Source organism: Myotis daubentonii, chromosome 3, assembly GCF_963259705.1.
Source record: "Myotis daubentonii chromosome 3, mMyoDau2.1, whole genome shotgun sequence".
NCBI lineage: Eukaryota > Metazoa > Chordata > Mammalia > Chiroptera > Vespertilionidae > Myotis > Myotis daubentonii.
This window is the reverse complement of record NC_081842.1, coordinates 20,517,498-20,661,676: the sequence shown is the minus strand read 5'-3', so window position 1 is coordinate 20,661,676 and position 144,179 is coordinate 20,517,498. Positions and strand designations below refer to the sequence as shown.

Below are 144,179 nucleotides of genomic sequence, written 5' to 3'. Positions count from 1 at the left end.
AAGTGGTATCGTGCATGTAAAATATCATGCAGAATTAATGATATATGTTGTTGAGGTTATGAGGGGATGGGGGGAAACAATACCCCTATTCACTGGCCAATCTGAATCAGTTGAAATACAATAAAGTCATTCCGTGGAGAACTAAAATATCCCCATCATCAATGATAATGGCCAGGTTAGTATGAACAATGAAATGGGCTTCCTAACTCCCTACTTTTCATTCTTGGCCTTGAAACAAACTACCAGAAAGAATTTGCTTCAGAGGAGCAGACACTTAACTAATTGCCCCTGGTCCAGATGCAGAGAAAATAGAGGAAGATTAGTGTCTTTGTTCATGCTTACTTTCAATCTGTTAGCCTCCACATTGACCAATGGCTTTTGGCCAAAGATACCATTCCACCTCACCAAAGAAGAGTCAAGGTTGGGCAGGAGGCCAGAAATATTGAGGGAAAAACCCTTTCCAAGGGAATCAAAAGCAAGGAATAAGGAAGACATACTTTTCCTTAAGATTTAGTAAGTGCTCAATAAGTGCTGCATATTATTATAGTTGTTATCGTTATTATTAATATGCAGAACCCTGACAATCTTCAGTTTAGCAGCCCTTTAGTGAACTGCAAAATGAACCCTGCCCAATTTTAATCCATGCATCTTCAAATTTTAATTCTGCAAGTTGTGTTCTGTGGGATGCTAAAAGAGGAGCTGGGGAAAAAGGGTTCTGGGCTCAAATAACTTTGGGAAACAACGGGTTAAAGAAAAAGTAGATTTCTCCAGCACAGGACATCTTACAGTCTTTTATATGCTAATGTGCATTTGACATGCTGATAAATATATATAATGAATTCCTCCATCTCAAACTCATTTGTGTTCATAGGCTTTTCTCTTAGCATATTTATTAACATTCCAGGAACAGTGTTCTGTAGGATGACGGTTAGAGAAAAACTAATTTAGATTAATTTTAAATCAGCCAACTTATCCAAATACATAAAAAAACAACATTAACTATTTTGTATATGTCAACTTACTACTGACTTAGTTAAACCAGACAAAATAAACACACTGGTAGCAAAACAAATTACATTTTATAAAGTGCTTTGTCTTAAAAATATTGCTTATTTGTTTTTTGACCTAGAAAGGCAAATAAAAGTGATTAAGCGGATTCTCTTAGGCAATGGTTTATTCTTTTGTTCAGTTTGGGTTACCAGAGCCTTTGTCATTACCATCTAGGCCTCCGTTGGGTGAGTAAGGGGTTTCTGCATATGGGTCATGATATACACCTTTAGGCAGGAGGAAAAAATTGAATTTTAGGTCCCATCGCATTTCTAATAAAAGCAAAAGATTGTTAAAATATTGTTATTGACCTGGCAGTTTATTGCATTCCTTCTAAAGTTTTCTTTATAATAATAAAAAATTGGAAACCATATGCTTCTCATTTCTTTATGATACTTGCTTCCAAATGTTGTATTAAAAATTATTTGCTTAAATATTAAATTCTGAACACTTCTGGTTTGATTCAACCAGCTTATTCCGGCTTTGGACTTGGCAGATATAGAGGTCTAACCAGTTTCTAAAACTATGGACAACTGTTCTGGTAGTTTATTTGTATGACAGCGCGTTTCAGCCTTGGTGGTCTTGTTAATAAAAAGTAAGGCAACTGATATTTATGAAATGTGTTTCAGGCACATTATTTTATTTGATCTTCACAAACGTCTTCTGAAGTAGGAGCAATTATTTTGCTCATTTCACAGATGGGGGTTGGGCTTGTAGAGAGTTTATATAGCTCCCAAGACCACCCTGTTTGTATGGAGCAGCGGCTGGAAGGGGAGGAACTCAGGCCACCTGCACCCCATCTGCCCTTTAACTCCCATTCCAGTTGAGCAGGACTTGGAGATACAGTCCTTAAGCTCCATCTGGTTCTTCAAGGTCTTTGCAGAGTCATAACTTTGTGTGAATCCAAACATACTTTGCTTACTGTTCCCATGGATGAGCCTATATTTGGTAACTTCCAGGGCTCTCTCAAATAATTTCAAACACATGATGTTGAAACCATCCTGGAAGGAAAAGATTATTAGGAAGAGTTAGCTAATGCTGTGTCATTGGGCCAGCGTGAGTGGCTGAATGAAACAGGAAAAGACCAGTTCAGCTATGGTGGAAAGCTGCACGGAGGAGAGTGCAGACTGTGCTCCTGGAGCTTTCAGTGGAAACCGATGTGATGCGAGGCAAAAGTCCCTGCTGCTTAGAAATCCTGCCACACACAGCATGAGTGGACCTTGAGGACATTATGGTCCGAATAAAAGTAAAAGATTCTTTAAAAAAAAAAGGAGTAAGATAAATCAGGCAAAGACAAATACTCTGTGATATCTCTTATATGTGGAATCTAAAAAAACAAACGTGTAAAAAGCAGAGAGTAGCACTAACCGGTTTGGCTCAGTGGATAGAGCGTTGGCCTGCGGACTGAAGGGTCCTGGGTTCGATTCCGGTCAAGGGCATGTACCTTGGTTGCGGGCACATCCCCAGTGAGGGATGTGCAGGAGGCAGCTGATCAATGTTTCTCTCTCATTGATGTTTCTATTTCTCTATCCCTCTCCCTTCCTCTCTGTAAAAAATCAATAATATATATATATTTTTAAAAAGCAGAGAGTAAAATGGTGAATACCAAGGGTTGAGGGGGTAGGAGGTAGGGGAGTGGGAGAGATGCTGAGAGTACATTCTTGTGGATAAATAAGTCCTGGAGGTCTACTTCACAGGACAGTGATTATAGACAACAACACTGTATTAGAAACATTAAACTTGCTAAGAGATCAGATCATAGTCCCCAGCCCTAGGAGAAATAATAATTATGTGACGTTAGCTATTGCTACAAGGGCAATCATATTGCAATATATGTGTGTCAAATCAATATGTGTACACCTTAAACCAGTGGTTCTCAACCTTCCTAATGCCGCGACCCTTGAATACAGTTCCTCATGTTGTGGTGACCCCCAACCATAAAATTATTTTCGTTGCTACTTCATAACTATAATTTTGCTACTGTTATGAATCGTAATGTAAATATCTGACATGCTGTATGTGTTTTCCGATGGTCGCGACCCACAGGTTGAGAACCGCTGCCTTAAACTTATACAGTGCTGTATGTCAAATATATCTTAATAAAAATAGATACATAAAATAATGCATGCCGCTTAGGAACACTGAGGATACTTTACAGTCAAGGCCATGGTGAAATAAAACCAGAGAGATGCTAAAGCCTCAGATGTCTGAAAACTGCCTTCAAAACATTTGCCACAAACTATGATTTATCGTGCCTGGGCACCTTTGCAGCTATGCCAAGATTTATGCTTTATCTGATTTGAATTCTCAAAGGGCACATGATCACAAATGAGGATAAATTACCTTTTCAAATGCAGAACTCTTCCTTCTTTCGTTTGGATATGTTGGGGGGTTGTTTTTTTCTTCTTTCTCCTACAGCTTGAGAAACGCTCTATCATGTGAAGCAGACTAGGCGCTGTGAAGTCACTGGCGAGTAGATTGAAGCCACATTGCAGCCTGGCATGGCATGTTGCTTACTTTGGGGGTTGAAGTGGGGGGATTACAGGTCATGATTTTAATAATCAAATAATCAGGGATGAACATCAAGTTTGATCTATGATTCCCTATTCTCCTTTTCTACCTTCAACCCCTGCCCCATTGAACACAAAGGTTTTTAAGTAACCTTTCTTGATTTTTTTTTAACCAAGCTATTATAGGAGAGACTAACATGCTTGAAATAGAGTCCCTGCCTCCACAGGATGTGCAGTCATATGGAGGATCCCATGTCCACGTACACATCATATATATCGCAGTAAGGAGGACTGGGGCAAGGACTCTGGTAGGGGAATGAAACCTGGTGGAACCCAGATCAGGCTTAGTTTGAGTCGGCCTGAGGGTATTAGGGAAGATGTCACAGAGCAAGGGGCATCTGAGTTTATGTTAAAAGATAAGAAAGATTTTGAGTCCTACAAAAAGTATTAGGTAGGAATGTCAAGCTTAAAAGTAGCTTAACCAAAAAGGAGTGGTGGGATTTACAGGTAGTTAAAGGTTACATCCATAGTGAGAGGCACGCAAATCAAAACAAAGCACAGACACATTGGTCTCAGATTCAGCCTGTGGATTGCTAGTCTGTGCCCTTGGGTTAAAGACCAAAAAACATGAGCCCACAGTCAAAAACGCATCCACCAAGCAGAACTTAGTCCAGCTTTTTATTGCCTTTTCCTTAAAAGATGAGCAGATAACCAGACACCCAAGGAACCTTAACATAAAAGATAAAACTAAAAAAGCACACAGATATAGACAATTTGAAGAAACCAAAAACTATGCAGAAACTTACAAACATCAAAGAGAAAACTGCCATTGCTATTCTTAAAGAGATGAGACAAGATTGTGCATCCTTAAGGCATGAGCAAGTTGCTATTCTAAATGGATATTAACACACAAATAAGAAACTTAAAAGAATGCATAGTAGATATCAACACTAATAAAAGAGAAAAATGGTAATTGGCGTATGACGATACCCTTTTCATTGGCTAATCAGGGCTATATGCAAATTAACTGCCAACTAAGATTGGCAGTTAACTGCCAACAAGATGGCGGTTAATTTGCATATGTAGGCACAATGCAGGGAGGCGAAAAGGGAAAGCAGGAAGAAGCCCCCTGCCACTGACAGTGATCGGAAACCCAGGGGGGAGCTAAGAGCTGGGGGGCAGGGCAAAGGCGGCCCTGGGGCCGCCTTTGCCCTGCCCCCCAGCCATGATCAGAGAATCAGGCGCCTTTGCCGCCCTGGCCAGTGATAGCAGGAAGTAGGGGTGGAGCCAGCGATGGGAGCTGGGCACGGTCGAAGCTGGCAGTCCCGGGAGCTAGGGGTCCCTTGCCTGGGCTTAAAGCGGAGCCCACGATCACGGGGCCGCTGCAGCTGCGGGTCCCCGCTGCCCGGGCCGGACGCCTCGGCCAGAGGCCTCAGGCCTGGTCAAGGGGCCGATCCAGTGATTGGTGATCGGAGGGTGATGAGGGTCAACTCCTCTGGCCGAGGCCTCAGGCCTGGGCGGGGGCCAGAGCCAGTGATCGGGGGGAGATGGGGGTCCCCTGGCCAAGCCTGACACCTCTGGCGGAGGCGTCAGGCCTGGGCAAGGGGCCGATCCTGCGATTGGAGGGTGATGGGGGTCAACGCCTGAGGGCTCCCAGTATGTGAGAGGGGGCAGGCTGGGCTGAGGGACACTCCCCCCCCCCACACCCAGTGCACGAATTTCATGCACTGGGCCCCTAGTAAGAAAATAAGATTAATGCTGTGAAGTTGAGAAAAGCTCCTATAAAGCTCCCAGGATACTCCACTTCTGACTTCCCTCTGCTAATACTCTCTCAAGGCCCATATTTGGAGCTGTCCAACAAGAGAAATATTTAGAGGTACAGCAGAAAACAAATTATTGAAATTCAGAACTTCTCAGCCATTTTTGACTATAAAAATCTCTCTCCCAAGGACCGGGTTCAACCATTTTTAATTCTCCAAACTTTGTACCTACTCTTCTCTAATGAATGGCTTGTTGTAGAAGGTCTCCTCATCTAAACCCTCATTGTCCTCTCCTTCAGCCTCACCTCCCATAAAAAATAAAAAACCTATTAAAATTCCTTAAGTACCAAGTATATAACTGAGATTAAGGATAGGTTTTATGAGGACAGAAACTGTACCTATTCTGTTTACCACTGTATCTCAGCACAGTGCCTGGCCCACTACAGAAGCAAAATATTTGTTCAATTCATTAAAAAAAAATCAGTAGTTGCTCAGTACCTTTTAAAATAGGTTCATAGATAATGCTTTCTAATGAGTTGGAGCTGGAAGCAATGTTGTGGTTGGCGGCTGATGAGATATAAGGTTAACATCTGTTGATTCTACCTCATAAATACTAGTAGCTCTCAAGTTCATGTGTTCTTCACCATCACACAGCGGCATGCTCATCCAGCTCACCTGGGCTTCTGCAAGTGACTTAACCTCTACTAGTGTGTCCCAACCATTTCCACAGCATGGTACCCATGGTGTACAATATTTGTATTGCACACTGATGTCAACTGAGAAGGGTGCTTATGGCTGGAGACAACTAGGTGGAGATTCTGGCCACCCCAGGTTCTTCCTAGTTGCCCCAAAGACTTAAGGGATCAATATCTTGATGCAGTTACTGATGTGGATGGCGTGTCTGTCTTGATGTGCTACCTAGGAAGCTCTTCACCAATTGTTCCCAGTGTATTAACATTTTGAGCATTTATTCATCTTACATCACCAATTCTTAGCAGGTTACCTATCACATACTAAGTACCTAATACATGGCACTGAATTGGTACAAACCAATCTGTAGAGCTGATAATGTGAAACTCTGATTAGCCATGTCATGAAAAGCAAAAACTGTGGGGGATCAATAACAAAGCCGCACTTCCATAGGTCATTTTCCAAGATGCTCTCTCTCCCTCACCTTCAGGTACTTTTCAAACGGACCTGGAATTGAACCTGTGAAATGTCTGGGATACCACTTAAGGCTCCTGAAACCTGCTCTGTGTTCTTACATTTCTTTCCCCTTTTTTATGTGATCTCCTTCTCTCATTTTTGGCCTGAGGAAATTTGCTGAGCCTTTAAAACCCCATTAAGTATTATCTTCTCACTGAAGTCTTTTCAGAATCACTATCTCCATTTTATGTTTTACCAAAGTACTTGGTTAATAGTCCATAGGGGAGATGTTTTTTGTTTAAATCTCATTAACAGGTAACAGAATTTTTAGGGAAGAAATAGCTTTTGTTTAGAATAAGGTCTTGATGATCCCTCAAACAGGTAATAGAAGAGCAAGAGATAGGGCAATAAAAGAAGTGGCCCAATCACTGGGCATGAGCAATGAATCTGGGTTTGTGAGACAAGCAGGGGCTGCGGGAAACAGCCGAGTGACATGGCGAATGGGGGTGAGAAAATCATTCTGTGGAAAGTGACCTCACTGGGTGATCTGACCTTAACTTCCTAACTGGGCAGGTTATGCGGGAGAGTCATGCCCCAGACATATGACATTTTTAGGAGAAAATTTACTTACCTTCGTCCTAAGCAAGCCCTGTCCATTGTTTTTGTGCATCTAGGTTAACACTCCTTTGAAATGCCTCTTTCAGACCCCTCCTTCTAAAGTGGACTACCCTCAAGAGAGCACATGACCTGTTAACTATCATGTAATCCAATGCACACCTTTCTTTCTCCCACTTCCATGTCATCTTCCTTGCATTCCCTCCTTAATTCCAAATGCATAAAAGAAGCTGCAAAACTTATTCTCCAGAGCATTTGAGATTTTGCTCCCTGCATATGTCGTCAGTTTGGCCCAAATAAACTCTTATAAAAATTCTTTACAACCTGGCCTATGTGGCTCAGTGGTTGAACGTCAATCTATGAACCAGGAGGTCATGGTTTAATTCTCGTCAGGGCACATGCCAGGTTGTGGGCTAGATCCCCAGTGTGGGACACATGCAGGAGGCAGCTGATCGATGAGTTTCTCTCATCATTGATGTTTCTATCTTTCTCTCCCGCTCTGAAATCAATAAAAATGTATTTTTTAAAAATTCTTTAAAGATTTGGATTTTTTTTTTTTAACCTCAACACAAGAGTACACTCAAGAGTCAGGATATAGACATTGGTATTTCATTTTAGGGTGTTTTAGAGTGAGGCTTTTATTTTGTTATTTGTTTTTGAGAGGCACATTTAGTTTGAAAATGGTAAAAATAAAGCAACCTCATGAGGCAGAGTGAAAATAAGTTGGCAGAGCAGAATGTAGAAGCTGAAGGTGTTTGTGAGTTTCAGGACAAAACTGGGGATTTACGTCAATCTTCCTTGGATCCCAAAGGACAGCAAAACCTGAGCTGCTATCTGGGTTTATAGCAGTGATCACAGTCCATTTTAGATTATAGATGATAGAGGCAATGTATATAGTCCCTGAGGGCAGGGTCACATTAAATCATGGCTGCCTCTGCTGGAATGAGGCTGGAACAATTCATAGAAGAAGGGGAGAAGGGTTAGGCAGAAAACACTGGGTGTCTGTGACAATGATTTTTTTTTAAAAAATGCAACTCAGGAGTAATTGTTAATATCACCTCTTAGATTCTCACTCCTGTGTTGTACATTGTGTTGTTATTTGAGAGATCTTGACTGGGTCTGGCCATCACAAAACACCGTAAACTTCTTGTAGGTATATTATATTTCGAAGCACCCCCTTTGCCTCAAACACAGGTTTACAAATGAGCTCGAGGGTGGGTTTTAAGAGGGCAGAAATTGTAGCTGTTCAGTTTACCACTATACCCTAGGACGGTGCCTGGCCTACTATGCGAGAAAAATGCATATTTGTTCCATTAATGAGAAGAATTTATAGTTGCTCAGTAAATTTTAAAATATTTTCTTAAATATTACATTCTGATGAGCTGGAGCTGGTAGAAAAGTGGTGCCTGGAGGCTGATGAGCAGTAAGACACAGAAGAATACAGAGTGTGCTGATCTATATAACTGATCATCATGGTCCCTGTTTCTTTTCTGGGTGCCAACTAGCCTCATTTGATACACAATGGAAGTTATCTAAACTCTGTGTTTGATGATTTTTCCAACTAGTTCACAAGTAGATTTCACTATTTGCCAACAAATTGAATTGGGTCCACTAAAGCACAAACTTATTTTCCATGCTATTTGAATTATATTCCCTTTGTGCTTTTAAACAGACTAGAAATGCATATGCAAGTATATCCTGCATTGGGTTTGTCAGAGGCTACTCCGAAGAGTTCTGGAAAAAGGTGTCTGTGAAGCGTGTCCTTGCCTGTTGCTGTTTAGTCCCTGGGTCTTCAAACTCATAACCTGCCTGCACTGAGCTGAAACTTATGCCTGAGTTTCAATAGTTAAACTTCTTCCAGTTTCTGGGCAATATCAATTTCCTCTGTGAATTAAAAACACATTTGTCAATGCATGAATCTCAGAGACTGTAGTTCTAGGGAGCATTACAATTACTTACCAGACTAAAAGCTTTTATTTTCGTGAGCAATTAATGTAATTAAAATACTTGCTTACATCTGATGGCCTCATTTCTGAATATTACGCTGATCAGAGTAGAATAAATATATATTGAACAAATATTGGATTACTTCTGCCTTCCGAATTTCTACTTGATCTTTCTGAATAATTGGTGTTATATAATTTGCAGCTGTTCTCCTGTTGCCTTATGTATTATTAGTGTTTGCTGCATAGCGGCTGTCTTAACAAAGTCTCAAAGCAGAGTGGCTTGCACAACAGAAATGTATTGTCTCATAGTTCAGGAGGCTGGATGTCCAAAACCAGGGTGTCATCAAGGTTAGTTCCTTCAGAGGGTGTGCAGGAGATGCTGTTCCATGCCTCTCTCCTAGCTTTCGGTGCTTTGCTGCCCATGTTGGCATTCCTTGGCGTGTATGTGCATCACCCTGATCTCTGCCTTTGTCTCCATGTAGCATTCTCCCAGTGTGCATGTCTGTCAGTGTCCATATTTCCTCTTCTTATACAGACACCAGTCTGATTGGATTAGGGCCCAATGAACTTATCTTAACGCCAATATCTGCAAAGACCCTATTTTCAAATAAGGTACTATTGCTTAGGACTTCAACATCTTTCGGAGGAACACAATTCAACCTATAATAGTGGCATATCATTGGCTGGTATAAGGCAAGTTGAATAAAAAATAGAATTTCTTTGAAGTGTTGAGTTGGGCCCTGAAGGGGCAGAGTATGGGGCCTGGCAGAGAGAAAGACAGATGCGCCACAAGCCGAGGGAATGGGGCTTTCCTCTGATCCCTTTGTACTAGTATGTCACACCTGAGCCAAACACAGATGAAAATATTTTTTTGAAAGAGATAAATAATAAATAAAAAAATTTTTTTTTTGTTTAAATAGCTGGATTTCAATCCCAGCTCTGCCATTTTTCCAGTAAAGCAAATCAGCATCTGTGAACCTCTTTTCCTTTTTCTGTAAACAGAAGATCTAACAGTGTGAGGCCTAAGTGAGACACTATGTAAAGTGCCCAGAATGGTACCTGTAATTCAGCAGAGCTCAAAAATAGAGCTTTCCTTCTCTTCTCTTCCATTCCCTTTTCCATTCTCCTTCCCTCTTTCCTTTAACTCTTAAATTGCCCATCCTAGTGACTTCAAATAAGTGGAGGTTTGATACCATCTTATTGTAATTAAGGTAAGTGATTGAAAGGTGAGGCTGTGCGTGTATTGAAAAAATTGAAGAAATTCTGAACTGTTTTCCGTCTCCCATTCTGAGTGCTGGGTTAAACATTAGGGTTAAGGTATTTGGTCTGTTTTAGAGCGCTTTCCTCTGACCTGGTAAATGGTCATGTAAACACATTAGCATCCAATGACTCTGATGGGAGCTCTTTTTTGGATGAGGCAGCAGGGTCCTGAGGGAATATAAGATCAAGTTGGTTACTCTTAAAATGCTTGTGAGCCATTCGCTGGTATTTATTAAGCTCCTACTCTTTGCCAGGGGTTGTGATTGGTGCTGGGAGTCTGTCTGCCTTTGACAAGCTCACCTTTTCCTACCATGAAAGCCTGTGCTTCTAAGCATGAGTGGTGTCTGCACAGGCACAGTCCTGCATGTGAGGGTTGGGTGAAGCCAGAGGGAGGGTACTGAGGAAAAGATGCTATTAGAATTATGGGCAAGCCTGGCCAGTGTACTCATTGGTTGGGTGTCAACCCATGAACCAGGAGGTCACGGTTTGATTCCTGGTCAGGGCACATGCCCTGTAGGGGCATGCAGGAGGCAGTTGATCAACGATTCTCTCTCATCATTGATGTTTGCATCTCTCTCTCCCCCTTCCTTCCTCTCTGAAATCAATAAAAATATGTTATGAGAAAAAAAAGAATTGTGGGCAAGAAAGGCAAAGCTGCAAGGACTCTCTTCACTTAGATCTTAGAACTGGTCTGCCCCTTAAACAGGAGTTACTGTGACAAAGCAAGGGCAAATGTTTTTACTGTGGCTGTGCTGTTCAGAATCCACTTCAAGACAAAGCACACTGAAAAGTTTCTAGGCAACTTTGCACAGTATCATGAGGGCAGCCATATTGCCTGCTAGGCACAAGAAACAATGTCCTATTCAGGAAATTAGGAGATAATTTTGACTCTAGGCTCTGTGGGCCTAATTTGATGATGAGAAGTGAAAAAGGCCCTCTTGGGCTCTTGTTCTCAGCAACATACCATTCCCCTGATTTAGTCATGCTGAGACTTTGCAAGCGTTTCCGTGAGGCAGAATGTTGGAGCTGGAACAAACTTTAGATGTCTAGTTCAAGTCTCTCGATTTAGAAGAGAAATCGAAGCACAAAGAGGTTCAATAATTTGCCCAAGGTCACAGCCTCCTTCATGACAAGTTTCCTTACTTCCAGTCCTATTCTCTTTTCTTTTGGAGTTTTTAATAAGAAAAAGCAATAAGATCATTTTAATTTTCTAATTTTCAGTTTCTCTACATGTACTTATAGATAGAACATGAATTTTCTGCTATCTTTTCTCCACTTCGATCGAAATCAAGTTATTGGTTGCTCCTGAGATCCTCTGTGGTTTAATCTTTTCTTCTCTTTGCAGAGTTCCTTCTTTTTCTGTAAGTAGTCATCTTGACATGGTTTTTACTGTATCGTTCAGCCATTTGACTTGAATTTTTATTAACTACCAGGTGTTCGGCAGCTGCTCTGCTCATTTTTGGTTCATCCTCATTTTTGAGTTCCTCTTTTATTAGTCTGGGCTGTTTAGTATAAGCTCTCTTAATGGCTTGGCCTAATTCCAAATTACAAAATAGGTCTGTAATTAGTTATGTGCTTGCCAAAGCCAGTAGATTTCAGTATGAACCAAGGTTTTAAAATAGTTTTCCCTAATTTTTACTCCTGGCCTTACATGACAGCTTTATTTGTAATCTTGAATTTAAAAAAAAAAATAGACGTATCTCATAATCATCAGGCTGGGAAGGCCAAGTAATTCTAAGTGTTTTCTTCATAGTACATAAGCCACGGGCATTCAAATAAAGAGATTATTATGTAAGCTTCATATTTCTTAATAAGGCTGGTATCTTGCAGGCATTAATTACGTAAAGATCCAAATTTATCAGTGTTAAGAAAGAAGTCCTCCCTATCTTCCCTCTGTAGATCCAAGTGATAAATAAGGTTATTAGCCATCAGACCAACCTGTGGTGATAGACATTTTGGAAGTCTTTGTTGCCACAAATGTTTTATTTTGACTGTTGCATGGCATATTGGTGTGCCTGTTAAGAATTTATTGGGTTGCCAAAGTCTTCATCAGCTCAGATGATCTGCAATGACCCCCAGATGACTTATGCAGGAAGAGCTGGAATCTTCAGAAGTGAGCGGTGTGAGTGGGTAGACCTGGCTGTATGCCTGGCTGGGCTGAGTCTGGATTTACAGGGTCAGAGATCCCCAAGCAGAATGTCCTTGTGAAGGAGTGCTGTTCTTTTCATGAACATCTCAGGAGTGTCTCCAGCTGGATTGCCCTTCTGGGGAATAGGGCAGACATACACGTTAGCCAACAGTTCTCACTGAGCCCATGGAGGTCAGTGTGAAATGTTGATTGTGCATGCTGTCTAACTTTTTGCAGGAAGGACTCAACCCACTGAATTCTCTAGAGACCCACATAATAACCCATGCAATTTTTTTAGGTGTCTACTTCCCACTTTCTCATACCTCGACTGCTGTAAATGTTTCCACATAAAATTAAATTGTTTCAAATCTCTAGATCCTTTTCAATACACCAAAGGTGCCCCCACAATCACATGGGGAGAGCATATAGCAGCCATCAGGGCTGCTGACCCACATGGCTTAAATAGCTCTGGGTCTCCTTTCATGCTAGGCTCCCCTTTCTGCCAAATCGTATTCCAGCTCCTGTAACTCCCCAAGTGCATGCAGGGACTCGTGCACTCACCGTTTCTTAAGACTAGTGTGTTTCAATATATGTTCCACTTTGGAGGAGCCCTGCATGGTGGATCCCACTGAGCCACAGTGAAATCCGTCTTGTGAGAACCTGAAGGATTCCTTGGAGGATCATCCAGCTTTCAGTGTTTTGCTTGCTTATTTTCTCACAGATAAGAAAACAGAGGCCAGAGAGGGTGATTCTCCCAAATCCACACAGACAAGTAGAAATGCAGCCAGACTATGAGCACAAGTCTTCTGTCTCCTGGCCCAGCCCTTTTTTTTAAGGTGGTTCATCAGTGCCCACAGCAGTGATGGGTATATCTTGGAAAGGCCAAATAAATTCTGGCTCAGAACTAAGTTAGGATGCAATTTATAATTTCAGCAAGAATTTCAAATGAAATAATGTGAAAGTAAATTTTGATCTCTCAACTCCCATAAAATGAGGACCAGGCTTGTAGAAACATGGTAGGCAGTTAGACAAACAGAAGCAGAGCAAGGACGATGGGCCAGGAACAGAAGGTCAGCAGGGCAGGAAGTCCTAGGTGCCTAGTGAAGGACAATGGTAGGGCAGGACCTCGCCCCCAGGGTGACCTTTCCTCCCCTAGCATATTGCTGTTCATTTGGTTTGGACACCCTGACCTTTCCTCCCTAGAGATAACATCTAGGTCTCAGTTGTATTTCAGCTTCAAGCCCAGAAAAGCAGCAAATCAGACAAGCAACCCCACGCCATGGCTGACTTGAGGACCAGCTGCATTGAATAATGACCCCCTGCCGTGGCACCGACCAATCCATCAGTGAAGACCTGGACCCTGAAAGGACATACCTGGAAAGCTGCTGAATAGTCTATTAAGATCTTCCCCTGGGACCTCCCCTAAAACTCCACCCTTAAACCCCTTAGGACAGAGGACCGAGAGCGCTCTTCCTCCCAAGAGCACAGCGGAGCCTTTCCCTCCCCTGTCCCCTCCCCATCTCCCCAGGTGAGTCACCTTTTCCTTCACCACTTCTAAGCTCCAAGGGCCCTTCCTTTGCCTCTGTAATTTGCTTCCTAAGCCCATTTATTCTACGAGTTACTTCTTCCCCCTCTGTGATTTTACAAACAAATATTCTCATAGTTTTGAGTCTTGACTCTGAATTCTTTCCTAGCCAGAACTCAAGTACCAAGTTTGCTGAACCCAGGACCAGTCTGACCCCATCGGTCTAATCCCCGGTGCTGTTTTCTCTGCCCGCCAGCAGAATGGAGGTTATTTCTGAATCCTTCCTATCTGGCATATGTTGCAGACTACACTTCAGAGAATATTTTACAGAATTGCAGGGGATGAGGACTTTAAGGGGACAACAGGTCATAACCAATAGGTTTGGGGATTTTGCTTTCCAGAGCAGTCAAAATGGCTGCTGTGGAAGAGACTGTAAATACTTATGAATATTCCCAGCCTTGCCTGTGACTAGCCATTGAAATGTGAGTGAAAATATTGGCTCTTAAGTCTAGGCCTGCATAAAAATGTATCTCTGTGTCTTCCCCAGGCCCTTTCCCAATAGTCCTCCCATCCATGTGGTGAGAGCAAAGAATTTCAAGATGGTGAGTAAAATGTTAGAAGGAGCTAGGTAGCAGTCATGGGTTACAGAAGAGCCCTGTGGGAAACCTGCCCAGCTGCACTGGATGTCAAGTGAAGGTGAACAAAATTTTCATCGTACTTTCCAATTTGGGAGTGTTTGTTATAGCAGCTAGACTAGACATCACCGTCTTTTAAATTTTATTTATTTATTCATTTTACTATGATGGCCTAGGAACTAATATGAGAGAAATGGCTACAGAGGACATCAAAAATTTTCTTTATTTTAACATAATTCTGTTTTGTCATATGAAATCTTGTATAGGGTTGATTTCCAGACTATCATGCTATTTGTAAAGTGTAACATCTAAGATTTAAGCCCACAGTTTTTCTTCTCAACAGGCCCACATTGACTACACAGTTCCTGATTTTGTATCATACAGTTTCTCTGGTTAGTCACATACAAATTTTAAACTTCTGCTTCATCTATTCAGAAGCTAATGGCTCTATGATGACTCATTGTATTTGTTAGCACAGGGACTAAGTTGTTATAACAAAGAAACCCCTCTCCTCCCAATAAAACACTCAGGCTCAAACAAGATAAGGCTTTTCTTCTTTCTCATTTAACAGTCCAGAGTAGGCCCAGAGTAAGCTTGTCCAGGGACCCAGGTTCTATCATGTTCCTTTTCCTGGTTGAAACTAGCTCATCAGCACGTTTGCATGTTCCAGTCTGCACCATGGAGTGCAACCAATCTCCTTCCTAAGTAATATGACCCAGAAGTTGTACACTGTGCTTCTGTTCACATTCTATTTGCTGAAACATAATCACATGTCTACCCCTCTCTAACTGAGTGGCTATGTGCTCAGACAAATCTCAGGAATCCTATATAATAAAAGGCTAATGTGCAAAACGACTGAACGGCAGAACGACCGGTTGCTATGACACACACACTGACCACCAGGGAGCAAACACACAACACAGGAGCTGCCCCCTGGTTGTCAGTGTGCTCCCACACTGGGAGCGCCACTCAGCCAGAAGCCAGGCTCACAGCTGGTGAGTGCATTAGCAGTGGTGGGAGCCTCTCCCGCCTCCACAGCAGTGCTAGGGACCCCTTGGGGGATGTCCCCTCCCCCAAGGGGTCCGGAACTGTGAGAGGGTGCGGGCCAGGCTGTGGATCGTCCCCCTACCCCCAGTGCACAAATGTCATGCACCAGGCCTCTAGTCTGTTATAAAAAGGAAGAGGAGAATGGACATTGGAACACAGCAGTTTCTACTTGACTGACTACATTGGGACCTTGAGCCACATTTCAGTATCAGAAGGGAATATAGTTTGTCATAGTTTGTTCTATTCTATAGTAAATATCCTTGCAAATGAGATCCATTGACACACCCTGAAATAAAAAATTGACACCTTTATTATCATTTAGCAATAATATCTTTCCCATTGTTAAGGAACTAAGGCATGGGAAATGCACTTCCCTGTGATTCCTTTCAATGTGCCCTTGTGAGCCTCCACCATATTTATGCTAGGATTTAGGAAGTCCTGGAGGCAAGAGACTAGCCAAAATATTTTCTACTGACCCATCAGAATGGGTTCCAGCTGTAAACACATAGCACATCCATACAGGTGCCTCCTAGCTGCGTGCAGCACTGTCTAGGGCTGGGCATGCACAACAGGAGTCTGTTCCTTAGAGTGAAGTGAGGAGCCTCACAGGAAATGGTGTATCTTAAGGGAAGTGAGAGTTGTGATTCTGCCATTCAAAGTGTTGCCATGAGCTCAAATTTGAGTCCTAGATCAAGGGGTCTGCAATAACAAAGCAAATGAACACTATATATGTCATTTATTTTAATATATATATATATATATACTAGGGGCCCGGTGCACGAAATTCGTGCACTGGATGTGGGGGTGGGGGGTGGGGGGAGTGCCCCTCAGCCTAGCCTGCCCCCTCTCACATACTGGGAGCCCTCAGACATTGACCCCCATCACCCTCCAATCGCAGGATCGGACCCTTGCCCAGGCCTGATGCCTCTGGCCTAGGCGTCCGGCCCGGGCAGCGGGGACCCACAGCTGCAGCGGCCCCCCGATCGTGGGCTTCGCTTTAGGCCCAGACAAGGGACCCCTAGCTCCTGGGACTGCCAGCTTCGACCGTGCCCAGCTCCCATCGCTGGCTCCACCCCTACTTCCTGCTATCACTGGCCAGGGCGGAAAAGGTGCCTGATCCTCTGATCATGGCTGCCCCCCAGCTCTTAGCTCCCCCCTGGGTTTCCAATCACTGTCAGTGGCAGGGGGCTGCTTCCTGCTTTCCCTTTCGCCTCCCTGCATTGTGCCTACATATGCAAATTAACCGCCATCTTGTTGGCAGTTAACTGCCAATCTTAGTTGGCAGTTAATTTGCATATAGCCCTGATTAGCCAATGAAAAGGGTAGCTCGTACGCCAACTACCATTTTTCTCTTTTATTAGTGTTGATATATATATAGTATTATATATTCTAAGCTATATAGCATAATATATTCTACTAGAGGCCTGGTGCATGAATTCATGCACAGGTGGGGTCCCTTGGCCTGGTCAGTGATCGGGGCCAATTGAGGCCATCTCACCCAGTCCCCATTGGGCTGATCAGGACCGGGAGGTTGGCCAGCTGGGAGGAGAAACCACAGGAGGTTGGTCGGCCAGTCTGATCGGGGCCATCAGGGCCGTCCAGCCAGGGGGAGGGACTGTTGGAGGTTGGCTGTGGGAGTGCACTGACCACCAGGGGGCAGATTCTGCATTGAGCTTCTTCCCCCTGGTGGTCAGTGTGCATCATAGCTACCGGCCGGTTGTCTGGTTGTCCAGTCGTAACGGTCGCTTAAGCTTTACTACATATAGATTATATATAGCATATATCATATATAGCATATATTATGTATATATTTCTTCCCTCCCCTCAATACAAATAAAAATCTTTTCTTTGTATTGAGGAGATGTGAGAACACAAAACGTCAATGACATGGTAGTTGACCCAATGGAAAAATCCTATGCTGGACAAGCGTTGGCAGTAACGAGAGACAGAGCCCTCATGTCAGATGACAATGCTCTCAGTGCCTGGCACCAGCACTCAGAGCTGTATCACTGGAGACAGGTAGGTGTGGCTGGCTGGCCCTTTGGTGGGGATTAGCAGCTGTAGCCCCTTTTGTGGGCGTTTGAGAATGGCCGCTGCATTAGGAATCAGCATTAATAGGAGAAGTGTGAACATTGAAGCCAGAGAGAAGGAAATTCTTCAATGGTAAAGACTAATGGACTTGGTTCCACTTACATGGAACATGTGTGTGGCCTCCATAGGACCCTGAAGAAATATTTGGGAGGAAGTTGAGAGGATAGGGAGTTTATTCCTGCATGATGGATTGGAAGTAAGCCAGAGTGAGGCTGTTCATTCATTTTGCTCTCTATGGATCTCAGTAAGCATTGAATAAGTCCTGGGTAATGTGAATATGGAAAGGTGTTGTACATTTAAAAAATCAGGGAATATTCTTGTTGCTACCAAGGACAGCACGCACTTGTGCGACTATCTCTTTATTTTTAATGTTTGACCATTGGGGCAATAGGCCTTTTTTTATGGCAGACTCCTGAGGCTGCATACAGAAGTTCCTGAGACATAGCAATTCATTATTCATTAGCTTGTCTAAAGTAAAAATAATACCTTTAAATAACCTTTCAGGAAAATGCATTGTGCCACCTGCAGTAAAATCTCAAGACTGCTTTATGATTAGCATCTCCATGGTCTTGGGTTTCTATTTTCTCAAAGCTCTGCCTAAGCAATTTATATTTTATCTATTTTAATGGATAAAGTCATAAATATTTTCCTGACATATTAGTGCTTATACCAGGAAGGTCCTCGCAGTGGTTAATTAGTTTGCATGCTGAGATGAAAGGTGGGTGATGGGCAAGGCTTGTTAAGTGTCAAATAGCTGACGTCCGTAAGATGAATTATGTTTATTTTATAAAGGCCACTGTTTTAGTCTCTGTGTGAGTGAATCAATTATGACTACTCATATTTGTTTAGAATAATGACAACTCATACCTACTTATCCCAAATTGATGTTGTATCCACATATTTCATTATTTAAGAACAGGTAAGTGAAGAATAGTAAATATTTTTGACCAAATTTTATAGTTATATGTTTTTTCTATTAGACGATAATATCTAAGCTTAGCACAATTTTCAAAAATGTAAATAAATATGAAATACTAGAGGCCAAGTGCATGAAATTCATGCACTCAGAGGGGTTCCTCAGCCCGACCTGTGCCCTCTTGCAGTCTGGGAGCCCTTGGGGGATGTCCAACTGACCCAGGGAGTGGCAATCGGACATCCTTAGTGCTGCCACAGAAGCAGGAGAGGCTCCCATCACCACCGCTGTACTCACCACCCATGAGCTCGGCTTCTGCCTGAGCAGTGCTCCCCTGTGGGATTGCATTGACCACCAGGGGGCAGCTCCTGTGTTGAGCATCTGCCCCCTGGTGGTCAGTATGCATCACAACCGGTTGTTCCATTGTTCAGTCAATTTGCATATTAGCCTTTTATTATATAGGATTATATAATGAATGTTTACATATATGGTTTTTTCTATAACTGCTATAATAAATTACCACAAACTTAGTGGCTTAAAACACATTTATTATTAATTTTTAAGTACATTTTTATTGGTTTCAGAGAGGAAGGGAGAGGAAGAGAGAGATAGAAACATTGATGATGAGGGAGAATCATTGATCATCTGCCTCCTGCATGCCCCACACTGGGGATTGAACCTGCAACCTGGGCATGTGCCCTGACCGGGAATCAAACCGTGACCTCCTGGTTCATAGGTCAATGCTCAACCACTGAGGCAAAACACATTTATTATTTGAGAGTTCTGCAGGGCAGAAATCTGACAGGAGTCTCTTGGGGCCATGGGCAGGGCTGTGTTCCTCCTGGAGGCTCTGGGGCGGGATTTGTTCCTTGTCCTCTGCAGCTCCCAGAGGCTGTCTACAATCCTGTGAGCCACAGCTGGCCAAGCGCTCACCTCACATCACTCTGGCCTCTCTCCCTCTCTCTTCACTGTTAAGAACCCTAATGACTACCCTGAGCCCCCTTGGATAACCCAGGATAATCACCCTCTGTATGTCAGCTGATTAGCAACCTTAATTCCATTTGCAACCTTTAATTCCCCTTAGAAATGTGTCTTGATTGCTACAGATTCTGGAAGTTAGGATGTGAACATATTTTTTTATTGGGGGGGGGGAAGGAGAGGGGTAATTATTTTACCTTTTACCTAACTAGGTGACAACAGTATGTCTACATTTTTATACTTTGCTTCTGAGCAAGCTAAGTTTCAAAGGAGTTAGCTTTTCTAAGGTCTCTGGGCCAATGATATATTTGTGAGACAAGTAATGGTGCTTGCATAAACTATTTTCCCCCAAATTTTAATCATCTCTTTCAGAACTTCAATTTTGTTCTGAGTGTGTTCTAGCTTTTGCTCTTTTGATTTTTTGAGAAATTCTCTGCTATTTAAAAGGTTGCATGTTTTGTACCTTTTCTGTTTCATGAGTATCTAGTGAGAAAAATGATTTAAAAGGGATCAAGTAAGTGACTCACCTACAGTAAAATAAAAGACAATATGGTAAATAAAAAAAAAGAAAATTCTAGTCTTTTAGCCAAAACTGCTTATGCTTTTAAAAACTCACAGGCTTAATTAGCATCAAGGAAAAGTCAGAGGTAACGATCAAAGTATTAAACTTCAATGCAGCTGAAAACATAATTTTTTGGCAGCTGATACAGCATCCTTCCCAGAGAGGTATATGTGATTATGACCATTTCAAAGAGGAGGAAATTGAGGCTTAGAGGAGCCAAATGTTGCATGTAGCCAAGCTTTGACCTTGAGTGTCCCTGAGTCTAGCTGGCTCTCCCTGCATTTGAATTTTTCCATGACACCATGCCCTAGTTTCTCTGCACGAAGGTATCTTTTGCAATCTCCAAGGAATTTGGTTTGCAAAACATTCCATCTGCCTGTCTTCTGATTTTGAGGAGGCCTTGATTCCCAACTCTGATTTTAATCCTGAGACACAAAAATGCAGAGAACTAGTTATTTGCTCTGGGCAGTGATTTCACAATAGGACCGGACTAAGAGTAGACTTCTAAATCCCCAGGAAGAAGACAAATACTATCCTCATCATTCAACTTCTAGTAAATGTGAGCAGTGCACAGGACTTCTATCAAAGTGGAATGATAATGAGTACACTTTGAGAATAGCATAGAATATTTAAATACATAGGAATACTTTTTTCTTGGTACAAAACATGTTGAAGAGCCAACTGTGCCTAACGGTCAGCAGTCTCAGGGTGCTGACTCCCTTTTCTGTTTTTCCAGAACTAGTATTGCTCCATAGAGTAATTGTGTAATTTTGAATACGAGATACACTTAGCCAAAATATGTCCTTGCCTCCTTCTCCAATTGTCAAAATCCCGTCCATACTCTCAAATGCAACGTAAATGTTACTTTCTCCAGAATGTCTTTGGCATGCTAGGAATCAAAATTTCCCTGACTTCTCAATTTTTTTTCCTGATATCTCTTGGCATATCACACATGCTACTACATTTATTTGTGTGTATTTTTAATGTCTGCCTTATATTAAAAGGTCAGCGATTTTCATTTGTTTTCGTTTTCTAATAACCTTCTAATAGGCCCTTTAACGTGTGATATAGTACATCACACAGAAAAGGTCCTCAGTGTTTCATCGGTGAATATGTGAATGGATGTATTGGACAAGTATAATGCCAATCCCAAGAATATTACTTTACCTTGTTTTTCTTTTCAGCTGTTTTTATTTTTGCTTCTAATATAGTACCTTGAACATAGATGTTTGCTGATACAATTAAAATACTTAATGTTCTTTTAAAAATATCAAAAGCTTATGTAAAGTAATAAAAGTAATTGAAAATATTTTTTGTTCATTTTTCTTTAAAGATATATGTTTTGGGAATGATGACCTACAAATGTGTTGATCTAAAATACTCTTTAGGTAGAGCGCTCTGATGGTAAGTTTATGTAGATTTTGGTCTTCAACATTCGTGGTTTGGTCCCTGGGCTTGTCACTTACTGTGTGAATTTGGACAAACCTGTGAAGTGAAAATTCACCACTTGTAAAATCAGGGGTACTAACACTAGCTCACAGGTTAGTTATATTAAATGGAAAGTTTCTACAAACAGCTAGATTTTATGCCTCACTCAACAAAAATAAGGATGATTTCTTTTCCTTTCCACTCTCTTTTGTTAATAGTTTTTAATTTTCTTAAGTACTAAATCTAACCAAAATGCATAATGTCTTCATTTTGCTCACACAAAATTAAAGTTGACACATAACATTTTAACATGCACCATGCAATCCACACTGAAATGTTTTGCAAAGCGCTCAAGGAGTATCTAGTATCATGAGTGTTTAGACATCTGTTTCTTCTCCTCTCCCTTCTAGGAACAGTGTTTTTCTTTTGGGAAACTCCCCTTCTCTGACTCTGTAGGGGTTCAAGGATCATCACTTCTATACCCTTTCCCCTTCCTCATGCCCTACCCACAGGGGTAGGCATGTTTCCTAAATGGCCAATCAGGTTTCCTCTAGGGTTTAACAGACTGCAGTTAGAGCGATCCTTCCCCTGGAAAGGAAGCAGAACATCTTTGAGCCTGGGTGTGGTTGACCATCATTTTTTAAAATTTTATATTTTTATTGATTTTAGAGAGGAAGGGAGAAGAGAGATAGAAACATCAATAATGAGAAGATCATTGATCAGCTGCCTCCTGCTCGCCCCCCACTGGGGATCAAACCCACAACCCTGGCATGTGCCCTGACTGGGAATCGAACCATGACCTTCTGGTTCATAGGTCGACACCCAATCACTGAGCCACACTGGATAGGCCTTCATGGCTTTCTTTTGGAGAAAGCCAGTCTGCCACAGTCATGTCGACACATGGAAGGAAGGCCAAATTACTCACACATGCCCAGGTTTGGTAGTGTTGGCTCAACAAAGACCCTAGTTCTGGCTAAACCAGAAAATGTTTGATTTTCACATTTGCAACCAAAGTCAAATATAAGCACATATAACTAGTGAGTCACCTGGGATTAGCTGTCTCCTCTGCCTCCTCCCTGTTCAACCTCTAAATTTTAGTACCTGACACCCAGGTAAATCATGGTGCCTAGCAGGTGGAACATTCAGGTCTGATCACGGTATAATTTACTGGCTCCTGTTTCACATTATAGGTTGTATCCTTAACCTTAGCCAGGGTTTGACAGATGCTAGGATTTTGTAGGGAGGGAGACCAGGTGGGAGAGTGTGGCCAGATCAGTGAACCCTTCAGCATTTCAGAAAACACACACACACAGACACACACACACACACACACACACACACAAATAAACCTCGAGAGTACAAGGCTTTGTTCTCACAGAACCACCTCAAGCACGATCAGCAGAAGGTCCACCAAACGTCCCTGCTCTGTTTTAGGCAGCGTGTTTCAAAGCCACTTCATAAAGCTGAGACCTGGCCTGTCGGGGAGGGAGAGCTGCTGACCAAACTCCATTGGCTGGATTCCTTAAGATACAAAACTGAACAGCTTCTTAAATAAGTGAACACATCTTAAATTCAATGGAATTATGTTTCAATTTTTTGGTCAATTTCCCCCTCATTTCCTTCCCTTCCTACCTCCTTTCTTCCATTTTTTAGATGACTTTTAAAATGTAATGTTTCAGCCCTAGCTGGTTTGGCTCAGTATATAGAGTGTCGGCCTGCGGACTGAAGGGTCCTGGGTTTAATTCTGGTCAAGGGCACATGCCCAGGTTGTGGGCTTACTCCTCAGTAGGAGGCGTGCAGGAGGCAGCAGATCAATGATTCTCTCTCATCATTGATGTTTCTATCTCTTTCTCTTCCTTCCTCTCTTAAATCAATAATATATATACATATATATTAAATGTGATGTTTCAGCTTACAGAAATATTTAAAGTTCAGGGGGGAAAAGGAACTAAGAATCACCTATATCACACCACTCAGAGATATTCCCTATTAATTTTTGGTATATATTCTTCCAACTTTTTCTATGCAGCAATATTTTAACATAGTTGACATTCTAATGAATATCCAACATTGCATTCTTTTCATATTTTCTTTGTACAAATGTAAATGTTTGCTGCTATTTAGTTTTTTCTCCCCCTTTCTTCCATATTATAGACAAAACTGCAATAAACATTTTATCAATACATATTTGATGCTGTATTTCAGGGGACAGGGCATGGATAGTGTGTGTGTTGTGAGATTTTCACCAAGGCGATGATAATCTAGATACTTGATCCCACTTTCATCTTCCTGGATATGGAAGAAACTTTTAGGGTGCATTATAATTTGAGATGATCAGATCAGAGGTGACATCAAGTTCATTTAAAGAGGTAGACTCAGATGTTAACATGAATGATACCTGAAAAAAAATTGTCAGTTTCTGGGTAGAAAGAAAATCCACAAATATACAAATTAGTCACAATGGCTAGACTTCCTAGTCTTCCTACATTGCACAAGCTGAGAGCCCATCATGTCCTGCAGAGCAATGCTCATTTTTCTGCCAGGCTTCCCTTGCACAACCTGATGGTCTGTTTTGTCAAAGAACAAAATAGAAGCATAGTAGTTTGGGTATGGAGTTGAAAATGACAGTAGTGTTTCTCACTGATTTAGAGGACATGCAAAATGCAAAGGTGTTGGAATTCAGACAACACTGTTAAAAATGGATTAGAATACAATAAACATGTGCTACTTTGACACCAGCCACGGATGGTTCCTCTCTTCAGCTCATCAACCAAAAGTCAAGTACCTCAGTCCAGGGACTGTGCACAAAGACACTTCTGTTTTCTGCCTAAGTTATCTGATTAGGTCTGTGACTCCCTACAGCATTTGGCAATCTTTTCATTGAACTTTTTAAAAGAAATCAGGACAGAAAACGATGGTATCTTTGGAAGAATGGGTTGGTAAAAACAAGAAAATATTGGTAAAATCCTATATAATAAAAGCCCAGTGACAGAATGGCAGAAAAACAGGTTGACCAGTTGCTATGACACGCACTGACCACCAGGGAGCAGACACTCAATGCAGGAGCTGCCTCCCGGTGATCAGTGCACTCCCACAGTGGGAGCGCCACTCAGCTGACTGGGAAGAATGGTGGTCCTGCAGTGGGAGTAGCTGCTGAGAGGATGGGTCCACAGCTGCTCGGCTGACTGGGATGAGCCCTGCACCAATGCACAAATTTCATGCACCAGGCCTCTAATAGTTAATATTATTCAATTTAAAAAGATTTAATTTGAAAGCTAGCAGGAAGTGTAAGATTACATTGATGGAAAGCTCCATTTGGCCTTAAGTTTTCAAGACATACTGGCTGTGGAGGTTGACAGGGGTGGGGAATGGTGTGGGGTCAGGGGAGCCAGAACAGAGCTGGCTAGGCAATGTTTGTTTTAAATTCTTGAAATTGGAATCTGGTAAAACGTTCTGATTTTCCATCTTTGAGAGGGTGGAGTCTTATTTCTAAATTATCTTCTACTTGGAGAACGCCATCAATGCCAACAGGAATGATGACGGCTTTTGGAAAAACTGTAAGAATAGCACAGACCCTGACTCCATAAAAATTTGACCCTTTACTTTGGACTATAATGTGGTCTCTTTGGATTCAGGCATTTACATAGGAGTTTTGAAATTATCCTATCCAGTAGTGGTTCTAACCTGGGGACAGATTATACATAAGGCAGCATCACAGGCATTCTCCTTCTCTTGTTGAGAACCACTGAGAGAATAATCAAATCCTCTTTTTTTTTTTTTCAGGTAGGAAAACCAAAGGCCCTAGAAAACAGATCTAATGCCCATGGTCATCTTGTCATTAGTGGCAGAATAGGGCTAGAACAAGAAAGAAATCTTCTCCCAGGGTGGCATTCTTTCCGCCTTGCACCTGGCATCCACACGGGCACTGCAGCCTGGAGGCAGACTCCCTCCCATTGGTTCTCCTGAGAGCTTTCTATCCTAGTCACCGACATAGGTCCCAACTGAGTGTCTCAGCTTTTAGACTCTCTTTGACCAGGAGTCAGCCATGATGGAATTGGATTTATGTGTGAGATTACAGATGGGCCTTATCTGATGAACAACTCCAGATGATGGGGAGAGGCTGAGAGACCATCAGTCCTCATACAACTCAACAACAGTGCTACTTACAAGAACTGATGTCCTTGTGTGCAAGGGATGGGGAAGTATAGCTCTTCTGACTTTGGTCTGTACTTTAACCTCAGAAAATCTGGTATTTCTAGAGAAAGGAGAGTGAGGCACTGAAGAGGGTTGGGTTTCTTCCCGCGACAATTTCACTCAAATCCCTTCATATAGAAAGAAGGCTTATGTTTTAAAGAGCTAGCAGTGGAGAGTCTAGTGTCTTTTTTGTTATTTGCACTAGTCATTCTTCATTTCTGGTTCTTCAGCTGCTGTAACAGGATAGAAATTAAATGACTCAAAGATAGTTGTTCTCTTCATAGCTGGATGCTCCTATTGCTCTGACTACTATCATTTAGAAATGTTTTCAGTTTAAGAAAATATCCACAGAAACATATTTTAAGTTATTCATCATAATGGCGGTAGTGATAAAGGAGAAAAGGGTAAGAATATCCAGGGTTAGTTTGAAACTATATGTTCAATATTCATAGTAACTTTAGGGAGGACTTGTGGAAATGAGTCTATTAAAATCTCAAGTAAAAAGAGATGGTGAGCCTGGCCTGCATGACTCAGTGGTTGAGCATCGACCTATGAACCAGGTCATGTTTCAGTTCCCCATCAGGGCACATGCCAGGCTTGTGGGCTCAATCCCCAGATTTCTCTCTCATCATTGATGTCCCTCTCTCCCTTCCTCTCTGAAATCAATAAAACTATATATATATATATATAAAAGATGGTGATATGTAAGCATATTCATAATAGCCCCAACTGGAAACTTCTCAGGTGCATGGATTAACTGTAGTATAGTCACACACTAAAGCATCAGTCAGCAATGAGAATGAAGGATCCACAAACAAATGCACCTCACAAATGTAATGCTGAATCTCACAAATGTAATGCTGAATGAGAGAAGCCAGACACAAAAGAATACATGCTGGTTGATTCTATTTACATAAGAGACAAAAACAGCAAATCTAATGTGTGACATTAGAAGTCAGGGCAGCAGTTGTCCTTGGAGGAGTGAAGTGACGGTTGGGAGCAGGGGTTTCTTGGTGGTTGGTAATGTTTGATAACTTACAGGGCTGTGTTCAGTTGGAGAAAGTTCACTGAGCTGCACATTAATGCTTTATGAAATGTTTGTATTTAAGTTATATTTCAATAACACTTTTCAAGAAGCAGGAAAAACCAATAAGCAGGAAAAATACGAAAATTTCAGTTTCATGTTTTGTCAGGAAAAATAAAGATTTTTGGAAGTGTACTTGTTTTGTAAAATATTAATCAAGTAATGAAATGAACTAAAGTCGTGAACAGGATAGGAAAAGAATGTTAAAAGATTGAGCTCCTATCAGAGACTAAACAATCCCCTCCCAGAACTCTAAGCAAGTTAGAAATTTAGAAGCAGGTCTGTTGGAGACGGTAGTACAGAAGCCCCTCTAGCCAAAAAATGCACTTTCCAGAGCTAAATGGCAGCCGCAACAACCGTAGTGAGCAGTGGATTCACAATCTCAATTTATTATCAAAATATTTCCATCAGGTAACAAATCTGAAAGGATAAGGAGATGTGGAGCTACATAGATGCAGGTTTGCCCTTTCATTTCAGCCACCTAAGGGACAGGTTGAATTTGGAAAATCCTGCTTGTAAACCACAAGTCTTATGTATCTTTAGACAACCGTCCAATGGCAATGTTTAAGCCAAAGTGTGTACTTAAAGCTTTTCATCAATATGATTGATAAGTTTAAAAAGTCTCAAATGTTCATCTGTACATCGCTTTACAGATCTTGGTTCATAACTATTTATCTCAGTCTGAAACTTCAATAGTCAATGATTACCTATAATAACAATTACTTAGTCATAAATGTAGTCAACAATTAAATATAAAAATTATTTATACATTGCTACAAATTTCTTAAAAAGACCAAGTTTTGACAAGAGAGAGAGAGAGAGAGAGAGAAAGAGAGAGAGAGAGAGAGAGAGAGAGAGAGAGAGAACAAGAAATTGCTTAGAAAATTGCAAGAAACCTCAAGAATATCGTTATCAGTCAAAACAGGTACAACAAAACACAGTTTTAGACATTTCATTTTAGCCCTAAGTACTTAAAATAAAATGATCTCAGAATGCATAACTGATGACTGGAAAAGTTAGTTTAAAACTACATAAGTCCCAAGGCCCCAATATGTATAAGAATTCTTTGGAAGAGATTTGAAGGAGCATAAATGTTGCAAATATAAATACAAATAAGTACTTCGACAATGTGTTTTTCACTCCCGGGTCACTGATGTGTGTTAGGTGCCAATTGTATTCTTCAACTTTTTCTTTCTTCCTTGGATTAGAAATCCTTCTCTAATAATGGTTACCACTCTTCAAGAGACAACATCACACTGGCAGATCATACGAGAAACAGAAATGAACGGTAATACTATCTTCAGAGATTAAGCATTATTTACACAGTGAGAAGTGATTGATTTGATAGACAATAGACACCCTCGTCCCTCCACCCTTTTCTAGAATAACCTAACTTCATTTTTATCCTGATGCTCTCATCTCTCTCAGGTATCCCTGTGCATAATAACAGTGAGCTCTATGGCCCAGTCTCTGGGATAGAGTTGTCCATTTCTGTGGTGTTGGCGAGTCTAGCCAAGGGCTGCGCTGCTTCTTTTGAAGATCACCACACCCGGCATTTCTTTTCTGGATTCATGTATGAATTCCTGGGGCAATGAAAGGCTTCTGCAAACTCAGGGGAGTTCTGCAAAGTCCCAATGATCCTGTGAAACAAATGGAAGTCACCATCAGCATTTGACACCCATGCCCATACCACATGGTAGGGCTATAGCATTTCTCTATTAGGCCAAGTAAGTGATTTAGAATATAGTTTAAAAAAAAAAGAAAGAAACTGGTAGAATGAGTTCATTCTTCTCATTAACGGAATTTTTAAATGGAGAGGTTAACAAAGTATAGGAGTTAAGGGAACAGATGTTGAAGACAGACGGTATGGTTTGAATCCTGGTTATGACTTATTTATTTAGCCTCTCTGTGCCTCGGTTTCCTTTTCTGTAAAATGCATATAATAATAGTACTTGGATCTTAAGGTTCTCATGGGGAATTAATTTATAAACATTCTATACACATTTGTAACATAAATGCATAATTCATATTTGGAATTGTAGTTAATATAAGGAGAGTTTGGTCAAAGAATAAAATCATGACTTTTCATGATATCTTGAAAGGGCTCACATGGTAACTTAAATATAAGAGACTTTAAACAGATATTAGTTGATTTGATTTAATAGGGAAGGCAACAATTATTATCTATTATTCCAAAAGAACTCCATAAATATCAGAAACTGGATCCAGCCTGAATAACTGGAAAGGGCTGGCAAAATGCCAAGCTCTTCTTATCTCTGACCCTGATGGGCAAAACAACAGGGTCCACCCTACCATTGGCACCAAGCAGCATCTGAGGGGAGAGACAGGTCAGTACGGTGATGCAGGGGTGATGTTTTCCCATCAACCCGGAAACCCCTCCTTCCCTTCTCTGCCCACAGAGACCATGGCCACACCCACCTTGGGTTGGAAGGAGGAGAGCAGACTGGAGTCATGTAAGGCTAGGAGCATATGACCTAAGAGTACCTTCTAACCTACTGCGATCTCCAACACAGATGCATTAACATGTGTAACTGTGAGCATGTCTGCCCCCCTAACCCACTCTCCACTCGGCACACAGAGTAATCTTTAAAATATAGGTCACATTCCAGAATTCCCTGACTTAAAACCTTCCAGGCGTTGGAGGAAATTCAACCTCCTCACCACGGTCTCCAACATCCTGATGGCTCCAGCCTACCATCCCTGCCTCCTCACGGTACATTTCCCTTCCTGTTCCTCATGGGGATGACACTGACCTATTCCATTCCTTACAATGGCCAAGCTCCTCTTCAAAATACTGTCCCTTTTGGGTCCCCCTCCCTGTGCTAGCCCTATCACAGAGTTATTTGTTCTTTCTTTCCTGACATACCCACTACACTGTAATCTCTGTGAGGGCAAAATATTATGTCTTCCTTGCTCCTGCTGTACCCCAAAGCCTGGGACACTGCATGCATATGCAGGGCTCAGTACGCACTAGATGAATGAGCCTGTTGCCTGATCATGGCAGTTACATGCAGGAGTGATAGGGCATTATGAAGAAAAACACTGTTTAGTATTTTTGTTGTTTGCTCGCTATTATAGACCAACTGGGATGGAAAGAAAGCATTTCCCTATCCTCATTCTAGGAAAGAAGGACCCATATCCCATTTCTCAAAGTCTGACTTCCTAATGTGTCACTCATGACCCCGTCAACTATCTCTCAATCCCCCAACCTGACTCCCCTAGCTTTCGGGGAGGATGTAAACTTCAGGGAGGAATCCTCCTGGTATGGGGTTGGGGGTCAAGAAGGGATGGAAGCCAGAGCTGAGGAACTGACATTTATTAGTCCACTTGAGAGAGAGAAGGCTGGCCCACTGCCAGGAGCCTGAGGAGGGGCCAGTCCAGTAACGGTGGGTGGTGTCAATGACAGGATATGCCTCCACTCTGAGCAGGGCCCCGATAGGATGGTGTGTGGCTGGTGGGCGACTTGAACATCAATACTGGTGGCTGCTGTGGCCCTTGCCCATGACCATTGGAAGGAGACAGAGCCACCTGACTTCAGATGGAGCCCTGGGACTGTAAGAGTGTCAGCTGTGAGCACAGCAGGGTGGAGGCTCTTCCCTACTTTCTCGGTTCATGTGATGCTGTGGATTCCTGTATAGCCCCAGAAAGAGTACACTGAAAACTACTGAAATTCAATGTCTCACCTCCTGATGTCCAGTGGGAGCTCAGAGCTTGAATTAATTTGATATAAAAGTAACAATAATAAAAGGGTGTCGTTCCTTACATCTGAAAGTTCAGAACAAATTCACTTGATACATGGTCAAAAATGATTGTGTGTGTAGGAATGAAAGGATTTAGACACCAGGGATTTGTACAGGTCCTTAGTCTATATTCTAGGCTCATGGAGAGAGCTTTGATTCCTTTACTGCAGGGGTGGGGAACCTTTTTTCTGCCAAGGGCCATTTGGATATTGATAACATCATTCACAGGCCATACAAAATTATCAACTTAAAAATTAGCCTGCTATATTTGGTCAAATATTCAATTAACTCACCTCTAATGCCTTGGCAGGGCCAGACCAATGATTTTATGGGCTGTATTTGGCCCACAGTCCAGACATTCCCCACCCCGGATTTTAATCCAATCCCTTTCCCACTTTAGGAAGCCTTATCTCTGACTGGGGAACAGTCATCACGGTGGCTGACTGCCCCACAAGCTTCTGGATGAACTGACAGAAAAGCACCCGAGAGCCACTGACTTGAAGAGCAGCTCTTTTTTGTCTTTATTTTATTAAATATTTTGTCAGCCCTGGCCAGTTTGGTTAAGTGGTTAGAGTGTTGGCCCATGGACTGAAGGGTCATGGGTTCGATTCCCTGGTCAAGGGCATGTACTTCGGTTGCAGGTTCAATCCCCAGCCCTATTCGGGGTTCAAGCAGGAGGCAACCAAGAATGTGTCTCCTCTCTCTCTCTCTCTCTCTCTCTCTCTCTCTCTCTCTCTCCCCACTTCCACTCTAAAAAAACAATAAGAAAAAATCTTCCTTCTTCAGGTGAGGATCAATATAAAAAATAAAATAAAAAATAAGTATTATTTTCAAAGGATTGTGTCTTAGATATAATTATATGGGACAAGTACTTGAGTCTAAACCTATGACTTCTTCTACATTTCCCTTAAAAGCATTAAGAAAATTAAAAAGGAAAGAACCACACTACAAAACAGGAAGGTGTTCACAGAACATCACTAGCAACAGCAGTCAACCCAACGCACACTCAGCTCTTGGCCTCCATTCCATGTCCTCTCTTTCCAGCCAAAGGCTTCACTTAGATAATTTGATTCTGAATAAATTAGGCCAACAACATACCTCAGTTTCATTTACTTTTCTAGGATTCTAGTTACTGCTTGGTTGTTTATAACACCAAATCTTTGGGTGGATGACATAAGTACTCTATTTCAAAAAGTGGATACATTATTAATAAAAAATGAATCCTATCTCTGAGTGTGGGATCACATCGCATTAATATTACATAGACTACTTACATAATTTCATGCTATAAGAAAACTACATACTTGTTTATAATAACAGAATATAATAAAGGCTTTTATTATTTCTCAAGTGATTTGCTTGAAATGTTTACTTTATTACATAAACTATTTTATTATTCTGCTGCTGTTTATTCTCTTAGCAAATAATCACTTATATTAAAAACATCTATAGATGGAAGGATGGGGAATTGGAAGAAGGTGATCAAAAGGTACAAGCAATTATAGATGTTAGCTGATCCTATTGTGGTAATCATTTCATAATATATGTAAATCAAGGAATCATGCTATGTGCCTAAAATTTATATAGTGATGTATACCAGTATGTCCTAATAAAACTGGAAAGCATAAAAACAAAAATAACATCTAAGATATATGGAGTTGAATATCACTTGACCAAGAATGGACTTTGTATCTTACAATTTATCTGACTACTCCTGTCTGCAATTAACTGGATTTTTGAATTAATGAATGAGCTTTTTGCAATTAATGGGTCCACTGACAATTTTTTATTACTTCTTTTAAATGAATGACTTGGCTACAAGATTAACTAGCTTCATTCATGAATAAACTATCCAATCTTTGCCATTAACTAAGATTCATAATTCTTTTAAAGTAGGGTCACATTGATCAGCATGTGTTCCACTATAAATTGGTAAAGAAGTAAAGAGATTCTGAGGTAAGGGCTGAAAATTAATCATTACTAATGGGAATTCAACAAGGCTCACTGAAATCCACTGATATTTACAAAATATCAGAAACCAATGCTAGTATTTAAGATAGATGGAGAAAACCTCAGTATTTCAAAGAAGGTTTAGCTTAAGCACGCTAAATCATGGAACCATAAAGAACAAAATAGCCATGGTACTTGAAAATCCTATATAATAAAAGCCTAATATGCTAAATGTCTGGTCATCAGGTCGTTCGTTCAACCAATCAGAGCGTAATATGCAAATGAAATGCTCAGGCCGCTCAACCGCTCTCTATGACATGCACTGACCACCAGGGGGCAGACAGTTGACTGGTCGAACAGTAGCTATGACATGCACTGACCACCAGGGGGCAGACAGCTGACTAGTCAAACAGTAGCTATGACATGCACTGACCACCAGGGGGCAGACAGTTGACTGGTCAACCAGTTGCTATGACGTACACTGACAATCAGGGAGCAGATGCTCCAACCAGTAGGTTAGCTTGCTGTTGCTGGTGGGGTCTGGCTGATCAGGACTGAGTGAGATGGGCTGGACACTCCCTGGAGCCCTCCCACAGTCCTGCCTCAGCTGGCCAACCTCCCGCATCCCTCCCCAGCCCCAATCATGCACCAGTGGGGTCCCTTGGCCTGGCCTGCACCCTCCCACAATCCAGGACCCCTCGGGGGATGTCGGAGAGCCAGTTTCATCCCGATCCTGCAGGCCAGGCAGAGGGACCCCATTGGTATATGAATTTGTGCACCGAGCTTCTAGTGTCTGCATAAAACCCTAGAAAGGATATTCTTTCAAAAGAATTAGAAAGTTGTGGAAAATATTTCTTGCTTTATTAGTTGGGTTTGTTTTCTGAGGTTTTTTTTTTTTTTTTTTTCTGACTAGAAAAATATCAAGCAATCTAAGCATCTAAATTAGCACCATTACTATTTAGGTAGAATACAACACAGGTATAATTTGGTCTATTTTGACTTGCTTTGAAAATATTACCATATCTTCTATATTATGTAGGAATATTCCATCTAAATAACTTTATAAACACATTTACAGCTTATGTAGTAAATATTATCATAACAACCATTCCCTGAAGTGACTGAAAGAAGTCATTAAATTGCAAATTCTAGAATATCAAGGGGAAATGTTTTGTTTTAAATACGAATAGTTTAGAAGCTCATTTAAAAGTACATAAGACTTTAGAAAGAATAGAGCAAGTATAGCTTAGACCTAACAAATTATTTTATAGATTTAGCTCTATCGCAAATATAATTCACCTTTTTGTTTTCCATACTGCGACTGTGTAAGCATAAGAGTAAAAAACCTCCTATGTTTCAAGCATTTCTACATAAACCACTGTACACAATCTTTCAATAGCAACTCCATGTCTCTTAGTTTTCAAAGTTCTTTAAAAAATATGTTTTACTTTGTACAGCCAGGAAGCAGCCTGTTTCCAAAACTAAATGTAACCTCAACCTTTTGCCAAGGAAATCCCTTTTTCTCCAGAGAAAATAATTTCCTTGACAAAAAGTTGGCATTCCATTTACCCTTTAAAAAACAACAACACATACTTCTCTTATTATGAATGAAAAATAGTCACAGAGACATCTTTTAGGTCAGAAAAAAAAATGAAAGTCGCAAATAATTTTATGTATTTATACTAAATACATATTTTTACAAATACAAAATTCTACAGCAAATTATATTAAAACTATTTCCAGTTTATAATTGGTGGTAGAAAAGTTACATATTTACCTACATGTCACTTAACCAGCAATCAGTGATTAACGTGTTGAACTATCCAGACATAAGAAATGAACAACAGAACGTACTTGACCGTCAGGAAAGGTGGAATGTTGCAAAGTCCATATGCTTTATTCACAGAAATTCTTATTCTGCTCATACCTTTCTTATTTAAAACCAATCCTAGTACCAGTTTTCAAACACAAATATGAAGTAGGTACTTCAGAAACATTAACATTAATCCTCCTAGCAACTCTCATAATTTAATCCTCATTTTATATATCAAGAAATTGAGACCCAGAGGTTAAGTAACAGTTTGTAAATGGCAGAGAAATGGTTGGAATTTAAGGGTTTCTTACTTCAAAGCTTACGTTCACTTTTTAGCATACAAGCTAAAGGATGTTTTCGGAGCTAATCAGAATGGGGGAATGGGATGGCCAAAAGCAGGCAATGGAGTGACAGGAAAGAGAATTAGGGAAGAAACAAATAGAAAAACACTAGTAAAGAGCCAAAATCAAAATTCGAAAAGCATCACCATTAGTGGCTTTAGTGTAGGAATAAATAGCTCCCCATACACTAGCTTTGGAGGACTTCACTAAACTAATAAACAGTGAAACCATAACTATTAGTCATAACAATAGTCTGTGTCATCAAGAAAAAACACACACTGTTTTGTTCAGGATGTTGTGTTAATAAGGCAGGAAGGTAGAAAATACATTTTAAACAGAGAAGTTTTTAACCCAGTGGTTAAGATAAAAATGTTAATACCCAAGAGACAAAATTTAGCTATCAAATAATTAATGTGCAGTCTCCTTTCTCCAAGGACCCCAGATGTAACAGGTATTACAATAATGTTACTTAAATTTACTTAGGTTTTTATGGATATACTAGAGTCCTAGTGCACGGATTCGTGCACCAGTGGGGTCCCTTCGGCCTGGCCTGCAGGGATCAGGCCAAAACTGGCTCTCTGAGAGAAACTGGGTCCTGGGTTGTGAGAGAGCGCAGGCCAGGCCAAGGGACCCCACCGGTGCAGGATTGGGGCTGGGGAGGTACCACAGGAGGGCTCCAGGGCATGTCTGGCCCATCTTGCCCAGTCCTGACTGGCCAGACCCCAGTTGCAAGCTAACCTACTGGTTGGAGCATCTGCCCCCTGGTGGTCAGTGCACGTCATAGCTACTGGTCGAACAGTCGCTTAGGCTTTTATATATATAGATGCCTTAGGCCATAGGGATATGTGTGGCAGAACTTCAAAATTCAATTGTTATGGTGGTTACTAATTTGCATGAGCTTATAACTGCTCTCTATTATCCTCAGAGAGCAATTATAAGATTCTTACATCTTAACTTCCAAAGATTTCAGAAGAAAAAAGAGAACTTTTAAAAATTGAAACTAAGCCCTAGCAGGCTTGGCTCAGTGGATAAAGCATCAGCCTGTGGACCGAAGGCTCCCGGGTTTGATTCCGGCCAAGGGCACGTACACGCCTGGGTTGCGGGCTCGATCCCCAATGGGGGGCAAGCAGGAGGCAGCCGATCAATGATTCTCTCTCATCATTGATGTTTCTATCTCTCTCTCCTCCCTTTCTCCCTGAAATCAATAAAGAAATATATTAAAAAAAAATTGAAACTAAAAGTTACTTGGCTAAAACATAATGTCAATTGATCTAGTGACTTTTGTTGCTGGTTACCTAAAAAGCAGTTTATTCGGATATCTTAGCAAGACTAAATTTAGCTTGGATTATACACAAAACGAACATACAATAAACAGTTATTGAGTGAATGAATTTTGAAAGAAATGTTAAGGCAAATATAAATGCTGCTGCTGCTAATGATCATATTAGGACAACACGAATTTTTAAATGTGGTATTTTATTGTTTCATATTTGGATGTGGGCTTTCCCTAGGAGTGAATGATATGGGCACTGTGCTCATGTTTATTTAGGAAGTGCTTTTGAAATTCAGCCCATTAGTTCCCTTTTGTTTTCAGACTCTGTTTTCCAATCACCCTACAAGATTTTAAATTTATGTTTCAGATAGTCTTGCCTGAGAAAAGTTGTTGCTGATCAGAAGGGTTGAAGTCCCTGTGGAGCGGGTAGCATCAGGAATTTAGTCCTAAAACAGCTAGATAGGGATCTAGGCTTTCACATTCAAATGCTGGTTAGAGTGATTCTCTTTCAATCCAATGTTCTCAAAGATTTTCTGATTTGAGAAGGGTTTTAGATTCTTCTAACTCATTCTCCCACCATGCAGAGCATTTTAATCCATCATCCTTGACAGGCTGTTCTCGGACCTCTGCTTCAAGGTACTCTCTCCTGGAGCTTTGGAGATAACTTTATTCCATGACGTACAAGCTCTAATTACTGGAGAGTTTCCCTTTATGCTGAACGAAAATCTTTCTTTGGCATAGCTACTCATGGGTCCTAAGCCTAAACCTTTTACAGCCTTTTAGAAATGTGCTGTGCTACCTTTAAATAGAGCCACTGTTCTGAGGTGACATCTTTATTGGAATTCATCAAGCACTGAACCTAGGTCACATATATTCTGAGGAACAGAGCAGTGAAGGCTATGCTTGTGTAAACATGACATTTACCTGATCTGCTCCATTGATCCTATCTGTAACCCTCAAAAGAGAAGAAAACAACAACACTGGATTTCCAAATTTTATAGAGTCAGAATTAGAAAAGGCCAATTTCCAAACTCAGAACTAATGGAGCCAATATTAGAGCACCTTGGCTGCTGTTCAAATCCACATACCTGAAATTGCCTGGACTGTGGACATCTGTTTTAATGGAGTTGACTGCATACTCTGGCCTGTAGGTCCCACACCACACCTAGGATAGGAATAGAAAAAGGAAATTTTGTGCTTAAGTTTAATCAAGGGTACTAGTTACTTGTTTGGGCAGGCTGAGAAAAAAGCAAACTTCCTACTGCAAAAATTAAATTGGAATTCTGCATTCCTTAACCATTTCCTCTTTAAATACTGTTCAATGATAGGCAACCAGGAGCATAGGCAACGAGGAGCATAATTATCATTGATATAATCTGACAGTCTGTTATACACAATAAAATTTAGTCAAGTCAAACGATCTGCCACAATTGATTAAATCAAGAAAACTCAGCATGCATTATCTAACTTACTATAAAATTATAACTCAAAATGATTTTCATATCTATCAATCAAGAATGGTAGCATACCTGAGCGAAGTTCAAAAAGAAGAGTTGTTTGTGATTTAGGTCAAGTCCAGGAAGTAATTTTTCTTCGCCATTCTTTTTAACATAATTTTGATAGGCCTAGGCAGTTAGTGAAACAGAAACATGATGTTTAGCATTTACAAATTTATATATAAATCTATGCAAAAGACCATGTAACAGGTAATTAACTTTTTGTATCAGAATCATCATAATATACTTAGATATGGCAACCTACAACTATTTCATGGATTAGAAAGAAAACTAGAATTCACTCACAAATGCTTTGAAAAAACAGGGTAATGATTAACAAATGAGAAGAGTTCAGCACACATCAAATGACCAACAAATGTCAGTTATCAATGGATGACTTAAATAAGCAATGAAAAGCTTATGTAAATGTTGTTCTACTGATAGATGGATAAGTCTAGCTAGTTGGAAGAATGAATTGCCAAGAGAGTCTGTAATTGCTATATTTAGCTTAGTTACTACTCTTAGCAAAATATACTCATAGCAGACTTTGTTTGGGTGATTCTTGCCAAAAGTTAAGGGATTCTCTTAAGATCCATTAGAGGCCTAATATCCTATGACTCTAAAAATAAGAATGAGCAATTATTTTGGCTCCCTGAAGACAAGACAAAACAAAGTGAACTTCAGTTACATTAGAAAAATGGAATTTAGGTTATTTGAATGTCAAAAAGTGATCTCAAGTCAAGAGGATTTATGGACACTTGAAAAATGTAGTGTTCTTCTACTTAAATATACTTTAAGGAAGGAATTGACAACTACATTTTTGAGATGAGTCATTTCCAATTTATTACAAAGGAAAGTGACCAATTAGATAAGCAGAAAATATATTTCATTTCTTTCTATTTGCCATTATCATAGATTTATTGAGTCTCTACTAAGTAAAAATGCTGGGTAAATGGGGAATACTTGAGACTGCTCTTTCTTAGGGAGTTCACAATCTAGTAGGGGACAGAGCATTAGATATTATAATTTTATGCATAATAAAATATTTGCACAAATTTATTTTGCTGCATTGTAATTCTGTACTTATTCTAGATGGGCATCTCCATGGAAGTACCAACAGCCCAGACTTTGACTGGATTTTTAAATCAGTGATTCTTATTCTGGCAGTATATAAGAATAACTACAGGAGTATTAAGAGTACCAATGCCTTCCTCTTCTAGGCAAGATGGAGTGACAGGGACAGGGTAAACAACACTCCCACTAAAACAACCAAATGATGGAAAAAACATATAAAACAATGGCTTGCATTACACTGGACACTGGGAAAAGGGGGAGTAATCTCTCTGAGATGGTGAACAAATAAGATGAGCCCTGTGATTGCCCCAGCTTATTGCCTTCAGTGTTTCCAGGCTACAACATAGAGAAAGGAGAACCCATCAGAGTCCAAGGGACTCCTAGGGTTGAGGACAAAAAGTTCAGGGATACCAAGGACAGGGCGCTGAAGAAGAGAAAACTGCATGGATAAGAGGATCTCAAGTGATCAGATGGCTCTCTCGAATATTCACCTGAGTATGTGGGTATGCATGTGAGCAAACTACTCAGTACTAGTGAAGGAACCATGGCCAAGGATTAGAGATAAAAATGTCTGGTATGCACACCTAACAAAAGTGAAAGACCTCAAGATTCACACAGTAGGGTCTTGCCTCAGCAGTGGAGAATAATCGTCTTTAGACCGAGCAATTCCCTAGTCCCACTTAACAAGTTATAGAACCAAGACCCAACAGGACCACCAGACCATTTCTGAGGAATTTAACTGGGTCTTAGAATAAAGCTAAAAAATATAGGAAAGCAAAAATATTCAGCTCTCAAAGATTGTAAAATGCCCAATGTCTGGCATCCAGTAAAAGAAAAACTACCAAGCATTCAAAGCAGCAGCAATTTACCATCTCCCAGGACTTGACGGGGATTCGTTCTTTAGGAAACTTTGCTGTCAGTGTAATCTCCCAAGTCTCACACTCTGATAATCCGTCCATGTTCACTGCCAGGTCACAGGCCCCACTGTCCTCTCTCTCACATAGTTCTGGTGCTTCCTCTTCTTTCCTGATCCAACTACTGAGCCTCTCCTCCTCTTCCTTAACCCACAGTTCATTTATAAATGGTTTATGTTGAACAAATAACCTTACATCCTCATCCACTCCATGGAACATTCCCCTTATCATGGGGACACCTTGTCAAGTAGACTCTGCTCCTTCTCCCACATCTGGGCTACCTCAGGGGTGGAAGAAGCACTCAACATTACCCTCGCTCCTCATTGTTGCTTTCAAGACCAGTATTCCTCCACTCTTTGTGCAAATCCCTGCTTTTTCTTGTGCCTCCTCCTTCAATCCTTGTTTAAATGACCGAGTAATGATATCATTTAGGGAGGGTTCACAGCTTTATCTTTAGCACTGAGAATAGTGCCAAACACAGAGTAAAGTCCTCATTGAGTATTTGTTGAATGCATGAGTTAATGGAAGGCTAAATGAGGATCTAAGGAACTCTTTGTGATAAACTTCTCTGGCCATAATAATTTGGATGACTAAAAGGCCATATGCCGAAACCGTATCACTTAGTCCTTCAGTGTATCATTGTGAATGAACTGTGGTTTATGCTGATTATAGTTCCTCAACACTTCTTCACTTGTGAAACTGAAGGTCCTGTTTGGAACATGGATCAATGATTCTGAAATAATTCTTTTTATGGGGTCTCTTTTGTCATAAATTTATTTCAGAGATTATTACTTAGAGAAAGGTTGCCTCCTCTGTGGACTAGCCTATCTCCTTATTTTCGTTGATATAATGCTCTGCGTTCCTTCTTCTCAGCTTCATGTGTTCAGCTCAGTCGCAACTGCATTGTCCCTGCTGGTTAGCATATTTACCATCCCCTTTCTCCTTATATTTTCCATTTTAATCTTTTGTTGCTTACATTATGTGTCTTTTGCAAAAGGCTTTGAATGAGTGAGTGAATGAATGAATGAATGAATGAATATGATAAATATACATCCAACCACTAAAATGGGAAAAATATTATTACTCACTCTGTATGCTTGGCCAATACCTCCATTATCAGCAATGTTTTCTCCCAGGGTATTAATTCCATTGATCTGTTAAAAACAAAAAGCAAAAAAGACCCTTAACTACATTCTGATTGTTAAAAAGCATCAGTAATTCACTTAAGATTTGATATATCTAAAACTTTTCAAGAGAATGCTGATGACATACATGCTGTCCACCTGCTAGGTCCCAGGAGAAGTTTCCGTACTGGTACACCATGCATTCGGATTGGTCTTTGAAATTATTTGCAGACTGTTGTGTCCACCAATCAACAAGGTCTCCATCCTTGTTAAAATTTCTGCCTAGAATATATTTATTCAAGTACAATGAGAACTCATTACATCAAAAATTACAATAAGATATTTTTCATTCTAAGTGCCAGAACTGAAATACCACTGTGTGAGAGGACATTAAAGTGAACACATAATGAGAGGAACTGTTATTCTTTCTCATTCAGAGTTGATGACATCTGGACTGCCAGGATTTTGTTTGCTGATGTGCCTTTGTGTTAATTCAGATAGTTCACCGACCTGGCTCTTAAGATCTCAGCTGACGCCGCCAGATAAACATTTCTGAAATAATGCCTTATATCTGTTAGATGGTTTCTACTGAAACCATGTCTGTTTCATTTGGTATTTTGAGATTTTAAAAGGTCAATATTTTCATTCTGGCATTCATTTCATACCTCAAACTCTCATGACATATGGTGGACTCAGTTTCCCTCTACTTCAAGTACAAAGAAAAAGTCACCTTTCCTCCTGGAGCTTTCCTGCTAACCCTAAATACATTGATCTTTTCCTTTTGTGAGATATATTTATCGATGTCATTTGATTTGATACTGAGTTTTATTATCATCTTTTTAATAGTTATCCATGATGTAGTAAGAAAATGGCTATGAAGACAAACTAGCTGAACTCACATCCTCGTTCCACCAATTTCTAGCTTTGTGGCTTTAAGTGAGTCTTTTATGTATCTCTCTTTTTTCCCCATTAATAAATGGAAATAGTATTAGTATCTACCTGTGAAGACTACTGTATAGCTCATTGAGTTAACAGACACTTAGTGAGTCCTTTTCAAAATTGTGCCCTTCACATCTCCTTTCCTTTCTCTGGATCTCTAAAGGTCTAGCTAAGGTGTAATTATTTTCTCTTTATTGTTCTCTTTCTATTTTCTTTCTCCTTGCAAACCAATATTTGGCATAGCTTCAACTATCACCTCTTTACATATCTCCTGACTTTATTACTTTTCTTCTCAGTTTCACTGAAACTCTAAATCTATTTTGCCAATCAAAAAACCATTTTGCATTATGCAAATATTTAAGTGCCCCCTGTTTGCAAGGCCTAAACTAGGTAGTAGGTTAAGATGAAAGAAAAAAAAAGAAGTCACACAAGCCGTTTAAGACTCTTAGACTTATGGGCACCTTAATGTTTAATTTTTTATATCTCATTTTAAGATGTGGACCTTGCCCTCTGAAAGTCTGGAGAACTAAGACATAAAAACTCATAAAATAAGACTAAATATTATCATCAGTGTTTTCTAAATGTGAATATTTGCTTTATTCTGTCAGGGCTTACCTCACTACTAGAAATTTCTGATCTTCTTAAGCAACAATTTAAAAGGAACACTATAAGTGTGGTGATTATTAAGCCAGTGATACATGGATGAATGTTATTTTTGTATTGCTAAATTATAATAGCTCTTAATCAGGTTTCTGAGGCTATATCTCCGCCAAAGGAATGTCAAGTGTACTTTACCACTGTCATCGAAGCCGTGGGTAATTTCATGTCCTATGACCATGCCGATGCCCCCGTAGTTCAACGATTTAGACTGCTGGGCACTGAAGAAGGGGGGCTGCAGGATGCCAGCCGGGAAGACTACAAGGAAAGAAGATGGTTAAGGATTACTTGTGGCTTTATTTTGGGATGACAGGCCTGGAGTTGGCTTCTTGCCTGCTTAACTGTTTTCTAGTATGTCCCATTTCATTTAATTACATACAAAAATCTTTTGTGATAGAAACACATGCAAGTCTTTTATTATTGATAACAAAGAGTTCATCCCAGAGTGACACCATTAATCTGTGATTTAGAACCATAATCTACTTGACAGTCTTAGTAAGATTGTTTTCTGCCAAAAGGAGTTTAAAGCAAGGGGTAATTATCATCTTCAATCAGAAGGTCTTTTCCCCACTGTAAATATTTGGGGGAAATAGTTACTTAATATCACAAGTTTCATTTTTAATGTTAGCTCTAACATTTTATCCAACTTTAATGGCTTACTAAATAAATAGAGCCTCTCAATGGAAGGTATCTCCAATCGCATACCTGTATTTTACTTTCATCAAGAAATCTATGACTGTGTATTTCCTTTATGATTGTTGTTCTTTTTCTTTACTGGCCCACCTCCTACCCCCCAACACCTCAACTATTAGCCCTTGGAGAACAGAGATTTGTGTTTATTTTTGAGTTGAGTTTTTTTTCAGTTCACTATCTCCAGCACTTAAAACAAGGATAGTGCTTGGAACATTCTAGGTGCTTAGAAAAGAAGTTAAACAAATTAATAACCTTCTCTATATATAAAAGCCTAAGCGACCATTACGACCGGTCAACTGGTCGCTATGATGTGCAATGACCACCAGGGGGCAGACACTTAATGCAGGAGCTTCCCCCTGGTGGTCAGTGCACTCCCACAGCCAACCTCTAGTGGCCGGCCAACCTCCCTCGGTCCCTCTCCTCAGCTGGCCAGCCCTGATGGCCCCAATGGGGACTGGGTGGGACTGGGGGAGATGACCCTGATCGGCCCCAATCTCACCGGCCAGGCCAAGGGACCCCACCCATGCACAAATTCATGCAGCAGGCCTCTAGTAATAAATAAGTGAATAAGTTTACTACGGTGTCCTAAAGACTTTAGTAAATAACAATTTTATAAGTATACTCTGACATCTACATTAACTTGTTAACTTTCTACACTTAGATGTCTTATTGTTTAAATTTCATGTGTCAAACATAGAACTCCTCATTTTCCCCTGTAAGCCATCACTCTTTTGACTTTATTATTTCTATTCACGGCATTTGAGGGGTCTCAATTCACCTAAAGTGAACATTTTCTGCTTATCTCAGATGCCTCCTTTCTTTAACAAAGTCATACACAGTCTGCTTAGTAAAAGAATGGATCATAAAAAATAAAAAAGAAAAAAGAATGGATCATGCAGCACAGCTGGGTGTGGCTCAGCAGATGATCATCGACCCAGGAACCAAGAGGTCACTGATTCGATTCCCAGTTCGGGCATATGTCCAGGTTGCAAGCTCGATCCCTAGTAGGGGGCATGCTGGAGGCAGCCAATCGATGATTCTCTCTCATCGTTGATGTTTCTATCTCTCTCTTCCTTTCCTTTCCTCTCCGAAATAAATAAAAAAAGAAAAGAATGGATCATCCACCTCCCTTCTAGGAGCGGCTCTTCTGTTTTTCTCCTCCTATCAGCCTTACCCACACCATCCTCGTTCACACTCTCATTCCTTGCCTTAGAATTTCCTTACCTTAGAATTAATTTCCTAATTGCTCTTACCACTTCCTATCTCACCCACCTATAATGTATCCTAAATCTAATCTATCCTGCAGCAGATTGAAGTGCAACTTGACTCATTACCACTTCCCTGCTAAAAAGCCTTGCACGGCTTACAGCTCTCTAAGGAAACGCCAATGCTTTTTGCCTGGTCTGGCTCCACAGCCCTCTCCTACTTGCCTGCCTCCCTCATGCAACTCCCTTTAGTTCACAGTGCTCATAATTTAGTAACTTTATTTTTCATGTTTGAAAACTCTAGCATCCACTGAATAACTGAAACATTATGTTCTGGAACAAAAAATATCATTAGTATATCTATCTGGTTGCAAAGCCATGGGCCACCTCTATGTGGGATACCAGGAGCACATAAGAAGTGCCCTGACCTTAAAAAATTTAATATCTAGTCAGCACCGAGTAGCAAATATTGGGGTGGATATAACATAGGTTTGCATGTGTTTCAGGGGTAAAAATTAGATATTTACAGAGACTTTTAAAATACACTGGGCAATCTAAGTGATCCCCAGACATCTGAAAAAAATCTGTAAAGTTGCTATAGCATTCAAAATGACCAAATAACAACAAAAATACTTTTGTCCTTGGTGAATTTTGATGAAAGTTATACCTCATATGTGGCTGCCTAAGCTATCAACAGTGCCAAGAAATAACTTTTAGCTTAAAGTATAAAAATCACGTGTGGTACTTTATTAACTGAAAGTGAACATTATCTCCCACACTATGTACTCTGATTAAAATCCACCCATTATATAAATGCTCTTATGAAACGTGCTAGCAAGACTAAACGTTATCTGTAAAGATCCTGCTGCTTTAATTATACCCTAATATGCCATTCTTCAGGCGAGTGATAAGATTTTTATGGCTCCTATTAAATACTAGTCTTCAAGTTCAGCTTTGCAAATGATGATTTCTCCTTTTTCTCTGTCAGCTAAACCTCTATGATGAGGCTTTATGCCATTAGCCTTATCACTCTTACTAGGAGACTTCACAACTCTTCATAATAACCAACTGCTTAGTTGTGCATATTTTATGGATGTCAACAAGCTAGTTAATTAAATAAGTCATTAGTCCATGAAACAAAAGACTAGGCTTCTCCCTGCTCCCTCCCCCTCACTTCCCTGGTTCATGTTTCTAAGGCTGCAAACAATTCAAATTTACAATCTTTGATATAAAGTTCATGATTATAATTAGGTAACATCAATTTTTGGTATAAAAATTAAATTCTTTTTATATTAAATATTTGGAAATATTTACTCTTAATTTTCAAGTCTGAAAATAAGACTCCTAAGAATGAATGAGACAACTTTAAAAAACTTTCTTATCTCACAATAGTCATGGACCATTCAGGCTGGATAAACTAAATATAAATAATCTACAGATTTCCTAAAGTTTAAAAAAAAATTTGGTTGTTAATGAAAAAGGAGAATGCAGCAGAAGAAGTAAGTATTCCCTTCTGACATGATCATTTCCTTGGATGAGATTTTAAGGTTTAATGAGATGATTGAATATTGCCTAGAACTTACAGGGGAATATTTGACAGCAGGAAAGGTTTCCAGAGCTCCATGGAGCAAATATGCAAGGAATAGAAACCAGTGAGTGAATTAAATACTTTCCGTGTGCTTTGCTGCCATGGAAGATAACTATTTTTTAGTTGATGTGAATTGGTGGGATGCATAAAAATTGGAAGGTAGCCTACATGTATGAATTATGACAAAAGGTAGCAACTGAATTAAAAAGGAGAAATTATTACTATGAATAACTCCCTGTATGATAATAAAACATGCTATTTTTTTTAACCATAACATAAGAAAAACAATCCCATGCGATATTGTATGCAATTTAATTGGGGTATTTGTGTGAAGGTGGAAGGGTCATCTATGACACACATGTTATTTTATACCAATTCTAATTCTATAATGCACATGATACCAAATCCATGAAGACAATGTGGCAAACATTATATATTTGTGTATGTATACACACACACACACACACACACACACACACACTTTTATCAAGAAGTAAGAGGGAAATCAGGACATTCAATTATTTTTAGTTAAGACAATCCTCACTTTGAAGATTTCAATGAATTGTCAAAAGAGAAAACGTTTCATATCAAAGATTTCTCCTCTCAAATGACACTTTCCCTTTCTCTGAACTGCTATTATTAGCAGAGAAGCGTATGAAAAGAAGTTAACAATTTTTTTAAATTTGGTATTTCCTTCAGATGATTTTATCTTAAGAATCTTAAAAAAAGTCTTTCTTATATATTAAGAATGGGTATTGCAGCCAATTCTTGATTATTCAGAGGTTAATGGTCTACTTTGTGAAATGTTTTCTTTTAGCTGTGTGCTTGTTTGGTTTGAGGGCATTAAATACAAAATGGGAACATTCCCAAGTCTTCTCTGATAAGAGAATCTCTGACGTGGACCAATTTTGAGCCAGCTCCAGAAATATGGGGTAATTCAGAGCCAAACAAGGATCTGTCTGGGCGTGACCTATGTGGACCTGCTCTAGAGGAGAGCTGAAGACGAGCGAGGTCTTATGGAGGGTCTGACTGGCTCTTCTCATTGGCCTGGCTCAGCACTAGGTCTGAGAGGATTCGGGGCCCTTCCTGAGTTGGATTAAAATAAAGCTATATCCCTTAGTCTGGCCTAACACAGAACCAAAATCCAGGCTGCCTTACTTTGCCTTGGGATTCCATTAAAGGTTACTTATCCCATATAAGTCCAAGTCTAGAATGAACTAGATGTTACACTGACAGAATTACTGAGCATCAAAAAGAGGTCTTCATGCCCGGCTGGCATGGCTCAGTGGTTGAGCATTGGCCTATGAACCAGGAGGTCACGGTTCATTCCCGTTCAGGGCACATGCCTGGGCTGTGGGGCTCCATCCCCAGAGTGGGGTCTGCGGGAGGCAGCCGATCAATGATTCTATCTCATCATTGATGTTTCTTTCTCTCTCTCTCTCTCCTTTCCTCTCTGAAATCAATAAAAATATATATATATATTTTTTTTAAAAAAAAGAGGACTTCAAAGTAAAGACTCTTTAGCAATAAAAGCACTTCTAAGAAATGGTTTCTAGGACCACGTTACAAAGGATAAACAGGTTCCGAGTTGATCATTAAACAGGCTCTGGTCTGAGTTTAGGTAATCATTCCACTAGCTGGGATGTGTATGCGCCCAGAAAAGACTTTGAGCTAATTGATTTTAACCTGGTGCACATGCCTTACTTATTATCTACATGTTATATAAAAACAAACTTTTCTGATTATCCATCATTTGCATGTCACATACCAAAATAAATTCCAGCTGGGTTAAAGATTAACTCAAAAACCATAAAAAATACAAAAGAAAATGCCGATAACTTCTTAATTAGAAATAAACCATTTAACTAAAAATGAGAGTATTGCTTTAAAAAACTACTTAATATGATTTGTACTGATTTAAAATTTGCAACTATCATGAAAAGAGATACATAAATAAATTTACTTTCAGAGTATATTCAATAAATCAGCAACTCGGCTCAGCTATACTTTTATGGGTAGTATTACAAACTAGTCATGCAATTCACTACAGGTTGAAAACAATAAAGGGATAATAAAGCATTATTTAGGAATAGATCTTACCTATTTGATTTCTGCCTGAAGAATAAAATGCATTGACTACAGCAGGTCCGCTTATCCACCTATGGAAAACATGACGAGATGTTATAAATGACACTGCATTGTCTGATTCAATCTACTCAACACAATAAAAGGATTGTTACTATTCCCAGATGAATGTTCACTTTCTGCTTGAAATATGATCAACAAATTAAAATTAGCTCGCCGGGTGAGAAAGCTCATTTGAAAGTATTTCTACTTGAAAAATCAGAATATATCCAGGTCTGCAATCTGTTATTTCATTTGCATGAAATGTATCTCTTCAGAAATTGCAATGGATTAAAGTTATATTGAAATGAATTTAACTTTATGTTCCCGATACCAGGTAACTATGGCCAACAATTTTGGAGCAGTTGACAATACATGAAGAGATAATATGCCTCTGATTATTGCTGTTTAAAGTTATTTTTTAAAAAGAGACATTCCAGCTAACTGAGCAAAGGTTTATTTTTGTATGATGACTGTAAAATGAAATCCAGGTGGTTCTTAAATAGATTTGTCTATCTGTGTATAGCATGACTTAGACTCTGAAGAGAATCTACAGCCCTTATAAAATACAACATCTCAATTCAGAAGACTCTAGTTTAGTTGATGAAGGGGGTGGGTGACTGGATAAAGAAGGTGAAGGAAATAGCTAATGAATATATATGCATACCCCATGGACACGGACAATAATTTGGTAAAGGCCTATGAAAGGGGAGTTGGGGGAGAGTGGAGGTGGGCAAAGGGAGGGAGGAAGGAGGCACTCCTGTGCTAATGTCAACATTAAAAATTAAAAAAAAGACTGAATTAGAAAATGGAAAAAATAGCTCTCAGACAGTAATTCAAGGATAATGTTAAGCTAAAGGATAGATACCAATGTCCCCTTGTCTTTCTATACATATGTTACAAAGACTACATATCAAGAATCATAATCAAGTACTTTTGTGCACCTGGAGTATTAATCCCATCTTAATAGACTAATTAGTTAAATATATATGCCTAATAATAGACTAGTATACATCCTTATGCACTAATTGAAAAATGGACACTGATTAACTTCAGATTAATCTCTTAAATATCAGCACACATGCAAACACTTAAAACAACTTCATTGCAGTTATTCCACTTTCTGGGCAACAATTAGTGTAGCAATTATTATCCTACTCATGCAAGGAGCTTACAGTAATTAGTACAATGAGGTTAAATCAGAACTGTTTCCAGACCCTGCTTTGTGAGGTGAGCAGTACAAAGTCAGCTGCCCAAGTCAGCATTTTAGCTACAATTTCTGTAACTATGGTGGGAGGTCAGATGTGAGTCCCATTTTGGTCTCTTAAAAATAACTGTGGGAGGGCCAGATATAACAAGTATCTGATAAATTCTAATTAAGTATGGGTTTTATCTCCAATAACATGACTAAGATATTTATATGAAGGATTTGGGATTTTTAAAAATCCAGATAATATTTCTGTGAATTTTTCCTTAGGAAGAAAATAAGTTTGAAGATGGAGAGTGTGGGAGGAAGGATGGTTGATCAATGTGTTCCTTCTTTAGTTTGACGGTATTATTTTAAACAGAGAAAAAAATTTTCAAACAGGATGCTGTCTGTGACTGACATATCAGTCTTCCCTAATTTAATTGCAGCTGAGTCATCAATACTTTAATTTCTTGAAGGTTGATGATTACAGTCATATAATCTTATTTATTTTAATTAAACTCTTCTTGCTTCCCACATGATCTGTGGTGACTCACCACAAAAACATGTATTTGTAAACACAGGGAGGCCAGACTAAAACCAAGAGATCAGAAACTATATAACACAAGTAGATTTTGTTTGTGTGACCAAAAATTATTATGAAAGAAAATATTTATATGAATAAAAATCATGATCAGGAAAAGTGATGGATTAGGTCTATCATATATATCTATATATATATGTCACACAGTTATCATGACTTAGGTTCAAATATGATTCTAAGTTGTGTGAAAAATGTGCTTTCCTGTGGTGACTTTAGAACAGTATCTCTGACGTGTCCTCAACACTTTGATAGCAACTATGTCAATAGGTTTTATGCAAAAACAGCTTATATTTTACTCTGTTATAAAAGTTAACATGTTTCCAGGTCTCAGATGTTTTACGGTTCAGTTACTCAATTATACACTTCCGATGTAATGATAGTGTACTCTGCATGGGCTTTTATGGGTAATCGCAAGTAATACGCAAATTATTTGGTTCTGGATTCAGGCACAATGCTAATCTTGAAATACAAAAGGTGCCAACCCAAACTTTTAAAAAAAATAATTACATTACAGAGGAAAGGAACTAGACATATGAAACTAATATTTTAGACAGCGACAGATCTCAAAAGTAGGACATAGATGAACGAAGTTTATATTACCCATGTCATGTTTATTGCTTTTGTAAAAATAAATGTCATACCTTTTGTTTGGTGCTTTCCTGCTCTTCTGCTACATTACTGTGAAAGGCTTAAGATTGCATTTTGATTAATGTTTGTAACTTTCCAGCAGGGAGGTTTTTGCATATTAAAATGTCCACTGTGAATTATACCTTCAAGAAAATAGGTTGCTTTTTATGAGCACAGAATGCTCAAATAAAATCAGAATTATGGTGGTTAGGTTCAGAGAGCACTAGTGTTTGGCATTTGCCTTTCCTTCCTTGAGATCTTTCTCAGTGTGCCCTCCAATCACCTCTGGGCTGATTTACCCAGATTCATTTGCCCAGGACGTACTGTCCCTGGGTATGACCAGAACTGGAAGTACTCTGATTCAATCACTACATCTTAAATGAATGAAGATAACAGCTACAGACTCAATGTCTAAGATTTGTGGTCAAGAAGCTAAATTAACAGTGAAAGGATTAAGAAGCACAAGTTGGTAGTTACAAAATAGTCATGAGGATGTCAAGTACAGCATAGGGAATAACTGTTGTAATAACTACGTATGGTGCCAGGTGGGTACTGGAAATATCGGGGGAATCTATAAAGTGTATGATTGCCTAACCACCATGCTATACATAATAATACTGAATGCAAACTGTAATTAAAAAATAAAATTTAGCCTGGCTGGTGTGACTTGGTGGTTTGATTCCCTGTCAGGGCACATGCCTGCATTGCACTCGATCCCCGGTGGTGGGCATGCAGGAGGCAGCCAATACATGATGATTCTCTCTCATTGATGTTTCTATCTCTCTATCCTTCTCCCTTCCTCTCTCTCTAAAAATCAATAAAAGCATTTAAAATAAAATTTTTCTAAAAGTAGAAAAACACAGTGCTAAAACAATTTTTTTTTTCAAATTAAGTGGTGATGTACCAAAACTAGACATTCTTTTGATTTGGATGTAGCCTCCAAGTTTTGGGAGACACTTCCATTCATGAAAGACAGACAAATTCGCCCCTGAAGAACAGTACAGAAAAGAGGAAAGGTGCAGCAGACGAGAAAACCAGATGGTGGTGATTCTTGCCCTAAAATAATGGATAGAGCAGGCTACCTGACGGTACCTTCAAAGTTGCAGGTCAGACACCAGCAGCCTCTTGGGCAGGTATCAAGCCCGAGACAGGAGTCAAATATCACCCTGTTCTTTGGTTTCTCTTCCTGCCTCCTGGGGCTGGGTGTGTAGGAGCAAAGATGTGTGTGGTGTGGTACAAAGCACAGCGTGAGAAAACAAGAAGTAAGACAATTTTACTTTTAACTTCTGAGCCATAGTTTTGTCCGGTAAACTTGTTCTTTGGGGCTTTCAATGATGGAACAAAGAAGAGCCACTATTTGCAGCGCGGCCCTCCAAGCTGAGCTAACGATGGGGATGGGACATATAACTGAAAGACTCAAGAGGGGGACCAGGTGTTTCTCTTCCAGCTCTCATTACCCTGAAGAATCTAAGTGGTGATAAAATGTAAGTACACAAACATCATTTTTACTGCAGGGAAGAAAAGCAGAAGTTGACAGCCTGGTCCTATAGCTTTTCAGATATAATAAACCCACCGGATTGTGAAAGCACCTGGAATAAAACTTCTCTTTCACCCACTCATGTGTGACTTTAAAACTTAAAGCAACCAAATGGTTAATGAATGTCCCTTTCCCTGAAGTGTTCGATTTCTCAGCATCTCGTAACTCCTGTGAACTCATCAATACAATGCAGTGGTTTTCTCTGTCTTACTCACGTACTCCTGGAAAGGAGAATTCTCATTTGTAATTGCAATGACCACTATAATTCTTTACATTTATCAATATTATCTCATCAAGTCTTCAGAGGTTTCCATGTACCTTCATTTAGCTTCAAAGCACCCATATAAGATAAATGACATGTCCAATTTTCACATGTAGAAACTAAGGCACAGTTTGGTTATCAAATTCTTTGTCCTAATACTTACAAACTAAAAGAAACGTAAACTAAGGAGAAAAAGGACCCTGTCATCTTCCAATCTAATCCCCCTCTCTAAGTTTTTTATCTACATAATACACAGAGCCTAGCAAAGGCAATAGAGTGAAGGGAAAATGGGTTGTAGCCTTTGGTTTTTCAATTGGTCCCCAAAGAACAGGTCTGAAAGCCACATTCTACCTAGCAACTGCTGTTAAGTGGAACAAATTTTCTCGGAGACATGTAGCCAAGCATTCCTGAGAATTGTGGAGGAAAGTAAGATGTTAAATAGGATGAGATGGGAAGAAGTATATAAACATCCAAGGACTTCAAAGTACCCAACTAAACAGAATTCTTCAAAGAGGAAGGAGTTAGATCTCTTTATTTTATTTTGGAGTTAGACCTCTTACTTGCTCTATCTCTATCTTAAACTTCCAGGGCAGTGGCACTTCAATAAAGACTGATTGTGAAAATAAATAAATAAATAAAAATAAATAAATAAATAAAACACAAAATTTCATTAAAATGATGAATGCCAATTTCTTGCCAACCTCTAAAATGAAAGCACTTATTTTTAAATTGCTTCTGTAGGGGAGGAAAAATATTCCCTCTACCTTTCTAGGCACTTTTGGCTAATCTAATAATTAATATAAGGCAGATTGATATAAAAAGACAAATTTAATTATGTATGTAGAAGAGCCTCACATAGACATAAGAAGCCCAAAGAGTCAGGACAACCCCAGATGAGCAGAAGGGCTTAGGGGTCTAGGGCTTCAAAGGGAAGGAAGTCAGTTCACAGGAAGATGGGAAGAGCAAATGTTTGGTAAACAAATGTTTGCCATGCCACCCAGAGACAGTCTCTGCTGAGCTCCCCACACCTAACTCACAGGCTTTGTAGTTGTCTCTAGTATTAGCTTTCATCAAAGTTTTTTTAAGGCAGTTAAGGGGGAGATGAAAAGCTTTATCCGAGAGACTTTGGGGCCTTGTCTTCAGCTCAAAATAATCAACACATTCATGGGGGGGCGAGGGTGGGGAGCTTGTTCTGACCCCCTTCACTTCACAGGGCTCCCTCTTATCTTAATAAGTTTTAGGATGCTGGCTTCTACATCACCCTGAAGCCCCACCTTGACCAGACAATAACAGCTACTATTTAATGAGCATCAATGTTATATGGAGGGCATATTACACAACACAGAACACAATGACCCTACAAGGCAAGAGTAAATATTATCCTAGTTTTTAAAGGAATCATTGAGGCTTAGTGGTACTATGTAGGTTGTCTAAATTCGTACAGCTAGTAAGTATCAAAGCAGAAATTTTAACTCAGGCCTGCCGACTCCCTCCACCCCTCAGCCCCCACCATCCCCACCACCACAGCTCCCTGACTCCATAACACAAATTCTTCCCACTATTCTATAAGGTGCAATTTTTTACCCAAAGGCAAAAGCACCGTAGGACCAAAGAGCCTCATTAAACTGTTTATTGTTGTTGCATAAGAGTTGTTAACATAACTGAAGTATTCTGCATGAATCATCTTACTGTCTGAGTGGTGAGAGCCAGAGCTCCTATTCAGACATTAAAGTGGGAGAATACACTTCTCTTTCAACAAAAGGCAATAAAAATCACTCTTGATTTTCTTCCTAGAAGTCATCAGTTGGTTGTGTGTGGTTCTAAGTTTCACAACAAGCACAATCGTTTTAGTCTTTAATAAGTTTATATGTATGTACATGCACATATGTGTGCACCCCGATGTGTGTGATATGCCAAATATAGAGAAATTCCAGATTTGGGAGTTATGGGTCAATGCATCATTTCTGTCAGAATTTTCTTTTGGTGACTTTTTCTCCTGATTTAGAATAATCTTGGGATCTTTTATAAAAGAATTGAAACCTATTATATCTCATATAAGACTTAGTAATAATACAGCAGCATTTTAAGTTTATTGTCTATCTAGCTCATTAGCTGGTAACCCCATGAAGGCAGGGAGGTTTCAGGCTTTGTTCATTTTTTAAATTGGGTTAAGAACACCAACATGAGATCTATCCTCTTAGCATATTTAACTGTACAACACATTATTGTTGACTGTAGGTACAATGTGTACAAAAGATTTCTAGAACTTATTCATCTTGCTTAACTGAAACTTTATGCCTGATGATTAATAACATCCCAAGACCAGCCCCTTGGTACCATTCTTTGATTTTATGAACTTGACTATCTTAGATACTTCAAATAAGTGGAATCATACAGTATGTTTTTTCTATCTGGCTTATTTCACTTAGCATAATGTCCTCAGGCTCATCCATGTCATTGCATATGATACAATTTTCTTCTTTGTAAAGGCTGATTAGTATGCATATACCACATTTTATCTATCCATTAAATGTTGATGGAAACAGGTTACTTCCACATCTTAGCTATTGTGAATGGTGCTGCAATAAAAGTCGGAATGTAGTATCTCTTTGAGATTCTGATTTCAAGTCTTTTGGATATGTGCCCAGGAGTGAGATTTCTGAGTTATACAGTAGTTCTGTCTCTATTTTTTTTTTTAGGAATTTTCATACTGTTTTCCATGGTGGTTGTTCTGTTTTACATTCCCATAAATGGTATAAGGGTTCTAATTTCTCCATATCCTGGCCAAATCTCTCTTTCTCTCTTTTTCTCTTTCCCTTTCTCTCTCTCTCTCAATTTCTGTCCCTTGACAATACCATCTTGCCAGAGTGATGCAATATTTCATTATGGTTCTGACTGCATTTCCCTGACGACGAGTGATGCTGAGCATCTTTTCATGTACCTGGCGGCCATTTGTGTGTCTTCTTTGGAGAAATGCCTGTTCAAGTCCTTAGTCCATTTTTAAATTGGGTCATTAGGAATTTTTTTGTTTGTTTGTTTTGTTTTTTGTTACAGAGTTGTAGAAACTTCTTATATATTTGGGAGATTAACCACTTATTGTTGGGGAGCACACAAGACTTGGCTGGAAAGTTTGTAAGGAGGACATTCTGATAAAAGGGAAGTGTGTGGACGGCTGCCTGCCCTGTTTATCAGAATTCCAACTTAGGGGAGTGTCAAAGGCAGTGCCCCTAATTATTCCTTGACCTTTCCAAACAAGTCTGTGCATGTGTAGACCCCCCGGTGTTTACTGGAATCCTTATGCTTAATCCCTGGATGTCCTTACCTTGAGGACAATGTAAACACATGTGTCCTCCCAAGATTACTCACCCTACTGATTGCATCTAAAGATAAAAATTCCAATAAAAGCTTAACGAGGCAGGCAATCGAGGCTGCTCTGGCCACTAGAGCCAGAAGCCCCTTAGCCCTCTCTTTCACAGTCAAATTGTGTCCGGGTAATCTATTCATCCGTCGTTCAGGGGCTGCTGGTCAGCCCCGACAATTTATCACATATATGATTTGCAAATATTTTCTCCCATTCCATCAGTTGCCTTTTTATCCTGGTGACCATTTCCTTTGCTGTGCAGAAGCTTTTTAGTTTGATGTAGTCCTCTTGGTTTATTTCATGTTTTGTTCTTAATTGTATTTCTAGGGGTTAGAACAGGTTGGAAGCATGATAAGTGCTCAATACAGATTTGGGCCTAAGCATTTTGATGGAACCTCCAGGCCCCAAGAAAAATGACCCTTTTCATCCTGGGACCATGGGAGGGGAAGGCACAGGCTGTGGTGAGGCGGTGCTGCTCTGTGAGCTGCAGGGAATGATGGCAGCTGGAAGGAAGCCTTGTGCCATCTGGATACCACCCTCTCAAGAGGGCACACTGGCATGAAAGTTCCAGAATTCTTTTGCAAAGTTCTCCCAGTTTAACACTTCAGCCTTTCAACTATTTATCTTCCCTCCCTACTTCTCCTTCCCCATCCAAAAACAAAATAAAACCCTCATTTGGTGCTAATTAAAAAGACAGATATTTTTAGTGATAAACTGTGTTTTGTTTATAATCCCTAAACACACTGGAAAAGTGCAAAGTCGGTTGGTTTAATGGAAGTATAAAAGATAACAACTTAAATTTTTGTATCAATTATAATGTGTGCAGAACATGAGCATACCATGGCAGATACTATCATGGGGAGTTAGAGTGATTCGTCCAAGTTTAGTCTAACTACCTGTTATCCTATCCTTATCACTGAGTAGTACTTTTTTTTTTTTTAATCCTCACTCACAGAGTTTTTCCATTGATTTTTTAGAGAGAGTGTGAGGGTGGGAAAGACAGAAAGAAACATCGATGTGAGAAAACCACATCGATTGGTTGCCTCCTGCACAAGCCCTGACCAGGGCCTGGGCTGGGGAGGAGCCTGTAACTGAGGTACGTGCCCTTGACCATAATCGAACCTGGGACCCTTTGGTCCACAGACCGATGCTCTATCCACTAAACCAAACCAGCTAGGGCAGTGGTCGGCAAATTGTGGCTCAGCAAACTGCTGCTCGCGAGCCACATGCGGCTCTTTGGTCCCTTGAGTGTGGCTCTTCCACAAAATACCGACTTCTGCGCATGGGCCACAAAGTTTCAATCGCACTGTATGTGCGTACCTGCACGTGGTATTTTGTGGATGAGCCATACTCAAGGGGCCAAAGAGCTGCATGCGGCTCGCGAGCCGCGGTTTGCCAACCACGGGACTAGGGCATCACTGAGTAGTACTTGATGAGCCAAATTCTTTTCATAAATCTTCCCCATAAATCTATACTCATGGAGATTCATTTGTGCCCCAAGTCTCCAATCTGCATATCCACCTGGATAGGTCCTATTAATGCCCCAGCGCCGTGCCATCACATTGACCCGTGTAAGCCCTGCACAACTGTTTTTCTTTTAATAATCAAGTTCACAGGCACTGGACTTACTTAGAAAGAAAGTGATTCTAGAAACATCAGTGAAGGGGAAATCAGAAGGGATATTTTAGAAAGAGGTGAGGTACTTCCCTAGCTTTCCAGAGTAGGTTCGCCAGGCCGGTCACGGCTCAATTCCTGGTCAGGGCACATGCCTGGGGTTGTAGACATGCAGGAGGCAGCTGATCAATGATTCTCTCCCATCATTTATGTTTCTATCTCTCACTCTCCCTTCCTCTCTGAAATCAATAAAAAAATATATATTTTTAAAAAAGAATATGCTCTTCTCTTCTTGGCTCACTTGATACGGAGACGCCAAGGAAGAAAACATCCTCTCCTCTCAAAGTTTTGCAGTCAGGGCTATGGAACTGTAGTGCTTGAGGGAGCCTTCGGGATCTCCTGCAGTCTGAACCAACCTGTTCCTCTTACAAATAAGGAAACCGCATGGCTTTTGAAAGGCCACAGGTAATAACAGGCAGAACTGGGACACAAGAGTGTTACTCACTCAAGCAGTGGCTAAACTAGAGTGTCACTGCACAGGGAGCCAACCTCCCTGCCATTTTTGCTGGTGTTGGCCTTTCAGAAAGAGCCCATGGAGCCCTCGATGCTGGTCTGTCTGCCACAGGAGTACCACTTATTTCAGGGGCTTCCCACCATCCAATCAGAAAAACAGCAGGCGTGAAGCAACGAAGGGGAAGGCAGAACGGAACTGAGCATTTCTGTTTCATTTTGCTTGTGGTGGGTCCTCTATCCACCGCAATATTGAGTTAAATGCTGACATGTTTCCAGGGAATGTTTTACTAATAAGTAAAGATTTCATTGTGGTTTTAAACAAGTGCTGCCCTAGCACTTTGTTTCCTTGAAATCCCGCCTTTCCTCCGATTTAGGTGTTTATCCTCTAGAACAGCGGTTCGCAACCTGTGGCGATCAAACGACCCTTTCACAGGGGTCGCCTAAGACCATCCTGCATATCAGATATTTACATTACGATTCATAACAGTAGCAATATTGCAGTTATGAAGTAGCAACGAAAATAATTTTATGGTTGGGGGTCACCACAACATGAGGAACTGTATTTAAAGGGCCAGAAGGTTGAGAACCACTGCTCTAGAGCGAAGAGTGCAGTGCCTCACACACATTGTAGCTGCTCAATAAAACGTTTATGCTACCGATGTCAGTGTTTTTATTTTCATGTACCACAGCAGGAAAGGTTCAGCAATGAAATAAGTCTTTGCAGTTTGTAAAAAGTAACTCCACAGCTCAATCGTCATGACTTACAAACACTGGCACTACCTGTCCCAATCATATTATAGAATGTTTTGGCCTGAGAAACTAATAAAATGGCATCAGACCTAAAAACAAGAGTAGAAATTCTTTTTCTTTTTTGTTCTGCTATATCTTTTTCTCATTAGAAGTTTGTGTTTGCTCTATGGACTGCAAGAAAATAATCATGTTACTGGCGCTACATCATGTTAGACATAGTCATGCTCTGCATAACGTTTCGGTCAATGCCACCATATATACGATGGTGGTCCCATAAGATTCTTGTAGAGCTGAACAATTCCTATTACCTAGAGACATCGTAGCCTGGTAACGTCATACCACAGCACATGACTCACATGTTTGTGGTGATGCTGGTACAAGCAAACCTATTGTGCTGCCCGTTGTATAAAAATATAGCACATACAACCATGTCTAGTACATAACACTTGAAAATGGTAATGGACGAATATGTTACTGGTTTACATATTTACTGTCCTACACTTTTATTATTTTAGAGTGCAGTCTTTCTACTCAGGAAAAATAAAAGTTTGAGTAAAAGTATGCTGTGTCAGACAGGCAGTAGCCCTCATACCTTTCATGTTTATTGTGCCTCTTGATTACATCATTTCCTCTTGTGCTTGATTTAATCTCATGATGTTTTGTACAGTAACATGCTGTACTTAAAAAGAACCAGTATAGTAAGTACTCACTTAATCTCACCCATAGCTTCTTGGAATTGATGTGAAATGACGCATAATGAAACCAATTTTACTATAGGTTAATTGATACAAAGAAGAGTTAAAAGTTCCTATTTAAGCCCTAGCTGGCTTGGCTCAGTGGATAGAGTGTTAGCCTGCGGACTGAAGAGTCCCAGGTTTGATTCCAGCCAAGGGCACATGCCTGGGTTGTGGGCTCGATCCCCAGTGGGGTCGTGCAGGAGGCAGCCCATCAGTGATTCTCATCATTGACATTTCTATCTCTCATTCTCCCTTCCTCTCTGAAATCAATAAAGAAATATAGTTCCTATTTAAACATTTAATCAACATTATAATGAAATAACATTGAATAAATGACATTATTCAAGAACCTACTGTACCTGGGTCCCCACCCACAGGCAAGTACATCAAAAATCTAGGGAGGCAGGGTTGGGTAATCGGTACTATTTCTAATGCTCCCCAGATGACTCTCATGTGCAGTTAAGAATTTTGAACCCTTGTAGTCAGTATGCAGGCATTAGATAGGGAAGGGAGACCAGCTGGCCAGGCCTGGCAGAGAAGACCTAAGAAGTCATATGCACTTGTGGTTGACTAGCAGAAGCTCATGGAGAACATCCACAAAGTACTACTGAGTGATGCATGCTACTCACCAAACATTCATTAAAATATTATATACAAGTTTGACTTTTGACTACCTATCATAAAGAGAAGAGAACTTAAAGAAAATCAATCCATATGATGAAAGGGAATGAAAAGAGCAAACTATATTACAAAGTGACTCTGGAACTGGGTCTAAATCAACTTCAAAAGAAAATATCAGTGATATTTCAACAACTATTTTTTAAAATGATAAATAAATCTTCTTGTGTCACATGGTGCAAGTGATAGTAGCTATTTTCAGAAAGAGTATTTGACAATAATTTACACGGTGCTAACATTTACTGAATGTAAGTATATATATTTTAAAGAAATGAAAATATTCAGACTTGCCAGAAACCTCTCAGATTGTAACCCACACAGTATTCTTTTTGATGACTTTGTGTGGGTTTCTAGAGAAACAACTTGATAATCTATTATAACACCAACTGTATGGTATGTAACCATTTTCCTTCCTCTTTGCCAGCTGGGATGCCAAACATTCTCTGACATTTGCAGCCCCGATTTTAGCCCCAGATACGACAACGTTTTGTTCCAGTACAAACCCAGGGGTCAGCAAAAGAAACCAGTCTCTCTTTCAGAATACCTGAAGAGTTCAAAATGTTGTGTAAGAATTGAAATGTATTAGCATTTCCATTTAGGACTGTTGTCTAGCCCTCCTGGTGGTACAGTTTATTTATTAGATCATGTCTTTCCTACTGTCGGGGTCAGGGAAGGCCACCCCAAAATATCGCACAATAGCATATTGATAATTTTGAATTAAAGTTACTTGACAAGCAGTCAATGCAAGAAGGGCAAATGGACCCTCCCTTCTCTCCTTGAATGCAGGAACTAAATCTCCCCTATGAAAAGTCTTCTTGCTACAGTAGACTGAGACACCCTTATCCTTAGAGCTAAGGAATTCAGGGCTACATGGCTTATTATTTCTTTATTAATTCATTAATTCTGTATAAACAAAACTTGTTATTTCTTTACTAATTTACTATTGAAGCCCAAACTTTGGTTAGATTCTTCACTAAGGAATACACAAACCTAAGTTTCTTTGTCCTGTCAAATGTATTGTTTCTTTGTCTAAAAGGCATAAAAAGCTGGCTGGTTCATAATTTCTGAGAGTATCCTTTATAACCTCCCACATGCACATATTAAATTACTTTTCCTTTGTTAATCTGGTCTTATGTCATTTTTATTATTAATTCAGAGTTAAGAACTCAAGAGGGGCAAAGTGGGAATTTCTCCCCCTCCTCAACACTACTTTCTACTGTTATGATGCAATCTACACTAATAAAAGAGAAAAATGGTAATTGGCGTACGATGCTACCCTTTTCATTGGCTAATCAGGGCTATATGCAAATTAACTGCCAACTAAGATTGGCAGTTAACTGCCAACAAGATGGTGGTTAATTTGCATATGTAGGCACAATGCAGGGAGGCGAAAGGGAAAGCAGGAAGAAGCCACCTGCCACTGACAGTGATCGGAAACCCAGGGGGGAGCTAAGAGCTGGGGGGCAGGGCAAAGGCGGCCCTGGGGCCGCCTTTGCCCTGCCCCCCAGCCATGATCGGAGAATCAGGTGCCTTTTCCGCCCTGGCCAGTGATAGCAGGAAGTAGGGGTGGAGCCAGCGATGGGAGCTGGGCACGGTCGAAGCTGGCAGTCTTGGGAGCTAGGGGTCCCTTGCCTGGGCCTAAAGGGAAGCCCACGATCGCAGGGCCGCTGCAGCTGCGGGTCCCCGCTGCCCGGGCCGGATGCCTAGGCCAGAGGCGTTAGGCCTGGGCAGGGGCGGAGCCTGCAACCGCGGGGGGCTGGGGGTCCCCTGCCCAGGCCTGACACCTCTGCCGGAGGCCTCAGGCCTGGTCAAAGGGCCGATCCGGTGATTGGTGATCGGAGGGTGATGAGGGTCAACTCCTCTGGCCGAGGCATCAGGCCTGGGTGGGGGGCAGAGCCGGGGATTGGGGGGATATGATGGTCCCCTTTCCCAGGCCTGAAGCCTGGGTCAGAGGCATCAGGCTTGGGCGGGGGGTGGAGCAAGCAATCTGAGGGAGATGGAAGTCCCCTGCCCAGGCATGATTCCTGGGCCAGAGGCCTCAGGCCTGGGCGGGGGTCAGAGCCAGTGATCGGGGGGAGATGGGGGGTCCCCTGTCCAAGCCTGACACCTCTGGCAGAGGCGTCAGGCCTGGTGGGCAAGGGGCCGATCAGGCGATCAGAGGGTGATGGGGGTCTACGCCTCTGGCTGAGGCATCAGGCCTGGGCAAGGGGCAGAGCCAGTGATGGGGGGAAATGAGGGTCCCAGAGGCGTCAGGCCTGGGCAAGGGGCCGATCCTGTGATTGGAGGGTGATGGGGGTCAATGCCTGAGGGCTCCCAGTATGTGAGAGGGGGCAGGCTGGGCTGAGGGACACTCCCCCCCACACACACACCCAGTGCACGAATTTCGTGCACCAGGCCCCTAGTGTAATATAAGCAAAGTTTACCTTTGATTCTCCCAGTACCCACTGACACCTAGATTTAGCCAGTGTTCTAAAATATTAGTTTAGTTTAATAATATGAATACATGAAAGAATAAATGCATACATGAACCAAGAACCTCACTGGTATGTTATTTTGTTCGTTACCACACAAATCAAGTTAGTATGTCTATTTTTCACTTGTTTGTCATTCATTCATTAATTCAGCTTTAACTGAAAATCTATGTATTCTGTACTGTGCTGAATGGTCAAAAGGAATGGCCCCTATTCTCTAACAGCTAAGAACCTAGTGAGATACCAACAGAAGCAATTCTAGAAAGTGCACAACCATGTAGGTTGATAAATATGTTGGACACATCCATTTAATTGATAAGTAAATGCTAAACCAATAGTTAATATGAAGGACCAATCCCACTAATAAACAGAGATTAAGAGCATTTGAAAGCTATGAGTGAGAGGGATTTCTGGTATCTCATATTTGGCTACCTCTAGGATGAGAGAAGTGTTACATGGAGCAATCCAGGAAGGGGATGGACTTGGGGAATGACTCACTGACAGGAAACAGGTGGGGCTGTGGGTAGAAGAAAATTCTGAGTACACTAAGTAAGGCCTCAGAGAAGGCTTGAAGGAGCCATAGGCTGCTTAGATTAAGGTGTTCTGGAAAACCCTGTCCACAAGCAAAGTAGAGGGACAGGCAATAAAATGAAGAGAAACCAAAGAAATTAGGTAATCTGAGGATGTACCTTAATAAAAAATGTTTTAATTTGGTTAAATCCTGACCCGTCTTTAGTATAATCTTCTTAGATGTTCTTAGAAGTACTTCATAGGAGAAGATTGTACTTTTTAACACTATCCCAAGTCAGACTCTTTCTCTTCATACAACAAAAAGGAGGGAAAAAGACCCCCTTCTGAATAAATATGTTAAAAACTGGAATATACATACTCATCCTTGTCCACCTTCTCTCGAAGCTTCTTCAGTTGTTTATGTTGGCCGTACTTCACATTTTGCATTATGTTCTCAAAGTATTCATCTTCCTTGTACTTGTACTATATTATATAAAAGATTTTGGTGAAAATACTAAAACCAGTATCTTCAAAACTTTTGCTAAAAATATAGAGGACATTTTCTTAAATTCTAACTGTTAATAAAGTTAACAAAGAGAATTAAAACTTACCAAAGAAGGATTTAGTTCCAATTAGTCTAGTTCTATATTATAGGCCACTGTTGCTGTGGCTGAATCACCACTTCAGTGTAATTAATCACATGAAACCAAGTGTCAGGCAAGCCTTACCATATTGATATTAATCCTTATATACCAGATGTGATAACAGCATATTCTTGTTAGTACCTACGATGGGTCAGGCAGCATTCTAAGAATATTTTAATAATCTTATAAAGATGGGCTATTATCACCACTTAAAAGTTGAGAAGCCCAGAGCCCAGTCTGGCTGGCGTAGCTCAGTGGTTGGGCATCAACCCATGAACCAGGAGGACGGGGTTCGACTCCCAGTCAGGGCACATGCTTGGGTTGCAGGCTTGATCCCCATTAGGGGGTGTATAGGAGGCAGCCAATCAATGATTCTCTCTCATCATTGATGTGTCTATCTCTCCCTCTGAGATATATTTTAAAGTTAAGGAAACTGAGATACAGGAGATACAGACAAGTTCACTTGTGGAGCTAGGATTTGAACCTACACAGTCAGCTTTGAGTCTACAGTCTTAGCCACTAGGATCCTGCTATAAGGGTCCCCAGGACTCCCATGCTACAGCCAGCTAATTTAAAAGAAACAGTCAAGCTTTTCTGCAAATGGAAAAGGACGAGAGAATACTGTGGCGTGCAAATCCCACATCGGACTAGTAATCAATGGATTATATATCACTGTCATCTCTGATTTACGCAAGGATTACCTTGTCATCACCAGGGTTTCAGGTAGTTGTGGTGACCACAGATTAGTAAAAAGAACCTCAGCTAAGTCTGAAATAAGTACTGCAGTGACTTTAATCAATTCTCTTCTCTTACCACTGTTACATTACCAAAAGAGAATACAATCTCTGGTTCTCAGGCATTATTTTGTTTGCTTTTTAAATAGAGAATGCATGATCTAGCTTATCCAGTGGAAGGAAAATGAAAAAGTGGGTGGGAACCTGAAGATTTGACTTTTCAGGCCTGTAAGACGAGATAAGGAGCCTGAGTGCTGCCAGCTGTTCCAGCACTTTGATGTCCACCTTTGATACTCTTTTTTTTTAAAAAAAAATATATTTTATTGATTTCCCACAGAGAGAAGGGAGAGAGACAGAGAGTCAGAAACATCAATGAGAGAGAAACATCGATCAGCTGCCTCCCGCACATCCCCCACTGGGGAAGTGCCCGCAACCCAGGTACATACATGCCCTTGACCGGAATCGAACCTGGGACCCCTAAGTCCGCAGGCCCACGCTCTATCCACTGAGCCAAACCGGTTTCGGCCTTTGATACTCTTTAAGTTTGAGATTTTTTTTTTTTCAATCCTCACTGGAGGATATTTTTCCATTGATTTTCTGAGAGAATGGAAGAGAGAGGAAAAGACAGAAATATCAATGTAAGAGAAACACATTGATTGGTTGCCTCCTGCACGAGGCCTGACTAGTACCCAGGCCTGTGAGGAACCTGCAACCAAGATACGTGTCCTTGACTGGAATTGAACGTGGGACCCTTCAGTCTGCAGGCTGATGCTCTATCCACTGAGCCAAAGCAGCTAGGGCTACCCTTGATACTAAAGGACGCCGGATTTTTCTTACTTCTTAAAATGGAATACATGGAAGCCAAAATAACAGATGAAACAATGAAACAAAAGGCTAAAACTGAAACAAACACAGCTCTGTCTTCAGTGCTAAAGACTTTTATAATAAAACCTATGGGCCCAGCCGGCGTGGCTCAGTGGTTGAGCATCAACCTATGAACCCGGAGATCACTTCGATTCCAGGGTCAGGGCACACGCCTGGGTTTCCAGCTTGATCCCCAGCAGGAGGCAGTCGATCAATGAATCTCTCTCATCATTGATGTTTCTAGCTCTCTCTCCCTCTCCCTTCCTCTCTGAAATCAATAAAAGTATATTTAAAAAAAATAATAAAACCTATAGTTTTAGGCTACTTCACATAATTTTTGGCACCCGATAGCTAAAAATAACATTGCCACCAGCCTCAGGTGTTATTAGCCCAGAGTCTTAATAGAGACTTACCTCCTCATATTCTTTATTCAGTTTGTTGTCATCTGAGAGAATGTCATCAGGATAGCCAATTCTTTCTTTAATTGCCAAGGCCTATGAGAATTGTAATATTGAATGTGAGGATGATTACATAACTTTCAAATGCGAACACTGTCATTTGCCCATGAATATCAACTGAATAACTTGATCCATACTGTTTACAAAGAGAGTATCAGACAACACTTAAGAAAAAATATTTGACGTGGCTTCATCCTGGGGCTCAAAAGAAACAAAAAGTTGGTCTGAAATTTAGCTTCTAATGCTCTGTCCTCACAGACTGCAGCTTTCCCAAGAAAACCAAAATGAAAGCTGACAAGTCGGCCAATTTATAGGGCGAGTAATACTTAGAGCTTCCATTCTAGCAGCTTATAATTGTCTTTCCACATTACCGATTTGGCTGAGAAAACAGATATAGGCTCATATGTTCATGCTAATATTCTTCCTGAATATTGTTTCTTGGAGTTTTTATGTTCTACCTCAGTCTCCAAGGCGGTGTGCCTATCTTCTCAAAGTTAAATTAATGACATTAATTAAACAAGTAGCAAACAAGAGTTTTCCTTGTTATACAAGCTCACGTTTACCTCTTGCTTATGCCATTTCTAATTTTTATGTTTAGTATTTTAAAGTTATTTACTTATTTTTATTATTTCATGATTACCCCTTGTTCACTACTTGTTATTTCTATTTTTTTATTTTCTCAAAGATATCTGACTTTTGATGCTATCATATCACATTTGCTCTTAAATAATTTAATTAATTTAAATTTGTCGTGGGGAATTAAGCCTGTATCTCTGCGTTATTTGGTTTGCCATCAAAGGGATGTGGTTTTGTTACCAATCTGTTTCATAAGCCCAGGATTTCCCCAGTGGCTGGGACAGGATATGTGTCACTAAGTCAGTTAGGCCATGCCCACTTTCTTGTAGGTTTCCACAAATTATTAATCAGCCCCCTCTCATTAGCACTTTATTTTCTAGAACACATTTCCCAAAAGAGTGTTCTAAGGGACAGAGACTCTATTGAAATAAAAGTTACTGCATAAAAGTAATTTATTGTCAAATACTTTGGATAAATACTGTGACAAAAACATTAAGCAGGCTTCTTTATTGCAGGACTTCTTACAGTAAAAATTAGGTTATTATGAGTGTCCAAGAGGAGGAGTTAATTTGTCTCTTTACTCATTCAATATATGTTCAAGGGTCTACAATGAGCCCAGTACTTTGCAAGGGGCTGAAGCTTCAATGCTAGGCAAAATTTCTGCCCCCCAGAGAGCTTACTGTAAAGATCAATGATAAGCAATGAAATGAGAATTTACTCTCAGTGTGATGTATGATGCCATAGACTCACACCCTCAGAGCATGTAACCTAGACTAAGATGAGATCAGGGAAGACTTCCTACAGGCAGTGTTTCCTAACGTCTTTTGACCAGGGGACTCTCTTTTGTGGAACAACTTGGCACCTGTTTTCTGACACCACCTTGGGAAATGATGATCTAGAACAGTGATGGCGAATCTATGACACGCATGTCAGAGGTGACATGTGAACTCATTTTTTTGGTTGATTTTTCTTTGTTAAATGGCATTTAAATATATAAAATAAATATCAAAAATATAAATCTTTGTTTTACTATGGTTGCAAATATCAAAAAATTTCTAAATGTGACATGGCACCAGAGTTAAGTTAGGGTTTTTCAAAATGCTGACACGCCGAGCTCAAAAGGTTCACCATCACTGATCTAGAACAATTCAATTGCCTACATAAAACAGGACCATGTCACAGAGCTAGATCATGAATGAAACAAATCCAGCCCAAATTTCTGAGGACTTTGCCAGAATAATGAAAATATAAGGGGGCTTAAAAATCTAGACCTAACCCACTCAGGGCTCTGTGAAGCTGAAAAAGATACTCCTTTCATGTGATTTAATCCAAAACAGAACTACACTGCAGCTTGACTCTCTTATTATATTAGGTTTTCGAACTCCCTCTGTTATCAGTTCAAAATATGGTCTGTTCTTCTTGCCACCTTAACTACAGACCAATAATCAAGTTGCATGTGAATACTGCTCATAAAGCACATAGTTGTCACAGGACATGTTGTTCTTTTTAGTTTTATATAGTTAGCAAGACAAATGACCATAGTAAATTCAAACCTAAAATTTCCTTGGAAATATCACCTTTCTTCATATGAAAAATACTAAAAGTCCCAATAAAAGAGATAGGTCACCTTATAAAACTCAAAAATTGCACCATTTTACATTTGCTTGAACAGAAATACAGTATTTTTTTTCTTCCTAGGTTTTATAAAAAACTAGAGGCATGCTTTAAAAAATTTAGCTAGAAATTTGCATTACAAATTGAGGGCATATTTTTGACATTGTTAGAGGCCTTTTAGGTATATTTCTTAAAAGGAGAAAAATTATGAACCACTGATATCATCATTTCATTTTTTACTTGCTAACATAAGATTTTCCTCTTGTTTTCTGAAGTCTTCCTTTAAAAAAAAATGTGGAGATCTTTCAAAGTTTTGAACTGAACATGGAGAGTAGAAGTTGATTACAAAGAAATAAAAAAATGGAAATCATAGAAAAACAAATTTATCCATAAAAAATGTTCCTGAAAACATTACATTCTGAAGGAACTTGCTTTTATTTTATGCATTTTTTTCTCACTGCCTTTGATCAGGTGTTTATTCAAATTCTTATGAAATTCTTGATTATGTGTTTTCCTGAATTGTCTTAAAAATTGGTATTTCTTTATAAAGAATTTTTTTTCTTTGATAGTTAGCCCTGCCTTGCTTTTTACCTTTTCTTCAGCTCTCTTTTTTGTTTCAGCATCCATCCAAGTCAGCTCATCTAAAGTCTGAATAAAAACTTCCCGGATCTGTGTAATCAAATCCTCAACCTCAAACCAAAAGAACAGAAGACAAATTTAGGCCATTAGTTAATTTTTTATAACACAAATTGAAACAGACAATAGTGGGTGAAAGCCTGGGCAGATGAGGGGCAGGGACAGGGTGGAAAGGGTAAATGTCGGGGGAGAGGGGGGTGGAAGAGGAAAGGGGATATCTGTAATACTTACAGCAATAAAGATAAATTAAACTTTTTTTAAAATTTAAAAATAGAGCTATAATCTGTCTTTATGTGATTTAATAATATATTAATAAATATAAATTTATAGGCAGACTATGACCTAAACAAATGGGTATATGTGAAAAATTATATTTTAAAGCAACATTGTTTTTATCAATACTTATGATTAAATAGGTATTATATATATATATATACACATTTACCAAAAATCATGTTAAGAATAAACTGATTTCCATTATCATAAAAGAAGAATTAACATAAAATATTACCTATTATTACCATGTGTAATTTAGTAAAGCATGAAGCAGCATTTCAATAGATTATTTCACCATATCTTCAAGCTGCATTGCTTTCATGTCAGAAACAATGAAAAATAGAGTACATTTCTTACACTTCAACTAAACCTGGGTTTATTTTCTTGGTTTTTAAGAAAAACCCTAATTCTTAGTCAATTTTGCAAACAGAGGAGTTTAGAAATGACTGTATCACTAGAACATGTGACTGTTTCCAGAACCTACTGCTTCTGGAAAAAGGACAGTTGCCTTTGGATTAAATAATACTAGGATCAGAAACATAACCAGACCCTTGAGAGAGGGAGGATGAGATTTACTGGGAAATAATGGCCAATTATGATTCAGAGGTGACCCGACAATTAATAAAATTTTAGCCCAATTATGGACCATTGTAATTGTCCATCAGTGCAAAGGAGTGAGCGATAGTGCACTGTGCTGAGAACATTACCACGTGTTTACTGTCTCCAGCAAATGCTGCTTGCACATAAAGCCTTCCCACTGCGCTGTCCATGTTCGCATTGACAAAGTTTGCACAACGTCTCCAAGCTGCTATTTCTGATGTTGTGCCATAAAGGGCCTATGGGAGAGAAAAAGGAAATGGTGTTTGATCAGGAGTAAGACAAGGGAGCATGGTCACAACACAAATCTCACAGGACTCGCTACTCTTTATGTCTCCTAAGTTCTTGCAATATTCACTGGTCCTTCTTACAAGGCACGTTGTCCTTGCCGAAGATAAAATGCAATCCAATTGGATTGTTTACTTACATACGATCTGAAAATAAGGCATATTTTCAGTACCTGTCCCAGTAGAACTTCAGGCTACTACAAGTTAACATCCTTCTAGACAGCTTTAGGAAAAAAGCAACCCAAAACAACCCTCCCAAACAAAAAATAACGCCGTTATCGCTGCATAAACATAAATGTGAAGTAATGTTCAATAAATGTTGTAATGAGAGAAATCTGCTATACAAAAAGGCACATTCCTGTTTGTTGAATGTTTTAGCTGAACTTCCAGCACTTAGAAGAAATCTATGTGTATAAATTTAAGTACCAATAAGGGGACTAACTTAGGTAAGGGAAATTTAGCAAAATACCAATTTGACGTTCTTCAATTTTAAAATTGTGCTTGTATTTTCTTTTAAAGGGTAAAAACACAAAATTTCAATCAGAAAGTTATTTCCTTTCCATGACACTAACCAATACTGGACACCAACCATTCGCTAGAATTTCTCCTTTCTCATCTCTCCTGCCTTCGTCCCTCAGAACATGACTAAAATGATGATTGTTTAAATGTAGGTACAGCCTAATAAGAGGCCTTAAGGTTGTCTCCAGGTAGATGTGTTAGTGGATTGTCCACGTCAATGTACTCCATCTGTGTGTAACTCTAGTGTGCTATGAACACCTGGAAAATCAAGTTAATCGAGATATCCCTGTGATTATTTTTAATGCCACACAAACACCAAGCCAGTATGTTTGTTTCATGAACTGCTCACATAACCAAATGCATATCCTTCCATGGCATTTCGATCACGATGCCACAGTAGACAAACATAGGATGGCAAAGGCCATAAAAACTAGCTTTTCTATGATGGCTTTTCCAGACATCATAGCCTAAACATGGGCAAAATAACCAACGTTCGGCATTTTGTCTCTTGGCCAAGTTCACCACATTCTAGCAGTATACATGGCACCTTCATAACCATGTGTCTCTTTATGTTTTAAGTCTTAAGAAAAGAGAGATTGTATCTTCACCTTGCGGAAAGCATTTCTGGACTCCTTGTAGGTTCTGCTGAGGCTGCTTACAAGATCCATTATGAACCGCCAGGACATTAAATTTTGAAGATCTCTGTATAAAAAAACCCACCACCCAGCAACAAAAAAGATGAGGCTGCAAAGCTTCTAAAGAGGGATATTAAATGTAAACTCTGAGGACTTGGGCACTCTGACATACTTACCTGGCAGAGTATTTGGTAAGAATGAGCTTAAGTTTGGTTAAATATTCTGGAGCATAAACAACCACATCTTCCTCACTTGTAATTTTAATGTCCACAGTTGACATAATTTCATTTGTGAAATTGGACCAGCTGAATGGCTGGAAAAAAAAGCAGGCACAAAACATTCAGTAATTATGAATTTCTCTTCTTGATTCCAACACTCAATTATGTTCAGGGGTCAGACATTGTTAGGGCGTCAGCTGCAGCACAATATAATTATCACAATCATCCAGTCAGATACTTGTATGGGATTTTCCCTTAATTGTTTCAATTGGTTTTGAATAAAAATTAGTTCGGCAGCATGATTTTTTTGATAGAATTAAACCAACCACTTAAGAACAAAAGCAAAGTCTGTAAGTGTAGAGAAAATACAGTTAGAAATTAGGCTCAGTGCCATCTTCTTGGTCTAATCAATATAAAATAGAAGAAAATGTTAGCTTTAAAATGTATGCAAAAATTTAAATGGGTATAAAGTGTTTATCTTTTAAAAGTGGGTTTTAATAAACAATCCACCCAGCTGTCATGACTCAGTGGTTGAGCATCGACCAGGTCGCGGTTTGATTCCTGGTCAGGAACATGTCCAGGGTTTGGGGCTGGATTCCCAGTGGGTGTGGGGGACGTCGGGGAAGGGATGCAGGAGACAGCTGATCAATGATTCTCTCTCATTACTGATGTTTCTATCTCTCTCCCTCTCCCTTCCTCTCTGAAATCAATAAAAAATATATTTTTAAAAATAAATAAATAATCCATTTAACACAGTAATATATCTCCGTGAAGGTCCTACAGTAAATGAAGGCACATTAGTTATAGCAGAGGTTCAATGAAGTTATAGATGCACCACAGAGGGTCCAATGAAGCCAAACAGAACATTGTCAATATAAGGTCTATAGGCATGCAGTTTTACTCTTCAGAAGCTACGTTTAGAGTTGCCAAAAGATGGAAGCTTGTCTTTTTAAAATGGGAATTTTGGTTTTTTCAACCACCAGTGGATATAAGGAAAAACAGCAGAAGTGGAGATCATGCACACCTTGCTAAAATGCCACATTTCAGTGCTTAAGAATGTTTAAAATTACCAATATTTTAGGCTCTATAGTTATGCAGATAAGTATATAATATGCTGATCGCTTTCTAAGTATGAAGTGCGATGTTCTTTTCTTGATTTCCTTTGGTGGTTTGGATCATTCTTTCAGAACATACTTATTAGGCACTTTACAGCATGGGTGGATCTGGAGAGCATTATGGTAAGTGAAATAAGCCAGAGAAAGACACTATCATATGATTTCACTCATATGTGAGATCTAATGAACAAAGTGGTCTAACAAGCAAGCTAGAGACAGACTCATAGATAGGAAGCAGGCTGACAGCTGTTGGAGAGGGGAGGGTGACTGGCGGGCAGGGCTGCGGGGGAGAGGTAGAGGGATTGAGCAAAAATGGGGGGAAAAAGAGAACAAAACTCATGGACACGGACAACAATGTGGCGGTTGTCCTGGGGAGAGGGCGTGAGGGAGGTGGAGGAGGGTAGAGGGGAAATAAATGGTGAAGGCCAGACTTGACCTGGGGTGGTGAACACACAATACAGTGTGTAGATAATGTGTTATAGAATTGTGCATCTGAAACCTGTATATTTTGTTAACCAGTGCCACCCCCAATAAATTCAATTTAAAAAGCTCTGTGAGAAATTCCTAACTGGAAAGGTTATGCTTTCTAAAAGTCCTTTTTAATTATAATTATAGCCCAAGCAAATCCATCACTGAATGTAGTCATTTGCAGATTTTCCCATGGATGTTGTTTTATTTCCTGATTGTGTGCCACAACTAATACACAAATACACATGAATGGCCTCCCAAAGAGATAATTACATACTGGCTAATGAATTACAACTAAGCAAAAAGATGTCAATTGCTGCTTATAAATGGAATCTATGAGACAGAGTTTTCCTATTTCTTGTGTTATATTTCTCTGTTATTGCTCTGAACACCTCATAGATGCCTTGATGAGAACATAGCAGATTCTATGAATAAATTAATCTTTTTAGAAGTTAAAAACAAATTAAATGCTTTTATTATCTGACTGTCCAACTCTGATGGCTACATAATGGTCTGTTTGAAGGATTTTCAGTTTAATATTTTCCAAACCCTTTTCTATGATCATTCCCACCATTATTGCATAGCTGCCTTGAAAAGGACTTTCACTTTTAAAATCACCTCTAACTAAATATAAATATAATAGTTTCAAATAGGTTTTTTTTTTCCTGGTCCTGTCATGAAGTCAGATGGTCAGTGTCATCTAAATTCATTTAGTAAGAAATCATTGAAGTTTAAGAAACTGTATTTCAATGTTGTAAATTTTAGAAATGGCACAACAAGAGAGTACATAAAACTTGCTACTTACCTTCCCATTGATCTCTAATGAAAAGTTATTTTGGACCTGGGATAATTTCATCTTGTTATAAAGAAGCATTGGATCATTTCGATCTTCAGGTTTAGCTGAAGCCTATGGATTTAAATTTTGATCATTATTTTAGAACTAAAAATTTTTTAGAAAAACATTATATTTAAGGAAAGAAGGAATATGGGATAGGTCCATGGTCGGCTAACTGCGGCTCGCGAGCCACATGCGGCTCTTTGGCCCCTTGAGTGTGGTTCTTATTAAGCTTTAGGAGTACCCTAATTAAGTTAATAACAATGTACCTACCTATATAATTTAAGTTTAAAAAATCTGGCTCTCAAAAGAAATTTCAACCGTTGTACTGTTGATATTTGGCTCTGTTGACTAATGAGTTTGCCGACCACTGGGATAGGTAAATATACTTGAAGCTCCACTCTATACTTATTTTGTAATTTACTTTGTCATATCAAAAAGGAAAGTGAAATTTAAGAGATTTTAAATATTTTCAGTAACAATTATCAAGATTTGGCTGTAGTATTGACTATAAAAGTTCTCAAAAATATTTTTATATATTTTAATATTTTTGAAAATGGCCAAGCCACATAAGCAATATGTGGCCTGCTTCCATCTGTGGTTAATGGCCAGCTCAGTTGTGTCTGTTTCACATTATAATAATTTTTTTGAATATAGTCATCTTCAATTTATCGTGCAAATTCTGTCTCCCCCTCCACCACCACCACTAATATTCAGTGTCCAAGTTCTAATTCAGACAGGAAAAAAACCCACCTCACAATGGTTTCTGCAAGAATTTAAAGCAAATAAAACAGAGAAAACGCATATTTAGGTTGCCAGGTATCTGAGGAATGCTAGCACTTTGTACTTTTGTGACTATGCTCCCATCCTGCCCAAGCAGTTTACTGCTCTATACTCAACCATATCCAACTTTACTTTTTCCCACTGAATCACAAAAAAAGGGAGAGAAAGGAATGCAATGACAACCCCTTCACCCCCACCACCCCTACCCCCACCCCACCACCACCCAGCTAGTGGCTGAAATGAATTAAACTGGGAATTGTTTCTCAGAGACAGTGGCTCCCATTTCCCCTTTAGGTCACTTATTTATGCCTTTATTTTCAAAATTATTTATTGAACATCTCCGGCATGCAATAATAAGCTGGACACGGTTAGAGATACACAAGTGATTCAAAGGTGACTAAGGTACCACCCAGACCTCAGAGTCTAAGAGAAGAGAGAAAATATAGACACAAATGATTCTGAGATCCAACTATTAAAGAGCTGAGGCTGATCCAAGGAGAGCATGGTCTGGGAAGGTTCAAGTGGTAAAAACCAAGGGCAATAAACTGTTCTCTAATAATTCTGTGTTCAACACAGAGCCGCGTGCAACCCATTCAACTTCCATTCATCCTGCTGTAGCTCCAAGCAAAGTCTGGCTCTGACTGGAGATTTTTGGTTTCATGTGGCCCTAGGAAAGCTAAAATTGTCCTCAAAGATCTCCAGTTTTCAAGATTCTGATGGCAGTGTCAAGTCAATGGGATGTAGGAGAGCAGGCTGTTGTTTGCAATGTCAGCAAAAGCTCTGTGGAGCCTAGACTGAAACCAGACTTGGGTTCAATCAATTACCTTGATGTTGCTCCAACAGAATTCACTCACTTGAGACTACAGACCCAGTCAGACAAGAAAATGCAAACTCAGACTCTCAGAGTTCACCTGCCACTAGAGGAAATTCAGGAATATACCCTTGGGCTCTGCTGGTAAACTCTTCCTGCGAGATCTCCCCTCCTGAGCTGAGCAGCCTGGCAGTCTGAACTCGGCGACATCACACAGTCACGCAGCCATGTTCAGGGGTTAATATTTCTTAGCCAAGGAATAGAGGTAATCTCTTTAATCACTATAATTTTTTTTAAAGGAAAATTGTGCCTATCAAGACTAAAACAGCTTTACTCAACAGCAATCAAGTGTGTCTTGAGTCTCAAGGACATCTCAACAACAGTTTGGCTGTAGTAAGAATTTTGGTATAATCCACTTATAATAGGTAATTAAATGTACCTAGTTTAATATTTGTCAAACTTAGTATGTCTCCTGGATGTTGGAAACCCAGTTTACTATAAAATTTTACAGTTTCAAAGGTCCTCTTAAAGTTAATGATCCTTTGATAAACTATGTTTTTATCACTTGGTTAAAGAGTTGTACCTTTCACCCTTAAAATATAATAGAGAGAAAAGAAAAAGAAAAAGTAGTTAATGTTATTCAGTGTATCAGAGATAATGTGTTTTACATTGGCAATTTCTTTTTCCAATTCCATAACTTTATTCATTTCCAGAGAAAGCTTGTTTTCATCTATGGGCAGTCCTCTTTCCTGACGTATCAATTTGGCCACAGAAATCATAAAATCCACATATGCTGTACAAGTCTGCAAGAAAAAAATAACAGTAAATTGCTGGCAAACTTTCTAAATATATATCACAGTGCTTTAATGTAAAATTTTATTTCCCATTCAATATTAATTTCTGGTAACAGATAAAGCACAATAAAATAGATACGCTTTCCTACATTCTAAAAGAAATGACCTGCATGGATTCTTAGAAAGTCAATGTGCCATATATATAGCTATTCATGAAGAGATGGCCACAAATTCATATTAATATTATCAGAATATCTTTATACCTTTATATCTGTTTCCTCTGGCCAACCAGTATTTCTTTTTTTAAATGAGACTGTGTTCTCATGAGCTCCTCCAACATAAACCTGTGGGTTTTAGTTAATTCCATAGTTGGCTCCCATTACTATGAAATTTATAAGATTCCATAGATTTGGATGTCAGCTTTCTTCTAAGAATCCAAGTTCTTCGCATTTTATCTTTCACATACATTTTAACTTTGTGAAGGTAAACTAGTTAAATTATCAAACTTTTATAGAATATATCAATGCCTTCTTCAAGTTCAGAGTGGCGTTAACTCCAGGAAATTGAATGCCACTTTCATAAATCTCAACCCATTGCCATTTAGCCATTATTTATCTATCAGCAAGTAAAATAAATGATGATCCCACCTCATGAAAATTCTCTCAAAACCCAAGTTCCCAGCACTAGCTGGATGACAAACAACCAAGATTGCAGAAGCCACACAATTTGGATCGATGGGCACTGCTATTCCTCTACTAACTGTTCACAGGGTAGATACAAAGGAAGGCTACCCAGCGTTTAACACTTTCACAGTTTCAAGGGAGTTTTATGTCCCTTCTCACTTATTATCAGTGATAGGGCTATGTTATATTCATCTGAATTACAGTGACTCATTAAGAGGATTAAACATAAAACTCAAGGAGAGATGAAAATATATTATCAAGCAAGAACCTCAGCAAAATGTACAGTTATTATCAATTTGAAAGTCAAGAGGACACTTTTAAGTAAGGTTTAAAAACTGGCATTCCATGACCTTTATTAAACGCTAAGCAAACAGTTCCCTTGGGAGAGGGCTCTCTTTTCCATGGATACCTTGTGATGCTGGGATGTCTAGCTAGCATTGTCTATGGATTTGACACTCAATAAAACAAACTATTAGATTTTTAATGCAGACTCAACTGTGAGTCTGTGTTAAAATCTAATCACTAAGGTACAGGATAATAGAATGTTTTTATGTGAATTCTTGTGAACTCCATTCTTTTCCTACTCAAAGGTAATCAGAATTCTTGTTTCATTTTGAAATAAACAAATATGTCTGAGTTAACACCTAATGGGACCAACTATTCCAAAATCTAAGCATGCCGTGTTTTTTAATTAACTGTATTTCAAATCATATAAATTCATCTGCATTCATCAGGAAATTGCTACTGACTATGAACAAAATGGTAATTTGAATTTTTCAATATCAACCTACTGAGATTGGTTTTCACTCTATGGGATTTTTTTTGTTAATCAAGTAAGAAAATAATAACAAGAATGCTCTCTTGCACTTTGCTGATTCTGCAAACTGATTCTACTCTAGTAACTTCATTCTTATAGATGTATCTAAAGACTACGGGCCTGGACAGTGTGGCTCAGTGGTTTATCCTTGACCTATTAACCAGGAGGTCATGGTTAAATTCCTGGTCAAGGCATATGCCCGGGGTGCAGGCTCGATCCCCAGTGTGGGGCATGCAAGAGGTAGCTGATCAATGATTCTCTCTGACTATTGATGTTTCTATCTCTCCCGCTTCCTTCCTCTCTGAAATCAATTAAAATATATTTTTTAAAAAAGACTATGGAACTCAGCCTAAGGTAAGCATATATGGAAGCACTGGCTTCTGTGATGCTTAAATATTTAATACAGCTACATGGAATGCACTACTTCCTTTAATGAACTTCATTACTTGGCAACTATTCCAATGTGAATGAATGCAGCATGTCTTAATATCTTGATTATCTTTTCCAGCTTCCAAATTTATATAGGAGCTGTCAGAACGCAGGCTTACTGCTGCTGTTAAATCCTTTCTACAAGATATTATTCTACCTTAAGGATTTAATTTCCTCCCTCGATATACTTATAGATATATAAAATGCCATGTGACTATAATTGTCATGATTTGAGGGAAAAGTAATTAACACATTGTAAAATTTAAATAATACACTGGCCAGACTATTTTTAAAACTGAAATTCAGTTTTTGTGTGTGTATTAGTGAGAGGAATTAGTTATTAGGGCAAGGGCTAGAGTCGGCTATCTTTTTTGAGTCCTAAGACAACCTTGTTCAAGCTTTGATATAGTGAATTCTGTGAAAAAGAAACCCACCTAAATATCTATGCAGCTCTTCTTTTAAAAATAAAACACTGGCCTGGCTGGCATGGCTCAGTGGTTGAGCATCGACCTATGAACCAGGAGGTCACTATTTGATTCCCGGGGGGAGTGGGGGGTACATGCCCTGGTGGCGGGCTCGATCCCCAGTGGGACTGTTTCAATCTCATTACTTATAGCCTTTAAGATAGTAGTATGGCATTAAGTCATCTTCAGATAATCAGAATACCTCATAAATCAGGTGTCTACCTCTTTAACAAGAGAGGACAGCATGAGAGGATCCTTAATGAACCCACTTTGAGATCAGTTCCTTTGCCATGACATTTAGAAAGTTCTAGTTATTTCCGGGGAAAGAAAGCTTCACACAAGAAGAGCCACTCAGATAAACGAAACTGGTAAGACATGTCAATTTTTAGTGTAAGTATTTGTACAGCCTTCTGCCTAATATTTGGCCTATACAACACTGAGTTAACAATTTTAGATTATAAGTCTCTGGAATAAAATAGTGGTTATCTAGTCTTGTTTGGCAACGTATGTCATGCACATGAGCTGGCTTAATTAATACTTTTAAATGAGATTTGCTCTCGGCTGTTTTTGTAGAATAGCACTGAATGGAAGGAAAGCTAGATTGAGAACTGAGAAACAGGAAGATGGTAAGGTAGGCTACAGTAGCTATTTCTCCTCTATCTTCTTATAACAGAACCTCTATTCTGTTTCCTGTTGGTAGGACTGTCAATCAAGGGTCTCCCTTCCTGAGTCATGGAGATTAGCTGACACTATCAACTCGTTAACTCAGTTTCCTGGACACAGTGGCTGGTTGAAGAACAGATGTCCCAGATAGGGTCAATCGGGGTCCTTTTCTCAGAATTTGATAGACATAAGGAGAGACGGGATTTCTCTTTTTCTAGATTGTGAAGCTACCAATGGTTATCTTTTGATGCCACATGGAGACAGAGTTCAATAGCAAGAAGCCAACACAAAAGAAAATAGAACCTTGAGAATAAAGAAAGAGATAAGATGACTTAATTGAACCCCAGCACCTACCATGCCTGATTTATCCCTAGAGCTTTACAGTCAAGTGAGACAAACAAAAACATTTTTTTTTTTTTTTACAAAATTTAAGTTAATCAGAGTAGGTTTTACTGCTTACAATGAATGTTCCTTGCTCTTCTAATCTATGACCTTTAAGCAAGTCATTTTACTTTTTGGGTCTCTGATCCCTCATTTGTAAAATGAGGAGTTGGACTAAATCCTCTAATGTCCCATTTGGCTCTTAGAGCCTGTGCCTGAGTAACCTTCATTATTTAAAGAAAATATACGATTCTGTCATGTAAAAATTATAAGAATATAAATCTTTGGGTTTCTATTGCCTTAGGGCATGTTTCCTCTGTAAGTGAGAGGTAAAGTACAGAAAACGAAAAGGGAACTGAGACATTTAAGTTTAGAACAATAACCAGAGGGATACAACATGCATTTCTCAAAATATACCATTTAAAACTGCCAGAATAACAGCACATAATAAGTTTGAAAGGCCTTTTAACAAGAGTAAAGTAAGCTTTGTTTTAAAGGAAGGAGGCGCAATATAGTTCTTGAAAAAAAAATGCATTACCTACTTTCATTATTTAGTAGTGTCACAAAACAAGGTATTTTACTTGTGCTGTGATATGGTATAAATGCCATATCACAACACAAAAATTTCATTCCTAAGGTATCAGAAGTGAACAAATGCTCTGTGAAGTGAAATGGGCTTTCTTATAATTGTGGGTGCTATTTTCATTGTTTATATGAAGCTTTAGAACTATGGAAGATGATTCTCCAGATGAGCTGGATATCCCAGAAGGAAGGATAAAAAAGAACCTGGGGAAATGGGGTTAAGTAATGACTTGATAAAAAAAAGATCTTTGATGAGGGTGCTTTGGATTAAAGATGGGGTATGACCCTCCCTTATCTCTAGCTCCTGGGGCATATCTGCACACCCAGACTCCACACCATAGTTTGAGAATCATTGGCTAAGGCAAAGAAGTCAGGCTTCTCTAGTCAAAGACAGCACCTTTCTTAGTAAAAGAAAATGTTGGCAACCTCATGTAAATCTTCAAAACTGCTGTTGGTCCTTTTCAATAAAATAATGCAAAAGTACGAGTCTCACTGAATGTGTAAATATCTCAGGCAAATTGACTGTAGGAGAGTTTGAAAAGATGAAAGGATACATGGTTTGTAAGATGTTTACAAGATGCTCAGGAAGTGTATTCTATGAGCTATGGATGCTCTAGAGTTTACACATCCTTAAGAATCAAGGTAAGGAACTAGGAAGGACCCCTAATGAAACTGGGTTCTTCTCTTTTCTTTTTCTTTCCTCTCTTCCTTTCCATCTTCCCCCTCAACCATTCATCTACTGACCCACAATATTTATTTGACAATTACTAAGGACCAGAAACTGAGCTGGGTACTGGGACTAAAGCCAAGGATAAGTGAGATATGACACTGCTCCCTCTAAGCTTACAGTTTTCTAGAAAAAAAAAAGATATTAAGTAAAAATGTCTACAGAAACCCATGTGCTATAGAAGGAATACTCTTATGAAGTTGGAATGATGCAATGGAAGGAGCAATAGACAAGGACAAAAGTTCTACTTGGGGTTCTACTACTGTTTTGCTGAGTGTTCTGGGATAACCCTCTGAGTTTTAGATGTCTCACTCATCACCTCTATAAACACAATATATCATTGTTCCTAGAGTTGATCCCTACTCTATTATTTGGCTACAAATATACTAGTAGTATTTACCAAACTGTGGTAGAGATTGCTTCTTTTTAGTAATAGAACCTTCCTCCCCCAAAACTGAATTTTAATAAGGCACATATGCATGTCTACCCAGCTTAAGATTACATTTCCCAGCCTGCTTAAAATTTAGTTGTGGCCATATGACAATGTCCTAATCAATGGAATGAATACAACGTCTGTATCACTTACACAAAAAAGAAATCATTTGTCTACCAATCTCCTTTTCTTTTCCCTGTGGCCTGAAATGTGAACCAGGCACTGGTGAATCAACCTTGACCAGTTAGACTCATATACAACACTATCAAGGTCAAAGATCAAAGGAAGCTCTATGTTCCTGGCCATTCACATGGAACAGAGCTTCCTACCTCACCTAGACTTTCTGCCTACCTTTGGACTTTAACAGGAAATAGAAATAAACTTCTCTCTTGTTTGAGCTCCAGTATTTTCAGGTCTCTTTGTTACTGAAACTTAGCCAGGACCCAATTAATTTACAAACTCAAACATCTAGGGACCAGGAAGTCAACATAAATCAATGAATCATATAGGTGAGAACGGCTCCAACCTAGAAAACAAGTGACCTACCTAAAGGGGTCTAACTGCTGCCACATGGCAATGAGGCCTAGGGTTTCCAATTCTACTAATTTATCAAGAAATCTGGATTCTCAAGTCAAATCTTCTAACATTTTAAAATATTAGCAACTAATCCAAATTAAAAAAACAAACAAAGAACTGCAGGTTAAACAAAAATGCCTCTATATCAGACCTGTTCTCAATTGTGACATAGTATTGAATGTAAGGTGCACAAATACGCCATCATCTTAACAACTGCATTTTGGAATAAGAACAGAATGCATTTACCACATCAGACATATACACTGACTGCCAAGTATCTTCCTATCAGAAACGTTTAATATAAAAATGTATATTTTTAGGATTAAAAAATTTTGACATGTTTTTAGGACACAATTCTAAATATGAAAAACATCCCGGTTGATGATGATGAAAGTGTAGTAAAATGAGCCAAAATTCCTCAATCACCCTCAACTCTGCAATAGGAAGCAGCTGGACAGCTTATAAAGCCAGTAGCTGCAACCCACACAGTAACTAGATTGCAGTGAACTCAAATCCCACACCCACATGATGATGCTATTAAGTGTGGCCTTTTATATCTTTTCCTTCATTTCAATATTATGTAGCTATTCAAAAAGATACCTTACAGTGAATTTATTCCATGTTATTTGAACTAAATTACACAAAATAAATGTTTAGCATAAACATATTTAGGTAATAATTTTGACTAGGGGCTCATTTCAGCCACATCACTACACTGTGATCATCAAAGGTAAAGTTAACTTACTTCTGAGCTACAAAATAATTATGAAGACATTATATATAGTACCAACATCTTTCCAAAATATCTAATAATATGTCACATTGCCGAGTTGTCTTCTGTTGTTCCTTTACATCAATAAAAAAGAGCGCATAAACGCCAGCCTGAGGAAGGTAAGGCTGGGGAATGAGAAGAAGCACCCCAGAGCATCCATCAGTTCTATGTAGTATGACGCCCCATGGCTGGCTGACCAATGGTCTGATCCAGGTGCCCTAGCTAGTCCACTGAAAGTCAAATCAGAAGGCTCTGGAAGGGTGCCACGGATGTTCTCATACCAGACCATGCTTCAGTCCTCATTGATATTGCCCTAGGCCAGTGGTCAGCAAACTGCGGCTCGTGAGCCACATGCAGCTCTTTGGCCCCTTGAGTGTGGCTCTTCCACAAGATACTGACTTCTGCGCATGGACCACGAAGTTTCAATCACACTGTATGTGCGCACCCGCACGTGGTATTTTGTGGAAGAGCCACACTCAAGAGGCCAAAGAGCCGCATGTGGTTCGCGAGCCACAGTTTGCCGACCACTGCCTAGACCCTGACTGATCTGTTCATTTTGCAAATGATCCAATTTATAGGGGAATTAAAGCATTTGAAATTGACGTTTCAAAATGGGTCATAGACAAATGCTGAAAATCAAGACACAAATAAGGAATTTCAAGTTTCTTTGTTTCTTAAAACACCTTCATTCTGCTGAGAATATTCATTCTATCAAAGGGAGCTCATGATTGTGTCTGATTTTAAGTGTCTGTCCAGAGTGAGGAACATAAAGAACATACACTTGGCCTTTGTCTTTTTCATTGTAAGTTTACACCAGATGATTCTGTAGATTTATTTGGTTAATTGCTTTGTGTGTGTGTGTGTTTTCATTTGTTTGTTTGTTTGTTTACCTCTTTATATAGTCCAGTGCATTCATAATAGTCCCTGGAGGGGAGGCCAAGTCGAGGTTGGTCAATCTATAAAAAAATACACAAAAGATGAATATAAACCATTCAGTGGATATAGAACAAGACCGCAGTGTTTTTGCTGTTTATAAGGATAACAATCACACACTGAGTGAACACATAATTAGGAAATGGTTTTCACACTATGTCAAAGTATTAAGCTGATGGCTGATAGATAATCTGGAAGATTGTGCTGCAGATAATTGAGGAGAAAAAACAAAGAAAAACTTGAACAGAAAATATACTGGTAAGGATTTTAACAGAACAGAAGGTGCAGGTGGACAAAAACATGTCAGAATCTAGGAGAGAGGAGCTTCTAAATTACACATTTATAGGCCATTCTACTTCCTGAGATTCTAACATGTGTGCCTGGGGAACATTCTCTTCTACCCCGGCCCTTAAATGAGATGGAATAAAAATAAAAGGTGGGAAAGGTAGGAAATCTCTATGGTAAGTCTAGAACATTTTTAGCTACTGTAATCTTGCCAGAGATTTTTTTTTTCTTTTTTTGAGATCCTATAGAGGCAGTGGTCGGCAAACTCATTAGTCAACAGAGCCAAATATCAACAGTACAACGATTGAAATTTCTTTTGAGAGCCAAATTTTTTAAACTTAAACTATATAGGTAGGTACATTATTATTAACTTAATTAGGGTACTCCTACGGCTTAGGAAGAGCCACACTCAAGGGGCCAAAGAGCCGCATGTGGCTCGCGAGCCGCAGTTTGCTGACCACGGGTAGGGGAATGGAGGAAACACCTCCTTGGTTCTCTCCAAAGCTGCTCTGCTCTGGACGTCAGCAGACGCCGCTGAGAGCTAAGTGTGTAAAAGACAAACTCAGGTCTGCTCTGTGGTGTCCAGTCCATCTTCATGCCCTGTGAGAGCACTACCTGGACACACTCGCAGCTCCGTGAGAGCACTTCCTATGCACTGCATGGTAAGAAGGTGGGTACAGGGGAAGCTTTTGAGTGAAATGTCTTCAATGATCAACTAAACTGAGTTTGACATTATCAATCATGGATAAATATTTCTTGGTTTATTATTAATAATAAAATATTTTGAGCCACTGAAGATTAAAAAAAAAGAAAAAAAGACGGATACAGGGCCCATCGAGAGCATTGATGATTTAAGTGAGAATCCTCGCAGGAAGAGCCAATTCAGCACAAAAGAAACATCACCCAAAGGGCTGGATGGAAAGAGCCAAAACACATATCCAGAAGAAGGGCCCTGCTCCTTCTCCAGCCTTCTGATCCTCCTTAAAAAAAGCCCTCATGCCCAGCTGGTGCAGCTCAGCGGTTGAGCATTGAGCCAGGAACCAAGAGGCCACTGGTTTGATTCCCAGATGCACTTTGGGGGGCATGCAGGAGGCAGCTTATCGATGATGTTTCTCTCTCATTGATATTTCTATCTCTCTCCCTTCCTCTGTCTTTAAAAAAAAATCAATAAAATATATACTTTTTTAAATGTTCTTATAATGATCATGCAGGATACTGAGAGCCCAAAGAGAGAAGAGAGTCAGATTAAATATCTTTTGTGACTTTAACAAATAACCATGAATATTTATGCAATAGTGACATAAATATGATTCTGTGACCTGCAACTTTTGAGTCAGTTTATGTTATAGGAGACAAAATTAAAGCTTTATAAATTTTTTAGTCTGTTCCAAACACACTCATTAGGTATAAATCCCATTTTAAGTGACACCTTAGATAAACCTAATTGAATGGCTTACATTTAAAAAAATAAAATAAAAATCCAGCCCTAATTGGTTTGGCTCAGTGGATAGAGTATTGGCCTGTGAACTGAAGGGTCCCAGGTTCGATTCCAGTCAAGAGCACATGCCCAGGTTGTGGGCTTGATACCCAGTTGGGGGTGTGCAGGAGGCAGCCGATCAATGATTTTCTCTCGTCATTGATGTTTCTATCTCTCTCCCCCTCTCCCTTATTTTCTGAAATCAATAAAAATATATTTTTTAAAAATCCAGAAGGAAAGGGGAGTGGGGGCAGGTAGAGGAGGGTATGGGGGGATAAATGGTGATGGAAGGAGACTTGACTTGGGCTGGTGAGCACACAACACAATGTACAGATGAGATATAAAATTGTACACCTGAAACCTGTATAATTTTATTAACCAATGTCACCCCAATAAATTCAATTTTTAAAAATCTAACAAAGCCATCTGGAAAGAATGGCATCTTATTTACCTTAATTGAGAAAAAAGTATAGGCATTCTTTAGAGAGAACCACAATTGTGTTCAAAATCCCTTCTCTATGTTCTTTTTAAAAGCAATTAGGAAATCTGGTTTCCAGACCTGAAAAGCTATTGTAAACCAGACCACACTGGTGAACATACAGAGAAACCAGGTGCTTTTTCTAAGTAGGAGGAGCCTAAAGATTTTCATTGCTTATTTATTTTATGAAAGGAGAAGTATTTTAAAAATGGAAGCAAAAAGGAGAGATGAACGTCTATAACACAGCATGAAGAAAACATTTTCAAAATATACTTGGGGAATCCAGATATCAGGGATGGAGCACTAATGTGTTACCTCCTTGCCCATGCAATTCAAATGAGAATGGGCGTTGTTTCTAAGTATTAATAACAGCAACATGTGTGGAAGTTTTATTAGAATTTAAAGATAACTTTGGCTGACAGCCATGCAAACTTACATGAATTATATATTTTGAAGAGTTTTTATCATCCGTGCCAACAAAATAATTAATAATGACTTTTTTCCCATATTTAGCATTCAGCTGTGCCATAGCCTTCTCAGCTGTCCAAGAAGTACCTAAAGCAATGAAAGGTGAAGTACATCTTTAGAAGCTTCAGTGCAGTAACATGATACACAGCATAATAATAACATAGATTTTTATTGGAAATTTTTTCAAACGAAGAAGGAACACTGCCTTACCATATACTTGCTCCCAGTCTTCTGTGGCTACTGGCCATTCATATATATCTGGTAAAACTTTGAGTAGAGGTCCGCCACCTCTGCTATCAATAATAGCTTTAGAAAGCAATGAAAATAAATGTGTTAAGAAGTCTACACATATTTTGACATATTCTTGATGAAATAGAGTGAGGAGCACTTACATTCATTTATGCACGATCTGTACAATGTTTTTGCTTTCTGCACTGCTGCTATATCATCAGATTTGGGTTCCTGAAGGACATCTGAAATGGGGCAGTTAATAAAATGCATGAATATAATCGCTCATTGGCAGCTGTAATGAACATTTTCAACACAGGTTCAGTAACAAACTTGCTTCTTTGTATGTATGTTCACTCCGTTCCCCTGCCAAAAACCCTATAGGGGAAAACCAGCCCCCTTTTCTAATCATTATTCCTAGTGCAGGACTGGGAGTTAGTTTCATTGGCCGAGTTACATGAAAGTGTTTTCAACTAGATTATCGTGTGTGTGTGTGTGTGTGTGTGTGTGTGTGTGTGTGTGTGTGTGTGTGAACAGTGATGTGGATTGCTCTGCCACAGAAAAGTTACTTTGGTTTCACACTGAAATAAAAAGATAATAATAATAATACAGAGGAATTTGGAATTTAATATGATAGTCCTCCTGATGGCTGGAAACAATTCTGTTAGTGTGACTTTACTGTTCAGGCTCCCAATACATTGAATGAATTGTTCTGCTTGTAGGGATGTCAGAAAATAGCAAAACTCGTTCTACAGAGTAACTTCCAGAGGAGAACAAAGGATAGAGGGTAGTGGGGGACTAGATATGACTTTTTCAAATTCCCAGGGAGAGTGTGTAAAGCTGGGTTAGACGTTTTATAGTGACGTCAACACAGGGTCGGGGTGGGAAAACTAGGGAGGTGGTGGTTAGTGGAAATCACTTAATTTCTTCTTCTGTATAATGGCATAAAGATGCCATCTCTAGAAATAATAGGGTTATTGTTTGTGTAGCTACAAATGAAAGCAGGAATGCTAAGAGATGCCAACATATCCATTTCAGTGTCTACCACCCTCAGCATGACTTAGTGGTGGTTCCACAAAACGTGGAGGGATTACGACTTTAATCCTGCGCAGGTTCCCCATAAAGGCTAAGAGGTGTATCTTTAAATATTGATAAATTAAGAGAGAAATCTTAGATGCACAGACACAAACTTCACTAACCTTTCAAAATGACTTCTAGTTCATCTCTTAAAATGTCAAAGTTACTGTAGCGGGAGCTGGTCTCAGGAATGACATGGCGTTTCAACCAGCCTCCACAGGCGTACTTGAAAAAGTCGGAACAAGGCTCGGTAGTGGGATCCATGTTCTGGATGAGTCGAGCAGCTGAAGGACCAGACAAGTGAGACAAAACAAAGGGTGTGTTCCTTTAGTTTGGAGGAGGGGGAAAGGTATGTTGCTTCCACCTTATGAGCAAGTCAACTGGCCTGATGCTCCTTTTTCTCAGATATAACTGTCAGTTCAGAGTGGAACGATGAACATTGTCTACCGATAGTCCTCCTTTACCACAGTTGATTGGTTTTATTCTTGAAAGGTCTGAGGCCTTCCATCCTACATCTCACCCGCTTCCTCAAATAACTTAGGTTCTTGCTAATTCCCATCTCAGATGAAGAACCACATATAGGTCAGCCTTGGCTGTCCTGGGCTTGGAGTTAATACAAGGTCAGTCTTCATCCTGACAATTTGAGCTGATGACTCTGCCTTCAAGGAGCTATGACTTTTGAATGTCTCTCAAACTCCAAGGGATGAGGGATTGTTAATGGGTTTGATCATTGTAGTCAAGATCTGAAGCTGCATTTATTACTTCTTGAACCTTGCTTACACAATTTTTGCAATTCAAATTCGACATCACATTTGCATTTGTTTATGTAGAGTCTGTCATTAAGCTCATTAGTGTTTCTTATGTCCACTCTTTTATCTTTGAGCACTGCAATGAAGATGCAAATCAACCAACACTGCGTACTTGCAATGCACAAAACACTGACTGTGCTAGGTGCTGCAATGGATAGAAAGATGCATAAAACATGAATTATTTCCACTGCAGGGAAGAATCATGGACAGGAGGCCCAATGCCCACAATCTCTACACCTGGAATAGTGAGAAAAACCTTCCCACTGCTCTCTGCGTGTTCTTTCTTTCTCAGACAAGGTGAACTGTTTCGCAAGGAAAACAGGAGAGCAATTGAGAATTCAACTGTATCAAGAGAGTATAAGTTCTCAGATGAGCTTCTGGAAATACTTCAGTGTCTGACTAAAATCATTTCATTAAAAACTTCACACAATTGCTGTGCTGTGAGGAATATTTCATCTTGGAATGGTAAGTCTGTTTTCCAGCTGAGCCTCGAACCCCCACTTCTCACCACCTTATGGACCCACTCACTGGCTTGGCTGCCATCTCAGGCTCCAACTTTCTGGGTTGCCTCCAAACCAGTTCTCCCTGGACTTTTAGTCTTTGATGTATAGGACAATTGTTTTCACAGCCTCCCAGGTTTGAACCTTGGGTAAAAGTCTTTCTCCAGGACCTTGGACTTACCGGGAATAACTTTGTCTATTTTCCATATTCTTTCCATGATCAATGTCAACCTAGTTTATCTTCATTCTCTTCTGCTAAAGGTCACCCAATTATTCACCTTCCTAGTACTATCTCCTTATATGTATACATTACACAGTTTCACAGATTAAACTTTCCAAAAAATACCCTTTAGCACAGGCCACTCCCTTGCTCAAATGTCAGTGGCTTCACAGTAGGTTGGTTAAATTACAACTCCTTAATTTGGCCTCTAAATCTTTACTAGACCAATCACATCTCCACTTTCCCCCCTTTCCCTCTCTGCACTTTTATACAAACTCCTGCTCCAATCAGATGGGCTTGCTCCGTGTATCACAAATACCTGTGTTTCCCTACCCTGTGCCTTTGCTTCTCCCCTGACCCCACCCACCTTACCCTTTTAACTCCTCCCATTCTCTTCACATTCTATCCACTATCCAAGGTTCAGCTATGTCCCATCTCTTTCCTGAAGCTTCCATTATTCCAAACTTCAGGGAATTTTTCTTTCTCTGAACTGAGAGCTCATGGCCTCAGTCTTTTATGCTTAGATGAAGCTACATTGGGTTTCTCATGGTAGTTACCTATCTGTCTTCATAGCCATTCTGATGATGAACCTAACCTCTTTGTAGTCCCATCATCCAGTACCTCAGTAAAACATGTGCAAGTATGTTTGTGTGGCAATATTCCTGAATCATCTATGAGTCCTGTAACTCCTTCCTCCTCCACATCCCCTCCCCCACTCTGCACGTCAGACCAATTCTCATTTCACAAGCTCCAGAGTCCATCCCATCCTTCCAATTCCCACCATTTCCATTCTCTTTCAGACCTCCCCTCCCCCCGCCCCCGCCTCCCCCCATCCTTCTCTCAGGCTCTACTTTTGCACTTTCACCCAAACTATGGCCCCAGGCTTCTCTCCATGCCACCCATTCTGTGTGCCAGTCAGATTAACTGTCATAACAATTCAGCATACCATTTTCCACTCCCACGGTCTCAATATAACCCTTTTGCATTCCTAATAAATTCCAGATCCCACAGCATACTCTGACCCTATTATATCCAGTGAAGCTTCTCTCTCATTCCTTCCTCACATGAGCCAACTGCCTCAAATAAATGAATGGACTGAGTTTCTGCTGTGAAAGACCTTATAGTTTTCCTGTTTCCACACCTTTGACCATGTTACCTCAACTTCTACTAAAATATCCTTTCTCTATTTTTCCACATTTAGAAATTTCAGGCATTTTCAAGGCCCAGTTCAAATCCTCCTTCTTCATGACAGATAAACTTACAAAGCTGGCATCAGGTGGCATCATGTTAGTTATTTGATTTGTTGTTGGAAAATCCCTACCTCCTCCCCTGGACTGTGGGTTCTGGTAAAGGAGGAAATGCATATCCCAGTTCTCATGGAGCTTAACATGGTGCTCAATCCAGACTTGTCAGTAAAAACGTTAACTTAGAACCCCAAGTAAAGATTTAAATATTAATCTAAAAAAAGTGGAGAGAAAAGTAATCCCCTTGAACTTGAAAGGAAATGAAGAAACGATGGCAGGGGAAACGAAAATATAGATCCTAAAAATACAGAAGATTATCATGTAAAGAGAAAAACAAAACAAAAAACTGAAGCCCGAAAGAAGTGCTAACTACCATGTTCTAAGCATACATTTTCAGCAATTTTATGTAACTCTTGTCTTTCAAAACACTTGAAAAAATTTAACCTGAATGTTGTAAAGGCTACTGCCATTTGGGGAGCCCTTCTATTTTCTTTCCTTCTCTGGGGCAATGGATGGTTTATGTTCTAACACCATAAAGAGCAGTAAACTCCCGGTAGGGAGAGCCGTGAACAAGCAATGAATGAGTAGAATGAGCATGTCTTATTGCCTCTTTGGAAATACCACATGCCCTTTTAAACACCGGGAACAAAAAGGAGGAGTGGTGGTTGCAGAGCTATTATGCTCATGAGTGCAAACCCACTGCCATGTGCATGCTTCCGTTACTTCCCTAATCTCCCACAAGGAACAAAGACAACCCTTCTCCTCTTAGGCTAAATTCCTCCCTTCGTACCCAGTACAGTTCAACTACTTACATCTGGACAACAAACCAAAGCAGCAGCATTCAAACAATTTGTGAGGGATATGCAGACAAGAGAGAGGAAGAGACAACTCTGCAAACTCCTTCCTGTGTCCCTTTTTAAATATCCCTTTGACCAGAGAGCTCATCTGGGTATGGGCGCTTCCAATCACTTCAAAGAGAGCTCTCTGTTCTGATGAGTATTTTGGGGCCATGGGCCAAGGCAAGTCAAGGGCTAGCAATTTTATGCTGGGTCTTTGATCAACCTTCCTTTAATCTCTTATCGTGGGTCTGATTCTGGTTTTGCACCTTATCCTCTGGACCTCCTCTGTGCTGACTTTTCTTTGAAGTCAGCGGTAGACGTGTGGGTAGAAGGGCTGTAGGAAACAGACACATGACTGTCAAACTGGTTGTAATTGTTTTTATATTTTGCACTTTGTTTTGAATTACTCAACCTCTCTACAGAGCCACACCTGGGTTCTTCAGATGTTTCCTTATCTGTGGGTCTGTGACTTCTGAGTAAACAAATGTGGTTTAAAAACAAAATTATTCATCTTAATAAGTAGATATAAAAATGGATGTAGTAAAGGCAAATGTACTGATGTGGAGTGCTGTTGACCAGATGTTTGTAAGGCGAAGGAGAGAGTACTAGTATACTAGGATTTTTAAAAGCCTGTATAAAAGCACAGAAAGTCTGGAGGGCATTTACAGCAGTTATATCCAGGTGGAGGGAATATAAGTGTGTTTAATTTTGTGTTATTTGCTTATCTTTATTTTCTAATTTGTATTAGATGAACGTGTATTACTTTCACAATAAGAAAAAAAGTCTATTTTTAATTGAAGAAAATAGTCACATAAAGACAAGAAAAAGTAATCTTCTATTAATAATGAGCTTATTTCTTGTGAATGACAATTCTGAATTTTCTAGCCTGATAATAAATGACACACCATTATTTTTCAAACTAATCTTCTTGTAACATTCTCCCAACTTATTTGACTATAGGAATTTAAAAACAAGCTCAACTACCATCTGGGAAGTTATTAATTGCTGTATTCATTACCAAGGGTCTGTCGTGTGGGTATTGATTAGGGAAATGTTTGGGGTGCTTAAATCAGGCAGGCCTGCTTTGAATTCCTAAGCATCACCACTCTTTAGTTCTACAGTAGTCCTCCCTTACCTGTGGTTTGGCTTTCCATGGTGTCAGTTACATACAATTAACCACGGTCCAAAAGTATCAAATAGAAAAGTCCAGAAATAAACAATTCATAAGTTTTAAGTTGCACACTGTTCTGAATAGCACGATGAAATCTCGCACTGCCATGGTCCATCTTGCCCAGATGTGGATCATCACTTGTCCGGCATATCTATGCTCTATATGCTCCCCACTTGTTAGTCTCTTAGTAACTATCTTGGTTATCAGATTGACTGTCCAGGTATCTCAGAGCTTATGTTCAAGTAGCCCTATTTTACTGAATAATGGCCCCCAAGCACAAGAATAGTGATGCTAGGAATTCAGGTATGCTAAAGAGTAGCTGTAAAGTGCTTTCTTTAAGTAAAAAGGTATGATGTGTGTATGTATAGGAAAAACATAGTATCTATAGGGTCTGATACTTATCTGCAATTTCAGGTAGCCATGGGAGTCTTGGAACATATCCCTCATGGATAAGGGTGGGTGACGGTACAAGATTAAGTAATTTTCCTTGAATCAAGCAACTAATAAATGATGGAGTCCCAGGACTTGCACTTAAGTATCTGTGGCTCTTAGCTCATCCTCTTCCCACTATACTTTGGATACAGCAGATGGGAATATATGAGAAGCAGTAACTTGTACTTTCTTCTTTTCCGTTCCTTCTCAATTACCCCTGGCCCTGCCCTCTTCTTTACTTCCTCTTCTCCCTGCTACTCTCATAACCACAGTTCCCCTCCTTCCCCGATATCAACTTTATCACCAGCAACTAGTGCTGGGTCAAAGGCAGGACTTGGAGGGGGTGTAGTGGCTCGGAAGAAGGACAGAGGGAAATTAGATGCATTCTTCCCATTGGACAAGCAGACGGGAAAGTGGTATGGAAGCCACTCACTCTCAAAGGCTCCTCCAGGAGTGCATCTTCTTGACGTGGACATGATGTGGACATGTTTTAAAGAAATGTCTGCATATTTAGCGGGATTCCTGCCTCACCTCTCCTTGGATAGAATAGAATACACTGGGGTAGAGAGAGTGAACAATCTCAGTCATGTTTTCAGAGCAGTACTTTTCAACTCTGGTTAACCATGTGAATCATCTTAGAAGCTTTTAAATATACAGATGCCCAGGATCTACCCCTGATCAACTGAATCAGAATCTTTGCGTGGTCCAGGTTTTTGGTTTTTTAATCCTCATATGAGGATATTTTTTCCATTGTTTTTTTCAGAGTGGAAGGGAGTAGGGAGAGAGAGAGAAACACAGATGTGAAAGGACACATACACTGGTTTCCTCCTGCACACGCCCCAACAGGAGTGGGGAGTAGGGAGTGGGGGGCGGGGGGGGAAGGGCAGTGAACCCGCAACCCAGGTACGTGCCCTTGACCGGGAATCTAACCCAAACCCTACAGTGCCACTGAGCCACACCAGCCAGGGTGGTCCAGGCATTTTTTAAAGCCTCCTGTGTGGTTCTAATGAGCCGTCAAGGGAGAACCATCAGATCAGACAATAGAGAAGCATGGAGAATAAGGACAAGAGAACCCAATATCAGAAAGTAAAGATGGGCCCATTTACTAGTAGATGAATGAGGCCTATTATTTCTTCATGTCTTTCCAGCCTGTGGGTGTGAGTGGGCTCACATCCTGACAACCCATATTTCTAAGTGCACTTCAGTCTCTGCGTCCCCAGCACAGTATTACAGGGAGCCACACACATGTCTCCTGTACAAGCCCACTTCCCCTCTACTGTGCTGACTTGGCCTCCACAACCTCCCACCCCACATCCCATCCATGACCCAGTTCCCTCTGGTGCTGGAGCTGTTTGCTGCATGAAAATGCCTCTCTTCCATCGTCCATTGTCTTAGAGGAGTCCTGAGGTGGGCTCCTGCCTCGAGGTGAAGGGCTCTTCTCGATTTTACCTCCACGCTTCCCTCTCCCAAGAACCACAAGGACCAGCAGGTGCGATTTGGGAGTAGATCACAGTAGCAAAACTGCACTATATTCAGGATCACTTCTCGTCTCCGATGGTCAAGGCTTTGTCCAAGAAACATTTTTGTTGAGCTTGACTCTCTGTGCATTTAAGATGAGCTCTCTATCTCAAGAAGCATCTACGCCTTGCAGGCAACAGATGTGAGGCATCACCATTCCACCAGTTGCTAGAACACGATTAGACATGCTGGAATTCCAGCTACTCTGGAACCCTGCTGCATGTCTACCTCCAGAGGAAAAAAGCCTTGTTCTGCCAATCAATGCCTCTCATGCTGCAAGATTGTCCCTTTTCCTATCTGCCCTCCAATCGCATCAATCAGATGCTAACTGAAAATGGGATTTGAAGCACTATACTGTGGAGGAGAGATCCCAATGCTAGATCCGGGCCAGAAGGGAGGTTGCTCCCCATAAATCGCCTCAGAGACTGTCTGATTGACCCTTCCCCTATGTCCCCATAGCATGCTGGTTCCTGGATCAGGCCATTGTCCTGTACCGGGCAAGCATGTAAGGCAGTTTCCCCTTATCTGGGGCAGGTCACACACCAGTACCCCATCCGTCCTGCCCTGTTCTATATAATTCTTTAGCACCTGCCACACAGTCTTGCCATTGCCCAAGACACACTTCGTATGTAAGTTCCCTTACTACACTCTTGATCCTGGAGTTGTCAGCCTCTTTCTTCCGTTTTTTCCTGCCTTCTACTTAGGCAGATAGATTTTCAGTCTCAGGGCTTTTCCCTGGGTCTGTGTGTACAAACATGTAATGTATACAGCAAATATGTCAATGTTTATATACTGTATGTGTATTCCCTACAAACGAGTTTTCTGGTCCTGTGTGTGTGTGTGTGTGTGTGTGTGTGTGTGTGTGTGTGTGTGTGTTAAAGAAATTTCTGCATGTGTACAGAGCTTCTGGGGAAATTGCCGGTAATATAAAGGTAACCTGATATAACTATGATTCACATAACAAATAAATAATCTGAATAGCACAAAGCTTTGTACTGTAGCACTTTTTTGTGGGCTTAATTTTATTTAATGTTGCTCTCTACTTAGTAGGTCATCGATGCTTTCCGGTGAGAATGCAATGTAATTTATGGGAATTACAAAACAAATACAGTTAATTCTCATTATTCACTGGAATTTTGTCCTAATGTCACCACTAACACTGAATTAGCAAGTACTGAATCATTGGGGAAGCACAAGGTTAGGTTTATATGAGTTTCTGATCATACATTTTCATAAACCGGTCAATACAAAATCATGTTTTATGTGTGTTTCTGTTGAATTTAAAGTCACCTTATTTAATATATATCATGGATTCTAACAATGAGCTCACAACAGTCACTATAACTCATACCTGAACAAAGGTTATCTAATGCTCATCTTTTCTCTGGAAGGCATATCACAGTCTACCTATGCTTAGGAAAGTCAGATATACCTTTAACACTATGCTTGAGGGCCATTTTACGCAATGAAATAACCAGCAAAATGCATAAAATATGTGAAAAAAAGTCACACTAAACAGACCAAGTGAAGGGCCCGTGCTTACAATCTCCTTGTTGGACCTGGGCTGGGTATGCACCTGTATGGCGACTCAAATCTTTCACCAATCTGAGCATGTCTGAATACTGAATTTGAAATCACAAATACCGAACATGAAATCACAAATAAAGGTTAGCACGGAGGCAAATTGTCAAATAGGGAATTCACAAATGATTAGGATCTTTTATACTTCTGTCCATTTTTAGTCTGAGGCTTTTTGAAATGTCTAGGAAAATGTATAAAACAGGTAACAAAATTAAGTGGAAATGGGATGCAAATAATTTTTTTCTCCATTTCTACTGTATTTTAAAAACTCCCAGCCACAACATATTTGAGTGTAAACATGTTAAATAGGTTAGGCATCTTATCTGGCTCCACAGCATAATTTCTTTACTGGCTAGTCTCGCGCTGCATGGAGCAAGGTTTAGGGAACGGTATATGAGCAAAACCATTTTCAGCTTGCTCTCCCCAACTCCACCAAAGCTCTTGGCTTTTTGACCCCAACCGCACAGCATTTTCATTCCACTATCTTAAAATCACTCCAATCAGTCTTGCTTCGGACTGTTCTGGAAGTGCCTAGGAAGGTCAGATAAATGTTGAGGTACCAGGAGCAAATATTCCTGTGAAGACCTTAGGACACACATTTCTAATCCAATCTTCTGTCCTAAATGTTTGCTTTATTAACACCAAGCCTGACATTTCTTCCTAGGCAATTTTTGATAATTTGCGAACCTCCTTTGACAACATTCTGAAAGTATTGCTGACCACATTTCCCTGCTGCACCATCCTCCCACCCATCCCCCAACCAAAATTAAGGCACAGTCAGAACATTCTGAAAGGACACAAGGAAAATGCAATGTAATCACAACGGGTCACAAAGGACTCCATTCAAAAGGCAGAAATGTGGAAACTAGAATCTGGGGGACCATTCCTGAAGAGAAAATGACTGAAAATGAGCAAACACACAGACTACTGCTAATAAAAACCAAATGGTTTGCGTTACAAACATTCTGGATTCTTCCACAATCCACTCCTCAGTGTTAAATAAAATCTCTCTCCCTGACTATTTCTGTGATAACTGAATTGAAAAGATTGAGGGGGGGGGGGCAATACCTGATGCTGAATGTAATCTGGACTGGGAGTTTATCATTTAATTCAAACACTCTCTGTCAACCTCTGGTTAAGTTCCAGCTAAGGCAAGGTCAAGTCTTAGACCTGTCTAATTGGTCAGATCCAAGAAAAGCCATCACTCTACAACTAACTGTTCAGAAACTGTATGTGGGTTTACACAAGTAAGTCGGAGGGAAGTTTTCAAGCACAGAGAACTTACTCTGTAGAGCTCTGGCTCTCAAGAAAGGAGACCTGTTTTCTGTGTGTATGTTCTAGCTAGAGGAATACTTAATTTATAGAGGGTGTCCCAAAATTCACGCAAGATTTGAAATTTGCGTGAGCATTAACAACAACAACAACAACAACAAATAAAAGCCTAATTTTACTTGGTTTATTGAATCAGATTCTAAAATCTGTTTCCCTTTTACTTCAATCCCTTCAATTTGATAAGCATTACCAAGTACCATTATGGCCCAGGAGCAGGGACAATGAAGACCAATGAAGACCACGGCTTTGCGTATGTGCCAACAAAGCTGTGGAGGCCAATTACCCAATGTGCTATTCTATACATAACCCTATACTGTATACTTTATGAATCAATAAAACATTTACAACTTTTAATTATAAACCTGTATTTGCTATCAAAATTACTTCTTGCGTGAATTTTGGGACACCCTATAATTATATTTCTCCTATACATGTGACCAATTTACCTTAAATGCATAGGCATACATACACACACAGGCACAAACCTATACTAGTAAATAGTTGACTAAGAATTCATTCACTATCAGATTTATAGATGAACTATCAGCTTTATATACAGAATGTTAACTAGATGATTTTTCATTTGGGTTTAGCCAAAGATACATGTAATAACAATGATGTCAGTGTTTGACATATGTCAATCATTCAAGGCACTTTTCTAAGTTATTTAACTCTATATGGTAACAATATTTGGGTAGCCATTTTAAAGATGTAGAAATTGAGGATAAGGAATCTGTACCTACAGTCACACCATTATTAAGTCGCAAAGCTGAGGTTTGACCGTAAGCATCCTGGTGACCAGTCTGAGCTCTTAACTATGATTCTGGTTTTAATTATTTTTCCTCCTTATGACTGCTCTGTAAAGTAGGACATGCTATCTCTATTTAAAAGAAATGTAGGTACAGAGTGGTTACATGCCCAGGGTCACCAGTATGAATTTAGATTGTGCCCAGGTCTAATTTTAAGTTGATTTTTTTCCTACAATATCATTCTGCCACACTCCAAATAACAAGAGAGAGAAAATACAAATTAAATTATACAGAAACCACTGTATTTTTCTGTTTCTTTAAATGCCCAATTAAAAATTTAATTGCTCCACAACATGAGTATAGCTACATGAATTTTTTTCACCTCATTTGGCCCTGGATTTTAAAATTTCTTGAGATAATTACAGAAATCCCAAGTCTAATGGGCCCACAATAATAACCCTTAGTTGACTTTCCCAAAATGAATGAAATTCTTCAGCGTTATCTTTTTAAATAACCTATTTAAATGAATGGCTCACAGCCAAAAGAGGACACTCAACAATTTTCCAATCGGGATTCCTCTAAAATTTCACAACCAAAAACATATTCTGCTAATAAATGAAAGCCCTGAAACTGTGTTACAGTGAAATTGAAGTGCCATACGTCTAAAAATAATTTTTCTTTTTCAGGTCCAATTTGCATTTTGAATCCTAAATGATTCTTTGCTAGCAAAAAGCTATTAGAGGTTAAACTTCCATTTAAATGCAATATATCACTTAAAATTAGTTATCAGTGTTGTGTGTTAATTCTAATGTTAGTGAATAATAATCAAGTTCTTTTTTAAGGGATATATACAGAAGGTTATGAAAAGGCTACGTTGTTCCCTTAGTAACTCTCTCAGGTAGATCCCAAGTTCCCAGGACACGGGTGGATATCTCCGAAGAGAAAGCAATGAGAGTACATGCCCATGTTTCTCTCATGAAAACATTTTGCTATTTTAGGTCATGTTACTGAACAAGAATAATCAGGCCAACTTCAATAACATGTAATTACTGAGAGTAACTCAAAACCTTCTTCTGCCTTTGCATCAGTTTTGGTAGGGTATGGTACAAAAAGATCACGGCAGGAGGATGAGCTGGGTCAACAGTGCTTGTAGGATGCTGCCTAAGTGAAATCAAAATTATAAAAAGCTCTTCTCTAGTGAGTGCTAGTAAATTTAGCACTTATTAGTAAAGGAAGCGCTTAGTTGACACAAGGCAGTGTCTGGCTCCACATGTTTATGTTTTTTAATGAATAAATAGTTCTTTCTATTATAGAAGTCCCAAAGGGTCATACAAAATCATTTGCCTCCTCCAAAAAGATTATTTTCCTTGTGGAGCATGAAAAGACTGAAACTTCTCATTACATTGCGACAAACATTTTTGAATACCCCTCTGTGTCCGACACTATTCCTAACTGAATGTACCATGGTGAGCAAGCAGACATAATCCCTGCCCTCACAGAGTTTGCAGGTTTTCCTCTGAAACGAGGCTGTTTTTTTCAAAATGCACCTGGCCTCCTCTAATGTAACGGCATCTAGAAGTGAAGGGTTGTTATACTCAGTTCACATTTTCAATTCCCAGTTGTCCCCAGTGTTCAGCTGGCTTGTAAAGATCCTATTTTATATGTAACCTAGAGGTAAGGAGCACCGCAGTGGGCTTCTATAAGTGAGCTTATGCTTGTATGTGTGAGTTGACCGGGAATTAGAATGCGCGTGCTATGAATGAAGCAACCAGGGATGGAGGCACCTTAGATGATGGTGGTTGAAAAGTGGCAACACTTAGCTAAAGAGTGGCATCCAAGAGAAGGAGGGCATGGGATTCCTTAAAGGACAGCAGAAATGAGTCACTGAGCAGGGAGAAGCTCCGAGTGAACTGGAGATGGAAGGGGAAGGCCAGACTAGCGGAGAATTTAGTCCTAGAGAGCTGGAAATGTTCACCCGAGTAGGAGATCGGTTGACAATAATCCCTGCAACAGGAAAATAGTGGGAAAGAAAAAGACATCTAGAAACCGTTTCCTTGCTGACCTAGTTCTAGCTTAAGAGGGGAGAATTCTCAAGGTAAATTAAACTAAGGGAACAATTGACTTTTATGCTAGTGAAGGAGATGGATCAGACAGAAAAGGGCTAACCTTAGGAGCTTTGACAGAGAAATACAGAACAGAGAACATTTTTGTAAATTGACTTACAAAGATGGGACAAAGCCAGACTGAAAACCTGGTATTTGTGTACCAGGTGCCCTGACAAGTCACTTCGCTTTGATAACAATGCTTTTGTGATCTCAGAATTAGGAACCTGAGAATAAGTCCAAAAGTAAATAAAATATTCATTCATTCAAGCAATATTTATTGACAGCTTGCTATGTGCCATGCACCCTGCTGGAGCAGAATGATGCATAAGAGAGACAGTCAACACGTACATTATAGTGGGCAACCTAGACATTGGCCAACTAACCACAAGTGAGACGTGAGTTCTGTGTGCAGTGGGTAGGGTGTGCTGGGAGTGAAGGAGGAACTAGCTGGGCAAAGGTGGAAAAGACAGACAGCATTTCATTCATTCACTCATTCATTCATTCATTCAACAAATATTTGAGTTAGGTACCGCCCGAGCTGTGTTCCAGGCAGAGAAGGTGGGTAATGGCCTTGACAAAGATGGCAACCAAAGAGGACAAGAGTGTAGAGTGGTTCTCTGTGAGTGTGAAGGAGGCCGTCCTTGGAAGTAAGGACGCAGGATGGATAAAGGATGAAGGTCTACGTTCTCAAGGCTTCAGCACTTCAGGAGAAACCCTGCCTGCCTTTGGGGAAAGCAGACATGTGGGAGCCAATAGGCAGGGGTCTGGCCTTTGTCAACCCACCTGGTGAAGTAGAGGGATCTGACCATGGGGAAGAGGACTTATTTTGCTGAGGATGAAGGAACGAGCAAGCATTGCCCTAGCCGGTTTGGATCAGTGGATAGAGAATTGGCCTGCGGATCAAAGGGACCCAGGTTCAATCCCAGTCAAGGGCACATGCCTGGGTTGCAGGCTCGGTCCAATGTGCAGGAGGCAGCCAATAATTCCCTCTCATCATTGATGTTACTATCTCTCTTTTCCTCTCCCTTCTTCTCTGAAATCAATAAAAATATTTTTTTTTTTTAAAAAAGGAAAGAGCCAGCATGTCCTAGAAGTCCTCATCATGGCCATCTCATGGGAACAGCTCTCCCTTTATTCTCAGCCTATCCTTAGGGCTGATCATGAAGTTCTAAATCACCACTTTAACACATAGCCTGTCAAGTCAACTTATGCTTTCATAAGCCCTTGCTTGGACTAGTTCTCCCCACGAATCTAGAGTTCTTGTGGATTGCACATGTTAAGCTGTTGCTAACCACATTTGCATGACTATATGGTTAGGTGAGAGAAGGAGCCTTAGACCATCAACAATGCAATGAATTATTAGTATGAAATAAATCAAAGTATATTTCCAGTTTACTCATAGACTATAAAAGCAATGATAACTATAATCCTCCACCCAAAGCAAGGAGTCTAATTCCAACACTTTGCACACTAACAGGTCCATAACCAACATTCCAAAAGATTCCTTCATTCTCAGTTAATCAAAATCTTCTTATAGTAAATTATCATCATCTTTAACTTAAAAACTTTAAAAACCACACATGCCCTATATCAGCATCTTAAAACATTTTAAAATATATTTTTATTGATTTCAGAGAGGAAGGGAGAGGAATACAGAGATAGGAACATCAATGATGAGAGAGAATCACTGACTGGCTGCCTCCTACACACCCCCACCACTGGGATTGAGCCCGGAACCCGGGCATGTGCCCTGACCGGGAATGAAACCGTGACCTTCTGGTTCAAGGGTCGACTCAACCACTGAGCCACACCGGCCAGGCAGAATCTTAAAATATTTTGATACTGGTTTCTTTTTCCTGTTACTATACTTGAATTTTAAAATAACTTGTATTGTTCCCTTAAAGTCAGATAGGAAATATCTGAAAAATTTTGAACTTTCTCACGTAATTAGATTTTCTGGTATTAAATAAAACAAGACCATTGATTCCTTTTTCCTAAGTTTTAAAAATTAATAGGTGTGGTGGCTGATGGTTGAGGGAAAAGCAGGATGCTTGGCTTTCACAAAATTAGTAAACTGTTCCTGTTTCCATATATAAAGAAACATTTCCTTCCATATGGAATGTTTGTCATTTACATAAACTGGGCTCAGGTAGGAGTAGTCTGCGGCAGTGCAATATGACTGAATCTTACTTAGATAGATTGCAAGGGATCAGAACAGAGGAAGCTGCCCGCTAAGAACAAGGGAAAGAAGCTACACAGGATGAGGCCCAGCAGGCAATGTGTGGTGATCCAAGATCCAGGGTCTGGCCAAACGTGATGAGGTTAAGTGCTAAGTTGCATTTCAGTCCCAGAAGATGGAAGGAAAGCACAAGCTCGGTTTCCAGCACTGGGGAATGAGCCAGAAGTGCGATCCCAAGACACAAGGCAGGAACCCACTTACTAGAGCTGAGGTCAAAAGCAGCTCAGAAGGCATGAAACTTACTGGGTGTGGAGCCAGAGCCACTGACCTTGGCCTTTGTGAGTGTCAGGGCCTGCGATTGGCTAATCCCGCAACAGGGGGCCTGCATTGAACTCAACCAGGTCATCAACTTCTCAAATCTTCCAACTTCTTTATCTTAATTGTATGACTGTAGTTGAAATATATCTTGAAAAATTTCAAAGCACTTATTGCTACTATCTTATATTCTCCTTTAAAAGATTCGTATTTGCATGGATATGAGTTTAAGGGGACTGTCAAGGTTTCGCTTGTGCCATTTCTTCTCAACACAGTATCATTCTTGCTACAGAATAGTATATACCAGTGATGGTGAACCTATGACATGCGTGTCAGAGGTGACACGTGAACTCATTTTTTTGGTTTCTTTTTCTTTGTTAAATGGCATTTAAATATATAAAATAAATATCAAAAATTTAAGTCTTTGTTTTACTATGGTTCCAAATATCAAAAAATTTCTATATGTGACATGGCACCAGAGTTAAGTTAGGGTTTTTAAAAATGCTGACACGCCGAGCTCAAAAGGTTCACCATCACTAGTATATACAGTGCTTTGAGAAATTTTGTTCTGCTAGCGACCATTTTATATTGTTTCCTTTATTTGATTCACTCAAATATAATTAACTTATTTCTCTGAACAAACACAATTATTAATATTTTGCTTCTTGCCTTCTAAGTTAGTGATATCATTAATTGCTGTATACATGTACTTCGGGACAATGAATTCATTTTGGTTTGAGCCTGGCAGAAGTATCAAAAACATCCTAATTTTATTCAGCTAATTTAATTATACCAGAGAATTAAGCCAGTGGATTTAACAAAAGCTTTCTTTACTGGAAGTGTTTATAAGGAACTACTGAGCTCTGAAGCACATCTTAAAGCATAAGTTTTTAATGATCTGGGAGTTCTTTAAATAATAATTTCTTTGAAGCTCGGGAAAGCCTTCATTAACAAAAGAAACTACATAGAAGATATGGCCTGGGCCACAGCCACCATTTTATAGTTGGCTTGCTTGTTTTTGCCTTAAGCAATCAAGACCCACTGCTTGCTATTAGCTACCTCCTAAAATGACTTCAATTTGACTCCCCAATCATCTAGTTTGTGCTGTGAACCCCCCCTCCCCCCACCACCACCACCCTTTTTAGCTTCACTACTACTAACAGATTCCTTTGGATTGAAGAGTTTTTAAAAAATACATTTTGATATCTGAAATGTAACAATTCCATTTGAGGTTTGTTTGTTTGCCGGGAGCCGGTCCATCCTTGCTGTTTCAAGGGACCTGGCATATATGGCATACGGTTCTTAATATGTTTGCTCACCTTCTTGGCGCTGTGTTTTAACCAAGGTCACCTCTCCGAGAAAGGTTGAATCCCCAGGTAGGGATTTTCCCCTGAAGTTAGGGAGGGAATAAAACCCCTCAACTAAGTGCCAGGCGGGTAATTAATCCCTTTAACTACGAACAATCATGCTTAAACTACATAATCTTTACTCCCTGGAATGGAGATAAGAAACGCCCTAACCTTTGTAATAGAGATTGATAGGATTGAATCAACTGGTATAAATACAGTTGTAGCAAGACAGAAACACACAGAACTTAGAACACAGAACTCATGAGACAGAATTCAGAAGACAGAACCTACACGGAGCCTGGAGACAGAAGAACTTCGCTGGAGAGAGCATGCCGGAGGATCCTGGAGAGGGACTGGCCTCGGAGCCTAGAGACAGAGCCTAGCGGGAGAACATGGCAAGGGATCCTGGACTGAACCTGACTACAGAGATTGGCAGGAGAACCTGACTGGAACCTGGACACTGAACCTGACTGGAGAACCTGGACAGAACCTGGCTGGAGATCTGAAGCAGAACCTCTCTGGAGATCCAGACCAGAACTTGGCTGGAGATCCTGGCTGGAGATCCTGGCTAGGCTGCTGATGAACTGAACACTGTCTCCATGTCCTTCCTTCTTCGCCGACTCCGTCCACACCTTTGGGGACCCCTGGACCTGCTGGGGTTGGACCCCGGCATTTGTTTGTTTGTTTGTTTGTTTGTTTGTTTGTTTTAAATTTCTAAGGAAGATCTGGCCTCTAGGAAATGTTTAACAAACATTTTGTCTCAAGAAAAAAAGTCATTGATTCACTTTTGAGTTTTTATCTAGGCTAATAAAAAGATAAAATTGAATTCATTAGTAATTCTCATTCTATCAAATAAGGGCCACAATAACATGCCAGATAGGTGGGCCTCTGACATCTCCTCTTTGTTAAAAAAATAAATTTTTTTTTATTACAATTGACAGTTAATTGTAATGTATTAGTTTCAGGTATACAGCATAGTGGTTATACATTTATATTACTTACTAGAGGCCTGATGCACGAAGATTCCTGCAAGAATGGGCCTTCCTTCCCCTGGCTGCCAGCACTGCCTTCGCTCCAGCTGGAGCCACCTTTCTGCCTTCCCTCTGGCCCGGAGCTGCCTTTCCGCCTTCATTCCAGCCCAGAGCCTCCCCACACTGCCCAGAGGCCCAGAGTGGCTGGGGCAGTGCAGAACTTTGTTGGGTTGATTTGCATATTCACTCCTGATTGGCTGATGGGCATCATGAAGGTATGGTCAATTTGCATCTTTCTCTTTTATTAGTATAGATGAGGCCAACATCTCCTCTTGCTGGTTGCTTTTACCCACTTGAGTGATACAATTTCATGTGACAACACACGAGTCCCAAACCCTAATCTATCTGAATTCTATATTCAAGAATCTTACTCTTGTCAGGAAACATTTACAACCATTCAGAAGAGTGTCTCCTGCTAACTTATCTCTCTAGAGAAGGTAAGAAAAGGGTTTGGGATGTGAAAGGAAAGAGAATTAGAAGAGCATTTCTGATATTCCCTTGGGTAAGAAGACGTGACTGTAATTAGTCCTAACCCTACTCACAGAATGCTCCCTCCAGCTCTCTGATTTAACTGCAACCCCTTCCCTGGAAGCTCTCTCTCCTAGCACTTCACAACATTGGAAGGCAAAACTAGCCTTCTATTATCAATCTCTGCAGTATCCAAATCACTACTCTCCACTCTGTTGATATAGGCTTCTACCAATTGACCATCCCAGCTTCAACTATTTTATCTGTCATCTACTAACTTCCTAGACATTCATCTCTGTTTATTAAAGACTGATTTCTCGCTACCCATCTTCCCTTCCATGAAAGTTCTATCATCTTCCCAGCTAACATCCAGGACTATGTGGACAAAAAAAAAAAAATCTCTGCTACTCTCTAGATTAAGCATTTCTTACTTTCTAAACTCTCAGGACCTTCACCTGCACTTCACATCCTTACATGCCTTTCCATGGTAATTCCTGATCTTATCACCCAGAGCAGTTCTACCCTTAAAATCTTCAACTTGAGTAACCTATGCTCCAACCATCCATAACCCTTAGAAGTTTTTTCATTTCTTTGTCCCTCTACACCTGCTCTTCAACTTCACTGAGAATTCTCAATCTGTGCCCACTCTACTTGTCCTTTGCCTTTTTTGTACTTTCTAGCCTACATCCTGTGATGCCATCATTTCAATCATCATCTCACCTAAGAATTTCATTCCCTTGCCTGTCTCAATGCTGTCAAGCTGCCTTCCTTTTCCCTTCCAACTCTAGGCTAAGATATTTAATAATGTATTTTATATATTTAGTGATTAATTTGTTTATTGTCTGTCTCATTTTTCATTGAAAGCTCCTTGTAAGTAGAGACATTGTGTTGTTCATTTCTGCATCTGCAGCAACTAGAACAGTGCTCAATAAATATCTGAAGATATTCGTGATGGCAGGAAAATCCCCTAACTGCATGGTTTAATGCCATTTCAGGCTGTGGCCTTCAACAGGTCATCAATTCTGTGTACAGCCTTTCTACAGGGCCATGGTTAGCCTTCCCTTCCACTCCTCACATTGACCCTTTTTAGCCTTCAATACTCTCCTACCTTCTCTCTCCCAGGGGCAGATTGTGCCTCTTACTTCACAGATGAGTAAGTGGATTATGAGTCATGTGGCTTCCTATCTTTCCCAGCCTTCAAACAGAGTTTTGCCTCCAAACCATCATTGCCACTCTCCCCAGATAATAGAGGAAGAGGATGCCCTCCTCTGCCTAAGAACAGTCCTGTCATCTTTTCTCTGGATATATCTTCTCTTACATCCCCAGGAACAAGATCTACACATTGTCCCATCTTCCACCTGCATCTTTCACTTCTCCCTCTCTGCTTTCAATTCTTATCTTACTCAACCTCTCAGCTGCATTTTATGGCACTTGACTGATTTTCCTTCTACTTCCCTGACTCCTCCTCTGAGTCTCTTTTGGAAATTTCCATTTTCCTTCCAGGGAAATCTCAACTACACCATCTATAGGCTGATGACCCCTGAATCCTTATCTCCAACCCTGACTTCCCTAAACTTCGACTTGTGTAAGACTTACCAGAATCTCAGATCTACATTGTCTCAAAAGAACTTTTCATGCACTGGCCCCAGCCTATCGCCCAAACAGCTCTTCCTCTGTGTTCCCTGGCTCAGTGAATGGCAACACATCACCCAATTTCCCACGCCAGAAACTTGAGTTACACTTTACTCACTTTTTTCTCACTAACTCATATATTTATGCAAACACCAAGTCTTAAGAATTATACCTTTTAAATATTCTCAAATCCACCCATCCTCTTCACTCTGTTACCATTCAAATACAGGTAACCATGAGCTGTCATCCAGATAAGTGGGCAGCAGCCTAATACCCTGCCTGCAGCCCTTTTTTAGTTACAATTCTGGTCAAGTCATGCTTCCTTTAAAACCCTTCCTTCTGTAACTTCCATTGGTATGAGTCAAAGGTTGAAACAATTTAACATGGACTACAAGACCCAACTCCTGCTTCTCTCTTGGGCCAATGCGCAACACCTCCCCTTCTCACTCCTTCTCACATCCTCATATTCACCCTCTCTGACTTAGCCCTGTAGCTACTCTTTCAGTCCCTCAATCTTGCTGAGCTCACCTTCGCACCTAGGACACATAAACGTTATTCTTGGTATGGCTAAATCTTTGCCTCTGCTTCACCAGGTCTGAGATGGACAGCCGGTAAGCTTGAGAATGCTACACCTCTGCTTAAAATCCCTTAGATCAGTGGTTCTCAACCTTCCTAATGCCGCGACCCTTTAATACAGTTCCTCATGTTGTGGTGACCCCCAACCATAAAATTATTTTCATTGCTACTTCATAACTGTAATTTTGCCACTGTTATGAATTATAATGTAAATATCTGATATGCAGGATGTATTTTCATTGTTACAAATTGAACATAATTAAAGCATAGTGATTAATCACAAAAACAATATGTAATTATATATGTGTTTTCCGATGGTCTTAGGCGACCCCTGTGAAACCAAAGGGGTCATGACCCACAGGTTGAGAACCGCTGCCTTAGATGATCCCTGCAACATACTTATTCATTTTCTATAAACTTTAGGAGTTACAGCCCATGTAGCATATGACCTAGCCCCCCTTTACTTTTCCAGCATCATCTCTTACTAGCGTGGGGCATTCCACATTACAGTCCAGCCATCATGAACCACTAGCAGGTCCTAAACTCACTGAGCCTTTGCTTGCATCCTGCAGCCAGCCAATGCACATGCTGTCCTCTGGTCTGGCAATCTCTGACTATCCTTCAGAACCCAGTGGGCAACGTTTCTTGTTGAGAATGCTTCCCTAATGCCGTTACAATCACTAGCTGCCCACTCCCATGGCTGATCTAGTTCAGGTGTTCTTTCCTCAGAGTGCTGGTAGCACACGCTGTGTATCCCTGTCATAGCACTTTGCGAAACCATAACATCATTTTGTTTATTGGTCTGCTATGCTGACCAGACTGTCACTTTCCTGAGGGGAAAGAGCGTCATCTAATTCCCAGTTTCTAGAAAAGTCCTCAACATTTAGAAGGTGCTTAATGTTTCTGGTTAAAAAAAAAAATTAATGAATATATGAATAAATAAAGTAATGAATGGGTGAGGAGAGACATTGTTCTGAAGCCCCTGTGAACACACCCATGCCCACATTGTACTGGGAACAATCTCAGGAGGACATTCCAGGTCCGGCTGCTTCATTATTAGCAGAACAACAGGCTCAGGAAGTACCTCACTCCGAGTTAGTTTTCCCCAAGTAGCACAGCCTGAAACTGCACCTATTGAAGCAATTAGTTACCATATACCCTCTTAAGAAAATGCAAATGTCCAGCTAATTCCTACATACCTTATTGCCAATTCATTTACTTCAATTGCTTTTTCTCCTAACACCTAACAAAGAACACTCTGCTGAATGATAGGAACTTCGTATGTCAGAGAGGAGAGAGGGTCTGGCATGGGTATATTTGAAAAGCTTCCCAAATTATCCTAACAAGCAGCCATCGTTGAGAATCACTGCACTTCAGCACTTCTCGAACTTTATTGTGCACACTAGCCTCCTGGGGGCTTTACTGAAAATTGCAGCTGCAGACTAAGTACAGCTTACGTGAGGCCTGAGAATTTGTATCTGCTGATACAGATGCTGCTGGTCCAGGGACCACACCTTGAACGGCAAAGATCTAGATATTCTCCTCTTGCTGCAGGCCTCTGGCTTCCTTCTTTTAAAGGGTTAATCCGTGGCTAGGAAAGGGCTAACAGTGAGGGTCTTCCAGGATGCACAGAGCAGCCGTGTGTTCAAATCCAGTGTGCCTTTTGACAGGTTTTGCTTGATAGGAAACACGGATCCACGTGCCCATTTCTCATTGTGCTTATTTTAACTGATTCACGGGCTACACTGTCACCCCCCTGTGCTAAGATCGAGCACAATGGTCAAGGAAAATGTTAATAAGAGAGATGATACAGTTTTACCTAAGAGTATAAAATGTACCACTCTTCTCTTCTCTCCCTCTTTTTGGCCACACCTTTCTCTTCAAAAATATACTGACTGTTTGTTTTTTTATTCTCACTAAATAGTTTTAAATAGTGCATTTGTAATGTTCATGAAAGAGCACTTTAAGTGGAATATACCTGTGCATTTTATCTGTGGTGCAGGTCTCTGAAGGATGCATAACATGCCGTGGGGCTGTCATTAGTCTTTGTTGTTTCTCTGTAAAATGAGACACTTTTAATTCCAATTTTGTAGATAAGGGGAATGAAATGCAGAAAGCTAAACTGACTTAATTAAGATCACCTACTAATAAACGCAGGATGTGGCCAAAACTGACATCTTAGCTCTCCCATGCTAAGTTGGCTTAGTGGAAAAAGAAGCAGCAATCTTTTAAAAAATTGTGCCTTAATTATTCATAACATTTGCATCTCTTTGAAATAAAGCTTACCATTTAACAGCCTTTCTCCTGCACATATCTATTGCTGGAATTTATCTATATTCTACTCATCTAATTATTAACTTAACATTGCTGTTAAAAGCATTCAAAGTGGCCTTACAGGAATACATAAAGTAACTAATATACATTAGACGAGAAAGAAAAAGGACGGGAGTAATGCTAGTGAATCAAACATATACAAAGAGGTCCTATAATTACGGGTTAAAAACAAAGTTGACTCTTGACTTAACCAGCAGTCAAGGTGAAAAGGGAAACATTTCACAGAGCCCATATGAAAAACCAGACATTTTTCCAGAAGCAAGATTATCCCTGGTGACTGTTCTCCGGCAGGCCCCATAATGTGACTTTGACTCAGAGATGGCTGGCCCACCGGGCGCCACTACCCCACATACAACTCGGACTTCTGAAAGCAAAACCCTAGGGCATGCCAACAATGCTTCCAATCGCTAACTCTGAAATAATTTTAACTTGCTAGTTGATTTACTACTTTCCGTAGATTTTTCACCAATAGAACACTCATATACTCACTCAATTTGAGAAACTTAGGTTATTTGGCAAAGATTTGGTAGACATTGAAAAATATACATACTCATTTTGAATTAGAAAATGGGAATCACTGGACAACATTTAACAGCAAGCATAAGATCAAAATAAGATAATTCTTATAAGTGGACATTAGAGATGGAAAAGGGGATGAAAGCTATTTTTAACTGTCTTATTGAGTTATAATTTGCATACCACAAATTAACCCAATTATTTTTAATATAACCATACAGTTGTGTAACCATCGCTATAACCCAATTTTAGAATACTTCCATCACCCCAGAAAGTTCCCTGGTGTCCATTTGCAGCAATAAATGCTCTACCCCCAGCCCTAAACAACAGCTATTTTGCTTTCGGCCTCTACAACTTTGCCTTTTCTGGAAATGTTCATATAAATAGAATTACATAATATGCATTCTTCTGTGTCTGGCTTATTTCACTGAACATGTTTTTCAGGTTCACCCACATTATTGCATGCGCCATAGTTTATTCCCTTTTATTGTTGTGTAGTATTCCTCTTTGTCGTTGAACCACATTTTGGTACTCACCTGTTGACAGACATCAGAGTTTTTCTATGTTTTGACCATTATAAATAATACCGTAATGGACAATGACATAACATCATTGTAAGGACATGTGTTTTCATTTCTTTTAGGTAAATACTTAGGAGTGGAATTGCTGGGTTGTATGGAAAGCATCTGTTTAATTTTCATTAAAAAAAATTGTCAAACCCTTTTCCAAAATGGTTTTTACACTTTGAGCTGGGATGCAGTAAAATATTTTATATTCCACCAGCAATATATGATGGTTCCAGTTCCCCCACATCCTCACTGACACTTGGTATTCTCTATCTTCTTTGTGATGGTCCTTCCAATGGGTACAAGGTTAAAGGGTTTTGAACAGAAATAATTTATTCAGTTTTCAGTCAGAAATAGGATCAAAATGTACCCACTCTCCCTACCTCACCCCTGCTCCCTGTATCTCCTTTTCTGAATAATCTCAGAAATAAAATTTTGTAGAATTTTAAGGCTGTGTACTTTCTTCCCCTTCTGATCTTTTTAATTCCCTGTTTTTCAGTTTCTCTTAAAAAATCTAAAACATGCTATCAACTTGAGCTTCATATTATATTAAGTAAGGGCTTACTGAAAAGCACCTTGGATTTGGTGGTGAGCAGGACAAAACAAAACCCTTCAACTACAGGGGACCTTCCCATAGCTTTCCCTCTAAAATGTTGACTAAAGCCGCGGTCCTGCCAGTAAACTTCGGTTTATATCCACTCCTCCTGAAACACAGATAATCTTTGCAGCTGTAAAACAAACCTTTGGATTCAAAATACGCTTACAAGGTACTGCTAATTTTCTTTCCCTTTAACCACTTAATTCAACTTATCTCTTTTCCATTCCTTGGCCATGAATTTAAAAAATGATGGTCTACTACGGCTTTAAAAGTACCCAGAAGGTAAGAAAAATATGTAATATGTGTGTGTATATTTATCATATAATTGGGTCTCTTACTTGGAAAGAATTTGACTGACAGATGCTAATTTCAACTGGAGAATATTTAAAGTAAATATTGCTACATAACTGTCAGAAGATGGTGTCAGGGATGCCGCCCAAAGCAAATTGCCACATTCCACATATAAATTAACAAAGGTGCACTTCAGCAGCCTTTCCACTAAGATACCTGCTGCCTTCTTATTGCCTGAAGGGCTTTTTTCAAACTTAATTGTGTAATAAAGTAACCTCATCTCCTACTGTGAAAGGTTGTAACACCTCTGGCAACCCTCGGGAGTGCCCCTGCAATACTTATCTAGTTGTGCCAGTTGTCTTTACAGAGGTTTTTGTGGTGTAAATAGGCAAGCAAGGGGAGACCGTGGCCCACAGAAAGGCAGAGATCCCCTGTTGCTGTCTAGAAAAGGCCAGCTGGTGCCAAGACACTCCGCCTAGGGGATGACCAGGATCTGGCCCTCGCAGAAATGACCAGATATTTGGAAGTTCCTTTACTTTAAAGATCATAGCTCAAGCCACACAAAAGTGATAATAAGTCACATTTGAATATATTCATCATGCTGCATGCATCTTTCAGGTGAACATAGTGCCTCCTTGCCTTGTATTAATAATTAAGTACTGCACAGGGAGTGTGGCTCAGGGGTTGAGCGTCAACCTATGAACCAGGAGGTCACAGTTCAATTCCCAGTCAGGGAACATGCCTGGGTTGTGGGCTCGATCCCGGGTAGGAGGCACGCAGGAGGCAGTTTAATAATTCCCTCTCATCGTTTTTCTATCTCTCTATCTCTCCCTTCCTCTCTGAAATCAATAAAAATATATTTTTTTAAAATAATAATAATAAAAGTACTCATCAAAAGTTTGCTTGCTAGTAGAGGATTAAAGGAAATGGATAGTTCTGAGCGTTTTCCAGTCTTGGTGCTCCATGAGCCTGTCTCTCGGCATACAACCTGCACAACTCTACAGGCGGCCTGGTTCTCTCTTGCGAACTGCGTTGCTGAGGTATCTTGGCTTCTTTATCCCGGAGATTCTAGAACCACACTGCTAATATCTGCTTCTTTAGACCCCTCCATTCCTTGTTCTATCTGATGTAAAAAATCACCGATGAAGCTGTGCATTGTTTTCAGTAAAGGAGTTCGTTTCCGGGTCTAAGAGATATTCTCCTTCTCGGACTGGATTTAAATATTTCCACTCTCTGAGACTCATCTTACATCTCTTAGCAGGAGTGGGAGCAGCCTGCTCTCATCAACTGTATGCACAGGCATAAGGTATTAAAAGTTTGGCAGATTCTAGTCTCCTTTAAGGCATCATGGAGAAGGGGTCATGAATACAGGCTCTAGAGCCAGGCTGCCTCCTGGGCTGGGATCCTAACCCAAGTTTTTTCATCTGCAAACAGAATGGATAATGGCACCTGCCTCACAGGGTCATTATGAGGATCAAATGTGTTAATACATGTTAACTGCCTACGGTAGAGCAGACACATAAACATGCAGTGTTAGCTATGACTCCTCTATTTCATTATCTTCAATTTTTATTTTATTATGCTCTATTATTCTGCTATTATTGTCCTGCATTCTATTATTATAGTCCTCTATGGATCTATTTAACATTTCTTCCTTATATCTGTTTATTATACAACTCACATTACTAATAGAACAACAGTTTGGTAAAAAACAAAACAAAACAAAAAAACACAAAAAAACCAACACTGCGTGGGAAGGTCTGTGTTTTAATTCTTCAAAGATAGTCTTTACACATATAAATTGATTTCACAGAGGAAGGGAGAAGCAGACATAGAAACATCAATGATGGGAGAGAATCATTAATCAGCCACCTCCTGCATGTCCCCCACTGGGGATCAAGCCACAACCCAGGCATGTGCCCTGACCAGGAATCAAATCGTTTCCTTCTGGTTCATGGGTCAATGCTCAACCACTGGGCAACACATGCTGGACACGACAGTCTTAAAATCAAGGAACTATGGAAGGAGTATTGTTAGTTCTCTATGGCTGCTATAACAAATTACCATAAAATTAGTGGCTTAAAACAGCACAAGTGTATTATCTTATAGTTCTGAAGATCAGAACTATAAGGGTTGGCGGGGCCACATTCTTTCCCAATGCTCTAGGGAGAGCCATTTCTTTCCCTTTTAGCTTCTAGAGCAGTGGTTCTCAACCTGTGGGTCGCGACCCCTTTGGGGGTCGAAGGACCCTTTCACAGGGGTCACCTAAGACCATCGGAAAACACATATATAATTACATATTGTTTTTGTGATTAAGCACTATGCTTTAATTTGTAACAATGAAATTGGGAGTCACCACAACATGAGGAACTGTATTAGAGGGTTGCGTCATTAGGAAGGTTGAGAACCACTGTTCTAGAGGCTGCATATATTCCTTGGCTGTGGCCATGTCACTGAAGCCTCTACTTCTATTATCACATCTCTTTCTCTGATTCTGATTCTCCTGCTCCCTAATCCCTTATAGGAACTCTGTTACTACACTACTCCATCCAGATAATTCTGGTTAATCTCCCAATTTCAAGATCTTTAACTCAGTCGCATCTGCAAAGTGCCCTTTGCCATATGAGGTAACATGTTCACAGGATCCAGGGATAGGAAGTGGACACCCTTGGAGGCATTATTCTGCTGACCACCAAGGGAAAAGCGCTGGCTGAACTCTTGATTTCACGTAAGCCAGCGGTGTCCAACCCGAGGTGATTATATGCTCAGGAGATACCAGTATTTGGCAGTATCTGGAGACATTTTGGTAGTCATAACTGGGCAGGGGGGTTGTTACTGGGCGTCTAGTGGGTAGAATCCAGGGAAACTGTTAAACATCATACGATGTGCAGGACAGCGGCCTCCTCCCAGCGAAGACTTATTCAGCCTAAAAGGTCAACAGTGATGAAGCTGAGAACCCGTGACTGAAAGCATGTGATTCCTGGAATCTCCTGCGTTTGGTGAGGTTGCCACACAATGGGAGCATTGCAGGACTTAGATTTATACAGAGACGTTTGAGGAATCACATACAAGCTCTATAACTCCATGTTTTTGACAATCTTATGTGGTAAATAAGAGATGAATAACATGACTCATACTTTAATAGTAGGGTTTTAAGCACTGCCCTAACTTGTTATTTGTTGAGTAGTTTGTTTTATTTTAGGTCTGGCGTAATCTTTCACACTGCTGCATTTCATATATAGACAAGTTCATTTCAAGTGTTTATTATAAACATCATTTTTACGGATATTATGAAGATTTAAACGCGTAGATGCTCAGATTGAAGTACCTAACGCCAAACAGATTTCAAGGTGACCCACAGCTTTCTGCAATATTTTATTTTTGCCTTACTATGGCCCCTCGACCTCACAGGATCAAAGAGAGAAGGACACTTGCATGGTATCCCTTCCACTGGGAGAAAGATTTTAACTTAGAATCAACATTCACTTATATGTAAGCATCTTGGCTTACGTTTTCAATACTTAATTTTTCAATTCTCAAGAATTTCTGTGCTTTGGTTTGAATTTTCCCTGCCCTTTAAAATAACTGATAGGATTGCTAGTAGAGGACTTGATATGTTTTCTACATTTTTTCCATCTTCCTTTTCTTTTCCATCCTTCTCCACTCTTCTCATTCTCTCCCTTTCTTGATTACTTTCATTCTGTTCAAGAGTTCCCCAACTGTTCTTAATTTGCAGCAACTTCAAAATGCAATGGTTGTATAGTCAATGGCAGAAAAGACTTCTTAACCAGCAAAGGACTGTGTGTGTGTGTGCATGGGTGTGAAAATGTTACCCATAAGGGTGAATTTGAACTTCATTTTTTTCACCCAGGAAGAATAATAACTATGAATATGAAAGTATTCTAACAGATTGTGAACCAAAAGAGCAGAATGAAAAAACATACAAAGCAACCTTGTTTACCACTGAAGCTATTTCTATTGTGTACATTTCTCTGCCAAGATACAGTTCTACAAAGCGTTTTACATTTGGTATGATTTCTAAGCTACAATGACATGATACAGGTTAAACACATTTTAATGAGTTGAAACTTGCCAAACAGTATTTAACAAGCCAAAGCCATACCCCTAAACATTAAGTCACACCTAAGATTCCAGATTTCCAATATATCATTGCTCATTGGGGTAGGTACCATGAGAGGAAACTGCTGGGATCTCTGTCTACCTACTAGTCAAAGGATGCAGTTTCTTCAAAAACCAAATGCAAGAAAAAAAGAGAGAGAGAGAAAAGAGTGTGAGGGAGAAGAGAAGAGAATGTGTAAAAGAGACTTATGAGACATGCCAGGTGTATTAAAGACGGAGAAACTTGGAGCTAATTAGAGGTCAATGCCTAAGTGCAAGTTTCTCAAAACCGGATGGTGTGAGCATATAACAGGGCAGCTGGTAGAGGGAAAGGAGGGGGAGGATTTGGGGAGAGAACAAATGGTAACTTTGACAACTTGGGCACATATCAGCTCTGGCACAGGGACCCTGGATATCTCCCAGCCAAAGCACCTGTACAACCATTTCCCCGGGGAAAAAAGGAACTTGTTTTATTTCTAGGAAAGCCCATGGACAGCAAATGACTGCTATCCCAGTCAGGTCTCCCTCAAGCTGCCCACATCATGTCTCAGGTGTATGTACAGCTAGTGCACTAAGACCCAGAGCTAAATAAATAAATAATCAAAAAGCAATACAGAAATGCAAAGGAGCACATACTCGGGATATTAGACTGTCACCTTTAATCCCAATATATTTTTCCATTATTATTTTGCAAAGGTCAGTGAATAACAGAAACACAGATAAGAATATCCACCAACAAATGGTTAAAAATCACTTGGAACACATTATTCCTTGGAAAGAAGTTGAGAATCTCTTGTCAAAGGACAATAATATGTTATTATATCCAGCTACTCCTTTCTTCTCCTGGTCAAGATGCTCTTCTTTTTTTCACCACACTGTAATGCACGGGACTTCTGCAGCTCCTCAAACTTCTCTGACTTTTCTTTTCCTTCTACTTTAGTTTTTTTTTTTTTATTCCTCACCAGAGGAGAGAGGATATTTTTCCCATTGATTTTTTAAAAAATATGCCATTATTGATTTTTTTAAAGAGAGGAAGGGAGAGGAATAGATAGAAACATCGATGAGAGCGAAACATCAATCAGCTGCCTCCTGCACGGTGGGGGGCTGAGCCCACAAGCAGGGCATGTGCCCTAACCAAGAATTGACCTCTTGGTTCATGGGTCGATGCTCAACCACTGAACCACACTAGTCGGGCCTTATTTCCACTGATTTTTAGGGAGAATGGAAGGGAGAGAGAAAAGAGGGGCGGGGGGGAGAGAGAGAGAGAGGGAGCAATCAGAGAGAGAAACACCGATGTAAGAGAGACACATCAATTGGTTGCCTCCCACATGCACCAAACTCAAGACCCTCTGGTGCCTAGGCTGACACTCTAACCACTGAGCAACACCATTCAGGACCTTCTACTCTAATTTGATGTTCCATGTCCTCTTAAGTTCAGCCATTACATCTCTTCTCTTCTCCTTTTGGGAACTCGAATACTCCTAAGGCTTGGCTATTGCCCCTGGGCTGACACATCCTAATCCATCCCATGAAAGACTCTAAACCTCCATCTCTACCTTCCTGCTGTCTCTCCGTCTTAGATGTTACCCCAGCTTAGACTCAACTTGTCCAAATCCGTATTCATCACATCTCTCCCTAAAACAAACTTACCTCCTAACTTCTCTACTTCTGTGTGAACTGACACCATTTTCCTGAGTCCCTTAGGTTTTAAAACTTGGCATCATTTCCAAATTATTCATATCCTTCATTTAGCAAGTCAGCTCTATCAAGCCAGCCAATTTTCTCTTCACACTGTCCCATAACTGTCTCATCCATCACAGGCCGACCTCCCCAATCACACCTGAATTACAGCAGCAGCCCCTGTAGCCCACCCTTCCTGGATTATTACTTCTCACTTAATCCACCAGTTTAGCATTGCCAGAATCACCTTTCAACATTTGCCTTACCAAGTGACCTGTTCAGAAAAATAACCATTTCTCTGTTATCACAACATCAATGCTAAACATAGATTTTCCAAGGTCTCAGCAACGTGCCCCTATCTCTTTGTCTACTTTTTCACTGCTTCTCAACAATATGATTTACTCCTGCTGTTCTTTCTCCTTATTGGGAACTCCCTCTTCTGTATCTCCACTTCCAAATCCTGACCCTTCTTCAAGGCCCCTCCTAAATGTTAACTTCTCCACGTAGCTTAAATGGCTCATGTCACCCCCTTCTTCCTTCTTGCCCCTCACATGACTTGCATGCTCACCATTTTATATATGCTGATTTTCTTTCTGCAACTACATGGCAAGCTCCATAAAGCTAGCACTATAGTTAGTTTTCTACTGCTCTACCATAAACTCCAGGGCTGAAAAGACTGAGGTCTTTTTAGAATAAACAAGTTAATTAATCTACTATTTAAATACATTTTTTACTATAAATAATTGATCTATAAATAAATGAATAAAATCATAAAGCAAATATAGAGATATAGCTATTAGCATTTGATTTTTAAATGTGATACATTAATTATAAGACTATTAAATTTAAAAGCCATCTTCTTACCTGATTTTATGCAGTCTGATGTCTTGCAAATACCATCTAGAAAAAGTAGGGTATATACATAAATATTTGTAATTACATTTTCTAATTTCTCCCTATCTTTTGTTCTTCTAAAAATTGCCAATTAAATGGTCAATTCTGTAAAGCAAGAACTAAACCTAGTATTACATGTCATTGTTAGTAGTTAGAAAGACATAGAGGAATAAAGTGGGAAAATCCTAAATTTGAAATTTTCATTATGAATAAAAATATATGTATTACATCATCTCTACCCACTAAGCTCTAGGTGTTTTAAATTGAAATAATCAGTTGTCTTAGTCCGGTAATCATGGTGGGGTTTTCGTTTTGTTTTTGCCATTAAGAAACCAATCTTTTCTAATCCTTATTGTAAAACACTTCTAAGACTCAAATGAGACCTCTTAAATTCCTGTGAAGCCCTTTAGAATTTCAATGACACAACAATACTGACTAATTGAAGCTGACCACAAAATTGTGTATACTTTAATCAAATAAAATTATACATTAGAACCCTCATAAAGTAAGCATGAGTGCATTAAATATACTTGGCAATTAATAATTTAGCTCAAACATAAAAGACACTGTACTTTAGTCAGTTAATTGTTTTGACATATTGATATTGCATTTTGTAACGGAATCTTTATAGCATTATCTTTCATTTAATTGTCTTTCTCCTTAACACCCTGGTAGATGGGAAACGTGTGAGATGAACAGTCCACTCTCCTCTGCATTTGTGTGTACAGGTGTGGGCGCAGCTCACCGTCATAGGTTGCATAGAGGGCTATCATGGTCACAGCGATGATGGTGAGGAGCAGGACGAGGACGGAGAGATTGATCTCCAAGGAGGTCCATCGCTGTTTCTTCTTTGGCTTTGGGGTGTTGATATCAGTTATATCCATCTGACTTTCTGATCTGCCCATCACCTAAAATCTGCAAAAAGTTATGAAATAATTTTTAAATATGAATAACCAATGAATAAAAAGATAAAAAGAAGAGGAACTATATATATAACATTCCAAATGCTAAATGTGGCTGAATAAAAGTAAAGGTTAATTTATTTTAAATGAGAAATACAACTTTTAGGTTGAAAGTCAAAATTTTTATTCTGACAATGAAGAATATAGAGGCAGAGGAATTGGATAGGTCCCTGTCACCACCTTTTGGTTCTTTTTTTAATAGAAATATTCACAGAACATTCAAGCAAAAGTAGACAAGAGACTCAGTTAAATACTTACATAGGATTCCTTCAGCAGTTCGTAAGCAAATAATTACTGTACCATCATTAAGGAGAGTTTTAAACCAACCACCCTTCTGAACTTTGGACAATGTCAAAGGTGAATTTTATATCTTGTTCCAGTGGCTTCCTTTATACTCTTGGAAATCAATGACTAATGTTTTGAGGTTTTGACTAAGCACTAATTTAACACAGGAGTACAGATTAAAAAAAAAAAGAAAAAAAAAGAAATAAACACCTGCAATAGTTTATACTTTTAGTCTTAAAAACAACTTTTGACTTTCCAGTTCAAAATTATGAGTACTGCTGATATGGTATCTATTAACTGGTTAGACAGCATTCTGACAAGGTCACTCATTGGACCAAAAGTCAGTGGTTAACCTCCATGAATGAAAGATATTAACCATAATCTCTTTGTGTAGCTGAAGAACAAAAATATGCTTTTAAAAAGTCTACCTTGTATGTCAGGGTAACAAGGGTTAAGATGCTATTTAACTTGTATTTAAATTAATATTTCTACTATTAATAGCTGACATTTATTGAGAACTTTCCATGTGTCAGTCATAGTTCTTCATGCTTTACGTGTAGTAATTCATTTAATCTTTTAAGGTGGATATTAATATTCTAATCCTATATCTTAGGAAACCAAGGCACAGAAAGATCAGGTAATTAGCCTAAGGCTACATAACTACAGTAAATGTTCTTTATAAAAAAAAAACACACAGGCATTTGGTCACTCTTTGACATAAAATGTTATCATCTTGCAATAAAAACTACATTAAATCATACTGCATAAGCTTGGGGGGGGAGGGGAGATTTAAGGAATATAAGCCTAAAAATCAAATGTCATTATGGTTCTTTTAGAAGCCAATTGATTGCCTATGGGCCCATCTACCAAAGCCCAAACAACTTCAATTTTCCTGCAGGGCTGTAGAAAAGAGCCCTGTAAACTAACAGATTAGCTTTTTATAGCTTGATACAAATTAAGCATATAATTTAGTTCCTAGATGAAGCCTCTGCTCAGAACTGCTGTTATAGTTAAAGATCTCAAACACACACAATTCCCTGAGGGTGTGTTTTGTGAAAATTGAGGCACAGGATAACGTAGAAACAGAGTCTACGTTGGAAGCGTGGCCTGGGAGATCCAGAAAATTACTAGAAATTTAATCTCTCTGGTGAATTATTAATAAGTGAACCACAACTGGACTTTAAAGTTCTGGATACAAAGTCTTAAGCATGCTTACATGAGGCTATAACCAAGGACAGACTTTCAAATAGAAATATTTTATTAGACCATGAAAACCATGTCTGCTCAATAAAAGTGGGATGTAATGTACCTGAATGCTAAAATGTCTTCCTTAATGGTTATGCAACTCATGCTGGCTTAGTCTCACACAGCCCCTGGGGTTATGATATGGAATTGCATTGATCGTGGTCCTCACAGTTTTAATAGGGGTGGTTGGGGGGGGGGACTTTTAACACTTGGACACCATACACAGAGATAAACAATAAAAAAATAATTTTGCCAGTCCTCCCAGAAGGAGTCGAGACTGACCTAGAGAACATCTGAATATTAATCACTTCGCACAAATATTTCCCTTTCTTGAGTATTTCTCCCCCTGCTCTAATACCTCAGAAGATAATCTAGAGAAACATTGTCCTGGTGTCACAGGACCCACTTCTGTCTCTAGTTCTTTCTTTGAAACGACCATCAGTTTCTCCAATAAAACTCAGTGCCAAGAACCACAGCAGCCGCAGGGGTAAATTAAAGGCGCTCTCTAGCACCACCAGGCTTCCGCAGGAAAACTGGGATCTTAATGGTTCTGCACCTAAGGTGGCAGGAATGGTTGTAGGGGGCAGTGACCAAAGAAGGTTCGTCCTTTTGCCTATGTCAAAAGAACATCAGCTCTGTACCACTTGCAAACTCTCCATCTTCTGGTAAGCCCTCTGCAAATTTCAGTTTTTGTTCCTCAGTAGCACTTTTTACCATCACTGAGCAAAAGCAGAAGTGATGCAAGTTGAACTTCCTAATTAATTAACTTTCGCATTCATTTCCAGATAGTTCTGGTGGAGCCAATATCTTCTTTTAAGGCAATAGGGGTCAGAATCTTGAACCTCAGGATGAAAGATACCATCAACTCCCAGTATCCAGCTCAACCACACCCAACATCATTTGAGAGTTTGAAAAGGAGAGCAATTACACAAAAGAATAAAGTTGATACTTGTAGTCCCCAAATAAAGCGAACTATGCCAAAACATATTTCACCTTAACTGCAGATGTTAGCAAGTTTAAACAGGAAGGAGAGACTAGATAATTTAAGAATTCTAACCCCAAAGAACCCTGTAAAGCAGCTTGACAACATCACCCAAAGAATAAATGATTATTTTGCTTAAGTAGAAGCTGACTTGCAAAGCAATATAAAGCAATAATGCTTATACCAGTGGAGAACACACACCACTTTATCACACAGTCAACTCCAAGAACTTAGCGCATACTTGGTTTGTTAAGAGGAAGTCTAAGTATAAACCCAAGCAGTTTTCATCTTCACAACACATTACAACATTTACAGTTCGCCAGGCCCTGAGGGTACACTCTGCCATTACAGTGTGCATGATGGAAACTGAGGCACAGGAAGCCGGAGAAACAGGTTCCAGGTTTAGATGGTAGCTTCAGAAGTCGAGGAGGCAGGTACTTCAACAGAAATCATCTCCTTATTTTCCTGGGACATTCATTTGTAGGTGTCTGCCCGGCCCAGAATATGGAGCTCTGGATATGAAGTCCCAACCACATTACTCCCATAGCCGTACAAGGAAAGACACTGCGTGGAGCCCAAGACACTGTCCGGGCAGTTGTTTTGGAGTGCGGGGACCCAGCCAATCATGCAACCCAGTGAAGAAGGCGCAGGCCTTCACAGCTGACTTGCGGATGAGGAGTTCCCAAATACTGACGCTGTAGGCCGGGTACTGCTTTTCGGTTTAACAAAATTACTAATTGCATCAGATGTGGTAAGGAACAGACCGAGTGGCTAAAGAGGACTGCCCGATTGCAATCTCCCTGATTTTCCAGTAATACAAATAGATGGCGATCGGTTGAGTCAGGAAACTTTCATTTACAAAGAAACTGCCCCCTCCAACCCCCACACCCCTGCCAACTAACCCTAGTATGATAAGTACCCCCATCGCATAAATTACATAAGAGGAAACTCTGATTCTAAAGCAAGGTGAAGAGGTGAGAAAATGAACAGCTCTTCAGGTCAGGGAAAGTCAAAATAGAAAAGTGAGTTGGAAATGAGGAGACTAGCCGACAGAAATCAAAATGAAAACAAACCTTGCTTTAAAAAAAAAATCAAAAAAAAAAATCTGTGCACAGCGGAATGGCAAATTCCCAGCCCCCAGATCTCGGTAACCGCTCCTAACTCCCCCTGGCAGCGGCTGCAGGCATCTCTGAAATGAACCTCCCGAGTCGACCTAACTGCACTTCAGAGCCCTCCTCCAGGTCACCTCCCGGCCCCTCTCCCTCCCTCTGCAGGTCCCGGTGCGGCTCCTTCCCGGGCACGCCTCCCTCGTCCACCGCCGCGGGGTCCCGGGCGCGGGGGTCGCGCTGGACTCGAGCCGCGGACCCTCCTGCTCCGCGCGCCTCGCGGGCAGCGGCTCCCCCCGGCCGGCTGAGCCCTCCCCGCGCCCGTCCCACGGCTCCCACCACCCCGGGCTCTCGCGCCCTTCGGACCCTTCTCCCAGGTGCCAGCTCGCCCTCCCGGGACTCACCGGTGCGATTCGGGAGAAGTTGGAGGCGGCTGAGCAGACGCATCCCGACCAATGAGCGCGCGGGGCCGGGAGCCCTGCCGAGCGCCGGGCAGTCCGCGCGTCCACCCGGACGCGCCACGAGCGGCGCGGGGCTCCGGGCGGCGGGCGGCGGCGCCGAGCCGAGGCCGGACTCCGGGGAGGTGACGGGCCCGCCTCGGCCCGGGCCCGGGGCGACGGGGTCCCCGCGCATCCCTCGGACCCGCACCCGGACAGACTCACCGTGGCCTCTCAGCAGATCCCGCGCTGGGAGTTGGGCGGCTGCTCCCGCCGGCGCTGGGTCAAGCTTCGCCACTTGCTCATCTCCGCGCCCCGCGCGTCTCGGCGCTCTCACCCCCCCGCGCCTCGCCGCTGCAGGACCAGCGAGAGGAGCAGTTCCCTGGGTGACCTGAAGGTTTCCGCTAGGTCTCCCCAATTCTGTCACATCATGCGTGGAGGCCGTGTTTGTGTGTGTGTGTGTGTGTGTGTGTGTGTGTGTGTGTGTACCCGCGCGCCCCACCCCCGGCCGGTGCCCCACCTCACCCTTCCCAAAAGAGCTTTGTCAAACATTCTTGGAATTGCTTAGCGTGGGGCAACCAAGAAAACAATACATCGCCTCTGATATTCTGTTAAGTGCTGATGAAGGTTCTATGTCCAAAGGATCTTCTCTCTTTTTCTCACATTCTTGTTTTGCTCTTTCTTGCTCATTTTCCTCCCTTCAATCCAAGTTTACTTGCTTCCTCATTTTCCTTTATTTTCTCGCCCTCCTTCCTTCGTGTTCTTATTTTCTTTGCCCCTCTTTCCCCTTTCCTTCTCTTCTGCCTCCCCCCTTCCTCCCCCACCCCCCATTTTGCTTTTCCTGTCTTCTTTCTTTCTTCCCTTTCTTTTCCTTGGGCAGATCAATACTATGTCAGGAGCTACATTCCCTACTGAAACTCACCACTCCCACCTCCTGACTCTAGGGAATCTAGAAATGAGCGTACCTGAGGGCTTGGGGATGGAGAGTGAGAGAGTCAGGGAAAAATAAGCTAATGTGTGTCTGCTCTAACTGCTAACATTAGCTGTAATGTGTCTGGACCCTTGTCAGTTTTTGTTTTTGTTAACCCTCACCTGCAGACATCTTTCCACTGATTTTTAAAGCGAGTGGAGAGTGGAAGGAAGGAGGAGAGACAGAGAGAGAAACACCTCCACTGAGCCAAAGGGACTAGGGCTGGGCCCTTGTCATTTTAATGCAGCCAAATAGCACACCGTTTAAGACCAGTGGTTCCTTCTCAAAGGGGCACAGGGCCTTTCCTTTATAAAAAAACTGCCTTGTTTTTAGTTCAATTATTCAATGCCAAATGTGTAAGTAGCTTTAACATTGATCCTTTTCCTCCTTTGAATCACATATAATTGCAAACACATATGTGGTAGGCAGTCAGACGCATGTGAGCAGAGAGAGCAAGGACAATGGGCCAGGTAGAGAACATAACCAGGACAGAGAGCAAGATGCATACCGAACAGCTAAACTGAGGAAACAAGGACCCATGGGGGTTAGACCTCCTCAGGGGGGGAAGTGAACGAACAAGGAGGCCTGAGAATAGCCCTTAAGCATTAAGCCCCCAGGACAAGAAGGTCTGACCTGCATCAAATCCCTCTGGGTCTCAGTGTTGTTTCAGGTCCAGAAAAGCAGCAGAACGACACAAGCTGACCTCAGGACCAGCTGCATTGACTAATGACCCCCTGCCCTAGTGCCAAGCAATCAGCGGAGACCACAACCTTAAAAGGGCACACCTGGGGAGCTGGTGAATATTCTATTGAGATTCTCACCTGGGACCTCCCCTAAAATCCCCACCCTTAATAATCCTAAGGACAGAGGACCAGGAACTGCGTGCTCTCCCTCTCTCTCCACTCCCCCCTAGGTGAGTTACCCTTACCCTTGGCTCTCCTGAGCTCAAGGCCCCTTCTTTTGCCTCTGTAACATGTTTCTTGAGACCATTTCCTCTACCACTCACTTCTACCTCTGTGACTTTCTAAAAAAAACTTTCTCTTGTAGCTTGAGTCTTGGCTCTGAATTCTTTCCTAGTCAGAACTCAGATTGCTGAACCAAGGTCTGGTCTGACTCCACCAATTTAGCCCCGGGTGCTGTTCTCACCACAGCCAACACATAGACACACACACCACCATCCAGAGAGAGCGGGGGTCGACCAGATGGCCTGGCCTGGACTTTGTCTCTGGCAGTGGATCAGAGTGATTGGATTGACCAGTTGTCTGTGGAGATGAGAGATTGAAGGTGGGGGCGGGGGCGGGGCCAAAGAGCAAATAAATGTTACATACACACACACACACACACACACACACACACACACACACACACACACCTTGGGAAATTCAGACTGATATATAGGTGGGTTTTTCTAAACTTGGCAATATCTCTTTTTAACATCAAAATGACTCACTGCTTGAGAGACCCTTTGCACTGATAAATTTTACACCCTTTTCATGGTAGAGAAAGCTGAAAAGAAAAAAAGTCATACTTAATAATGATAAAATAAATGGAATATAATAAATAGAGCATCATTGAAAGAAGTCATAACAATCATTAAATTAGATAAATATAGAGAAATCTAATGTATAGATTTCAAAGGTACTCTCTGTTTTACTCTTTATTGGTGTGTTTCGCAGACACTACTTAATCCTCACAGCAATCCTAAAATATGGGTGTAATTACCCCACAAATGATTACAAGGAGCTTGGCTAAGTTAAAACCACTGGGAAGTGTCTCAACTAGAATGTGAACCCAGTTCATTTTGACTCAAATGTTATCCTCATGTTACAGAATGTTTGAAGCATAGAAAGGTGATTTGCTAAAATACATTTTGTGAAAAAGCTACATCTTCCAACACTCCAGTGCTTAATTTTTATTACCCTTCAGCTAAATTACCAAAATGTTATTTCAACCTTACATAATCGACAAAGAATTATAATGAGTTACAAAAGTCTCTTTTCTTTCTCTCCCCCCCCCCCATCTATGTAGTCCTCAGTTCCTTCATAAGGAGTCCTGTGCATACATTGCTTCTAATTAACATGATAATGAATGTTGGTGGGGAGGGAAATGCCTTGGGAATAATCCCTAAACATGCATATGAACAGGAAAAGTTCCTAAACTCATATGCCTGGTCTTAACATTTCAGTTTAAACTTTTAAAGCTAGATCTGTCTTCTAGGTTGCACAAAAATTTAAAACAAGAAAAGTTTATTTGGAAGGTACTAGTATATCCTTGCAGTTCAGGAATACCTTAGTACCAGTAGAAAGTAAGATGGTTTAATTTGTTTATAGCACCTCTAAGCTGAAAGTTGAAAACAAAGAGAATTCATTTAATTTTTTTAATTAAAAGATTTGTAAATTAAAACTTTTTAGACTATTCAGTTATGAGTTCTGTGGACCCCAAAGAAGAAAAATTTCTTTGACATAAACCCTGAGAAGAAATTTGTTTACTGAGGTGGACTCCCCATGGTCAGCTTGTTACTGGTGGGGAGTGCTCCTCATCCCCAACAGTTGCTGGTGGGAGTGGGTTTCTTGCAATAACCTGAGAAAAGGAATTTTCTGAGATTTGCACAGGAGGATGAGATGTAGAAAGCTTTATTTCTGTGGAATTACACCCCTGAGATTCCAAGGTCCCATTTCCCTCTGTCCTGTCTACAGGATTATGTATTACCAAATTTTTATGAGCTTGCATTGGCCCTGCCCTCTCTGGCCAATGATCTCTGTTCCCAGGTTTGACTGACAGGCATCTTCCCTATATCATCCCCACTTTACTGTGCATACATCAATCTCCCTTTTGTTGGACCCCTAGTCCCAGTGATTTGTGGGGAATGGGCTGGTGGTTCAATAGGGAGTGTGAAATTGAGCTTCCTTGTGAAGCTGCCCAAATGATCATGTTTGTAATGGCTGGCCTCCCTTTTCCTCCTTTCCTAACTCTCTATATAAAAGCCTAAACAACTGATAACAACCGAACGACCGATCGACTGGTTGCTATGATGCACTCTGACCACCAGGGGGCAGAAGCTCAACGCAGGAGCTGCCCCCTGGTGGTCAGTGTGCTCCCACAGCCAACCTCCCCCCAGCTGGCTGCTCCCTGCCCCCACACACATTGGCCCTGATCACTGGCCAGGTCAAGGGATGCCACCCGTGCACAAATTTGTGCACCAGGCCTCTAGTTATTAATAACTAGCTAATTACATTGGTATCAAACTGAGGGCCCAAATTTTATGAATAATAAGAGTCTACTGGCTATTTGCTGACAGGGGCGCCTCAGGACTCTGTATACCAGGAAGAACCTCAGACTGAATTTGTTTACACCATCTGAGTCAACCACTGCAGAGAAGTCCTGCTTTATCTTTCAACCAATGGACTTATACTTGTTCTGTCCAATCAGAACTACACAAATAATATGCTCATTTGTATCTGTAGGCGACCAATCAAAACTGCATGATTTAGATCCATCAGAATGGTACAATTGGAAACCTCATTTACATGAAAGGAGTTACAATGGAAACTATGGGCAGGAAAATTCTCTCTACAAGGTGACTTTGCCTTCGTCTTAGTGGAGCACAGTTTATGTTGCTACCTGCATCTGTGAGTACCAGGCTGCAGTTCTTTTTGCTGAAATAAATACTTTTATTTCTTATTACAACCTAAAATTAATTTTCATTTAGTTTTAACTTGTTGCAAGAGAGCAAAAACAAACAAACAAACAAAAAACCCTACAGGAAGTCAATTTAAAGATTCACTCTTGGTAGAGGTACTTTATGAAGGGAAAAGATGGATATAGAGTATATAGCAAAAGAAAAAATGCATAAAGTTATTTTTAGACTCTGACTTTCAGTTGAAGTCTTAATCTCACTAACGTTTACCTAAGTTTCAGGATTGTATAAAAAATGCTAACTATCTTTCCAGAAGGAGGATATAGAAGTTTGAAACGATTTTCTTTTAAGGGCTCCAGTAAAGAATTCCCAGTAAGGAAACTCAGGAAACAGAGGTTTACATAGTTGTCCCAGGTCATGCCGTTTTTTGACTTACAGGAATGGAGGAAAAAAATAGTCCTCTTGGCTGTCATGTATAAGTTATTAAGCATGGAATGCATTGGTCTGGCAAGATGTGGAGTAGATTCTTAAAAGCTGTCTTTGTATGCAGTACTTATAAATGCTTGATAAAGTATTTTTTAAAGGTTCTTTAAATGCACCATTGAGCCAGCAAGAAAGTGAAGGAAAACTTTAGAAGCCAAAAATATGGGGAGCCAGGGATCCCAAAAAAGGCATTGAGTGCTAAAAATGGCACTGCCCTTTGGTCATCTACCTATCTTAGGAGGCCTCACCAAATCTAGAACTTCAACTTTCACAGGACTTGTAAATGCCAGGAACTTCATCCAAAGCCTAGTACAGAGCAAGGTGATATGTCAAATCAGAGATTTCTACACAAAACTGATACTACGGAAAAGAAACATCTGCAGTGAAAAGGTGAACTAGGAAAAAGAAGGAATAAAACTGAAACCCAATTCCCACACTCTCTCTACTCCCTCTTCCCACCGCCCCCACCGCCCCCATCACCAAACAAACATATTTGATTTTTTTTTCTGCCTTTATTCAGGCGGGTAAATTTACACCAAAAAGCTGTAAATTAATGATCAATCCAGACTTCTGATGATTTGTTGTAGGAAGTAAGGCTTGGATTTATACTAATTGTGTGGCATGAAAATTCCCGAGTTAAAAAGTTATAGTAAAGTGGACACAGCTAGACTATGCAAAACAAAAATTGAGTTATTACCACCTAATTCTCATGAAAGGAACTTCTTAAGGGTGAATTTATGAAGCCTAATGATACTAATAGAATATTTTATATATAAAGAAGAAATAATAAACCAAGAATATGGTAACAGCATAGGTAAGTCTGAACAAACATTGACTAAAAAACTGTTTGAGGATAAAAATACTGGATAATGGTGGTGTGTACATTAAGATAGTATTTATTAGAGTTAAGGCACTCCAAAGTGCTTACTTCGGTTGTTGGTAGAGCGGTTCAGAATAGGCCCCCCAAAGATGTGTCTCTTTGGCATTAGGTTGAGCTGAAGGCAATTGAGATCCTGCAGGCTCATGGGAAAGTTTTACCTGTCCCTTGAAGAATTTAAATTTGGGGACTTGCCAATAATAAGAATTATTAGCAGAGATAACGTCTTATGACCTATCCATAGGGCAAGGCAAACATCTAATTACTGAACATCTGTCTTCCTATTGTCCTGACGATGACCTTTCTTCCCTCACAACTCCAAGGTGTCTTGCTTTATCCTTAACTTAGAATGTCATGGATACCTGTGGGGGAGAAACTATTCTATGAGCTGAGTGCTGCCAGACCCTTGAGCTAAATTGGAGCCAGACTTCTGATTGTTTTCCATAAATCCCCTTAGAGACTATCTGATCAACCCTTCTCCTACATCCTAAGATATTCCGCTTCCTGGATCAGGCAGTTGCCCTGTCCCAGGCAAGCAGGGAAGGTATTTTCCCTTATCTGGGACAGCTCACCCTTCAGTACCCCTAGCTATCCTGCCCCTTTATTCAGGAGGGTAAATTTATACCATATAATCCTTTAGTGCCTGCAGCTCATATTTTATGTTCCCTCATATTTTATGTCCCCTCATTTTCCCTTTCTGTCTCTGAACTTCTCTTGTATGCATGGTTTCTGACTCTGTCATGTATGTATGTGGGGTTCCCATACATATGTATATAATTAAATTTGGTTACATTTCTTATTTAATCTGCCTCATGTTGATATGATTATTAAACCACTTGGAAGAACCTAGAAGGGTACAGAAAAGTTTCTTTATTCCTCACATTGAAAAGGAGGACACTGATAAATTTAAATCTTTATTAATTATACATGCAAAAATTACTAGTGTACTCATTGAAATAAAAGAAATAGAGTGCACAAGGTAAAATATTACAGCGAGGAAAGAACTAGAATTAAAGGCAATCTAATGGAAGATAAGGAAATAGAAAAATGAAATATTGGAAAAGGATATACAGGAAGTACAAAATAAGTGGGTTGAAATAAACCCAGATATATTGATCACAAACGTAATTGAACCTAATTCTTCAGTTAGAGGACAAAGATTTGTAATTCAATAAATAAACAATATTCAGCTATCTTCTGTTTAAGAGACATACCTAAAACATAAGACTAAAATAATTGAAAGCATAATGATAGAAAAAGATATATCAGAGAGAGCTGGTGCAGCAATATTGTAATCAGACAAAATAGACTTAAATTTTACCAATGAACAGAGTAATCAGTTTAGGAGGATGATTTAAATTTAAAATGAATTGTTTGTTTCTGGAATTTTCCATGTAATATTGTCAGACCACAGTTGACTATGGGTTACTGAAACCATGAAAAGTGAAACCTCAGATAAGATCTTCAAAATTTACTAGTTGGCCCTGACTGGTTTGGCTCAGTGGATAGAGCGTTGGCCTGCAGACTAAAGGGTCCCAGGTTTGATTCTGGTCAAGGGCAAGGTCCTTGTGCCAGGGAGGTAACCAATCAATGTTTTCTCTCACATTGATGTTTCTGTCTCTCTAGATCTCCCCCTCCCTTCCACTCCCTCTAAAAATCAATGGGAAAATAGCCTCAGTTGAGGATTAACAACAAAAAACAATTGGAAAATAAAATAAAATTTACTAATTGACTTTTGTTTTTTAACAAATAACATGAATCAAATATGAAATAATATGAAAGTTAAAAAAAAGTAACTGAGTGACAATAAAAACCTTGTATATCAATTGAAGCATCTGGGACATGTATTGCCTTAAATACATTGCTTTAGAAGACAATGCTGAAATTTAATGAGGTGAACATTTAACCTAAGAAGTTAAAAAAAAAAACAAAAAAACCCAGAGGAATAAATCCTAAAAAACTAAAAGGAAAGGAATAATTACCTTAAAATAATAACCTCATGAAAAGTACATAATAAGGAAGATCAACAAATCCAAAGTTGGATCTTTGAATAGACAAATAAAATTGGCAAGACTAATTAAGATGGGTGAGTAGGAGGTTGCAGTCACATGTGATGAGGCATTTATAAAAGAAGAAACCACAGATAAAGAAGAAATCAGGAGATGATGAAAATTTTATGGGCTGCTAGATCCAATATGTTTTTAAAATGAGATTAAATGGATGGATTCCTGGGAAAATACAAATCACAAAAATTGGTCCAAGAAGAAATAGAGACCCTAACTAATCCTATAATAATCAAATAAATCTAGCTAACAATACAACTCTTCTCATAAAGGGAGGAAAAAAGAAACAGGCATAGATGGTTGCTTTTTTTTTTTTTTAAGGCAAATTCTACCTCAAATCAAAGAAATGGACAATTCCATTCTCACATAAACTTTTCTAAAGAATAGAATAAAGAGGAATATTTGCTAATTCATTAATATGAGGTTAATATAACCTTGACACTAATAACAGAGGGGTATCTGAAGGGAAATTAAGATCAAACTCACTCTTGAGTTTCAAAATAAAAAATGCTAAAACAAAATGTTAGCAAATTGAATGCAATTAATGTATTTTAAAAATGCTCAAAAAACTGGGAATACAAGTTTTGTTCAACATTAGATATTGTAGTTAGAGGGCCTAGATGATGCAGTTAGAAAAGATGAAAGAAAGAAAGAAAGAAAGAAAGAAAGAAAGAAAGAAAGAAAGAAAGAAAGAAAGAAAGAAAGAAAGAAAGAAAGAAAGAAAGAAAGAAAGAAAGAGAAAGGAAGGAAGGGAGGGAAAAAGGGAGGAAGAAGGGAGGAAGGGAGGGAGGGAGGAAGGAAGGAAGGGAGGAAGGAAGGAAGGAAGGAAGGAAGGAAGGAAGGAAGGAAGGAAGAAAGGAAGGAAGGAAGGAAGGAAGGAAGGAAGGAAGGAAGGAAGGAAGGAAGGAAGGGAGGAAGGGAGGAAGGGAGAAATGGCGGGGGAGAGAAAAGAGAGGGAGAAAGGAAAGAAGGGAAGAGGGGGGAAAAAATGAAAGAACTAAGCAAGTAATAGAAAACTATCATTGTTTAAAAATAGTGTGATCACCAATACTGGAAAACCCAAATGATCAATTTTATATTTGTGAAAATGATATAGAATGGAAAGGTATTTCTTAGAAATCCCATAAATCTTCACTGAATGTTACTGAAGAAGACCAGGAAAGTTGATAACTGGAGTTGAATATTCAATATCATAAAAATATCACTTCTCAACAGATTTTTTTTTATCAGAAATGCAATAAGGTGATTAAAAAATGCTTATGGAAAAGCAAAGGGAAAAGTAATTTTAATAGTAATTTACTAATTAGTAATTTATTCATTCAAAGATAATAGATAATGGAATATAATAAGGTTACCAAAAGTAGACTCATGCATAAAAGAAAACTTGATATATGCAGAGTTGACATTACAGGTAAATGGGAAAAGAATTGAAAACATTTTAAAATAGTGATAAGAACTTCAGATGGAAAAAATATTGCATTTCTACACCATACAAAAAAAATGTAGTTCTAAATGAATTAAGGATTTAAATGTAATAAACAAAACCTTTTTAAAGTGTTAAAAATGTTAGAAGTACATAGAAGTGAATAACTTTATGACCTTGCAATAAAAAATAATTTCAGCCCAGATGGTGTGGCTCAGTGGCTGAGCATCAAGCTATGAACCAGTTCGATTCCTGGTCAGTGCACATGACTGGGTTGTGGGCTCTATCCCCACTGGGGACCTGCAGGAGGCAGCCGATCAATGACTCTCTCATCATTGATGTTTCTATATCTCTCTGCCTCTCCCTTCCTCTCTGAAATCAATAAAAATATATAAAAATAAAAAAATAATTTCAAAGCCCCAAAAGATCAAAACATAGAGATTGATAAATTTAATTACAAATTCAATTGTATTTCTGTTTGTCAAAAAAAAAAAGAGAGAGAAAAGAAAATGCAAAGACAATCAATGCACTAGGGAAAGATATCTCCAACACATAAAAGTGGAAAATTATTTGTATATAGAAAGAACTGCAAATAAAAGCCAAATAATTCTCCCAAGTGGAAAGACATAAACAGGCATTACAACAAAGACTAAATAGTAATGACCATAGCATATGAGAAGATACACAATCTCATTAATTGGTAAGTGCCAATTAAAACTCCAAGATACGATCAAATTTTACGCAACTCTCAAATACCGTTGGTAAGAGTATTAATTTGTGCAACCTGCCAGGAAGAAATACATGTCCTTGTAAAGGGCAAAGACATTATTTGCTATCTTTTCAATTAAATTTTGCGTGTTGGCTAGTACAAAGGTAGAAAACTTGCTCTGCAAAGAGTCAGGTAGTCAATGTTTTAGGCTTTGTCCACACGTTTTTGTTGTTTTGTTTTTACCACTATGTAAAAAATATTATTTTAAAAATCTTAGCTTAGGGGCTCTACAAAAACAGGCTACTAACCACTACTGGATTTGGCCAGCTGGCTGTGGTTTGCTAGGTTGTTGTGCCTCTTGGGTTGACTTTCTATTGACCATGCTGTTTTAAACTCTGAAAAGGTAGAAATTTTTCTTGACAGTAATGCTATTGAAAAGATAACCCCAGACATTGCATTTTATTGGTCTATAGGCCAATACAAATTTTGATAGGCCAACTACACTTGAGCCAATGGTTATGGAAAACAGTTGCATTAACTAGAAAAGTTGAAGAAGCACATAAAATTCAATCCACCAATTCTACCTTCAGATATGTACCCTAGAAATAAGCCTACACATGTACACCTGGAGGCTTTAATAATAATTACATTCATAAAACGAAGTACTAGAATTCTACACAGATTGTAAAATAACTAACTGCAGCTAAACTACAGCCAAATCATTATGGTATGCTCAAAAATAATGATTTTGTAGTGATGAATAAAAAAAACAAATCCTGTGCAGAATAGATACGAAGGAGAAAAGGATAGAATGATTACGGATTCAGGGGAGGCTTAGTTCAGTGGGTAACAGAAATGCAAACAAGCATTTATAATAGGACATATAATTTCCATAATTGAGTTGTATACAAGGTTCATTTAAAATATGTGACAGGACAACCATTTTTTTCAATTGCAGTTGACATTTAATATTATTCCATATTAGTTTCCGGTATACAGTATAGTGCTTAGACATTTATATAATTTACAAAGTGATTCCTTCCAGTAAGTCTAGTAATCACCTGGTATCATAGTTATTACAATTCTAGAGGCCTGGTGCATGAATTCATGTACCACTGGGGTCCCTCCTCCTGGCTTGCGGGGATTGGGCCAAAACCGGCTCTCCATTGTGAGGGGTCCCGATTGTGAGGGGTCCCGATTGTGAGGGGTCCCGATTGTGAGAGGGCAGTTCTCGGGTGACACACCCCAGAATCGGCTCCCTCCTCTCTGGTTCCGGGTGCGTCACCCAAGAACCACAGCTGCCAAGTCACCACAGCTTGGCAGCACCTGTGTTGAGCGTCTTCCCCCTGGTGGTCAGTGCACATCATGGCTACTGGTTGGGGCGTCTGCCCCCTGGTGATCATTGCACATCATAGCTACCAGTCGGACGGTCGCTTAGGCTTTTATATATATACTAGAGGCCCGGTGCATGAAATTCGTGCACTGGGGGGTGGGGTTCCCTCAGCCCAGCCTGCCCCTCTCACAGTCTAGGAGCCCTCGGTGGATGTGCTACTGATGGCCACAGTCTGGCAGCAGAGGCTCCGAGCAGACGTCCTGTGTGTGTGTGTGTGTGTGTGTGTCTGCTAGGGTCTGCCCCCAGTCGCACCACCACGTAGGCTCAAAGCAGTTGCTGTGTGTGTGTGTGTGTGTGTGTGTATGTCCACTAGGGGTCTGCCCCCAGCCACATTGGAGGCTCAGAGCAGGCACTGTGTGTGTGTGTGTGTGTGTGTGTGTGTGTGTCTGCTGGGGGCCTGCCCGTAGCCACACCATGGAGGCCTGGAGCAGGAGCCCCTCTGTGTTGATCTCTTAGGCTCCTGGCCTCCACTGCATGTTGTACTCTCCCTTGAGCTATGGCCAGGATGGGGGTGCTGCTTGCAAGCCAGGCTTTCCTGCTCCTGGATCGCCATGGCGACCAGGGAGCAGGCCCACCTGGGGGCTGCCCACAGGTGGGCTTTCCCGCTCCCAGGTCTCCATGGCAACCGGGGAGCAGGCCCAGCTTGGGGCTGCCCGCAGGCCAGGCTTGTTTTCCTGCTCCCAGATCACCATGGTGACCGAGGAGAAGGCGCAACTGGGGGGCTGCCCACAGGCTGGGCTTGCTTTCCTGCTCCCGGATCAGGCACAGCTGGGGGCTGCCTACAGGCCGCACTTTTCTACTTACCGATGGCCAGATCACCACAGCGACCCAGGGCCCAGCGGCACTTTCCTGCTCTCCAATAGTCATAGGGTCCCGGCTGGGGGTGGGGCTTAGCAGTGTGGGGCTTAGGCTGCACGGGGGTCCGGCTGGGGGCTCAGGTGGCACACAGGGGTCCCAGCTGGGGGCGGGGCTTATGCCCCGCTACCCAGGGCTGCACATGGGGCCTGGATGGCAGCTTGTGCTGTCCCTCCTTGCCTGTAGTATAGGATAGAGGCCTGGTGCACGGGTGGGGGCCGGCTGGTTTTCCCTGAAAGTGTCCCAGATCAGGGTGGGGGTCCCACTTGGGTGCCTGGCCAGCCTGGATGACGGGCTGATGGCTGTTTGCAGCTGGTCACACCCCCTTCAGGGTGGGGGTCCCCACTGGGGTGCCTGGCCAGTCTGGGTGAGGGCCTGAGAGCCGTTTTCAGGCTGGAGGGCAACTTAAGCTCCCAGCCTCTCCTTTTTTTCTTTTTTTTTTATTCTGGGATTTATTTACCTTCTATAGCTGTCACTGAAGCTGAGAGCCGGCTCCAGCTCTGAGGGCTGAAAGCAGGTTTCTGGGTCTGTTTGGCTTCTATAATTGAAACTCTGTTGCCATCATAGCAGCTCTAAGCTCTGAGGCCGAAGCTGGCTGAAAGCAGGTTTCTAGGTTTGTTTGGCTTCTATAATTGAAACTCTGTTGCCATCACTGCAGCTCTAAGCTCTGAGGCCAAAGCTGGCTCAAAGCAGGTCTCTGGAGCCTGTTTAGCCTCTATAATTGCAACATAGTTGCTTAGAGTGCAGCTCAGAGCTGGGCTGCAGCAGGCGGGAAACCTTGGCTTCCTCCATCACTGGAGCAAGCAAGCCCCCCTGTTCACTTCAGCTGCGTGGCTGGCCGCCATCTTGGTTGGCAGTTAATTTGCATATCCTGCTGATTAGCCAATGGGGTTATGGTCAATTTGCATGTTTCTCTTTTATTAGATAGGATAGATTATTTACTATATTCCTTACGCTTTGCTTTACACCCTCATGACTATATTGTAACTATTAATTGTACTTGTTATTTCCTTAACCATTTTCACTCAAACCCCCATCACCTTTCCATATGGCAACCATCAGTTTGTTTTCTATGTCTATGTGTGTGTTTCTATTTGTTTGTTTGTTTTGTTTTTTAGATTGCACATAATAAGTGAAACCATATTATATTTGTCTTTCTCTGTCCAACTTATTTCAACTAGCATAATAACCTCTAGGTGCATCCATGTTGTCACAAATGATAAGATTTCTTTTTTTTTATGGCTGAATAATATTCTATTGTATGTATGCACCACCACTATTTTATCCACTAGCCTATTGATGGACACTTGGGTTACCTCCCTATCTTGACTATTGTAAATTAACACTGCAATGAACATAGAGGTGCATATATCTTATTTTATTATTTTTTTGCATACATCTTTTTGAATTAGTGTTTTGAGTTTCTTTAAATTTATACCCAAAAGTGGTATATAAGGCTGTCCCATTTTTAATTTTTTTAGGAACCTCCAGACTATTTTCTATATTGGCTACATCAATCTGCATTTTCACCAATAGTGCATGAGGGTTCCCTTTTCTCTACATCCTCGGCCAACACTTGTTTCTTGATTTAGTGATCATAGCCATTTTGACAGGTGTGAAGTGATATCTCATTATGGTTTTAATTTGCATATCTCTGATGATTAGTGATACTGAGCATCTTTTCATATATCTCTTGGCCATCTGTATGTCCGCTTTGGAGAAGTGTCTATTCAGGTTCACTGCCCATTTTTTAATTTGATTGGTTCTGGGTTTTTCTGGTTGGTTTTGTGAGTGTGTGTGTGTTAACTTGTATGAGTTCTTTGTAAATTTTGCATATTAAGCCCTTATCAGATGTATCATTGGTGAATATCTTCTCCCAATCAATAGGTTGACTTTGTTTTGTTGATGGTTTCCTTTGCTGTGCAAAAACATTTTAGTTTGATGTAATCCCATTTATTTATGTTTTCTTTTGTTTCCCTTGCCCAAGGAGATATGTCAGAAAAAACATTTCTAAGGGAAATGTCAGAGAGTTTACTGCCTATGTTTTCTTCTGGAGTTTTATGATTTTGAGTCTTACATTTAGGTCTTTAATCCATTTTGAGTTTATTCTTATATATGGTGAAAAATAGTTTTATTTCTTGCGTGTATCTGTCTAATTTATCCAACACCATTTATTGAATAGCCTGTCTTTACCCCATTGAATATTCTTGTCAAACATATAGAGTTGGGTTTATTTCTGGGCTCTCTATTCTGTTTCATTCACCTATGTATCTGTTTTAATGCATATACCATGATGTTTTTATTACTGTAGCTTTGATATCGGATAGCATGATGCTTCCAACTTTGTTCTTTCTCAAGATTTCTATGGCTATTCAAGGTCTTTTGTGTTTCTATTAAATTTTAGGATTATTTGTTCTAGTTTTGTAAAAAATGCCATTGATATTTTGATAGGGTCTGCATCAAATATATAGGTTGCTTTGGGTAGTATGGACTACCCCCCAAAAAAGAATAAAAGTTTTTATTCTTTTTATCCATGAGCATGATATATGCTTCCATTTATTTGTATCTCCTTCAATTTCTTTCTTTGATATCTTATAATTTTCCAAGTACAGGTCTTTTACCTCCCTGGTTAAATTTATTCATAGGTATTTTTTTTAACTGCAATTGTTAATGGGATTGTTTTCTTAGTTTCTCTTTCTAATAGTTCATTATTGGTGCATAAAAATGCTACCAATTTCTGAATACTAATTTTGTTTTGGTTTTTTTTGTGTTTTTTTTTTAAATATATTTTATTGATTTTTTACAGAGAGGAAGGGAGAGAGATAGAGAGTTAGAAACATCGATGAGAGAGAAACATCGATCAGCTGCCTCCTGCACACCTCCCACTGGGGATGTGCCCGCAACCCAGGTACATGCCCTTGACCGGAATCGAACCTGGGACCCTTCAGTCCGCAGGCCGACGCTCTATCCACTGAGCCAAACCGGTTTCGGCTTCTGAATACTAATTTTGTATCCTGACACTTTACTGAATTCATTTATCTGTTTTGGTAGTTTTATTTGGTGGAATCTTTAGGTTTCCCTAAATGTTATCTGCATTACAGGGCAACTTTTTATCATTGTGTGCATCTGACAACATCATTTCCAACACATTTTTTATTTGATTTGAATAATTTGCCAGCTATAGGAGAGGATCAGAGCATTCAAGAATGCAAAAACATAGAGAACATTAAATATTGTATGAGATATATTGTAATATTTTGATGACTTCAGTAGTTTGGTATTGCTGAAGTATAAAAAGCATGGGGATAGAGGAGCAATGGGAAGTTATTTCTTGAGAGGAGACTGAAATGGAAAGGGTCAGGTGACAAAGGAATTTGTATGTACTGCAAACTGTTTGCATTTCCTTGCAAGTAACAGAAAGTCATGGTGGAATTTGTGCAGGGGAGTAATAAGGTCTGAGTTTTTCATGAGGATGCCTGTGCTGCCTTGATGGTAATGGGAAGCATGGACACAGAAGGCAAAAAGATAGGTGGAGAGATCTGTTAGAAAACTATTGTGTGAGTCTTAAAGTGGCCTCAGAATACCCTCCACACAGTGCTTTTGATGACTGCAGTCAAGTAGGGCTGGGGCCAGTGATAAACCCTGCCAACCAGTCCAATATTGAAAGGTGGGTGATCTTAAAAATACAAAATACATCTTTTAAGCTGGAAAGTGGTACCCAGCACACTTCTCCATTGTGATTACTTTTCGTGGACAAGAGTTAAAATTTTCTAATGAAAATTTAAAAATAGAGTAGTTCTCCCACTGAATTTCCCTTTCCCTTCTAACAGTTGTCAGCAATGATAATTTATATTCAGATTAAATGCTTTAATTTTATTATGTACAAATTAAGTAGCTAGTCAAAAAAAAAAAAGACCATTTGCCTATCATGTGTTTATCACATGGGCAAACTGTTTTGTTTTGGCTTTTTTATTATTATTAAAAAAAACTATTACAATAAGAGATATTTTAAAATAAATAAATCATCTAAGGCCATTAAAGTAGAGTATTTTGAGGTAGAATCTTCAAGCCTTGTGTTTTGTTTTGTTTTGAAGGTAAAGAAGAAGGACTCTAGAACGGCTCCTACAATTTAGGGTAGCTAGGTATCTCTTTCTCTTTACTGAGGTAGGGAACACTTGGTGGTGGTGGAGGTGGTGAGTTGTCGATGGGAGGTTGGACATCCTTTTGAAATTGGAACATTTCTGTCCTATAATAAAACATAACAATGAGGTGTTTGTTGCTTCTGACAATCTGGCAAAACATCTAAATATTTGTTATGTGCCAAATGCAATAATTAACTGTGATGATGGGACAAATAAGACTCAGAAACATTGTGACTTCAAGTTTCACTCACCAAGGAGTATTTTGATTGAGTATAACTGACTGACTGAAAATTAAATTTCAAAACATGGAATTGAGCCTAGTCTCTGGCTAACCAGTTCCATGTGCTCTGATGCTGCCGGGCAGGGAAGTCCCTACGGGGACAGGCTGCCCTTTCCCCTCACATGAAGACATGACTCAGTCCCAGAGACGTGCTCATCCCCACACATCCCAAGATGATTGTATGTTTCTTCGCAGCGGCCCTCTATAATTCCTTTATTGACAACACATAGAGAAAGGGAAAGAAGAGGTTGTTTTACAGCATGAGTTGTTGGACACTTGGCATTCACAAGCCTAGAGCCCATTCTGGCCTGGAGGGAGAGCTGCCTGCGCCAGGCACTTTGAGGATGCCTATCGCTACATACCAACAAACACGTGCATCTGATTCACTTCCACTAGATCTCTCTGATGCATTTCCTGTAGACATCTGTGACCTTGACTCTGGGGTAGGAGTGGGGCCTTGAGCACTACACAACAGCAGCCACAGGAAGAACCCAGACTAGGGACAGCTGTTCAGCCTTGGCACAATTTACCTTTAAATCTCTGGTTCTCTTTGACTCTGACCTTGGGCAGGGGTGCTCATGAGAAATAGTCCACACTGGGATAAGCAAGATAAAAAAATGTGCTTCTAAGCAACCTTTGAGTGAGAAAGTTTGCATCTCACCTTGACATAATCATATTCTGAGTGTAATCTATTCCCAACTCCTCTTGGATCTGCAATGTTTCCAGGAAAAGTGCCAAGTGGAACAGAAGTATCTTTGAGACTCTTGCTTTCTGCTCTATACCATACAAATCCACTTGCAAAGATAAAACTTTAACCCCTTCATTTAAAAAATTCTTTTTTATATTTCCAATTACATTATACATTCAACATTACTTGTATTCGTTTCAGGTAGACAGCATAGCAATGAGAAAATCATATACATGACCAACTGTTCCCCTTGATATTTCAGATATCTACTTGGCACCATACATAGCTATTATAATATTGCTGACTGTATTTCCTATGCTTTACTTTACAATCCCATGACTGTTTTGTAACTACCGATTAGTACTTTTTAATTCCTTCGCCTCTTCCACCCAGCCCCCCAACCTGCCTCCATTCTGGCATCCATCAGTCTGCTTTTTGTATCTATGAATCTGTTTCTATTTTGTTTGTACATTTATTTTGTTCTTGAGGTTCCACATGTAAGTGAAACCTTAAGGTATTTGCATTTCTTTCTCTGGCTTATTTATCTTAGCACAATACCCTCTAGGTCCATCCATACTGTTGCAAATTTAAGAGTTTATTCTTTTTTATGGTCAAATAATATTCCATTGAAGGGGAGTGCTCAACCCAGGAAAGAAGGCATCTGTGGATTGTGTGGGAGAGAAATTTAGCACAGAGACGTTGGCAGCTGTCCTTCAGGCCTTTAACCCAATCTTCCTGTATCACTCCAGTCCCCTCTAAGCCACCGTCTATTCACTAAATCCCAGAGTTTGTGTACTGGTCCTTTAAGAGAGTGCCTAGGTTTCCAGTAGTTTCCTTTTCACCTGGAAGGACAGAATCCCCACTGATTTCCATAGCCAGATATTACATGGCCACCTCTTCCTGGCTCTGGTGCTCTGGGCGAGGAAACCTGGCATGGTGTTGAGGCCTCTAATTCCTTGGGAGGGAAACTTCTTCAGTTGAAGTACCCCTCCAGATTCTTAACTGGAGGTGCAAGGCTGGCATTTTTTTAACATTTCCGCTTTTCCTACCAGTCTAGACATAGCTTCTTTTGTATATCCTTCATTATAAGACTTCTGTTCAGCTAGTCTTCAGATGGTTATCCAGGTTGATTGCTCTGTAGTTTAGTTGTAATTTTGATATGGTTCTCGGACAAGGTGAGTGTAACTTCCACCTATTCTGCTGACATATTGAATCTCCAAACTGCATCATTCTTAGTCCTTTCCATTAGACTGTCATTCTTGCGATGCAGATTATTGCATTCACCTACAGGCCAAGTGAAAAAAAAATCTTTAAAATTTAACTTGATCTGTACATGAAGATATATATCCATGATGGTGTTTAGTATGTATTTTTATTATAATATTTAAAATGCCAAATCCTAAAGAAAGCTGCTCAAAATATATTTACAAAATATGTTTTAATGTAAAAAATTCTTTTCAAGTATAGTGATTTGGGAATGCCATTCAACAATAGTTTGTTCCGTACATATTAGTACATTGTAACTTTTAGTAGGCCAGAAAAAATTAAAGCAATGAAAGCATTCATATAATCCATTTTAGTAGGGGGAAATTGTGTGTAATTGAAAGACAGATCCAAAAATATTAAACAATGTTGTCTGTCTTGTTTTGGCTCTTATCAAATTGATTGTATTATTACAGTGGAGTTACTGTCTGTTCTAGTCCACCTGTGATATTTGATCGTTTTTGGTAGAGGTGAACTTACTTTCCCAAGGGAAAATAATATCTTCCTGTTTCCTTTGGTTATGTTCATTTTCTGCTGCTTCAGGAACTGGGTCTTTGCATGACATCACAAAGATAAGGAATAGTTTCAGTCACATTCTTGCTAAATTGAGCCAGTGTCAGGGTATTCAAATGGCTGAAGGTGGTGGAGCCTGCTCCCAGTCTGTTAAACTAACAGTGTTGCTTTTTACTCATTTAATATTCAATGAGTTTCTTTCCGCTAAGAAATTCAGGCTCAGATTAATTTCTTTTAAAAAAAATATATACTTTATTGATTTTTTACAGAGAGGAAGGGAGAGGGAGAGTTAGAAACATCAATGAGAGAGAAACATCCATCAGCTGCCTCCTGCACACCCCCTACTGGGGATGTGCCCAAAACCAAGGTAAAGCCCTTGACCGGAATGAAGCCTGGGATCCTTCAGTCCGCAGGCTGACGCTCTAGCCACTGAGCCAAACCAGTCAGGGCAGATTATTTCTTCAGTGACTCTTTGAAGTAGATGTTGTAGATGAAAGGGGCCACCTGCTAACCTGACAAGCTCAGGGAAGGCCTGCATGGCGGTCTTGCAAACTCAGAGACCTACAGTAACCACAAAGAATGGTCCGAAATTAAACTTTAACTGAAAGCAGTTATGGTGGGCAGTTACATCCTAGGCCGGTATCTTCACTGACAAGGTCAACCTTTACCTTAACTGAGCCTATCTGTCTTTTTGCATCTATAATAACATACCCTTGAAATGTCTGGGTTAACTTGTAACTTCCCTTTTTCTGGACCCCTTGGAACACAACCTAATGTGCCTGGGTTCCAGGACAGATACCACAAATTCCTTCATTGTTATGTTAATTGTTCCTGCACCCAAGTATGTGTCTATCATTTTACTTTTTATCCAATCCCAGGGGTTTCCCTGCTTTGCTTTCTCCTGCCTCTCTAGTCTATCACCAATGGATTTCATGTAACCCACCTACATCCCTTTCCTTTGATTGCAATGTATAAATTCAGATGTAACCCACCATTCTCAGGAGCATTATCTCAATTCATTGAGGTTCTGCTTCCTGGCATATGTCAACAGTTTGGCTTAAATAAACTCACAAAAATTCTTTACAGGCCAAAACCGGTTTGGCTCAGTGGATAGAGCGTCGGCCTGCGGACTGAAAGGGCCCAGGTTTGATTCCGGTCAAGGGCATGTGCCTGGGTTGTGGGCACATCCCCAGTGGGGGATGTGCAGGAGGCGGCTGATCGATGTTTCTCTCTCGTCGATGTTTCTGACTCTCTATCTCTCTCCCTTCCTCTCTGTAAAAAATCAATAAAATATATTTTTTTTTTAAAAAAAAGAATGATCTATATCAAACATTTCAAAAAAAAAATTCTTTACAGGTTTCAATGGTTTTTTACATTAACAATGTTAATAAAAGTAAAAAACGTTTTTTCCACAATATATGGTTTTTCTTCTCCTGTAATATCCTTAATAAATCACTAAGGGACAATTGCACATTCCGGCAGGGATAATTAATATTATTCTAAGGTGTCTCAAAGACAAAGGGTCAGGATAGTGCTATTCAATGATAGGAATGCTCACCTTCCCTCCGTATCAGTCATCTGTGGCCTCAGACTACCTTGAACCTGGCTGGACAAGCCTCTCTTCATTCTGAGTTGTCCCACTCTGTCTAATCCTCTCATCCTTCTTACCGAAAACCTTCTTTAATTTCTTTCTACTACTTCTAGCCATGTGACCTTTTAAAATCTTTAACATAAATATTTCTTGAACTTTCAGTTCTCAGCTTCCACAACACAGTTATCACTGTGCTAACACTGGCCTCTGCTGTCCTCT

The 144,179-nt window shown here is 40.0% G+C and overlaps 1 protein-coding gene across 4 annotated transcripts; it reads right to left on the bottom strand.

The window, feature by feature from the left end:
* Positions 1-27,238: 27,238 nt before the first annotated feature.
* On the bottom strand, positions 27,239-123,535 carry MME (membrane metalloendopeptidase). 4 transcript variants are annotated; one of them, XM_059686857.1, is made up of 23 exons: positions 123,299-123,535; positions 118,802-118,971; positions 118,027-118,062; positions 87,131-87,292; positions 86,096-86,176; positions 85,914-86,009; positions 85,672-85,790; positions 82,953-83,018; positions 75,410-75,544; positions 73,118-73,219; positions 70,688-70,824; positions 70,485-70,578; positions 69,181-69,309; positions 68,153-68,251; positions 65,327-65,407; positions 63,051-63,154; positions 47,798-47,856; positions 42,350-42,469; positions 40,764-40,897; positions 40,580-40,645; positions 37,537-37,632; positions 37,096-37,172; positions 27,239-28,509 (listed from the first exon to the last, which is right to left on the bottom strand). In XM_059686857.1, exons 2-23 carry the CDS (start codon positions 118,959-118,961, stop codon positions 28,410-28,412), a joined length of 2,253 nt encoding a protein of 750 aa, XP_059542840.1. In that variant the 5' UTR covers positions 118,962-118,971; positions 123,299-123,535; the 3' UTR covers positions 27,239-28,409. The 4 variants fall into 4 exon arrangements, with proteins under 4 accessions (XP_059542840.1, XP_059542842.1, XP_059542843.1 ...); XM_059686859.1 differs by lacking the exon at positions 123,299-123,535 and adding an exon at positions 123,041-123,219; XM_059686860.1 differs by lacking the exon at positions 123,299-123,535 and adding an exon at positions 122,604-122,727.
* Positions 123,536-144,179: the final 20,644 nt, after the last annotated feature.

Bases quoted from the DNA above. Each gene is read 5' to 3' on its own strand.
- MME (XM_059686857.1), bottom strand. From the start codon at position 118,961: ATGGGCAGATCAGAAAGTCAGATGGATATAACTGATATCAACACCCCA. The intron at 63,155-65,326 runs GTAAGTCTCTAT...TATATAATATAG, and splicing joins TGAATAAAGAATATGAGGAG to TACAAGTACAAGGAAGATGA. The intron at 28,510-37,095 runs GTATGTGGATTT...TTTGTTTCACAG, and splicing joins CACAGTCCAGGCAATTTCAG to GATCATTGGGACTTTGCAGA.